We start from the raw sequence: 109,248 nt of genomic DNA on the forward strand, positions 1-109,248 counted from the left end.
TCAGACAGCTCTGGCTCTACTATTTATAGCTGATCACAGAAGGTGACAAAATTAAACTTAAGTGCTAGCAGGTTTTGCATTTAAAGATCACGCAAGTTCTTTCTTGTGGGAAATGGTATTCGATGGTGAAATCCTACTTTCCGGTCAATAACATTCTCTTTGGATATATTTCTGGCAAAATTAATTTCTATGCAAAGAAATGCTCTATTGCCGTTCTGAGAGATGCCAACTCTGGATGGAGACAAATTTGTACTATACCAATAAGGCAAAAGGGCACAGTAAAAGTAAAGGATATGGTTTCAGATTGCTTTTATGAAGCATGTTACTACTTCCAGATGTTGTCATGTATCCTTTTGGAACCGGTAGTGCCACTGTTTCCCCAAATCCAGAACAATAGCCGTGTACAATTAGTTCTTCAAAACACGTATGTTGTCAAGCACTACAGGACCGTTACTGTGGAGTCATCAGCCCATTAAGATGCATAACCCAGAGAGGGGCAATTTCAAATTACTTGGGCAATGAGGTTTGTATTGGTTATATCGAAGATGTGGTGTTAAACCACTGTGCAGAAGCAGTGTAGCCCCTTCAAAGGAGCCCAAAATGAACCACTGTACCATTTTTAGTCAACAGTTAGATCATTCACACTTGTGTGTTTTGAACATTCTGATTTTCAGAGAGGTTTGTAGATTTATGATATAGAAACATGATAAGATGCTATCAGGTTCCAGTTGCTTGGTATGTTTCTAACATGGCAAAGGCTATGGACACACTGATATTCATTGTGCCACATGGAGAAATTTTGTGTTCTAAGCCAAAGGACCAGATTACCCATCCAAACAGCAGACTTCCAACTTCACACAATTAAGGGTTTTGGTGGCCTATTCAGCCATTACTGCTAGTGATGCATTTCAAAGAGAAGAAAGACAGGACCCAAACCAAGGATGAGTGGGTCTTCCCCACTCCTTGCCCAGTGGTGAGAGCCAAGCAGAAGATACATTGAGTGCTTTGTAGCATTGCTATTTGGGAAACAGCCAAGTGCAGCTCAGGGGGTGTTTTAGTCTCACAGGAAACCCACTACTAGGTAAGCCCCTAGAGGAGGGGGGGGGGAGATTGGTGAAGTTTTGTTTGGCAGTGCTAATGTGGGAGTAGTGGGCAGAGTATGCCTCAGCATTGATGGGTCCTGCCAAGACACTTGGGCCCCAGCTGTTGCCAGGTTGCCAGGTGCTGATTGTGGCCACGAAGAAAGGCTATGGAACTAGCCAAAGGCTGCCAACATCCAGGATTCCCTGGACATATCTGGGATTTGTCCATCAGAAATAACATCTGAGTGGAATTTCTAAAAATCGGTAAAAATATCTGGGGAATGTTGGAAGTGTTGATTTTTTTGTGAATTTCCTTAAAAATAGCGCAACAACTTTTGTGTCTGGATTTTCACTTTTTGAAATATGGCAACCCTAAACTAGCCTGGAGTTGGGGTAGTGGAGTAGGCAATTTGATTTGCCTTCATTTACACCATTGCTAAGGCTTAAAGAAAGAAAAGCAAGAAGTAGTGTTTATATGGGGTAATGGGGAGCAATTGCTGCACCTTTGAGGCAGATGTTTTGATAACAGAAATTCTAACGTAGTTAGCTAAACGTTCATAAAAGTTGTATGTGTGTTCTATAAAAACCTGGCTGCTATGAACCAGTATGGAATACATGTACCGTATGCCTGCTTTGCTGTGTATTGTCCTTTCCCTAGTGATTTGTTACAAGGGATGTTTGAAATTTTGTAACACCGTTTCACATATAACAATCTCAGCAAAGTTTTATGAACGTCTGAAAACTCAGAGATCTGGTGAATAATGCCGACAGTCACCTGCATGTGATTATCTGCATTTGCTTGTTTATGTTTTGGAAAGCAGGGAGACAGATGATCTATTTTAAGGTGTTCGCAAAACTTTTTAGGGATTGTCAGCATTCGTGTGTTAATGTCAGCAATCAGCAGGGGTTTTTTGTTGTTGTTTTGTTTACACTCACTATAACATTTATAGAAAACATATTGAAGCAAACACATTTTATTTTCAGTTTATATCACATCCTTATCCTAAAGATCCAGGCCAGATGATATCTGAAAGACTAAGAATGAACTTTGGTGCCTCATTGTTGAGATGCACATACAGAGAGATCTACCGGTACTGCGAATACAGGCTGCTCCATTCATGTCAGTGGAGGGACAAGTGTTGCCTTTTGCATATGCAAGTCCAGTCACTTTATTCAAGTGACTGGGGAAGCCGTAAGAGAGTTCTATGTTGCTGCTTTTTGTATTTATATTCCACCTTATCCTTCCAGGAACTTAAGATGGCATGTATGGCTCTCCCCATCCTCATTCAATCCTCACAACAACCCTGTGAGGTGGGTTAGGCTGAGAGGCAGTGACTGGCCCAAGGTCACCCAGTGAACTTCATGTCTGAGTGGGGATATGAACCCTAGTCTCCCAGGTCCTCGTCTGACACACTAACCACTACACCACACTGTCATAGAAGGATCGAGGCAAAGTATAGAATTATACAAATCACAAGAAGTTGCTTTTCTCTTGATTTCAGTGGGTCTACTCTGAGAATGACTAACACTGGATTTCAACCATAGGCTTTTAAAAGTCCCCCCTCTAATGTATGTAATAAGAACATGAATTGTTCTAACTAATCTTCTAAGGTTAATAACCACAATTAAGGTTTTAAAAAAGAAAGAAAAAACCCAGAAAGTGCTTAGCTATTGGTTCAGATAAAATTGTGAGTGCTCACAACTTCTGAAAATGTGGAAGTTTCGCCGCTGTATACAAACATTGTTGTGCCCCTCATGGAAATATTTAAAGGTTTTTCCAGGAAGGGGGGGAACTTTGAAGGTTTCAGTTTGAAGAGGAAATCAGATCCGCAGAAAATTAACACTTCAGAATTGATTTATGAAATGCCAAAGAATTAGAGTTAATCTCAAATTTGTGCAGCGCCGTCTCTGGCATGTACTGGAATAGTATAGTGGCTACAAGGCAGATGCCATAAGTTTCCAATAAAAAAAATCATTTGGATTTATTACAGGCTAACAGCTCTCTGACAAGCTTTCACCTTATGAAAGGGAGAGGGCAAGAGAGAGATTAAGAGAGCGAGAGGGGGAAAGCGAGACGGACTGAGGGAGAGGAGCAGAGGGCTCTCGATGACCTAATTCTAAGTTAGCTGTTCAGTTGCAACAAGAGTATTGACGACAACGTAGACCCTTGTGGGAAGCAGCAAAAAGGGAGCCGTGACAAGGGCAGAGAAGGCAGGGAGTATCCTCACGGACAGGTGAGTCACAAATTCCTGAAGCTCAGGAGCATCTCGTGTTAGATTGTAATTGCATGACAGAGGCATCTTTTAGCCGATACTCTTCATTTGACAGCTGGGTAAGCAGCCAGTGTGATACTTCTCAAAGGACTAGAAAGGGGAAATGCATGAGTTCCAAAATAGCCTCTTTAATGCTACCGAAACCACCACATGGTTATGAAGTGTTATGGGGTAACAGAGGTGTGCACAGAGGGATGAGGGAGCTCCCTTCTGGCTGGTTTCTTGGTATAATTTTTAATGTATTAGAAGCATTTGGGGCAGCTCTATGGGTTCACCTGGGGTTCCCCCCTTCCCCCCTCAGGACTGCTGATTAAAGAGGAGTTTCTCTGAGAAAGTACAAACCAGGACGTGGATTCTAATTGGCTGTATTCTTCTGATATGCAATTGTCCTTATCAAATATTGGCTCTTCGTAGCTGAGGCTATAAAACTGGCTGATGCAGCTACTTGAATTAAATTGGAAATAACATTTGGTCAGACATCGTAGCATACCCAACACTAACCCAAAATGCAAGATAAATTATAGGAGCTATTCTCTATTTATATGGAATTCTGAAATATGGGTGAAATTCAACACTCGGCCTACTCAGAGTAGACCCATTGAAATTAAGGAACACGAGTAACTTAGGTCTTTTAATTCCGGCAGGCATACTCGTGAGTAACGTTTAGTTGACTTCTACCCATTATTTCAAGTGTAGAAGGCTAACAAGTTAAGGACCAGAAGCTGTAAATTGGAGATTTCTCTCCTCCAAAAAAGAAAGAAAATGAACCATATTGCAAACATGGTGATAATCTTGCATGCAATTATGTGCATTTAAATTCCATTGAACTGAAGCACATAAAAACCGAGCAGGCTTACAACTTTCTCAATAGTATTGATAAGACCACCACTACAGCCAGATTCCAGGGAATATGAAAAATCTTAATCTTCAAACCTGAATATTTTCTGCTATATTTACATTTTAAAAAAACATTGCGATTATTTGATTAACCCCTTATGTGCCAGACGGCACCACACGTGAAACTTTTGGAACGCCCGCTGTTAATTTTAGCTGGAGCGAGAAACCGTCTGATGAGACGCGTCAACCATATAAGGCTATATGGAGCGGCGGCGCAGAGCATACTTTCTGTGCATGTTAATATTCAGGCACAGAAAAGCATTTTGACACATTCTAGCAAAGGAAGATAGGACAATGCATCTAGCGGGCCTTCTGACTTCCTGCCTAGGTAGCAGGGCCAAGCAGCACTTCTGCCTCTGTTGTTTTCTCCAGAACAGGAGTGCCGGGAGAGTGGAAGCTATAAGAGCAGGGCGGTCAGGGAAGACGTGTGAGTGTCAGATTTAAAAGCAAGCAATGCCTCATCTAAATCAGACATCAAGTTGACAAACAGCACTGGACAGTCATTTAAATCAGTTTTAAGTGAGGGAATAGCAAAGATTCTGTACGTCAGGGGGAAGGAAGGGGCTAATTTATAGCTTGGAGGCTGCATGTCAACGCATTCTACATTTGTGAGGTTAGATTTTAATCCTTACCTCCTGCTGACTGGCACACAGGCACATTCATATACCACTTAAGTGTGCAAAGACATCAGAATGACAGCCATTGCTTGCAAGAGGAAAGGTCTCGCCGTGTAAGAGGCATGCTACAGTTTTAGAACTCTTCAGATATGCAGCTCATGTCTGACACAGAAGCTGCAAGTTGGCCACCTGTTTTTTAGAAGCGCTTCTGAAAGCCTGCGAACAGTCAGTGTCAAATGCATTCAAACTGTTATTTAGAAGACCCAACGTGGACCATCTAAATATGAAGGCCTAATTTAAAGCTATTACATTTGACAAGGACGTCCGTCTGTGAACTCGTTCTCTTTGTGCAAACAATGTACAGAATGAATGCCGGTTTGTTATTCACAGCCCATTTTGGCCAATGGGTTTGGGGTCAGACCTATGGGGGACATTTCATCTCAAAAGCTTATGCTTTAGAGAGTTATACATTAATTGGTAGCTTCCTTTACCATCAAACTGGAGTGTCTGGGGGTGGGGAGGCCTACCAAGTATTCTCATTTCAGTCAAAATGTGGCCAAAAATTGGGTCAGGGCTTTCCGTTGCTGCCAGGAATTGATTAACATGTACATTTCAGCAGTGGTAAAACCTGTGCAACAGGGCTGCACCATACGGTTGTCTTAACAGAATGAGTCCCATAAGAAAACTGAAAACATGCCATGTCAGAAGAAATGCTAGCTGCCCTCATATAAACAGCTCCCCGTATAAAAATTAAAGGGAGCATGGGAACATAGGAAGCTGCCTAACACTGAGTCAGACTGTTGGTCTATTTGGCTCAGTGCTGTTTACACTGAGTGGCTGTGATTCTCCTGGATTTCAGACAGGGGCCTCTTCCAGGCTTTCCTGGAGACACCCAGGACCGAACCTGGGACCTTCTTCATGCAAAGCAGAAGCTCTACCACTGATCTACGGTCCTTCTTGCCGACTCCAGAACTAAAAGTATGAACAAGTGCTGTAGCATTGTGTTAATCCATTGCTTATATTAATAAACTAAAAACTTTTGATCCATTATATTTATTCCTATGTAGATGTAAGGAATCAGATGTAATTGCTCAGTTAAAAACTAGTATAGTTAATTGACTATGGCTATAGTCCTATGCATGCATGCTTGGGAGTAGGTCATGCTGAATAAAATGGGGCTCGCTTTCAAGTAAGCATGTATCGGAATGTGTGACAGGATGGCTGTAATCATATGATGGCCATAGTGTGACTCAAAGGGCAGTATGTAACGATCCTTCTTGGATAATCACTACTCATGCTACTTTTCAAAGACAAATGTCCACTTTTCAGTGACATCTCTTAAAAGTACTGTACATGAACTGGTACGATGCTGGTAGGCTATCACATAAATCTGTTTCATAGGAAGATATGCAACCTACAGATCTATTTTAGGTGTTTTCTGTCTCAGAGTGGGGAGTAATAATTAATCTATAGGCCTTCAGTTATTGTTGTGTAGCAACTCTGACCACTGATCATCCAGCAACTTTTGGAGGTCCACAAGTTCTGCACCCGTTGGTCTATCTGAAATCCACACAGTGCCATGCACAGGCAACCATGAATCTTAAGGAACAATGCATGAGACAACAGTTCTGTGTTTTAAAAGGAACTTGAGTAATAATCATCAAACTCTACAGCCAAAGACCTTCACTAAAATTGAAGCATTTGTATTTCTCAATCCCTTAGGGTTGATTCTCAGAAAAACTCACAGTGCAGAAACTGTTGCGACAAATGTGGTTACATCCAAGCCAATGGCATATACATGCAGAATTTTGAGTTCACCTGCCAAGGGTGAATATATAGTCAATATATATAGAATTCTGAGGGTCTTGCTGGCCCCCAGACATAACTACATTTGTTCACAGCACTAATGATTGCAAATCATAGTGAGCTGCCACTCCCACTCCCCCAAAGAGAAACAGAGGGTGGTCATGGGAATCAATTTTAAGTGGAATTATACTCTCAGGAAAATGCCCATCTGCCCCTAAAAATGTCTAATATAAATCCTGTGCTCATTCAAATGATGTATGTATTGCTGCAGTAAAAATGTAACGTATAGATTTTGCCGGAAGACTTTGTAATGCTGGTTATGGTTTCGAAACTCTTTTAAGTCCCACTGATGGCCTCGTGAATGTTTTTAACGATCCTTTTTCCATTCTGAATAGTTTATGCTGAAATGTTCCAAGCTGTCATTTCCCACTTAGAGCTCTACTGGGCATGGAGTTTGGTCATATCTGACACTTTAGCCAAAGCACATGCCTATGAGCCAGTTGACTGAAAAAAGTTGAGACTTTGACCCTGATTTTATATTCTTCAGACTAAGAGGGGACAAAAACCCTTTGAGATGTATCATCATCATAATATAATATAATATAATATAATATAATATAATATATTCCATTTCTAAACAACCATCCCAAGACAATTTACATGTAAGATAATTTAAAAACATTAAAAATACAAAAAACAGCAAGTTTTAGTATTAGTTTTAGTCTTAAAAAAAAGACTAAAACCCTAATGCAGTAGACGCTTAATGTAAATACATATTTATCCAGCTAGGAAAGCCTATTGGAACAAAAATTACTCCAGATGTTTCCATAAGTTGCAGATCGTTGTTGCCTGTTGCATCTTGGCAGGAATGCTATTCCACAGAACAGGGGCAGCCACACTAAAAGCCCTGCTCTGTGTGTTACAGTGGAGAGGACTTCTGAGGCCTTTGGAACATGTAGGAGAAACTCTTCTACAAACCGCAGCAATTTAGTGGGTGTATAAGAAATAGCTGTAGCCTGAGTGAATGTGTTGCTTCAGGCCAGCGGTACTTGAACAACCTGGGAAGATTCCTACCCATTACTTGCCACACATATGTTTTGAGCACACAGTGAAGGACTGTGTTTATTACTCTCAAAGTCTGTGAGTCAGAGAAAATGGAGGATGCAGAGAAGCTTACCTCCTCACCAAGAGCGCAGTTAAATTTAATCCTGAGATGATGGAGGACGATAGGACCGCTCTTTGCGGCAGTTGTTTCCCCCGATCCTTTTACACTGACTCTGGCAGAGTGTGTTTGGTCACATGAAAGAAACGCGCTGAAATCCATGACCGCTGCTAAATGTGTACAGCACCATCCAGATATTCCATTGCTTTTCGGGTTTCAGTGGCGCACGAGTTAATGGCACTTGGTTGGGAGGAGCAAAACGGACAAGCAGTGAAATGGAAGAAGGTCAGTCTCTCAGAGGGTTTGGCTTCCTCTCAGATGGTTTTAATTTATCAGACCATCTGTAGGAGATGCTGGTTCCATTTTGTGTCCCAGGGCTGAAATGGGATGATGGTCCTGTTTTCTGGTGCCTAATGTGAATCACTGCAAAAAGAAAAGAAAAATTTAAGCGTTCCCGACTGGTTGCAACTTTCATGACAGTAATGCTACCAATGCCATGGGCTACAATATCCCCCTCCCAACTTCGTGAAAATGGGCAGGGCTAAGCCTTGCTGCCCGATGATAGTATTCTTAGAGTGGGAAGGTGGTTTTTTTTGGGGGGGGGGAATCAGTTTTATTGCAACTTTTTATTATTGTATTTTCTGTTCGGCTCAATTTTACGTACACCACTCAGAAATGCTAAGGATCAAATGGCACAAAAATGCCTTTAATAAAAAAAAACCCAATCAAATAATTCTAGGAGTGATATACCCCATCGTTTTCAGTGGCTGAGTGTGTGTGGCTTCTGCAGAGGCAAAGATACAGGAAAAGTAAGCAAGAATAATAATAAAAAACCTAGCAGTGACACTATGGGAATGGGAAATTCAAAAAGACATGATAAGGGACTTGTCACATCATGCATGACATGTTATGGCAGCATAGAATCATAGGATCATAGAGTTGGAAGAGACCACAAGGGCCATCCAGTCCAACCCCCTGCCAAGCAGGAAACACCATCAAAGCATTCCTGACAGATGGCTGTCAAGCCTCTGCTTAAAGACCTCCAAAGAAGGAGACTCCACCACACTCCTTGGTAGCAAATTCCACTGCCGAACAGCTCTCACTGTCAGGAAGTTCTTCCTAATGTTTAGGTGGAATCTTCTTTCTTGTAGTTTGAATCCATTGCCCCATGAACTAAGTGCAGCAATGCTGCTTGCTGGGGATAATAATAATAATAATTGCTTTCCAGGAACTTCTGTCAAGGGTTTCACTACTGTTTTACAGTGTTTAGTGTCACATGTGTGACTTAAATCTGGGGAAAGGTGACAGAATTAACCCATCCTCCTGTAGCGCCACTACTCTGATAAAAATCAGAGCCCTCTGCCCTCTCCTCCACAGCTGCTTAAAGTATAAATGAAATCACTGGGAGAAGTGTGGTCAGATTTCCTGCATCAGGCATAACTTGGCTCTTGCTTATGAGTACACAAGTTCTGTTGCTTGTGTAAACCAGTTGTGGTTTCAATAGGATATTTGTATGTCACTGAGATGCAATATAATGTTCTGCTTTGTAAAGAAAGAGCCAAACAACATTGGCGTTAGGCTGCCTATGTTCCTATGGCCAAGGAAATTGCCAGAAGTGTATATTTCATTGTCCCCCCCAAAGTGTTATCTGATTTATTAAATTTATATTTATTTGTTGAATGTATATACAGTATATACAAAATGGCCATAGGATTAGCATCTGGAACACAGCTTTTCACATGGACCAGCTGAGCTCCATTAATTCAGGTGGACTGACTATTGATTTAAACAGTCTGGTCCTGAAAGATCAGAAAACCAAGAGATTTCCCCTTCAACAACTCTTCCAATAGGCTTCTTGTTAATTGCTGTTCTCCACAATCCTACCTCTTTTTATAAACAAGGGGATGTAACCAGACTCTGGTCTTCTGCAAATGTTTATGCCATAATAAATTTGTTAGTACCATAAGAATCTCCATTGTTTTTGGACACAGAGGAAGGCTTACTGGCTGATGCAAAGAAAAAGAGCATTATATCTGGATTTTATCACCATGCACACACACCCCAAACACACATTTTGTTGTTTAACATATTAGAGTTATTTGGTAGTGCAAATTGGAAGGTATGGTGAGCTAATAGTCCCAGACAATTATTCCATCTCTGCATTCTCAAATATGTATACAAATCAGGAAAATGTAAGAACGAAAAGTATGAGGCTGAGCTCATTACTGATGATAGACAGTAATTAGCCATCCTGATATCAGGTCTTGTGTCTATTAGTCTTTTCCTTGAGTCAAGAACCAAAGATTACCTGTTTTGATTACCCTGCTCTCTTTGTTTTTATGTGATTTTAGACTGAGTCTTGCCGCTACACATTTCTCCTAATATACCTATTTTTGCATACAATTTTGCCTGATACAGCATTTTTGCAAAGCAAATTCCCATAATAGAAAGCATTTTTGCATGGTTTTGTTTGTTTGTTTGTTTTACTAATTTCTACTATTTTTATTCACACTTTCCCCTAATATACACCCACCCACCCACCCACACATTATTTGGTTGAAGAACTGAATCACCAAATTTGGAGAAGTGCAAATTTCAAAGGATAGCCTCATTTTGGTTTGCATATTGTTTCGGGAAGTGCGAGTTAGGTCGGCTCACACTTAAGAGAAAAGCAAACCGAACCGAATGTAGTTATTTGGTCCTTCGCTAGACCATTCAGCATCGATTTGTGGATTCAGGTCACCACAGATAATCAGTAAACCAAAGGAAGCAGAAAAGCTGGACCCAAGATTCTTCTGATCACAATGAAAACTCAGATCTGTGTTGCATGTGAGCATGGGTTACTAATGCTCATCACTTCATAGTTCTTAGTGACAGTTGTGAGGCACAATATTTTCTAATGCTATTATGGCTATGGATCTGTGTGGGGATCAGCTCAAATCTGCATGCAGAGCTCACATTCATGCAAGCAGATCATGGAAATGACAAGTTTTAAGGGTTGCTGAATAGTAAATCCTCTCTGGGCGAAGGATAAAAAGCAAGTCTAGAGTGAGAGACTAGGGTTATGCCTGCTGTTTCTCTTCTCGTTATGAGACTTTTGTAGATGAGAGTTTGTTTAGACTCTGGGTGAGAACCCAGAGGCTGAGAGGGAAAGTTTGTCAGAGGGAAAATGAATAGATATTGATTTATATATATTAGTAACTTTGTATTAATGTAACATTTTATATGTGACTATTTTACAACACGTTATAAAATACAAAGTATCCAAACACTGTTATTAATAACAAATCATACATGAGCTAGATATATTCAGCTTTTACTATAGTAATAAAGGTTTGCTCTTCCAAACCTCGCCTCATATTTGGAATAAATTGTGACAGCAAGATATTAGCGGCGAGGAGGTATTGGAAGCCCAGAGCTGTATTTCCTATGTGGCAAATAGGAACTGGGTGTGTGAGAAAGAGAACCTTTGTGATTTGTGATTTGAATTAAAGTATCTTCTCGCTCCTAAGTGGTGGGCTTGGGCAGGTGAGGGTACAACAAAATCCTCTTGTGGACCAGGATTTGTTTAAGTAGCAGAAAACAGAGAATAGGAAGAAATTGAAAGTTCTCCAAATGGAGCGATGTAGAAAGTGGAATCTCCCAAAGATTGGTATTAGGAACTGTGCTTTTTTAAATTGAAAAGTAATGATCTAGAGTTAGGAGTGAGCAGCGAGGTGACCAATTTTACTGATTATACTAATGAAAAGGAGATTGCGAAGAGCTCTAAAAGGACCTATCCTAAGTGAGTGAATGGGTGGTAAAATGCCAAATGCAATTTAGTGTAAACAAGTGCAAAGTGAGGCATAGTGGGGAGGTGGGTGGAATCTTAATCTCACCTATACAAAAATAATCTCTCCTCCTCATCCATTAGCAGAGGTGTCTCCTGTATGAAAAGCCCTTCTACAAAACAGAATTCAACCGAAATGGATCACTTAAAAACAGTGGATTCTAGATAAAGTTTAATAATAATAATAATAATAATAATAATAATAATAATAATAATAATAACTATTCACAGCTACACACACACCTGAAAAGCAAAATGAGGGGGAGGAGTTTTTAACCTACTAATTGTTACTAATCCACAAATTATTTCCCCTCTCTAATGAGTAATTCCCATTTCCTTAAAAAATACTGCTTGTTATTTCTTGTTGGCACACTCACACCAAATGATTTAGCTTTGTAATTTCATTCGCAATTTTTTTTGCAACAACCTCGAGCGTTTATGTATTTGGTGAATTTTCCATATTGTTACCAAGACCACGAAGGTCGTGAAGGGCACCCCACTCCTCGACTATTAGCACCCACAACCTCTGAGATTGGACAGTCCATTTAACTCTCTGGGCTAATACCTTGTGACAGACTTGTTGAAATAGTCATCATCAAGTCCAGGATTCTATCTTTCAGTAAGTCGTTCTACCAGCTAATAGAGAGATAAGGACAGATAAGGACAAGGAATAGAACATAGCAGGAATATCATCTGCTCTGTTTGGCCAATTGGTTCATGTTATCTTGGCAGGTGTTGGCACTGACCAGTTTAGATGGGACTATAGAAGTATACAGGCAGCTATCTTTGTTTATCATATTATTCAATAGGCATAGCCGTATGTGCCTAAAATGCATGTATAACCCTGTGAACATATTCCTGGGTGTTAGACCAAATGGAAATCATAGAAAGTAGTTCAGGAATGGGGAGATTGTGGCCCTCCAGTGTCGTTGGGCTCCGATGCTCAGGGATGTTGGGCATTGCAGTCCAGCACATCTGCAGGAGACACAGGTTCCCCATCCCTGGCTTAAGGCCCATTCTCACCATACATTTAAAGCAGTATCACACTACTTCAAACAGTCATAGCTCCCCCCAAAGAATCCTGGGAATTCTAGTTTGTTAAGCATGCTCAGAGTTGTTAGGAGAGCTCTATTCCCTTCACCGAGCAATAATTTCCAGAGTGGTTTAACAACCAATCCCTCTTCACAGTGAACTTGGGGAACCCTAGCTCTGCAGGGGGAATGTGGTCTCCGAACAACTCTCAAAATACCCTTATAACAAGCTTTACTTTCCAAGATTCTTTGGGGAAGCCATGAGTGTTTATAGCACAAATGGTTCTTCTAACTAAAAATAAAACTGGGCTTCATTTCAAGTTGCTGATTTTATGACGCCGGTCAGTTGGGGTACATGAAGCATTTCCAGCAATGTGTCTTTCTAATAATCAATTAGGGTAACATGAAAAAGGACAATGCACACTTGTTCTTTCAGTTACTTGCATTTGATTTCTTCCCCCTTAACTCCATTATCATTGAATTCAGTGGGAATTAAATCTGGGCTGGATCTAGACACATCCAAGAAGCATTTCAGTTAAATGTGTTGTGAACTATGTATGAGAAATCGGGTTGGCAAAAAACAGAACTCCACAGCGCCATCTGGTGCCACAGTGTTATAATGCATAAACAGTGCATACAAAGAGCTGTTTCTTTGCCAATGTAGCTGAGTCTCAAGTTTACAATTGACATGACATTAGAGAGTCAAGGTTCCCCCCCCCCCAAGGTCTGCTCTCTGAAACCCATGGTGAGACCAAAGCAGTTATTTCAAACTAGCAAGGGGTGCCTGTCGTGCTCTGGTCCATGGGGTCATGAAGAGTCGGACACGACTGAACGACTGAACAACAACAAAGCAAAATGCCCATCCAATGACAGATGACATTTAAAGAACCCTGTGGGGGTATAGTGGATTTTGGTTTAGAGCAGGGGTCAGCAAACGTTTTCAGCAGGGGGCCGGTCCACTGTCCCTCAGACCTTGTGGGGGGCCGGACTTTTTTTTTTTTTTTTAAATGAACGAATTCCTATGCCCCACAAATAACCAGAGATGCATTTTAAATAAAAGCACACATTCTACTCATGTAAAAACACCAGGCAGGCCCCACAAATAACCCAGAGATACATTTTAAATAAAAGGACACATTCTACTCATGTAAAAACATGCTCATTCCCGGACCGTCCATGGGACGGATTGAGAAGGTGATTGGGCCGCATCCAGCCCCCAGGCCTTAGTTTGGGGACCCCTGGTTTAGAGACTCTGAGAGTACACCCTATGGCTTCAATGTCCAATAAGGGCTGGGCCACCTGGCATGAAGAGGAATGCAGTCAGATACACTGTTAGGAGAGAGGATATTTTTGCTGCTTGCTGCTAGTTATCTTAGCAATTAAGAAGCAGTCATACTCCTACCTGAATGGTCCATCTATAAGCAGCATTTTGGGTACACTTTTCCATAGAGAGTCAGCAAGATGCTCTCTTTCTTAGGGTATGCAAGTTATTGTTTAGAAGCCCCCCAATTTCTGATTGAGCATGTTACTTTCTAAAAACTTTGTGAAAAAGTGGCATGATGGCTTTGGAATGTCTCAGCAGATTGGTGAAATATAAATATTTTGATGGTTTCCTCTGAAATGTCAGCATCTCTCTCTTTTTTTTTTCTCAGATAGAAATTTGTAAATCTATTTCTGTGGTCCTTAATTTGTAAGGCAGACTATGTGAACAACATAGGAAGGGTACGCAAACATCTGCCATGCACCCTCATTTTGAGATGGTATTGGCACAACAAACAACTTTCCGTCATTTTCTGATTCTGAACCATCTCTCTAGCACCACCTAGTGCTTTTATTTCCAAGCAGCTATAGGCATTTCTTCAGTTAAAAATCTGCTTGGAACAGCCGGCAGTCCAAGACAGCCAAAGCCAAACATTCAAAGAGCCTATTCCTTTGTTCCTGGTTTATTTTATTGTGCTTCATCCAAAGGAGTAAAATGATCCTCATTTGTCCATTTGGGAGCTATATGAGTTTCTCTGAGACCAGCCCACTAGTCTCAAACAGCACAGTACTCATTTCTCCTGTGGTTCCTATGGCCCCAGCAATTATTCTCCTTCTAAGGAGAAACAAAATTGGATCTAAAATTTATCATAGAGGAGAATTTGTTTGTGTGTAAAATTCTCATGTGTGGGGTGTAGAGGTTTTGAGGCACTAGACCAGGGGTCAGCAACCTTTTTCAGCCGTGGGCCGGTCCACTGTCCCTCAGACCATGTGGTGGGCCGGACTATATTTTATTGGGGGGGGGGGGAATGAACGAATTCCTATGCCCCACAAGTAACCCAGAGATGCATTTTAAATAAAAGGACACATTCTACTCATGTAAAAACATGCTGATTCCCGGACCGTCCGCGGGCCAGATTGAGAAGGCGATTGGGCCACATCCAGCCCACGGGCCTTAGGTTGCCTACCCCTGCACTAGACCCATGTTATCACAAGTGCCCTTTTATTATACAAATGGTCTGCATTCTGCAGCCCTCCTGGGTGCACACACTTCAAGAACAACATCATATACATAATAAAATTGTTGTTGTTATTGTTATTGCTAGTGTGTCCCCCCAGCCATGTATACTAATAAGTGATTGCCATTTATCTGCAGGAGGAATTTGTCAGGTTCTCCTGCTGAGCTCCAGCTGCTGCCAGAAGAGGAATGGCAGGTCGGAGGGGAGGTGAGAGAGGCAAGCAACATGGAAGGCCAGAGCCTCAACTACTCAGTCTTTCTAAAATGGGAGTAATGTTTGTAATTTACTATACCTAAGATTACTTCTCAGGGATGTCTTCTGGGCATTGGAATGGAAGATACAAAGTGGGACTTAATTTGCAAATGGGTCACAGGCAGCATTCCCCCCCTCCCTAATGGATTTCTCCTCAAAAGAATAAAACCGGATTAAAGGGTGAGGAGAGGATGGGTTGGCATGTTGAAACCAACAATATTGTGTAAACAGTGCAACAACAATCAACAGCAACATCTTGCATGGAAGAGGAGCAGCAGTCTCATAATAAACGGGCATCTGGAAACACCTAAAGTTGGCTAGATTTTTATTTCTCTCAGGTGCTCAGTAAATGTTTTCTCAAAAAGGGGTCAGAACAAAAAAAACACACACACACACACACACATTTTTGGGTGGAGAGACATTTACAGTCTAATTATCTTTCAAGCTTGCTGCCTTGTGATAATTAGCATAATGGGATTTGAGCTATTAGATAAGTTTCAGTTAATAAATGTCCTCTTGCCCCACCTCCGGTCAATATTTATTACTTTGCAGTTAAAACTCTGAAGAGATCGGCCGTCCCTGGAGTGACTATCACACAGTTTGTGGAGGACGTTCCGAAAGGGTGCAGCACGCCTGACTTTGAGCGGAAGCCAATTACCTTAACATTACAGGAAGGTGAGGCATTGCCTAAGAACTGATGATTACAATTTTGAATACCTGAGCAAATACTGCCATTTTTAATCATTTCATATTAGAAATCCATTTATTCATGGCTCAGTCTGAAAACTCAGCAAACGTTTATTTTTCTTGCTTAAGCAGGCTTTCTCTCAGGTGTGACCAGTGCTATTTTTCTAGAAACAGAGGTGCCAGAACTCACCATGAACACCTCCCTTGTTCTCTTATAATGGCAGAACTGATGACTGAAAAACAACTGTGAGCCAGTTGTTTATGAAATAGCAATTGTACATCTGTAGGGAAATACTTTATTTTTAAAATTTGTAGATTGTTTTAGAATTTTTAGAATTTTTATATTTTTCTTGTTGCATACTGACACGATGCCCTCAGGTTATGAAGTGGTTTATAATTTTGTGAAATAAAATAAAAGGTTAATAAATAAATGAAGGGCTAAATAACCTGTTATCCATCACGGCCATTAACAGTGGGTTAATATTTCCTCCCAATCTGTGGGAAAATAGCGCATGCACACACCCTGTTAAACATGCATTCGCAAAATTTCTGTTGCCCCTAATATGTTTTTCCCTTACTGTGTGTCTCTTCGAACAGCTAATTTGTGGAACTGTGGAATTTCCTTCAAGAGTTAGTGAAGAACGCAGGAGATGCTTTTGCTCTTTCTTCCCACACCCCATGCTTTCTGCTATGCTTCTTCTTTTTCCTTTTCCTTTTCCCATTTTCTTTTTATTGATTTTTATGTGAACAAATGCAAATGAAAGTACAATGCAAGCAAACTAAACAGTTAATAACCAACTATTATTGATGTTTCTAAGGCATCTGCTGGAACGCTTTATTTCTTATTAGGAGGGAACTAGAAAACACATGGCAAATATTTCAAAGGGGAATTCCTATACACCATCCCTTTTTATTGTGGATTTCTGCTTCCTACCGAAACATTTCCTTTCCTTTTTCCCCCCAAGGTAAAAATGCCATTTTCAGAGCTGTGGTCAAGGGTGAACCAAAACCAGAGGTGTCCTGGAAACGCAATAATGAGGCAGTGGAAGATTCTCAGAAATACCAGATATCATTCAGTCCAGCCACAAATGAGTTTATCCTGCAGGTGAGGATTAACTACTATCTATGGCTATGTACACACCATACATTTAGACTGCATCAACAGAAATACAGTGTCCAGGTCAAGGGAAGTAATAGTCCCACTCTATTCTGCCTTGGTGAGACCCCACCTGGAATACTGTGTCCAATTCTGGGCACCACAATTTAAGAAAGATGTTGACAAGCTGGAACGTGTGCAGAGAAGGGTGACCAAGAACCACAAGTATGGAAACCAAGCCTTATGAGGAACAGTTGAGGAAGCTGGGTATGTTTAGGCTGGATAAGAGATGACTGAGAGGAGATATGATAGCCATCTTCAAATAACTTAAGGGCTGTCACATGAAAGAGGGAGCAAGCTTGTTTTCTCCTGTTCTGGAGGGTAGGACTCAAACCAATGACTTCGAGTTGCAAGAAAGGAGATTCCAACCAAACATCAGGAAGAACTTTCTGACAGTAACAGCTGTTTGACAGTGGAATGGACCCCTATGAGAGGTGGTTGACTCACCTTCCTTGGAGGTTTTTAAGCAGAGGTTGGATGGCCATCTCTCATGGATGCTTTAGTTGAGATTCCTGCATTGCAGGGGTTTGGACTAGTTGACCCTTTGGGCCCATTCCAACTCTATGATTCTATGATTTAAATGTGCTTCCCTCAAAGAATTCTGGGAACTGCAGTTGGTTAAGCATGCTGGGAATTTTAGGTCTGTGATGGGTAAACTGTAATTCCCATGATTCTTTGGGGGAAGCCGTGTGCTTTAATGTATGGTATATACACAGCTTCCTGTGAATATACTGTTTAATCTTTAACACAGTAAAATGTCAAGGACTGGTGAATCTTCTCCCCCAAAAATGAAGCATCTCAGAAGTAGAAGAGCCCGCTGGATCAGGCCAATAGCCCACCTCGTCCAGCATCCTGTTCTCATACTGCCCAACCAGACACCTGTGGGAAACTGGCAAGCAGGACCTGAGCGCAAACAACAATAATCAATTTTCTGCACTGATTTCCATTTCTCTTTTCTCTTTAAAGGTGAACAAAATCACTGTGGATGATGCTGACTTGTACCGCTGCACTGCTGTGAATGAGTATGGGGAAGCCACCTGCACTGCTGGTCTCAAGATTATACAGGGTACGTTGGTCATGGTAGCATGCTGCTGTCAGCCTAAACAATAATGCTTTGGCACTGAGGACCAATCCTAAACACATTTACAAGGGGAGAAAGCACCGCTGAGTACAATGAGACTTACTTCTGAGCATGTATGCATAGGATGGAGTTATTAATGCAAATACTAAGTATGGGAGAGACGTAGAGCACATAACTTTGCATGGAGAAGTTCCCAGGTACGGCCTCTGGCATCTCTATTTTAAAGGATGAGGAAGCAAATGTTGTGAGTGACCTGAGACCTTGGAGAAGTGCTGCCATTCAGGGGATAAAATATGTATCCAGTATGATATGTATAACACAACTACAGATATTCTTATTCATGAAAGATACCCATTAAAATCTATAGTCCAACAAAGGGCTTTCTCTATGACTGTAATTGTCATTAGGCATTTGAATGCAGAGGTGTAGCAAGCCCGGGTGGTACCCAGTGCAGAATTGTTTTTGTCATCCCCCCCACACTGCCGGCAAACCCCGCGAGCAAGCCGCGAAGCAAGGGGGTGACACTGTGGGCACCTCTGGGCGCCTCCCCCCCGCCACCGGCTTCACAAACCTGCTTGCCACTCTTCCTCTTCCCCCCCCCACTGCCGCTGAAGCCACCGCCAGTGTGCTCTGCATTTGCAAGCAGAGCGCGCTGGCGGAGGCTTCGGAGGCGGCGGGGGGGGGGGAGAGGTGCCCAGAGACGGAAAGCACCCATCGCCCCCACCTTGCTACGCCACTTTTTGAATGTCATGTTTTAATAGAATATTTAAATGAGAAACAGATTATGCATTTCCCAGTTCGACTAATACAAAACGAACCATGCTTGTCTCACTGAAGTTAGTATATGTATGAACTGTACACTTAAGCCCTAAGAATTCTGTGAGGCTTGGGTGTGCTTAACTTCTAAATTGTAACAACTGTTAATGCTTAGAGGAGGCATTCCTGCAACTACATTGCTAATTAAGGAATTCTCCTTCCCTCTTGATTTCTCTCCCTCCTCTCCTTTCTTCTCTTGCCATAACTGATCAGTCGGCTTCAAGAAGAAAGCGAAACAGACTTCTTCTGCACCACGGACAGGTAAGCTGCATTGGTCTGGAGCCTCACAAGCCAAGACTTTGCCACTTGATAATACATCGACCACATCAATGCTCTTATTAAACTTTGGGTTAAGGAAGCCCCATTTTCATTGCATGCCAATTCTTTTTTTAAAAAAAATCTTACAGACCTGAAGAAGGAGCTCCAGGACTTCAGAAAAACATTAAAGAAACTGTGAGTGTTTCCAAGAACAGGTTGTTTTATAAAGCAGAGGGAAGGGGGTCCCTGTCTTCCAAAAAATATGATATGGCTGACCAAGTCCCAAGTCCCACTTGCAGAGGGCGTTATATGAACAGATATTCTGCAGAAAATGTTCATGAACACCAGTATATGATAAGCAGATATCTTGCTTCTGACAGTAATAGGGATCAGTCCCCAATAGATGTTGCTGTCAGTAGTGTATGGTTCCTTATACAATTGGTCTTGTTTTGCAGTTTTTTTGTATCTCTTTCTCCTGAAGTTATAACCTTTTTGCTTAAGTAAATTTGGGGGTGGGGGTGGGTGGGGGGACATCGATGTGGTCTTCTGTTTTTACCATTTGTTTAAGATTGTAAAATTAATATTAAGGGGAGAGCCAGTGTGGTGCATTGGTTAGTGGACCTAAGAGACCAGAGTTTGAATCTTCACTCAGCCATGGAGCTCATGGGTTGACCTTGGGCCAGTGGGAGTCTCTCAACTTACCCTACCTCACAGGGTTCTGTGAAGATAAAATGAGGAAGGGGTAAACTGTGTATACCGTGGTGAGCTCCATGGAAGAAAAGGGAGCTATAAATGTAATACGTCAATAATAAACACTCTGTGTACAGATAAGCTTAAAACATCTTAATAAATTACTGTTTCATGATTCCAAATGGTGGAAGCCCAACATCTCCCCAGGTAAGATCTTCCAAAGCAGAGTTATTTTAGCTTGTAGAAATAATGTATTGTACTTAATAATGCCACCTGGTGAGTGCAATTCTGCCATTAGCTGCAAACATCCTCATTTGAAATGCACCTTATTTCTCATAAACAGAGGAGGCTGTATATGGTGTCATTAAAGAAAACCAATGGGGTCCCACTAGTATGTTCCTAGTGGATTTGCCTCAGATTCTGAAGAGGGTTTGGAATGAAAAGCAACTCCCCACACCACACCCCCCAAAACACCACACCACATATACATATTGAGAAAGATGTCTCCTGCCATTCACATATAATCAGTGTTTCTCTTCCTGGTACTTAACTCTCTCAGAGCACCTTCAAGTGCTCCAAAGAAGGAAATCGATATGGAACAGATCTGGCAGTTATTGCTGAATGCAGATAAGAAAGATTATGAAAGGATCTGCCTGAAGTATGGCATTGTTGACTTCCGTGGGATGCTGAGGAAGCTTCAGGAGATGAAGAAGGAGAGAGAGGACAAGCAGGCACAGGTAAGGCCAGAATCTAGGGAGGCAAATCCTCATCATGTTGCATTTCATAGAAAGAAGAAGAAGCTGTCTTATACTGAGTCAGGCCATTGGTCCACCAGGCTCAGTATTTTCTACACTGGCTGCCAGCAGCTCCTCAAGATTGAAGGCAGGGATCTCTCACAGTCCTATCTAGAGATGCCTGAGGACTGTTGTTGGGAAATTCTGCCTGCAAAGCAGATGCTTTACCACTGAATTATGACGTTATCTGTGTCACAAATTCAGAATTGAATAAGTTTTTCTGAAGGTCCCATATGGATTAAATGACCCAGTCACAGATCTCTGGGTGGAATTTAAAACTTTATTGCCAAGGCTCTGGGTATTATAGTGAACTTGCCTCAAGGCTTGGGCTTGTTTTCCACAGCACATTCTCCTTAGAAAGGAGAGCACCCAGATTCATCTAAAAAGCATCGAAACGGTAATCCTGCTTGCTGCTGTTGAAATAATTGGCTTGGTTGTCCTCAGAACAGGTGGTACCCCATTTAAGCAGTGTTAATAGTCCTGGAAATCCCCTATTATATCCCTGTGCTTTCATCTCCTCTTTGCTCTTTGCAGTATCTACTCAACCTCAGAAACCTGAGGCATGTCAGAGTCAATGAGGTGCAAGGAAATGCTTCATTTGACCTAGAGATGGAACTGAAAAATCCGGAAAGTAGAATTTACCTATACAAGGTAAGGAAGGTTAAGTGAAGTCACAGAGTTGTACCATATCAGACATCTGGGCTGATAGCTCAGGAGAGAAACTGAGAAATGTATAGCAGCACTGTTTGATTCCATGCTATACTATGCAGTATATATATAGTCCTACAGTATAAACAAATATCAGAAGGGAATGTGTTAAAGTGAAAGCATGGCATCTGCATCTTCCTCTTTAGGAGGAGTAACAATGACACAATAACCTTCCAAAAGGATACTGTAGAGTTGGAAAAGGTTCAGAAAGGGTCAGTCAAAATGATATGGGGATGGAACAACTCTCCTATGGTGAGAGGTAGTGTTTGGGCCTTTTAGTTTAGAGCAAAGGTAAGAGGTGACATGACAGAAGTTACACATGGTATATTGAAACTGGATAGGGAAAAGTTTTTCTCCCCCTCTCATAACACTAGTACTCACTGGACGTCCAGTGAACTTGAATATTAGAAGATTCAGGACAGATAAAAGACATAACTTTTTCATGTAGCACATACCCACCACCTAGAGTGGCTGGGGCAGCCCAGTCAGATGGATGGGGTACAAACAAATAGTTAAACAATGAGACTCTCACCCACAGGAGGCAGTGATGCCCCCCAACTGGGGTGGTTTTAAAAGAGGATTAGATAAATTTATGGAGGATCTATCAATGGCTTTGCTCTACCTCCATGGTCAGAGGCAATAATAGCAATTGCTGGAAACAGCAGAAGAAAGTGCTGTTGTGCTTGGGTGGGTCCTGCTTGCTGCTTTCCCACAGGCAACTGGTTGGCCACTTTGAGGACAAGATGCTGCACTAGATGGGCCATGGGCCTGATCCAACAGGCTCTTCCTATGTTCTTATGCATGGGTAGGCAACCTAAGGCCCGGGGGCCGGATCTGGCCCAATCACCTTCTCAATCCGGCCCGCGGACGGTCCGGGAATCAGCGTGTTTTTACATGAGTAGAATGTGTCCTTTTATTTAAAATGCATCTCTGGGTTATTTGTGGGGCATAGGAATTCATTTTTGTTTTGTTTTCCCCCAAAATATAGTCTGGCCCCCCACAAGGTTTGAGGGACAGTGGACCGGCCCCCTGCTAAAAACGTTTGCTGACCCCTGTTCTTATGAATACCTGTTCCTGATGCTGACAGCCCAAATTCTCAAAACTCAATATTTACATATTCGTGTTCATTATAATCCCTGGTTAGCTTGGTTTTTTGTTTGTGTGTGGGGCCACCAATGATTCCTAGTTATAGAGGATTCATGGAATCTTTGTCACCTGTCGATTTGTTGAAAGGATCCATTTGCAAGGATAGTTTTGCTTGGACTTTGGTTTATATCATTTGCAAGATGATTCCGATTGTTCTTCCTGTGAATTTATTCTCTTTCCTTCCTCCCTCCAGGATGGCCAGATGATCAATTTTGGATTTGACAGTGACAACACAAAGCACTGCCTGCGACAGGTTGGCAAAAAGTACAATTTTATCATCAACGATCTGCAGCCAGAAGATGCTGGCGTGTACCAGATCAAAGTAGAAGATGTAGATGTTTTCTCAACTGAGCTGGAAGCAGAATGTAAGGCTTCGTGACCATGGGGTTGTGCACAGAACCTGGAGGGGGTGTGCATTTGTTTCATAACATATGAAAAAAATTGAAATGAATGGGGGCCACTCATTTCATTTGATATTACTAGTAAAGAAACAAATGCCAGAGTTCTGGATGAATTCCAAATATCATATATTCATTCATTGCTCATTTATGACTTGTTTGAAACCATTCATCTCCTACTAACAGCAGGTATAGATCAGATGAAGATTACTGGTTGAGCTGCGGTAGTTTTCTTAACTTCCCCATTCCCAAAGCGCTCATCCAGACTTGCTTTCACCTGGAAAAACACAATGTCTTTACTGCTAAATTGGACCAAATGCCAATCATGTTTTCTCCGATTTATCGCTAAAGAATGGACAAGGGCAAAACCACTCAGACCCATGGTTAGAAAGTGCAGGACAAGCAGAAAACCACTCAGACCCATGCTTTCCGGGCATGGGAGAAGCAGAAGTGTGGATGAGTCCTTAGTTAATGATTTATACAGTGGTACCTTGGTTCCTGAACAGCTTAGTTGTTGAACAAATCAGCTCCCGAACGCTGCAGACCCAGAAGTTAGTGTTCCAGTTTGCAAATGTTTGTTGGAAGCTGAACATCTGATGCGGCTTCCACAGCTTCCGATTAAGTGCAGGAAGCTCCTGCAGCCAATTGGAAGCCGCACCTTGGTTTTCAAACGGTTTTGTGAGTTGAACAGACTCCTGGAATGGATTAAGTTTGAGAACCAAGGTACCGCTGTAGTTAGACAGAGAGAGATTAGTTGATACTTAGTCTAGTCTTGAAACAGGGACCATTTTTCCTATCTGTCTGAAATTTAGCAGGTCTGATTCCTTAGAAAGGGAATGAAATGCTTGATATTTTCATGCCAACTGGAAAACACAGAGTAACAAGGAGAAGAAGTGCCATAGAAGTCCCATAGAAGGCAGGGGAAAACCAAGAACAAATGAAAATAATGACAATGAATTAAATAATAATGAAAATGAATGTGATTATTAATTAATGAATCACTAAATGAGTGAGGTTTTAATAACAAAATTGCTATAACTACCGGGGGGGGGGAATTCTTGCACACCCCTAGTCTCAGCTGTAATTAAATCTCAAAGTTACAGCTCAATCCTATGCATGGTCTCTCAGAAGCAAGTCCTGTGCTTACCCTCAGGGTTGCAGGATGCATAGGATTGCCCTCTTCCTAGTGTTAAAAATTAACAATGAAAAATTAACAATGAAAACAAATGTTCAAACTAAGGCCTCGGGGCTTCTTCACATGTTATTCTTTTAAAGGCTATAACTGTAACCTCGTGAATCAGTTGCATCTTTTTGATGCACATAGTACACAAACACAAATGCCAAGGATTTATACCCATGTTGGATCAAATGCCTCATAAGATGTGAAGCAGCTCTCACTTTTGTGACTGAGCTCAGCATTAATAGAAAGGTGTTGTGTAGGCTGAGAACTTGATTAGAAGGCAGAAGCGGCTGGTTTCTAATTGCATAGTTGTGTATATTTTACCAAACATGAGGTTTTAAGACCTCATTTTACCAAAAAACAAAAACATGATAGCACCTAGCTACAGTCTAGATATGGAGCCCCAGCTGACATTAGAGCATCTCACAAGCTTTAATGTAAACTCTGAGGGTTAAAGATTGCTGCATGAATAAAGGCAGATAAATTTCTCTGAGGGTTTCACATGCAGCCCATATCAGACTATCAGGGTGTTTTGTTGCCAAATCAGGGCTAGAAGTTCTGCTCAGGTTTTAGCATTTGTTTGGGTAATTTTGGAAGGCAGATACTAAGCCCTCACTCGCTGCTGAATGAAACCGGATTTCCCCACGTTCCATCCATCTCACTGCTCTTCCAAAGCTGCCCTGTGGTCAGAATCTGTTGCATGTCTGTTTAACATCAATTTGGTATTGCAGCCATCCCAGTAAGTTTTCGCTATCCTCTTGGTGAGGTGAGATGCCACGAGCAAGGAAATGCTGTCTTTCAGTGCACTCTCTACGAACCCTGCTCCAACGCTGCGTGGCTGCACAGAGACCGTATTCTAGAGTCCAATGACAAGTATGAAATTTCGGTCTCGGAAGATGGCCTAACTCACCGCCTAATCATCAAAAACACCCAAGCCTCTGACAAGGGGACTTACACCATTGATATTGGAAACCGCTCTTCAAGTGCCTGGCTTGAGGTTGAATGTGAGTGGTGATCTAATCTTGATTTCTCGCATTATAATCTACCGTGAAGTGGGGTACCCCATTCCCTCATAGCAGCACTTCAGGGTTCTACATCCAAGGACTGATTGTGCAGGCTGATTTAAATGGGATAGATATTGGAAGAAACCTTAGGGCCTATTGTCCTTATTTCTTACACCAGTAACTTTAAATAGCAATCCTTTCATTTTGCTTGTGCTTTCCTGTCTAGCATGTTTAACATGTAATAGAAATGTCATTGTTTTAAAGGAAAGGAGTTCTATAGAAAACTTTCTTAAATTGTAAAAACGCCAACAGTTCATCTATCCCAGCACACTGTCTCCAACACTAGCAGAAAGAGATATAAAGGATCCATTTTAGCTGCCATGGCCAGTATTCATTGATAGGCCTTAACCTTTATTCACTTGTCCATACCATTGTTAAAGCTATGAGTCAATCTAGTGGGCGTGGCTTTGATTTGTGGCCTATAATGCCATTTTGGTTGTTTTTCTTAATGCCAGTAACTATTTGGAAATAAGAGGCAATTTCCTTCACTTAAAACAAACTAACTAACAAAATTCATGTATAATATTGATCATGATACAGAATAAAATGCCATGCACGCAGTGGGTGGCATCACATCCATTTCCTTAATATGGTTCTGATTAAAACAGAATTATTTTGCACTACCTTAGTTTCCCCCTTGTTTTCCCATTTATTTCTTGTACATGGCTGTGAACTAATTTAAGCTGACTAGCGATATGTTTACAATGCAGCTAAAGGAAAGAGAAAGCAGACTGAAGGAGATAGTGATGATATAACTGGATGGCGCAAGAAACAGCTAGATGAAGACCGTGCAAAGAAACTTCGTCAAGGACAAGGGCATGACGAGCAGGATGGCCAGTATAAGAATGGCCAAGCTGGCGAAGGAGAATCTTGTGGTTCCTTAGGAAAAGATGGGTCTTTGGGAAGAGGAGGAGCCAACAGAGATGGGAGGATGGGACAGTTTTCTGGGGTGGGGATAGACGTGGGAGAAGGGCATGAGTTTTCTGGATTTGCTGGTGGTAGTAGTGAACATATGGGACATACTGGAAATGGTGTTAGTGGAGGAATGGGTGGTTTGGCTGGCATGGGTTCACTGCATGGTAAAGATGCTATGTTAGGTGGCACAGGAGCTGGATCTAGAGATGCAGGTGGACTGCAAACTTCAGGGGGTTCCACACTTATTGGAGCAGGTGGGCCAGGAGCTGGGTCTGGTGGTGCTGGTGGAGTAGGTGGACTCTACAGCAAGGATGGGATGCTAGGTGGAGCTGGTGGACTGGGCAGTGCTGGCAGAGAAGGTGGACTTTATGGTAAGGATGGCATGCTTGGTGGTGCTGGTGGAGTAGGTGGACTCTATGGCAAGGATGGGATGCTAGGTGGAGCTGGTGGACTGGGCAGTGCTGGCACAGAAGGTGGACTTTATGGTAAGGATGGCATACTTGGTGGGGCTGATGGAGTAGGTGGACTCTACGGCAAGGATGGGATGCTAGGTGGAGCTGGTGGTGCTGGTGGAGTAGGTGGACTCTACGGCAAGGATGAGATGCTAGGTGGAGCTGGTGCTGGGGGAGCTGGCGGTGTTGGTGGACTTTATGGTAAGGATGGTGTGTTAGGTGGACCTGGTGGTGCTGGTGGAGTAGGGGGACTTTATGGCAAGGATGGGATGCTAGGTGGAGCTGGTGGTGCTGGTGGGGTAGGTGGACTCTACGGCAAGGATGGGATGCTAGGTGGAGCTGGTGGTGCTGGTGGAGTAGGTGGACTCTACGGCAAGGATGGGGTGCTAGGTGGAGCTGGTGGTGCTGGTGGAGTAGGTGGACTCTACGGCAAGGATGGGATGCTAGGTGGAGCTGGTGCTGGGGGAGCTGGCGGTGTTGGTGGACTTTATGGTAAGGATTGTGTGTTAGGTGGACCTGGTGGTGCTGGTGGAGTAGGGGGACTTTATGGCAAGGATGGGATGCTAGGTGGAGCTGGTGGTGCTGGTGGAGTAGGTGCACTCTACGGCAAGGATGGGGTGCTAGGTGGAGCTGGTGGTGCTGGTGGAGTAGGTGGACTCTACGGCAAGGATGGGATGCTAGGTGGAGCTGATGGAGTAGGTGGACTCTACGGCAAGGATGAGATGCTAGGTGGAGCTGGTGCTGGGGGAGCTGGCGGTGTTGGTGGACTTTATGGTAAGGATGGTGTGTTAGGTGGACCTGGTGGTGCTGGTGGAGTAGGGGGACTTTATGGCAAGGATGGGATGCTAGGTGGACCTGGTGCTGGTGGACCTGGTGGACTTGATGGTGCTGGTGGATTTGGGGGACTTTATGGCCAAGATGGTATGTTAGGTGGAGCACGTGCTGGTGGACCTGGCAGTGCTGGTGGAGTAGGTGGAATTTATGGTAAGGATGGGATGGTAGGTGGAGCTGGTGCTGGCGGACTTGGTGGTGCTGGTGGAGTAGGTGGTGCTGGTGGAGTAGGTGGACTTCACGGCAAGGATGGGATGGTAGGTGGAGCTGGTGCTGGTGGACCTGGTGGTGCTGGTGGTGTAGGTCGACTTTATGGGAAGGATGGTACTTTAAATGGAGCTGGCACTGATGGTGCTGGTGGATTTGGGGGACTTTATGGCCAGGATGGGATGCGAGGTGGACCTGGTGCTGGTGGACCTGGTGGTGCTGGTGGAGTAGGTGGACTTTATGGTAAGGGTGGTATGTTAGGTGGCGCTGGTGCTGGCAGTGCTGGTGGAGCTGGTGGTGCTGGTGGAGTAGGTGGACTTTACGGTCAGGATGGAATGCTAGGTGGAGCTGGCGCTGGTGGACCTGGTGGTGGTGGTGGAGTAGGGGGGCTTTATGGCAAGGATGGTATGTTAGCTGGAACTGGTGCTGGAGGACATGGTGGTGCTGGTGGAGTAGGTACTGTTGGTGGAGTTGGGGGACTTCATGGCAAGGATGGTTTGTTAGCTGGAACTGGTGCTGGTGGACCTGGTGGTGCTGGTGGAGTAGGTGCTGCTGGTGGAGCAGGGGGACTTTATGGCAAGGATGGGGTGCTAGGTGGAGCTGGTGCTGGGGGAACTAGTGGTGCTGGTGGAGTAGGTGGACTCTATGGCAAGGATGGTATGTTAGCTGGAGCTGGTGCTGGTGGACCTGGCAGTGCTGGTGGAGTTGGAGGCCTTTACGGGAAGGATGGGATGCTAGGTGGAGTTGGTGCTGGCGGTGCTGGCGGAGCTGGCAATGCTGGTGGAGTAGGTGGACTTTATGGTCAGGATGGTATGTTAGGTGGAGCTGGTGCTGGCGGTGCTGGTGGAGCTGGCAATGCTGGTGGAGTAGGTGGACTTTATGGTCAGGATGGAATGCTAGGTGGAACTGGTGCTGGTGGACCTGGTGGTGCTGGTGGACTAGATGCTGCTGGTGGAGTTGGAGGCCTTTACGGGAAGGATGGGATGCTAGGTGGAGTTGGTGCTGGCGGTGCTGGCGGAGCTGGCAATGCTGGTGGAGTAGGTGGACTTTATGGTCAGGATGGTATGTTAGGTGGAGCTGGTGCTGGCGGACCTGGTGGTGCTGGTGGAGTAGGTGGACTTTATGGTAAGGATGGTATTTTAGGAGGAGCTGGTGCTGGCGGACCTGGTGGTGTTGGTGGAGTTGGTGGACTTTATGGTCAGGTTGGTATGTTAGGTGGAGCTGGTGCTGGCGGACCTGGTGGTGCTGGTGGAGTAGGTGGACTTTATGGTAAGGATGGTATATTAGGAGGAGCTGGTGCTGGCGGACCTGGTGGTGCTGGTGGAGTAGGTGGACTTTATGGCCAAGATGGGATACTCGGTGGAGCTGGTGCTGGTGGACCTGGTGGTGTTGGTGGAGTAGGTGGACTTTATGGTAAGGATGGTATGTTAGGAGGAGCTGGTGCTGGCGGACCTGGTGGTGCTGGTGGAGTAGGTGGACTTTATGGCCAAGATGGGATACTCGGTGGAGCTGGTGCTGGTGGACCTGGTGGTGTTGGTGGAGTAGGGGGGCTTTATGGCAAGGATGGTATGTTAGCTGGAACTGGTGCTGGCGGACCTAGTGGTGCTGGTGGACTAGGTGCTGCTGGTGGAGTAGGGGGACTTTATGGCAAGGATGGGATGCTAGGTGGAGCTGGTGCTGCTGGGGGAGTTGGTGGACTTTATGGTCAGGCTGGTATGTTAGGTGGAGCTGGGACTGGCGGACCTGGTGGTGCTGGTGGAGTAGGTGGTGCTGGGGGAGTAGGTGGACTTTATGGCAAGGATGGTATGTTAGGTGGAGCTGGTGCTGGTGGACCTGGTGATGCTGGGGGAGTTGGTGGACTTTATGGTCAGGCTGGTATGTTAGGTGGAGCTGGGACTGGCGGACCTGGTGGTGCTGGTGGAGTAGGTGGTGCTGGTGGAGTAGGTGGACTCTACGGCAAGGATGGAATACTAGGTGGAGCTGGTGCTGGGGGAGCTGGCGGTGCTGGGGGAGTAGGTGGACTTTATGGTAAGGATGGTATGTTAACAGGAGCTGGGACTGGCGGACCTGGTGGTGCTGGTGGAGTAGGTGGTGCTGGGGGAGTAGGTGGACTTTATGGCAAGGATGGTATGTTAGGTGGAGCTGGTGCTGGTGGACCTGGTGGTGCTGGTGGAGTAGGTGGGCTCTATGGTAAGGATGGAATGCCAAGTAGACCAGGCATTGGTGGAGTTGGTGGCATAGACAGCATGCTTGACAGTACTGGTGTTTCTGGCGCAGAAGGTATGAGAGGTCACCCTGGTAAGGATGGTGTGCTTCCTGGGGTTGGTGGTGTTGGGTTAAGAGGTGTAGGGAGCACCGGTGACCTTTATGGTCAGGCAGGTACTTTACATGGAACTGAGGCTGGTGGTGCTGGCACTGCATTAGGAGGCATGAGCATGATGGATCGAACTGCAGGAACTGGCACCAAGTATGGTATATCAGGTGAGGGTTATGGTGAAGGAGGGATAGGTAAGGATTGCAGGGTTAGTGGAACTGGTGCTGGTGAAGGTTGGTTGGATGGTAGGGATGGTAGGCTAGGTGGATTTGGTGTTGGTCCAGGAGTTAGAGGTGTTGATGGATCACTGTGTGAGAATATGTCAGGCATTCCTGGTGAAGAGTTCCTGGGCTTTGGACAGTTTTCTGGCCTTTCTGATGCTGGAACCCATGCTGGTGACAGAAGAAGACAGCTGTCTGACTTAGATGCCAGTCAACTTACTTCATCTGATATTTCAAGAACCAGGGACAGGAAAGGGAGAGGAGGAAGTCTTCTTGAAGAGGATGTTAGAGGTATTTATATATTTATGAATACAGGAAGCCCACAACTAATGCTCACTTTTTTTTAACGCGACCACAACTTTATGCAGGTGATCAAAAAAATATATGTAAATTGGAAAAATGTGGGGGGAATTCAAATACGCTTTTTAAAAAATGTCAGGAAAAAAGCAGGAGAGCAGGAAACAACAGCTGGCAATCCCATCAGCCTTTGTACTCACCCTGGGAGAGTGTTTGAACGTCTTTAGAGAGTTGGAGTCAGAGAACCAGATAATGAGATAGGGCCTAGCAAGTGCACAGAGAGCAAGCGAAGGTGGTCTGTGAGTGAGGGGATGGTCATCTGAGAATTCCTGGCTTTACGTGTTTTTGCATTTGCGTTCGGTTCCCGGCAACCGAACCTTCATGTAAGTTGTGGGCTTGCTGTAATTTATTGTGTCCCTGTTTCATTTATTTGTGTTTATAATATCTCTCATGTTTTTAAAGATGTTTTCTAAAAATAGTCTCTTCTATCTCTTTTGTTTGCACAGAATCGCATCCCCGTTTCAACCAAGGTTTATTTGACCTCCATGCACCGAAAGGAAAACCAGCTGTGTTAAGTTGCAGCCTCAACAATGACCAGCTTGAGGGAATTTGGTTTAAAGATGGGTTCAAGGTAACTTGAAAGCAGTAAACATATCAATAATGTCTTTTTAGTCTTACACTCATCTTTTTCACTTTAATTCTTTATCTTGAAATAAAGCTTCCATAATGCAGACAACAAGCAGGAGGAACACAATGCCTAACTTTGTCTCTTGCTGTTATCAACCAAAAATGGGACATGTCTAAAAACAGTTTAGAAAAAATAGCTGACTTCTGACTTTATGACAATGTTCCATGTAATTTCTGAGAGAGAATATTTCTTTACCTTCTGTCTACCTCCCCGCAAGATAACAGGCCAGGATGGAGTCTCCATTGAGAAGGAGGGCCCAGTCCACAAACTATTAATAGATGAAGTACGAGATAGCCATGCTGGAAAATACAAATTCGAAGCTGGAGGAGTCCGAACAGAGGCATCTATTTTTGTTGAAGGCAAGTCTAGTCAAGCCTAGTAAGAAAATGGTGCTAAAATTGCTACTGGTTGAATTATGCTCTTAGTATTATATGATTTTGTGGGACACCTAGTGCTGGAAAGCATGATGAAGTCACTGAATTAATAATCCACATAAACCAGATTGCATTGTCTCAAAAGCAGAGAGCAGGGATCACCTGGGAGACATTTCATCATGAGAAGCTTGGTCATTTCAGAATGGCTCTGCTAAACTAATCTTCCTCCCCGTTGCTTTGATTGTGAATTACCCTTCCTCCTTACTTCCCTACAGTGGCTCTCTATCACATCTAGTTCTTGCCCTTAACATTTTCTCCCATGACTTTTCCATCATTTCTATGGCACCTATTCTCATGCCATCTGCTGCACAAATGTTTATTTTCCCTTCCTTTTTTATTTCTCTATCCCTCTTTGACCTCTGTACCTTCTTCCACATTGCTGTACAGGGCTTGCAACAGGTCTGTAATCTTGACTCACTTAGATACCTTCTGAGAATTCACATTTTTAACACTTTAAAAAAATCAATCATACCAGGCTCATTGCTTGCTATTCCTCTGTTTCTTTACTCCCTACATTACAGTTGCAGTGCTTCCTGCTGCCTGTTACTTAGCTTCTGACCCTGTTCCCCATCCCTGGGGTCTAATACAATTTGTCTGTATGTCCTCTGAGTGAAGACTGCACCACTTGTACTAAGCACACTATCAGCAGTAAAACAACATCAAATACTTGGATTAGTGACAAAGGACTTTCGTTGTCAGTGAGTTTTCAGTGAGGTGCACTTTGAAAGAGTTTAAGAATTCTGTGAATTCTGAGGTTCTGGCAACCATTGGCAAAATATTAGGCATCACTATTTCCTGTGGTCTCATGGGCTATTTAATATAAGCACAGAGCATCCATATATTGGGGCTAATTCATGTTCCTTTTATTTCTATGTGCAGACCCTCCAAATGTTGACTCTGCTCTTCTGGAAAAACTGAAGAAGGAACCTATAGTAGTAAAGGCAGGAAAGAATGCCATAGTCAAGATCCCATTTGAAGGCCGGAAGCCAGTCAGATCAACTTGGCTAAAGGATGAAGGGGAACTTCTGGATGATGCCAGGATCAGCACTGACTATTCAGACAACTTCACCCGGCTCTCCATATCCAGTGCTAATCGGAAGGACTGTGGTGATTATAAAGTGAAGCTGAAGAATGAGAGTGGAAGCACTGAAGCTACTCTCAAACTAGTAGTTATAGGTGAGAGACTCCAAGTATTTTAGCCATAAGGCATAAGACAACTTTATGGGGGCCTTTAAGGCCTGCATATGGTGTCACACATCTGGAAGCTGAAGCATAGAGAGCATATTTATTGGTACATTGTGCCTATAAGCAGGTAGTTGCAGTGCAGAGCATGCACCAATTTTGATTAAGGTTGAAGACACACACACACACACACACACACAGAGAGAGAGAGAGAGAGAGAGAGAGAGAGAGAGAGGTTGTTAATAGCACAGAAAGTACTTTTTGATAATAATGCCTGTCTCTAGCATATCAGAAAATAAAACATTTTTGCCCCTCCCTGCTTGCTCTCTTGCTTGCTGCCTCCTACTGTTGGAAATCCCAGTGCCTACTGCAGGATCATTGAGATGGAAGCAGCTCAGCATCCTCCCATTCAAGCGCCTTGGCTGCAGAGCAGTCCATTTCCCGTGTCAAACCAGAAGCGGTAGCAGCAGTAGTGTGTGGACAGGGACAAGAACGATATATTAACATTAGTATGCTACTGATAAATAGTATAAGAAAAAGTGCTGACAGATCATTTTTTCCAGCATTGCATAAGAAGAGCCTTGCTGGATCAGATTTGTTATCCCACTTCCCACAGTGGCCAACCAGTGTCAGGTGACTCTGGGAAGCTCACAAGCAGGACATGAGGGCAATAACCCTCTCCTACTTTTGTTCCCCAGGAACTGGTATTCAGAGGCATGCTACCTATCATCCCGGAAGTAAGATATAGCCATCATGAGAACTAGAAGTCATTGTGAGCTCTCTCTTGATATTTCATCTTGCATTGATCTTGTCCACTTAACTCAAAAGATATGGCAACAAATCCAATACCAAGCAGACACAAAAGACCTTTTTCCATAAGCTGTGTTTTGTTCCTCCATGCAGATAAGCCTCAACCACCAATGGGACCCATCGAAGTTGTGGACTGCTCCACAAATAGTATAACTATCCAGTGGAAGCCCCCTAAAGACGATGGTGGCAAACCAATCCAGAGTTATATTATTGAGAGGCAGCAGGTTGGCAGAAAGACCTGGGTGACCTTGGGGAAAACCAGCGGAAGCAGCACTGTTTTCACCACCAACAAAGTAGAACATGACAAAAGTTATTACTTCAAAGTGAGAGCAGTGAATGCCGAGGGTACCGGTGAGGCACTCGAGTCTGATGAAGTGATGGCTGCTACCAAAGGTAACAGGGACCCTTCTGCATGTTTGTTTGTCAGCTTGCCAGGCCACCATTCAACATCCCATCAGATCCCCAATGATGTGTAACTAAATTGCATGGACATCTCCTAGTGGTACTTGTTAGCTGAATTAGAAATTATGATTAGAAATTACTCTTGTCTTAACAGGCAGTATAAATGTTTAAATAATGAGCAACTGCATCCCCCCCCCCAGAATTTCCTGGTCCTCCTGCTCCTCCCAAAATTGTCAGTACCAGCAAGGGTGCCGTCACACTCTCATGGACAGCACCACATAAGACCGGCAACTCCCGCATCTTGGGCTACAGTGTTGAGAAGTGCAAGAAGGGCAGCAACAGCTGGACACCTGTCACTGATGTGCCCATTACAGGTAAGCAGTAATAGAGCAAAGTGGCCAAAGGGCATTACAACAGGAACTGGAATATTGAGACGTATTCTTAGGTTTCCAATTTAGCTCTGGTAGTATAATGACAACTTATAAAAGTGATGAATAAGTAAAAATGAGTATATGTGTTATGGAAAGTAAGGCACTGGTCTTCATGCTTTTAGGGTGATGCTGTAGAAACTATTTTAAAATATATTTGCAGGGTTATAATAAGCCCCTTTTTGCTGACAATATGGTGTCTCAAATAGCTGCTTGGTTTTATTCTAATTTTATGAACTGTTTTGCATTTTAAATGTTTTGTTCGCTGCCTTGTGAAGGCTTTTAACCTCCTGCCTAAAATATGTTACTAAATTAAGTAACCTTGCTCACTGGATAGTTTTGTTGATTAGAATTCCCTTCTGAACATAACCACAAATGTTCTCATCAATCCCTATACCTATTTTTTTCCCATAGTAGGGAAAATAATTAGGTAAATTAGTCCCTTCCAATTCTATGATCTCCCTTCTTTATCTTAAGTGGGACTTAGAGCAGACAGCCCTTTAAACAGAAGTCTCTTTCTAATAGAGGACTACATTCTGTAAAAAAAGAAGAAAAAAGAGGAGTGCATGACAATGCTCATTGGGATACAGTCAACTTTGTTTTCTCACACGCTGAAATTAACGGCCTGAAGTTGGTCATGGCCATTAATTTCAATGGGACCACTTTGAGTAGGAATAACATTCAGTTCCATTTTTCTCCTGTATCTGTTGACTACAGAACTCAAAGCAGGATACATCTAAGATAACCTGTAAGGACGTTCAGTGGTTGCTCATGAGTAAAGCGCCAAACGCAGAACTTCTAAAACTAAGTTCTTTATTGTGCACAGCTATATACAGTGGAGCATAAGATCAAACGTCCATCTCATCCGTCCGCAGAGTCCAGGAATGAATCCTTCCGGTTCTTTGTCCAACAAAAGAGGCACGGGATTCTGAACCCCCGCCTCCCCCTTCCACGTCCTTCCTGCCTGCGCCCTCGGAGCGTGGGAACCTGACCCCGTTCCCCCCTATCCCCTCGGTGCTGAGGCTCTGCGATCCTGTCAGAGCCCCTGCACCGCCTTCCTGCCTCTGGCTCTCCCTCCCCACTAGAGGAATGGTCGCTTCCGGCTGAGGAGGGGGAGGACGAGCTGGTAAAAAGCCGAGGAGGTTTTCTATACTGCAAACGCTCCCACAACTCCACCAGCTGTGGGGAGGGGGGTTTCCTGACATAACCATTGTAATCCCTCCCCAAAGAAAACCCCATATTTTTAAGAGGATAATTATTTCTCATTATGTTATTAAATTCTGCAGACAGGAAGTACACAGTGACTGACCTGAAGGAGGGTCTGCTGTATGAATTCCGTGTGGCTGCCATTAATGCTGCTGGGGCAGGTGACACTAGTGCGCCGTCAGAAGCTGCTTTTGCTCGGGATCCCATGAGTAAGTGATTCAGTCTACCTATCTAGCCTACTGGGCATGGCATAGGAAAACAGGAGACAGAGAAGTTGCACAAAATGTTTCAATGTGTTCATCCACTCAACAAATCATGTGCCGAGTGACAAATTAACGTTTAAATTAGGATATGGGTTTCAGGCAGCGGTACTCAATTACCCCTCTCAGTAATGGAAAATGTGCCCCTTTGCTTGAGAAAAGAACAAATGACAGCAGTAATCACTAGCTCCACAATCGCTAGGAAATGGCATGGAGGGTGGACACAGCAAGCCAAAGAATGACATTTCTACTTGTTATCTTATAAAAACTGTATGGGTTCCAATCAGGCATGGCCAGCAGGGTGAGGTAGCCGCCTGGCACTGATGTCACTGTTGCTCCCTATGATGGGGCCAGGACAGCAACAATGCAGCCAAGATCTAGCATTTCTGCTGGTGCACCTGCCCCAATCTTGCCAGCACACTGCCCCTTCTCTGTACTCTCAAGATAAGCAGCAGTACCGCTGCAGGGAGAACAAGCCACTCTTGATGCTGGTATATAAATATATATTTGATACACAAATTCTACTGTCTGTTACAGAATGCATGCTATAGAATTTCCAGTGAACTGGGTGCAGGGTAGGGGATGGTTGCCAGAGTTACCGGAAAGAGGGGTGGGGTTTGTCATGACAGTATGCTTCTGCACTAACACATTACAAAGAGTAAGGGAGCAAAGGTAAACCAAGGGAGGCAGAATTGAACAACAAGGAAAAAAGAAACTGATTGGAATTTTGAAATGCCAGTCTGTCATCCCCTTTCCAGAACCACCAGGTGCAGTGAGAGATCTTAAAGTCATCAGTACTGACTACTGCAGCATCTCTTTGTCGTGGACGAAGCCAGAAGCGGAGGAAGAAAGTCATGCCAAAGGCTACATTATAGAGATGCGTCACACTGACACTCTGAAGTGGACCCAGTGTAATTCCCTTCCAATCCCAATGACTACATACACAGTTAGAGGGCTAAAAGCCAGGGAGATGTACTTCCTACGAGTGAGAGCAGTCAATGATGGTGGTTTTGGCGAGCCAGTCGAACTGGACACTTGTGTCCGAGCTGTACCTCCCCCAGGTGAGTCATAATGTGCAGCTTTCGCTTTGGTAATGCATGGTATACAGAGACTAAAATATGTGGGACTTCCCCAAGGAGTAGAAGACTAGGAACAGGGGAAAGCAGTAGAGAATGAAACATAGGGAATAGATGGCAGATCGAGGAAGAGTTGCATGGTGAAATACTAGAGGGATGGCCAGGGAAGCAGCAAAAGGTGATGAATGGAATTCAGAAATAAACAAAAATAAAAGGGTGTGGGACCTTCTGTATTCAAAGCAGAAACTCTGCTCCTGAACTACAGCCCTTCTTGCATTTCATGAAAAGAGAAACTGAAGGAGACTACCTGAGAAAGCTTGGATCGAGCTTCATGCCTAAGGAGGCCATTGCAGATGGCCGAATCAAATTGTGGCAAAGACAGAACCCTCCAATAATTGGCAGGCGCAAAAGTGCAATCTATTTAGTTGCAGTTTTTCCACAATAAATCATACCTTAAAAGTAACTCAAGAATCAGTTGTTAAATCACTTGTAGAGGCTGAAGCTGCTGCCATGAAAACAAAATTCTCAGGTTGAGTAGGGCTTCTAGAAAGTACTTGCAGTGGATGGTGTTATTAGGCATTCAATATTTTTTGCAGAGTGCCAAACATATTTCATAATCCAAGGTGAAGTCTTTAACTTATGTATTTTTTTCCCATTTTAGTTCATCCCAAACTCTTAGTAAAGGACACCACCAAAAGCTTTATGATTGTAAAAGCAGGGGATGCCATTCGTGCGCGCATTCCCTTTGAAGTAAGTACTGTATAGCCTTTCTGAGAAGTGCAGCATTCACAAAATCCATTCCCATGCTTTTTTTTTGTTAAAAACCTAAGAGCACAATATGCACTCTAGATTTTGCTAAACAAACATGGACCATTGTGTGTGTGTGTGTGTGTGTGTGTGTGTGTATCACTTTACATTTATCTTTTCATAAATATATAGCTTACAGATTCATTCAAGGGGGGTAGTGTTCAGGTTGTAAGAAACAAGAGATACAGTTTAATATTGCATCTTTTTTTGATTTTGTGTGCCAGAAATATGTAATATAGCACTGTATAATATATTCTATGTCTATGTGTTGTCCACTGCTTTGAGATTCTTACTACTGGGTGGACAGTAGCTTCATTATGAAATGATGAGTTTCTGCAGCCCTCAGATCTTTGTATGGCAAATAAAGTAGTCTCGAGAAATACAGAAGTTGTCCATCGCTGTCCTACGTATACAGTATTTTGTTACTCAGTGCTTCTTTTTTCAGCCGGAGTGCAGTTCCAGCAGCTTTCATTCCCCCCAAGCGCTTCTTCCCTTTACGTACTTCTGAGAAGCCCAAAATGAACATTTCAAGTCAAAACAGAAGCTGAAAAATAGGGATAATGGCTCAGGCTGTTTCTCATCTATGTCATGTTTGCATGTGTTTGTTCATAAAACTGTTTCCTCCCATTCTCCCATTGATTTGTTTTTTTAATCTACATGAAAATTCACATCTTAAATACATATTTAAATTTGTATATTTGAATGGATTTTCTCACACAATACACATTTCTAGATGTATTTTATCTCAAAATATCAATTTCAAATGGATTTTGATACATTTTTGAGCCAAAAAGTGCATTGCAAAATTGAGTTTAGCACAAAATCTGAAAATTAACTATGTTCTGACCTGCACATTAGTTCAGGAGGTTTGTGTCTGGCCAGTTTACACCAGAATTTGCAAAAGCTGAATTCTTCCACAGCCCAGTTACAAAAGGTTTACTATCTCTTTTCTATTCACCAGGCTTCCCCACCTCTTGAAGTGGTTTGGCTAAAGGATGGGCTTACTCTGCCTGCAAAAGCCACAACAGCTACCAGAGAAGGCCTGAGCCAACTCATCATCCCAGCAGCTGACTTTTCTGACAGTGGCCATTATAGCATCACCCTCCAAACTGAGCGTGGAAACAAAGAGACTTTCAGCTTCCTAGTCCAAGTTCTAGGTAAAGACCGTGCAAGGAGTTTCCAACCGCGCAATCTGCAATCGAATTCCCTTTTTGGAAAATTCGTTCAATACCATACTCTCTATAATCCTTCAGCTAGACAGGTGTCTATTGTCCATGAGGGGAAATACAGCCCATGAGGGCATTTAAAGGCCACAAGTCAGCATATTTAGCAATGCCAAAAAAGGACCATGGATCACATGTCATAGGAGTCCTTTATGGGCAACTGTCAGCATTGGAATAAGACACCAGCTGCAAGCATCACAGTCTGTCAGCCCCTCCATTTACAGTTTACAAAAATGGCTGTACCAACTGTCAACGAGCATTTCTGTCTGGGAGACAAAGAGGGTGAAAGCTGGCTTCCTTCCACAAGCAAGCTCCAAGCTAGTGTTGCCTAGCTTTTATTCTTTTTAAACGAAATGCCGAGCCCTCCTTACCTCTGCAGCTCAGGGTCAGCAGCATATTAAGACTAATTGTGAAAACTTTGAGGTAATTATATGCCTCACTTTTAACAAGGCTGACCATTAACTAACAAAAAGAAAAAGAAGATGACAGTAGCTGGTTGTAGCCAATAGTTTAGGTCATCTGAAAGTAGTTTGTCAGCTTGACTACATAGGCAAACTCAAGTCTGGCCTGGAAAAAACTAGGGTAGATTTGGACAGACTTCAGGCTTGCGGGATCTCCTTTGGGGTTGTTGTTTTTTATTACTAGAATCCAAACTAGAGCCTGGTGTAAAAGACATGCAATACTTCAATGAAAGAATTTTAAGCTCAGGAATTTCTTTTGAGCACCAGAACTGAATGGACTTTACAGTCCATCTATACAAAAACGAGCTCTTGGTTACCCACCTCAGTCCATTTTATCCATTTCAGCAGTATAATTGCAGCAGATATCAAGCCTTAAAATGTGGTTCACAATACACATTTTTCCTAACGTAACTGTATCAGGGGCGGTCATCAGCATGAGTGACTAAATTCTATGGACATGATTTCCTCTTTTCAATACTCTTGTACCTTATTATACTGCACCATCTTAAAATTCTGGCTCTGCCTTCTGATTTTATTTATTTTCACTTTGCAGATGTCCCAGAATCTCCTGGTCCTATACAGCTAATTGAGAAGGTCCCTGACACGGTGACTCTGATTTGGGAACCCTCACCAACAGAGAAGAGAGAGGGCACCCTGAATTATATGGTCATGAGACGGGACGCGAGCAAAGGATCTTGGCAATTGGTGTCTGACCTGATTTACACCAACAAGTGCACTGTCTCAAATTTTGTCCCAGGCCGGGAATACTACTTCAGAGTTCAGGCAAAGAATTGCATGGGAATCAGCGAGCCCTCTGAAACAGTGCAACCCTGGGTCATCCACAGGGAAAAGGGTAAACAGGCTTTGAAAGTAAACCAGTACTTGTTGGTTTACTCTGTGTATTCACTGTATCATATAAATAAATAAAATGATGCTTTGAAGCATTTGAAGCTTTTTCTAAAAAAAGAGGTGCCAGAACTCACCTTGTTCTCTTATAATGGCAATGACACTCACCTGAGAGGTGCCAGAACTTGGTTCCAGTGAGTTCCCGATGAAAAAAAACTCTGCTTTGAAGGCAGAAGCTTTCAGCTTCAATCTCTGACATATTAGGGCTGGCAAAGAATCTTGCCTGAAACTCTAGAACCCATTAGCCAGCATTTTTCACTCCAGATGTTTCAGACTCTCAGTCCCATTAGCCCCATCCACCATGTCCACTGGCCAGGATTCATGGCAGTTGTAGACCACAATATCTGGAGGGCACCAAGTTGGCTATTCCTGCCCTAGAGAGCTACTGCAAGGCAATGGAGATAATATGGAACTAGATGGAACAATGACCTGTCTCAGTATTAGGCAGCTTTCTAAGTTGCTATACACTAAAGCCAAATGGAAAGGTGCAGACCTGAACAGTAGGCATGGTCGAGTAATAGCATCTCCATGTGTCTGGGGTCATTTGGGAGAGTTTCTGGTCATTGTGTTCTGCGTACCATGCAGAAAGTGTCAACAAACTTGTTGACTTTTTATTGGTAGAACCTCAGAACTTTGCCAAAGAAACTACTGCATCCTCACCGTTTTTAGCCAATATTGCCAGTTGCATATGAGACATGAATGTTAAGTATACTGTGTGATGGTCATTCCCTTAACTCAACATTTTGTGCATCTTACAGGTAAATTTGAAGTCAGAAGCCCAAAATACAGGGGGATCAACCAAACTCAGCCTCCAAGATTCCTCGTCCCATTGAAACCTCATGTGGTGACTCTAGGATTTGACTGTCACATGAGTTGTGCTGTGACTGGATATCCAGTCCCTCATGTGATGTGGTATAAAGATGGCAAGAATATCTCTCAGGATCCTACCTTCTTCAGCAAAAATGACTTTGGGGTCTGGTCTCTTGTGATCCTAGGAGTCACAGCATCAGATGAAGGCCAGTACAAGGTGGTGGCCATCAATGAACTAGGCCAAGCAGTCAGCAAAGCTGAAGTCACCATAAAAGGTAAAGGCTAAAGAGTGGGTGTGGCATGGCATCGTTAGCCCATATCCCAGTCACTCCGTATACTTCCATGAAGCAAATAAGCATTTAATGTCTGGCCTTAGGGCATTTTGCCTCCCTATATATTGGTACTGTATATTATTGGTCCAAACTAGAGCCCTTCCCTGATTTCAGCTATTAATTCTATGGTGGTGGCAATACTTTTTAAGGTGTGGACAGGGTGTTTAAAAGCACCATGGCAAATCCTGACCCAACAACAGGAAACTATCCAGCTTCAGCAATTATTTTTGTTCAATTGCTGTTCTGTCTCTGCTTGGTTGGTTGCCTCACAGTGAAACTTCCCATGAGACAAAAGGTCCTTTGATGAGAGCCTGTGACCTTACCTCATCACGAGTCTTTCTGAGAATTGTGCCTGCAGAAATTAGATTTCACCCAATAATAGCAGAAGGCGGGGAGTGGGATGACAGCTGAGACTAGAACATAAGTAGGAAATTGGAAGATTTTTCAAACCAAGACGTGAAGGTCACAATGGGCACCATTCCAATGAAGCCATTGTGTGAGCAGAACAACTTCCCCTCCCTCTCCTCCCCCATATGCCCCCATTACCCCCTAAATCTGCTCAGGGGCTACCCCAACTCTCCACAAAGCATTTAAGGTGAGGTTGCATTCAGGAAGGGGAAGTGGCTTCAATGGTTTCAATGCAGTGTTTTCTTTCTTCATTCTGTGCCTTCATAGTTCCTTTTGACCTCCCCCAAGAATGCAGACTGTTCTTTTGGTTGCTTGCAGCTGCAAAATACAAGATAAAGTTCCTGCACCTGCAAGTCAATAATGCATGGAATAGTCTTTGTATACTGTACCTGTGCCCCTCCCCAACCCCATACACACCAAACATATTTGCTTGTGTATATGTTCTAATTCCTAGGATGATGAGTGTACATGTCTTATGTTAAGGCAATTTATAGGCTACATCCTATTTTAAAAAAATAAATCAGTGGACTTTAACTAATCTATGCAATTCCTTTCTGTGAACTTTCCACTTTTAATCATATAAAATCTAGAAATGCCAAGTGATATGTCTCTTTCTCTTTTTTCCTGTGGAAGAACCTGCTTTTTAGAATGGTCTGCATGGAACCAGCTTTGCACAGTCTGTGGCGTGACAACGTTTTCCTGTGAGACAGACGCCGTTACTGAAAAATACATATTTACTGTTCTGTTAAGCAGCCTGAAGATTCTATCTGGTGAGGCAAGTGAGGTCAAAACAGCAACTGTTCTTTTCTTTACAGTTTTCCATAACAGGAAAGCCCTTTGAAAACATGTGTGCAATTCTGTCCAATGGTCCTTCAAAGAGCGGAATCCCGGTATACTTATCTGAGACTTTAATGGAAATATGATAACTTTAATGGAAGTAAAGTTGTTGTGAGCCACCACAGTCATCATCCTCACAACGAATTTATTGGTCTTTAAGGTACCACGGGACTTTCTGTTTTGTTTCTGCTGCATCTGGCTAACATGGATACCCATCTGAAAGTCATGACAAGGAAAGGTAGTCCTGCAATAATAATGGATTTTATATTCATATCCACTGGGCTGTAGCTGAGATTGCTAAATTTGTAGGATAAAGATATTGTGAGAGAAAACACTTGGAACCAGCCCCATGGCAAATGGATTTCAAATAGCTTGGCTGTGCCCACAGTGGCTGTATTAGAACATGAGCTTTATGGATGTATTGGGAGTAGAAGAGTTTATAACTAGTGGGATCCTTCTGTCAAGAACACCAAATTTTATGTATGAGATGTCTTACTAATTTCAAGCATCATTTGGGTTTTAACCAACTCTAATTTTAGAAAGCTTAACAAAGAATTGAAGTGGGACAATGCAACCTATTCAGTATTCATAGGATTGAGGATGGATGCTTGAACAAGATTGAAACAGAAAAGTTTGTTTTAAGATAAGATTTTTTCCTGGGTCTATAGCAATTGCCTCATCAACAAGAATCAAAGCAAGATTTTTGTGTTTGCTCAACACTGAGTTTCAGCCTCATACTTTTCCAAATGTCTCAATGAAATGAGGCCCTCTGCCAAAGATATCTCTGTGTTTTTCACTTACGCTATGAAAAATAGCTTGCTATTATTATTATTATTATTTAAAAAAGAAGTATTCAGTTAACAGTTTCCTAATTGAGAACAGCAAAAGATGCTTAGTAAGGTAATATAAGGAAAGTTCAGAAAATGTCAAATGCAAATATAAGTCAAACGCAAATTCAGTAGCAGATGGACTCTTTAGCAAAAATATTGTAGTGACAGATTTAACTGACATGTCACAAGACATCTCTAGGGAATAATATCCAAATCTTTGTCTGCACTCAGAATTAACCAAGGACATATCTGTTGCTGAATTTCTACCAGTCTCCGAGACAGAACTTCCATTATTTTAGTGGATTTTCTATGAGATGTCAGAATCCACCAAAGTCTAGTGAAAGCACGCTGAATGATTGACGTTCAAAAAGCAGATATGAGGTGATGAATATGCACAGGTATCACACTGGATCCTTAATGCTAATTGTATTGCTAAGTGATAATATTGGATCGCCTGGGTGGGGGCAGGGAGAAGGTCGGGGGGCTATTGTGGCCTTAAGACTATTGCCGTCTTGTGTGCAAAGTTTTCATTTGTTTCAGCATTTTCCCTACCAAGGAACTGCACTTTATGGGCCAAAGGAAAGTGAAAACTTATTATTGAACCTGGCTAAACACGACCTAAATAAACGACCAGCATTGTCATGAACCTTTGAAGCTGAATCAAACTGCTGGTTCGTCTTTTCTAGCCCTGTACTGAGTACTTGGACTGGCAGCAGCCCTCATGGAGGGAGGGGTCTTTCCCAACACAACTACCTAAAATCCTTTGACTGGAGATCTCAAGGAGTGAACTTGGGACCTTATAAACCACTGAGCTATGGTCCTTCTTGAATAATAGTTACCATATTGACACAGATATAGGCTGCACACATATTTCACAGAAGCCAGGGTTTTTTGGGGGGGGCAGTGTGGGCTATGTGTGGGTCAATATGGTATTGCACGAAGCCTGAGTGTCTCAGTGCTACTTCTCTGCCCACTGTACCCATTCAGGGTATTAGTACATTAGTTTATCAACTCACCATTGTTGTATCTGAGCACTTCAGTTTCACTAACAGAACAAAAACATGCAGACTCCCAAGTGTTTTTACAAAAGGTAGGAATGATTATAAATCTTCCTGCTTCAAAACGTAACCCAAGCTGTGTTATTATTTTGATTCCTTACACCACAAGGGTCTCAAGGTGTCACATCAGTACAAGAAAAGTATGCAAAATGCATACAGTAAAATTCAAACTGACTACAAGGCAGTCATGCATCTGAAAAGTTAAAACATCCAACCTTTGGCATCCCTAGCAGAGATGTAACCAGGAAGGGAAAGAATCCAAATTTCCCCACTAGGGGGACTCATTCTAAGTGCAGTAATACTGGCTATATGCAGCAGCCAGAAATTGGCGTTTCTGATATTAGTTGTTTCTCTCACTGAAAAAAAGGCATGACAGTGGTTTGCTTCTCCTGTTCATTTTTTTAAAGTGGGAAGGTAAAGCCTGTTCTTGGATGCATAAACAGATGAAAAACTTCAGCTAAGGCACCATTAAAAATAAATAAATCAGATGTACACTGTAACCCACTTTAGATGGTCATAATAAAGTTTTTGTAAGACTGCAATCAACATGAAATGTCAAAACTGACTTCAAGTGTGTGTGGGGAAAGTATATGGTTGAGATAAAAAGCAAATGTCTTTTCTCGTGGAGGCTTTCTTGTCTTTAAATTATTAACCAGTGGATGTGAATGAGAAAAATGCAAGGGCGCTGGTAGGGGAGTTAGCAAAAACAGGAAGGGATGAACTCAGGCTACATCTGCACATCTACTACATTAAAGCCTGTGGTTTTTCATGTTTAGTGTTTCTACAATATAACACAGGCACACACTTGTAGAAGTCATTTCCATCCATTTTGTTTAATAAAAATACCACAACCATGCTTCTGGAGCAGCTGCAAGTGTTCTTTTTGTTGTGACAGTATTGGTGAGCATGCTATCAGAAATTAATACCCCTTAACAAGCAAAGTTGCATTATATCATGTCTGTCTCTGTGGGTTTGGTGTAGCAGAAGTACGTGCAAAGTATTCACATTGCTGGCTGCAGTATCCACACAGTTCCACAGGGAGCAGTCATTTTTGCTAAAAGTGTGATGGCTCTGTACTAGGACTACTGTCTTTCTCGGAGATGAAAAATTAAAATTCCTTAGCCATTGATTATACTCTGGCTAACTTGTTGCCTGTTGTTTGCATGTCAGTTCATTTAATTAAATGACAATTTACCCATTTTAACTTGACCAGCAATGAGCAACAGCAATAAAAATCAACCAAATGTGTTTGTGCTTATTACTTACCCTGCTCTGACAGAACTTGGTCCTTCTCATCTTTCAAGGAGGAATGGAAAAGCTCCCTTTTTATCACTCATCCAAACTGGCCAGTGCAGTAGTGGTAAATTCTAAAGTGCAGGAGCTGCTCCCATAGCCAGAGAGAGAGAGAGAGAGAGAGAGAGAGAGAGAGAGAGAGAGAGAGAGAGAGAGAGAGAGGAGGAAGTATATAGCATAATACCCAATTTAAAAGGTTCAGCAAAACTATAACCCTATGCAAAGCTTCCTAAGAGAGAGTAAGCTCCACTAAACTCAGTGGTGCTTATTTGAGCATAGGCTCAATTTGCAAAATACACTGAATATATCCAGCCAATTAAACTGCAACTTTTAACATTTAGTTAGAAAGGCAAAGAGTCTTGCAATAATAGCCTTGCTGGAGTGAAGTAGGAATCCTGACTAAGAAATGTATGTATTTTATGCATTCCCCCTTATGCATGGAGTTGGGTTTCACCACAGATTCCCAATAATTGAGCCTTTAGGAGGCAAAGAAAGTTTTGCCACCATGGAATATGCAAAATGGTCCTTTACTCCAGCTTCAGTCTATATAAGCTGTAACATTTGCTATGTTGTACAAAATTTTCAGTAAATGATCTTAATATTCCCATTTGCAAATCTGTAAACTTATGGTTTAAAGAGTGAACATACCTGCTCCAGATCTATGTCAGGTCATTCCCCTTTATACTGGAGAGCCTCCACACAACCATATGACCATTTCAGCTTCTTTAAAGCCATGAAAGGTAGCAGCTGCTTTGGTCTGGGGTTGCCTGCATATTCAAGTTAATATTTCCAAAAGTCTTAATTCAGGATATACTACTAGATCTCCCGCAAGAGAGTCATGCAGTCAGCTTGCTTTCTGTTCTATCTTTACTCTCTCATTTGTATAATGTGAAACCAGTGCACTAATTTCTCATCTCTGTGATGTTGAAGGGCATGTGAAGACTGTGAGGAAATGATGTGCTAAACCCAGTGTTTGGACCACAGCAGCTATCTCCAACCTGGTGCCCTCCAGATGGCGTGGACTACTACAACACCCATCATCCCTGATCATTAACCATGCTGCCCCATGTGGTTGGGAACCGTAGTACAAAACATCTAAAAGTCACCAGGTTGTGAAAGGCTGGACTTGGGGTTAGTGCCTTTATTTGAGAAAAGAGAGGATTTTCAAGAAATCTAGAGATAGAACTAAGCAGTTGCTAGCTGGTTATCCAGTACAGCCACCTTGGGCTGCTTAATTTCCTCATTCTTCCTAATTAATTCTCCACCCAAGATACATCTATGAGTCCTCTTGTTTCTTCCATCCATGCAACACTGCAAGACAAAAGCCTGCTTCAGGAGCAACTCCCTTCTGACACCACTTTCCTTCCCATCTTTGATCTCATCAGCCAAAATGCTCTGCTTGATGGATACAGAACACTGCCTTTTCATCTGGCCATTCCCAAGCACTTTGCAAACAGCTAATTAGCGCTCTAATGCCAATCCTATAAAATCGGCAAGAGGTTGTGTCACAAGGCAGCCACGTGAGTTCTGTTTCACCCTGAATCAGGACATGCTCAACCAGGCAATAGGAAGCCAGCCACAAGGAGAGAAGCAGCAGAACCCTTCCCTACAAACACTTTGGTTTGGGCGGAGGGGAAAACAATCGTTGCAGCAGTTCTCGGAGCGATTCTGGCGCTTAGCTTCCACCCTAAACGGTTGGGTCTCTGAGGCTAGTTACAGAAAGCAGTTGAACACATTCTGGGAGTTTCCCCAGTTCCTTTTGAAAAGGAGCACATCCCGAAAATGAGACCAATATGTTATTCCTATGGGAGAGGGGAAAATATTGCTCTTGGCATTCATGCCAACATTCCAGTTCAGAAGCTGGGCGTTGGCTCTCATTATTTGCAAACCCAGCCTTGTTTCTCTGCTCCCCCCCCCAACACCTTTCCGTCTGTCACTACCTTGACTTGGGAGACTAGTGTGAAGAAAGCCTGAGACTAAAGCACCTTCTTCTTCATAATCTTCTTCTTCAAAAAAATAAAATAAATACTACGTAACTTCTCCATTTCCTACCTGCCACATTCAAATATTCTTCATGCTCCCAGACAGAACACTCCCCCTTCTATCTACCAGGAGTAGATTGGAAACCTCTCCCAGTTCTGACCTTTTGCTTACAACATCTTGGATTGTTGAAAGGAGCCGGTAGCCTTATCTCTCCACATGCTCTTCTGCTCACATACTGACCTGCCATGGGGCTGGGGTCAAAACTCTTCCCCTAGAAGTGTGCCCAGTCCCAGGTGGCCATGCCCGATTGGAGGATCCAGCTCCCCTGTTTCCACCAATGTGAGACTCAGGGTGCTGCTTTAGAATACTAAGGACCAAAGCTATACATGAAGGTCCACCCTGCCTGCTTGTTTACTGTTCAAATATTTTCAACACTCAGTGATATTATATGCCATAACAATATGTGGTGTGATATATTATCAAGTTAGCATAATGTTAAAGTCTGGTAGTCTTCCAGCAAGATACGAATGGTGATTATATAAAAGCATGGGGTGGGGCATCTCATGCATTCCTTGCTGCATTGGGAGTTACCTCGTTTTGTTGCTTCCTACTGGGAACATTTGCAGGTGCCGCTCTAAACCAAGGAGCCCAGGTTGGTATAATGTCTTCCTGGTATCTTCTTAAAATATTTGCTGACATCAGAAAACACTCTTCAAAACCTCTGGCTTTGACTTATTCCTTGTTATAGAGAAATGTGTGCCGTGCTTAATCACAGGTTGTCTCAGAGCTCCCCCAAAGTCATCCTTCTCGTGGTGCTCTTGGTCATTAGTTCCCGAGAAAGGGTTCTGAATTGCAAATAAGATGATAAGATGATACATTCCAGACATGGTGTAACATCTTGCAGCACCAGCTTAAAAAGAGACATCACTGTCAGTAACAAGAGTATAGTGGTACCTCGGGTTACAGACGCTTCAGGTTACAGACTCCGCTAACCCAGAAATAGTACCTCAGGTTAAGAACTTTGCTTCAGGATGAGAACAGAAATCGTGAGGTGGCAGGGCGGTGGCAGCGGAAGGCCCCATTAGCTAAAGTGGTACCTCAGGTTAAGAACAGTTTCAGGTTAAGAACAGACCTCCAGAATGAATTAAGTTCTTAACCAGAGGTACCACTGTAAAAGGATTGGTGCCTAAATCAAGAGCAAATGTCAGTCCAGCTCCTAGTCCTTTCTTTAGCCCCGTATGTGTGGCTCTTGGTTTCCTACTTTAAAATGACACATTTGGGGGGGGGGGAGCCTAACTTGCCCAACTTCAAGTCATTTCACAGTTCCAGTTTGGAATAAGCATTGTGTATACAATTTAGGCAAAATGATTGTGCTGTCCCCTACTTGGGGAGGTCATGTAAACAACCATCACAACCACCAGAACACTGATATTGCTCTACATAATAATTAATATTGGTTTGTTGTCTTCCACAAGCTGGGAGAAAGGGGTATACATTTTCTGAATTTACAGTTTTTTGGGAATTAAATACATCCTACAACTGAGTCTTCAAAGTTGTGAAGGTTTTGGACAATAAAGATAGGGCCCAAATGTTGTCAGCTCCAAGGTATCATCTGTCTTGGCTGCACAGTGGTATGATGTCAGCATGCAACAAAAGTGTGAGCTGGTGTGGAACCAACTTGAACCAAAGCAGCATGGCCTCATCTGGAGTGTGCATTTAAAGCAGTATCATACCACTTTAACTAGCCATGATTTCCACCAAACAAATCCTGGAATCCATAGTTTACTAATGGGTTTGAGAGTTGTTAGGAGGCCCCCTATTCCCCTTACAGAGCCACAATTCCCAGAGTTCCCTGGGAAGAGGGATTGACTGTTAACCACTCTGACAACTGAAGCTCCATGAGAGGCATAAGGGTCTCCTATCAACTCTCAGCACCCTTCACAAACTATAGACTGTTAAAAGTGGGATGATACTGCTTTAAATGTATGGTGCAGATGGGGCCCATATTGGCCTTCCACCAAAATCCTGTTTCTTTGCTCTCTCTGCTCCTACCAAGCTCATGACAAATTGGGTGGATGTCACAGCCACTCCTAAGTCTGACGAAAGTTTTCCTCTCGTGTTGCTTAGTGTGGCATTGAGTGGCTTTCGCTGTCAATGACTGCCTGCACGGCAAAGAGAACAAAGCCATTAGCAAAGCCTAATTTACAGGCAGCTGAGCTCAGAACATGGACGGGGCAGAATATAACATGCCAGCACAGATGTGGCAATTCGTGAGGAGCTGCTTTCACATGACTTGTCTAATAATACCTGAAAGCCACAGAGATTTCCCAGGAGGTCTGTATTGCTCAATTGCAGCGAGCAGAGGACAAGCTGCCTTTAATTTGAGAACAGAATGCTGTGGGCAAGGAAATGAGGAGATTCCCCATAAATGTAACATAAAACAATCAAATAACAGACCTGAACGCCTTGGTTCCAGTAGAATAAAGGAAGTGACTGAGCAAGGCCTTAGATTCCCTGGGGAATGTATCAAGTAGTCTCACTGCAAGAATGCCAGTTTAGGGTATCTTTCATGGCAATGACTGCTGCTCACATTGTTGGAAGATTATGCAAGGCACAACCAGACATGCAGGCACTTGCTTGGCAGCAGAGAAACTGGGTTATAACCAAACAAGAAAACAGTAACATAGGGTTGTAGTCTACAGTGGTACCTCGGGTTACAGACGCTTCAGTTTACAGATGCTTCAGGTTACAGACTCTGCTAACCCAGAAATAGTACCTCGGGTTAAGAACTTTGCTTCAGGATGAGAACAGAAATCATGCGGTGGCACGGCAGCAGCAGGAGGCCCCATTAGCTAAAGCAATACCCCAGGTTAAGAACAGTTTCAGGTTAAGAACAGACCTCCAGAATGAATTAAGTTCTTAACCCGAGGTACCACTGTACTAACTTTTACTTAGAGTAGACACATTGAAATTAACAGGCATGATTAATTTAGGTCCATAAATTTCAATGGGTCTCCTCTGAATGAAGCTGAGCTCAATACAATTCATAATATTGTGGTTCATAGCTATTATCAAGGGGAAAATGTGGCTCTACAATGTCAATGCTATAACTTTCAGGCACCCCTAGATGTATATCAAACACTTCCAGAATCAATGACAAGAGATTATTATGAATGTCATTAGTTAAATAAACCTCTCAGCTAGAATGTTTTCTTATAAACATTTAAGAGAAGGGTTTTGAGTTCCCAAACATCACCTCGTATTATCATGTACTAGTGAAATTGGCTTTTCTTTATGATTGGCATAAAGCTGACCACCAAACAGTAGAAGAAGAACAAGAATAGGATATTGTTTGGCCTGCTACAGAGCGAGATTTAAGAATTCATTTGTCAAATAAATATCTATTATTGTTATCACCGGAAAATTTCACAAATCACTCTGATTTCTAATTACTTTAAAAATAAGAGTGATAGCTTACTGACAATATTATACAAGGGGTTATTGAAAGTCTCAGGTAAGCTTACAGGAAAATGTTTTTTGTTGATCAACTTCTGGAATAATATCCTAATACTATGAACCTTTTTTCCCTGTGTTGTTGTTGTGCCTTTTTCATTTATATTTTAAGTATTAATTGTATCAAGTGAATATAGATTATTATTTCTTTTCTGTTCATGTTATATTATCTTTATTCTGTATAGCAGATCTATCTGTCTATTCATCTATCCATCCATTTCCCCCCAGATTATTCCCAGAGTCAGCATATTTGGGTAGATGAAGAAGAAAATCTGTGCAGTTCCCCCATTCCTCAGGAAGAACCTGATGGATCATCCACTGAATAAATTCTCCAAAGAATTCAAAATTTCATCAAAATGAACTGAAACTTGTACAAAATCCCATTAATTCCAATAGGGGACATGCATAAGAGATATTTCCTGTAAATTGGTCCTTTAGGTCAAAATTATTGTCTCTTAATGTGCCTTCCTTAAATGGATATTTTCTCCCTACATAACACTTGTTTCATGGCACAGTGCCATATGCCCACCATCTCTTGCTTGGGGACATTGAACTACCCCATTCACCAAACTGGCAACCACATTCTGCACTAGCTGCAGTTTCTAGACCATTTTCAAGGGAAGCCTCACACAGAGCACACTGCAGCCGTCCAGGTGGGAGGTCACGAGGCCAGGCAATTCTGACCCAGGAATTGTAGTAGCTGGTGAAGCAGTCTATGCTGAGCATACGCACTCCTAGCCACGAAGGCCATTTCTGACTGCAATTTCTGATCTAGGAGTACTCCCATATGTCAACCATTTCATTCAGGGGGAGTGGAACCCCTCCCAGAGAAGGTTGTCTGAGAACTGGCCACCCATGGTGCCTTCATTTTATGAGGATTCAGTTTAAATTTATTGGCCACCATCACTGCTTCCAGGCACTGGTCCAACATGTTCATAGCATTCCCTCATTCAGATGCAATGGAGAGATAGAGATGTTTGTCATCAGCATAATAATGACATCATGCTCCATGTCCCCAAATTACAGCCCCCAACAGTTTCATATAGATGTTAGATAGCATGGAAGACAGAACAGACTCCTAAGGGACCTCATAACTCAAAAGGCCATGGGACTGAACAGCAGTTTGCAAGTGCTACCCTGCAGGTAATAATACAGTGCCTCCAGCTCCCAACCCCAGGATTCTGTGGCCATTTCTGAAAGCCACTAAGAGATTAAGAAGAACCAGCTGAGTTGCATTACCCCTGTAGGTTATTGGTCATGGTGACCAAAGCTGTTTCAGTGCCCAAAACTAGCCAGAAACCAAACTGGAATGGGGCTAGATGCACCTGCAGAAGCCTGGCCACCACCCTCTCAATCACATTAACCATGATGAGATTTATAGAAATTGGATGATAGTTTTCTAAAACCTTTGAGCCCAGGGAGTGCTGCCTCAGGAGGGCTTGTACCACTGCCTATTTCAAGGTGATGGACATAACTCATCTAAACCACTGAGCCTTGGGCTTCCCGATCAGAAGGTCGGTGGTTCGAATCCCTGCGATGGGGTGAGTTCCCATTGCTCGGTCCCTGCTCCTACCCACCTAGCAGTTCGAAAGCACGTCGAGTGCAAGTAGATAAATAGTTACTGCTCCGGCAGGAAGGTAAACGGTGTTTCTGTGCGCTGCTCTGGTTCGCCAGAAGCGGCTTAGTCATGCTGCTCACATGACTCAGAAGTTGTCTGCGGACAAACGCCAGCTCCCTCGGCCAGTAAAGCAAGATGAATGCCACAACCCCAGAGTCGTCCACAACTGGACCTACCCTGTTTCTCCTAAAATAAGACACAGCCATAAAATAAGCCATAGCAGGATTTCTATGCATTTGCGAAATATAAGCCGTTCCCCGAAAATAAGCCATACCCCGAAAATAAGCCATAGTGATGCGGCACCTCCCATTAAAACAGCCTGGAGAGGCGTGGCTATGCAGCGTACCGATGCGATGCGGTTAAAATAAGACATCCCCTGAAAATAAGCCATACTGTGTTTTGTTGAGGGGAAAAAAATATAAGACGGTGTCTTATTTTAGGAGAAACACGGTAATGGTCAGGGGTACCTTTACCTAACCACTCCCTGGACTCCTGATGCTTAGAATATATAAGCCAGGCTTCCTCTACCTTGGCCCTCCAGATGTTTTGAGACTACAATTCCCATAATCCCTGACCACTGGTCCTGCTAGTTGGGATCATGGGAGTTGTAGGCCAAAAACATCTGGAGGGCCGAGGGTGAGGAAGCCTGATCTAAGCCTTAGACACTTGCTGAAGCTGCTAGTGCCATGGAAACTCGGTTCTTGTGCATTCTATCCCTTACTGATCCATAATTAGAAAGGAAGTTACAATTTCCATCATGTGCTAAATGTCTGTGTTGAATGGACACCCTGAGGGCAAACATGCTGTGACAGATGTGGAGCAAAAACAAAGAGCTTTACAAATACTTGTTTATATTTCAAGACACTTTAAATGCTGACTGACAACGGGAAGAATGAAGATGATTAAGGATCGGGGCTATATAATTTGGGGCATGTTTTATGCAAGGGGATGGGAGAATCTTAACATATATCATTCACTGAATCTAGAAAGGTTATGGATGTGATCCTGGTGATGGTGCATGAAAGCTACCCAGTGTGGCTGGGGCAACCCAGTCAGATGGGTGGCATATAAACAATAAAATAATAATAATAATAATAATAATAATAATAATAATAATAATAATAATAATTTAAAGTATTGTTGTTGTTCAGTCATTCAGTCGTGTCCGACTCTTCGTGACCCAATGGACCAGAGCACACCAGGCACGCCTATCCTCCACTGCGTCCCACAGTTTGGCCAAACTCATGCTAGTCACTTTGAGAACACTGTCAAACCATCTCATCCTCTGTCGTCCCCTTCTCCTTGTGCCCTCCATCTTTCCCAACACCAGGGTCTTTTTTTAGGGAGTCTTTTCTTCTCATGAGGTGGCCAAAGTACTGGAGCCTCAACTTCAGGATCTGTCCTTCTAGTGAGCACTCGGGGCTGATTTCCTTAAGAATGGATAGGTTTGATCATCTTGCAGTCCATGGGACTCTCAAGAGTCTCCTCCAGCACCATAATTCAAAAGCATCCATTCTTCGGCGATCAGTCTTCTTTATGGTCCAGCTCTCACTTCCATACATTACTAACTATACAGACCTTTGTCGGCAAGGTAATGTCTCTGCTTTTTAAGATGCTGTCTAGGTTTGTCATTGCTTTCCTCCCAAGAAGAAGGCATCTTTTAATTTCATGACTGCTGTCACCATCTGCAGTGATCATGGAGCCCAAGAAAGTAAAATCTCTCACTGCCTCCATCTCTTCCCCTTCTATTTGCCAGGAGGTGATGGGAACAGTGGCCATGATCTTAGTTTTATTTAAAATATACATAAGCATATACAAGTGCATGACTACATAAACTGAACAGTGAGTGGCATTGTGGTGTGGTTTGTAATCCTTTCAAGGAGGGGCCTGAATGACAAAGGGATGCATGTTCTTAGGATGGAAAGAAGTGAGCCGGTTTCTTCTCAGAGAGGCAGGGCAAGCTATCAATAAAAACAGTGGACTTTTTTTGTTCTTATGTACTTTGCAATGTTGTTTTGGTTGGCAGAAAGCAAGTCCTAGTTGAAATGGTTTTTAAAGTTTCTGTTAATGGTCTAAGAAAAACAAAAACAAAGGCAGATCAGTGATGTGCTCCACAGGCTGCAGCAGGCGGACCACACACAAGACTTGGATATTCATGGATTAGCCTGGACAAAATAAATAGGGAATGGATCAGAGGGAGAATATACTAAGAGAGCTGCAGCTGAAACACAAGAACATAAGAAGAGTTTTGCTGGGTCAGACCAGTGGCTCATGTAGTCCAGCATCCTGTTCTCACCATGGTCAACCAGAGGCCTATGGGAAGCCCACAAGCAGGATAGGAACACAGGAGCACTCTCCTGCCTTGTGTCTCCAGCAACTTGTATTCGGAGGAATACTACTTCTGATAATAATTGAATAACACAGCTCTAATGGTTAGTGGCTAGTAGTTATTGTTACCTTATTCTCCAGGAATTGATCAAATCCACTTTTAAAGCACTCTTAAGTTGGTGGCTATCACTACATCTTGCAGAAGAAAATTCAATGGTTCAACTACATACTGTGTAAATAACTACCCTTTTTTGTCCCGGATTGTCCAACATTCAGCATCACTGGCTGGCGCCTAATATTATGTAAGGGGGGGGGGGGTGAGAGAAATGTCTCTCTATCCACTTTCTCAATACTGTGAATAATCTTCATCACCTCTGCCGTGTCCTGCTCCCTTAATCGCCTTAAAAAACAACAACCAAAAAACCTTTTCTCATAGGGGAGTTGCTCCAGCCCCGTGATCATTTTTGTTTCCCTATTCTGAACCTTTCCCATCTCTACAAAGTTGTTTTTGAAGTGTAGAAACCAGAAACTCACACAATATTCCAACTGTAGCCACACCATAGATGTTGGCAGTTTTATTTTCAATCCCTGTCCTAATGATCCCTTAATATGAAAGCTGATTTTTTTCACAGTTGCTGCACACTTGAACTAACCAACATTGCTCATAAGATCCCTTTCCTTGTATATACACTATACAGTGGTACCTCGGGTTACAAACACTTTGGGTTACAAACTCCACTAACCCAGGAGTAGTACCTCGGGTTACAAAATTTGCCCCAGGATGAGAACGGAAATCGCACGCTGGCAGCGCAGCAGCAGCGGGAGGCCCCATTAGTGAAAGTGCGCCTCAGGTTAAGAATGGTTTCGGATTAAGAATGGACCTCCGGAATGTTCATAGGTATCACTGTATTAGCCATGCATAGAAGGCACAGTTAATGGTGATGGTTGACGAAGGAGGCTAACGAAATGCACCCTGCCTACACATTGAGATATGCCAAAGAAGAAGAAGAAGAAGAGGAGGAGGAGGAGGAGGAGGAGTTTGGATTTGATATCCCGCTTTATCACTACCCGAAGGAGTCTCAAAGCGGCTAACATTCTCCTTTCCCTTCCTCCCCCACAACAAACACTCTGTGAGGTGAGTGGGGCTGAGAGACTTCGAAGAAGTGCAACTAGCCCAAGGTCACCCAGCAGCTGCATGTGGAGGAGCGGAGATGCGAACCCGGTTCACCAGATTACGAGTCTACCGCTCTTAACCACTACACCACGCTGGCTTAGATCATGGTGCCTCCCATTTCACCAGATCCCAGGCACAAGGTAGAGGAGGGCAGCAATAAATACCTGCAGCCACAAAGTCTGGCCCTCCCTAGACAGAAGTTTGATATGCTAGCTAGGCAGCCCAGCCCAAGGACAAGCAGCCTTTTGCTAGACAAACAGGCAGAGCTAGGCAGTGTTCCTGGAAAAAACTGATGTTTCCAAAAGGTAGTTCTGACCGCTTTGTTTGAACAGTTGATCCCTGGGAAATTGTTCAGATTGCTCCTTTGGGGTGTCAAAGTGCCTTTTGCATTAGCTCTCATCTAAGGTTCTTATTTTATATATCACATTTATATCCCTCCTTTTCTCCAAGGAACTCAAGTTGGGGTACATGACTCCTTCCCATTTTAAGCTGAGATGCAGTGACTTGCCCAAAGTGACCTTAATGGGCTGAGCAGGGATTCAAACTCTGGTCTCCCAGGTCCTAGTCCAACAGTCTAACCATGGTGTGTTTGCTAGCTGGAACTTTTATACTTCTAGGGATAGCATCATGGTCGATTTGGCCACAAAGTTAGTTGGACTATCCTTTGTTGCTGCTCTGGGGGGCAGGATGGGAGAGGATGAGGAGAGGAGGGGTTGTATGGAGCTCTCCATTTATTTCATTGAGAGTTGAAGTTACACCACTCCTTTTGCAAACATTTATTATAGCTCTGCCTGTTTGTTCGAGGCATATAATCAGCCAGCTATTGTGCTTATGAAGGCCAAATTTATTTATTCTATTCAACATAATTTATATACCACTTGATTGTCAGCAAACCTCTTAGCGGTATACAAAAGAATATTTAAATTATCAATAAAACAGTTAAAAGCTATTAGACTTATTTGAGGATAATAGTTTTTAACTATTTTATTGATAATTTAAATATTCTTTTGTATACCGCTAAGAGGTTTGCTGACAATCGAGTGGTATAATCCTAAACATCTTTACTTGGAAGTAATTCTCATTGCGATTTACACCCTTGTAAGTGTGTTTAGGATTGCAGTGTAAACAGGGTATGGACTCAGAAAAGGGGAAGGCACTCACAAATTTCCATATATGAAGCAGCCTCCTCCTCTCCTATGCCAGATCTACCTGTCCAAATTGACTCACAATAATGCAGCCCATAATAACAAGGAATAAAAATCAATACTCTCCTGATATCTCACTAGCTCCTGAACAAATTTATGGCAGCATAACCGTCCATAGGCCAGAACTGATTTGCATGAAGTGTTGTTGTCAGTTGTCAGTAGCACACACACAAACACTGATACCGACAATTAGCGAAGGGAGAGGGATGTTATTACAAAATGAGGCTAGAAAGCCTAACATTGCAAGAGATAGGAGTGTCACATTACTATGCAGAGCACATAGGAGTACATTGCTCTGCATAGCAATGTGACACACCCACCTCTTGCATTCCTAGGCCTCTAGCCTCACTTTGTAACAACATTCTCCCTTCTCTCTGTATGTGGTGTGATCTGCCAAAGGACAAGGTGCTTTGTGCATGTGACAAAAGGAGCTCTGGTCCATGAAAAGGTTCTGCAACACACACAGGACTCACTGTGTGGAGTGTTCCCATTGAGGGTACCAGTTAGCCAGTCATGCCCACTTCCATGATATTCCATTCCATTCCTCTCTCCTGTTTTGAGTCCCTCTCCCCTCCAACAGCCAGCCTGTACACCATGCTGGCTCAGCATAATCATTCCTCATTGGATATCATGATCATTGGATCATGATCATTGGATTTGGGCTCCTTTAGACATACCCTTCAACGCAACATGGGAGAAAACCAGGATACCATCTTCTGGGGCTGCACTCCCATATGAGTCATGTGACCTGTACAAGATCCTAGCCTTGAAAAAAGCACTGTGTCCCAAAATCATGTGAGAGCAAGACGTCCAAAATGGCAGCCATGATTTCATTTATGGGGGGAAAACAGGATGCCCCAGTTTTTCCAAGACAGTTGCAGGGTATGCCTTAGAGTATTTCTTCTTCTTCTTCTTCTTCTTCTTCTTCTTCTTCTTCTTCCTCCTCCTCCTCCTCCTATTTTAGTTACATAAGCATCTACACACAGCGAATGTGTTCACTATTAGTTTAAATCATTTACTCTCCAGCTTAGAATCTCACCTCCAACTTTTTTTATCTGCAGGAAACATTTACTCCTTCCCTCCTAGGTAATCACTGCAGATCAAATGTAGTATGGCATGTTGTTCGTTGTTCAGTCGTTCAGTCGTGTCCGACTCTTCGTGACCCCATGGACCAGAGCACGCCAGGCATGCCTATCCTTCACTGCCTCTCGCAGTTTGGCCAAACTCATGTTAGTAGCTTCGAGAACACTGTCCAACCATCTCATCCTCTGTCGTCCCCTTCTCCTTGTGCCCTCCATCTTTCCCAACATCAGGGTCTTTTCAAGGGAGTCTTCTCTTCTCATGAGGTGGCCAAAGTACTGGAGCCTCAACTTCAGGATCTGTCCTTCTAGTGAGCACTCAGGGCTGATTTCTTTGAGAATGGATAGGTTTGATCTTCTTGCAGTCCATGGGACTCTCAAGAGTCTCCTCCAGCACCATAATTCAAAAGCATCAATTCTTCGGCGATCAGCCTTCTTTATGGTCCAGCTCTCACTTCCGTACATTACTACTGGGAAAACCATAGCTTTAACTATACGGACCTTTGTCGGCAAGGTGATGTCTTTGCTTTTTAAGATGCTGTCTAGGTTTGTCATTGCTTTTCTCCCAAGAAGCAGGCGTCTTCTAATTTCGTGACTGCTGTCATGTATGGCATGTGGCCCTCTATATCTTGATGGACCCCAATTCCCATAATCCCTGATGGGAGTTGTGGCCATGCTGGTTGGGGCTGATAGGAGTCCAACACATCTGGAGGGCCTCGGATTCTCCACCCCTGCTGCATAGGTTATGGTCACCTAGTAGTGTGAAAGTCCCCATGCAGCAGCAACCCACTTTCCTCCCTCCCACCCACAATCCTCCGTGTCCCCTCTCATCCATGTCAGCATGCATGGAAGAGGAAACAAAACCTTGCTCCTTCTGATGCCTACCATAGCAGTGCATTAGGGACAAATAGACCTGTCCGAAGGTGGGGAGAGGGGAATAACAGGGTGGCAGAGAGAGGGAGAAGAAGACAGAAAGAGAGTGAGGGAGAGATAGCGATAAACGAAAGAAGATGGCAGAAACATAAAAATGGTGCCCCGCCTACTTTTGGCTACAGCCCCACCCACCACTGGCATGCAGTCCCTGACAGATTACTCCTGAGGGAATATGGCCTTCAGCAGAAAAAGAAAAAGAAAAAGAAAAAGAGAGTCCCTGCCCTTGGCTTCCTTAATCATCATGCCTACCAAGGCATATAACTAGCCAGCTATCCCTGTTATCGATATCAACATCAAATTTGTATTCAGACTTAATCTTTCTATTATTACATTATATTTTTCCTTTAATCAGGCGACAATTGTGGCTTGTGTGGGTGTGCTTGCATCAGGCACAAGTCCCTCTGGGGAAAATGGAGTGCTTGCTTGCTCATCCTTAACCCCATTGCCATTTCAGGAGCCTATATTTGTTAAAATTATTGCTTGATGCGCCCTCACTGTTTATGCAAAAGGAGTTGAATCATTCGTGTAAGGCCACCCTTTACCAAACTATAGTGCACTCCTAAGCACATTGCTCGCTTTCTTTGAGGAGAACACCCATTAACGTTTTTCTCTAACCCATCTCTTCTCCATTTTCCTCCTCCTATTTCCCTTTGTAAAAGAACTGAGATGGTATTCAGTTACCCTGCGTTGGATCTTTTTCAAAGGAGAAAAAGAGGATTTGGAGACTGACTAGCTTCCTGCTTGCTTCTTACTTTAAAGACCCATTTGATTCAAACTCCCTTATTTAAATTCTCCGATTTACTACATTTAATTTCTTAACTAGCAATACACCTGAGTTTATTTTGAGATGTATCTCCACCTAGTGGAACATACCTTTGCCCAGTATGTCTCCCACTGAATAGCCAATCCATTTCCCTCAATTAGGTAAGATTGTGGTAGATTAGGATGTGACTGTAGCACAGCAGCCTTCCTTAAAATGTTGCCCTAATGTAAATGATGGTTTTCCCGGAAGACAAAGATTTATAGTTTCCACCACTCTGAGAGGTTTTGACAAGTTCCAGCTTAAGATCTCAAGCATTTTGGCAGGAAAATAGGACCAGTAAGACCTTTGATTACAATCAATGGCTTGGCAGAGCCCCAGAAACGCAGAACAAAAATGCTTTGAACAAGCCTGGTGCTCAGGGTGTGTCCCTAGTTTTCAGGGCGTGCAGGATGACTCACAGCATTATCCTGCTGTACCGAGTGCACAACATGCTGCATGTGCGAGACTGAGCACCTGAGCTGTGGCTTCTTCAAATTCCTCCTGATGTTGACTTCCACCATCCAAGTTTCCTTCTAAAAGCTGCAGCAACTCTCCTTTTAAAGCTCCATCTAGTCTCTTAATTAACACCTTTTTAGACTCAGGCAACCAACCCACCTCCACAAACTTCTGCTGCCTGAGGGATGGGTTCACTGTGAAGCATTTAACACTAATCATGATCAGAGGCTTACTGTAGTACCTTGAGAATGAACAAGTCTAACAGTTGCCATGTGAAATTGGTTTTGTGCAATTTGTTGCCAGGAGACATGAAGAGGTCTATCACCGGAAGTCCCCTGAACAGAAAAAAAAGTTGCATTTGCTGAGGCTGTCCCTGCCATGCAGCTGGTGATGTTTGGAAACGCATACACAAAACCCTCTTGAATTAAGAGTTGCCAACCCTCCTCTTGAGGTGGTTCTTGACCTTAGTTTTACTTGCTGTTTTGCCCTTGCAGGTTTTTCTTATCTTCTGAAGATGGTACACTAGTCACTATCTTGAGGGTCTTTCCCCCCAAGCTGCAACCTCTTCATGGATGCAAATGAAGCAAAATAATTTCATCTGTCTGCTCATCTTCTGAAACCTTTCCTCATTACTTGTTCACAATAGTTTTATTGTGGTTGTTAAATAAAAGAAAGCTTCCTATAACTCATGTTTTGTTACACTTCAGCAAATAACTGGTTGAACTGAGTCATTCTGCTTTTCTGTTCCAGGTTCAGGGTGTTCTGTGCTGAAGGGGAGTTGATATGTGTATAAGGATAACATGCATGGGTTATAAAAAAGAAGGTGACACATACTTGTCATTATAATAGCTACTTAATTGTTTGGCGCTGACTATTACTGTTGACATGAGAAAACAAGCAAAGCATAACCACCAACCATCATCATTGCCTAGTTCTCCAAGATGAAAGCAAGGAGATATGTCGGCTGTATTATAATAGCTCCAGATGACTAGAGCAGGTATTCTAAGGCATGTGTCAAACAGTCAGGTCATGTATCCATAGCAGTGACCAGGGGAGGAATGACTTCTGGGAGAAGGAACGCTATGGTGCATCTGCAGCAGCACAACTGGACACCTTCACCTGCCCCAGCTGCCACAAAACATGTCTTTCCTGTATCAGTCTCTACAGCCACAGCAGGTGCTGCGACCTTCCAACAGGACCCTCCAAAGGATGCCAACAACAAATGCTACAATGGAAAGCAAGAAAGCCCAAGATCGATTTGCAGAATAAGGGTTGCCATATTTTGAAGAGGAAAAAGGAGGACACTGTGATGACTCATTTTAAATACCCCTACTATACGTAAGCTATAGAAGCTGTGATATATTGCTGAGGGGAACAGGAGCAGAGAAGAGGAAAGCAAGTCTTTAACCATCAGTTATGTCTATGTCTCATCCAGAAAGTATAACCATAGACATTTTGGCAGATTTAAAAAATCCACCCGGACAGACATTTTATCCCTGAAAAAGAGGTCGTGTCCTGGAAAAAGAGGGCACATAGCAGCCCTAGAATAATGTTGCCAGATCAAGAGCAAATTTCCACAGTAAATTAAGATGAACAAGGTAAACTTGGCAAGAACTTAGGTTCTAGCTCAACATAGTAGTTAATGGAAGAACATTTCTCTTTCAGTGTGAATTTATTGGCTCAGTTCACATGTCACCATAAACCGTAGTTAATGGGTTACCATGAAAATGTTGGGGTGTTTTGTTCCTTTCTGCTCATGCTGCAGGGAAACAAGTCATGATTTTTTGGTTTGAACATTATGCATTATGCCTGAAATAAGGATCATGACTGTGGTGTCTGACCACAATCTGACCTGGTTTGGACATAAAACTTCGACAGGGACCGTGACTTGTATTCTCCAAGTGCGACTTGGGAGAAGTGGGGCAGAGTGAAGTAGAAGTCATTTGCTTGTGCTCAGCATGCTATGATTTATGGCTTACCATGACATGCAAACAAGGTCACTGAAATATACCATTCCTCACCACTTACCTTCAGCAAAAGTATTTTATTGTATTCACTTACTTGCAGGCAACTCTGAGAGCAATTTGGGCAGGTATAGAGATCAAAAACAAGCAAAGGTGAAGAATTGAGCCTTCAAATACACCTTTTTTGTTTTCTAAAAGATTATTTATAGATTTACTGGTAATACAATGTATATTAAAAACATAATACATTTAATGACATACTACATTTTGATGCTAACACATTAATACCTAGTTCATTGTTTGTTTGTTTGTTTGTTTGTTTGTTTGTTTCATAGAATTTATACATCACTTGAAAAAAACCTCAAACATATCTACCAAAAAGCAATAAAATCAAAGAAAAGTTATAACACTTTTAAAAAACAGTATGCACATAATCCTTCATCTGATTTTGGTTTATGACCCTTTTCTCTAGATACACATGCATATTTTTGCTGAATCTATTTAGTGAACAAACAGTGTTCATTCCTAAGCAGTAGGGAGCTTATTTTTATTCATAGAAGGAATGGGATGAAAAAACAGAAACAAAATTAGCTTTGCCACTAGAGACAAAGTGTTTTGTGTTTTTGGAAAGAGATTACAGAGCATTGTTGGAGCCAAGGTATACATAGCTGAGTTTTTCAACCCATAGTTTTATAAACATTGGGGTGCTGGAATCTGTATAAAAATTATGGAAACGGAGTGCTCTGACACTAGGAGATCCATTGTGTTCCACGGAGCACTTACAGTCTTGATTAAAAGAGGGACCAGTCTGTAATTAATATGATGCATTGATGGATAACTGCCTGGTCATTCCAGCCCTTATCCACTAACTTCCATGACCACAGCCCCATATGCCCTACCAATGCTGCCCCCATCACAGAGTTATAGTTCCCAGCCACCCTTAGCCCAGCAAACCTCAGAATTCTTTGAAGGAGGGGGAATACACTTTGAATGTGCTCTAAATGTGCAGTGTGTATGCAACATTACTTTCAGTTTATACAATGTGGTTCCACACCCCTCACTGGCATATCACCTAAAAAGCTACCTCATCACTTTACTTATTCTAATGCTACTGAGCATGTTCAGTAGAAGCAACTGAAGCCCCACTTTGGCCCCACAGTGAGAATAAGATATCTGCTGCTGCCGCCACATCCTGTTCCTTCAGCTGGGAGTCTGGTGGAGGGTTGCGGCCTCTTGCTCCCTCAGTGCATATCCCAGCAGGACACAGCATAATTTTTGCTTGCTATACCAGACCTCTTAGCGGTCTTTTGGACCCCAAATCCACAGGAGTGGCAAAAGCCTAAGGAGGTGAAAGCATAGTGGAGGGAAACAAGATTCAGTGACACCCACAGAAACCTTAAAGTAGGCTGATAACTCTTTTTCAAGACCGTTTTGCAGCAGCTGTTTTAGAGCATTTTTGGCACAGTCCATGTGGAATTCAGGCACAGTTCCTCTTTACTGCCACCATTTCTCCCTGCAATCAATATGTCTGGAATTGTTTTGTGGATTAGCAAGAAACAGCTGATTGCTAATTAGTGACCTAATTTGGAGCAAGGGAAAGAAGATAAAAATTCATTCAAAGATAGGGACGGGGTGAAATTCAATTTGGTTTGCATTGATAAATGAAGCAATACGCAGAACAATATGCAAACCAAAATGCAACCATTATTCAAAACATACGCTTCTCCAAATTTTGCAGCAGTTTTTCAGCCAATCAATGGATGTGTACACAAAATGCATATACTTGGGTAAAGTGAACATAAAAAATTCATATGGAAAGCAGCATACAAAAATGCATTATATTTGGGGGAATGGCTTTGCAGAAATATATGTATTAGGCAGAATTTCATGCAAAGATTAGGAGAAACTTGCAGTAAAATGCTGCTGGATGCTCACAAGGGCTGAAATATTCACAAACTGATATGGAAATGTGGAGAACTGAACAAGAGTGGGAAAAGGAAAAACTGCAATTGACAGATTTGCCCATCCCTATTCGGTGTAGGAGGTATTAACCAGGTGCAATGAGGGAAACTTGCCAAAATTAAAATTATTCAGAGCAATCATTTTTGTCAGCGATAGAAAGGCGAAGATAAAATTATGTAGGACGCAACCTCGACGTTACATTTTACCCCACACTGCCCACTTGCCATGGTTGCTAATCCTTTGCTCCATATATGTTAACTTTTCAAAGCACAGTCACTTAAACAGCAGCAGCAACGCGGTCGCCAGCTCTCTTGCACCTGGATGAGTGTCTTGTGTTGCCTTAGATCTGCAACCAGAGTACAGAAGTGGGTGTGTGCAGACATAGTCTGAAGGCTGTATATCCAGTCTAGCAGAGGGCGTGCCTGCTCACTCACACACCGGAGAGCAGAGTGTGGGGAAAGAGCAGCTGTCAGCAGACGGACGTATGGCAAGGAGGGCTCCCTGACATTCTACACCCGAACAAGACTTTTTTTTTTGGTACTGCTGTTTCTGTTTTGTTTTTTAAGTCGCAAAAGAGAGACAGGTGACATCCCACCCACTGCCACCCCATCTGCAACCATGCTTCACTCTCCTTCTCCATTGAAAACAGCACTAGCTTATGAGTGCTTCCAGGACCAGGCCAACTCTACTCTAGCATTGCCCTCGGATCACAAGCTGAAAACTAGGGGGACAGGAAAACAAAGGGTCCAGGAGCAGGTGATGATGACGGTGAAACGGCAAAAGCAAAAGACCTCCCTTTCATCAGCATCGAATGCAGCAGGCCACTCCAACCGAGGTAAATACCTATCACTGCTGTGATTAGCAAGGAATGACCGCTGAGTGTGAGAAATTTGGCTGTACAGTGCTTGCCCCATCCGATGCCTCTTTGAGCTTAAGAATGTGTGGTATTGGGCACTGTCCATTGGAGTCAATACAGCTGGTGTCATTTGGTTCTCTCGGCAGGTTTGTGTTGTGGTGATACCAAGGAAGTTTTGCAACGTCTTGAGGGATAACTAGGGATTTGGGGATCCCAGTCTCAGTAGTTTTGCATCATAGTGCCGAAATGGTTTCAAGCTGGGCCATGGGAATCTAGTTAAGCTGAAGGACTTTGATTTGGATTGTGTGTAGGTTGATTTGGAATTGCAAGGTGGTGCTAAGAGCAAATGCTTCTGCTTTGAGATAAAGTAGGTTGGAGCTGAACATCTTCTAGCCGGTTTCATCCTCAAGATTCCCGTAGCTAATTCTATCGTGATTGAGACTTGATGAAACTAATTGGTGTGAATGACTGGTACAATTTTGTGAAAGTTAACCACGGATAAATTCCATGGACCTCAGCAGGAGAGCAAAACCATTCCAATTTAGAGTCATGGAATCATAGAAGTCAAGCAATTCCCACTAAAACCAATGAGATTTGTAATGCACAATTTAACTTAGATCCAAAGGTTTGATATTATCTGGATACTTGACAGCATTTTAATTCGATTTACCGGTATCTACAAACTGGAAATGGTATGCACCCCAGCAGGAAAGTTGTCCAGCTGAAATTAAGGCATGTCCATAGATCTGCTGTGACTGTTGAAGAGAGAATGTTGTTACTACTTATTTGCACCACTGATCTAAGTACTCTGTAACTTTCCAGACAGTGGAGGAATATCCAACATTAGTCATTCACAGAGCAGACGCACTGAAACCAATAGATTTACATAACCCAAGTCTATTGATTTCAATGGTACCTCCAGAAGTATAACTTACTTGGATTAAACCACCCCTGGTTTTTATTTTACAGCTTGTGTGTCAACTTCTGCACACCTTAAACAGCAAATGATCTTGAAAAACACACATACACACATATCAATTAAGCAAAGTGTGTGGCTTTGTGCTTTTTACATCACTGTTCTTATTTAGTGCTCTAAGATTAATGAGCAAACCCCAAAGCCTGGCCTCTGTCTCCCCAGTTCATGACATTGTTATTCAAAGAATGAGGTTTTTAAAAATCTAATTTGGGAGCACTTTACACACCTTCTTTTTGTTTGAGACAGTGAAGTTTCATAATTTCAAGCTGTTGCTGCTGCTTCTTTTGAAAATCTCTGGGAGTGAATCATTCAGGCTAAAACCACATTTATAGATGTACTTTGTATTTTCATGACTCACGTCTTGAGGAATTTATACTTAAAACTATTAAGGAAAATAGAAACATCGTCACCCCACCTCACCCATCCCCCCATCCCACCTACCTCTTTCCCCCTTCTCTCCCTAATGTCTCAACAACCAAAACTGATTTGTAAAAATGTTACATGGAAAAAATACGAGAGAGAGATTGCACACACTTTTGTAAATCAAGAAAATCTTTAATGAAAAAAATTGATCTCAGTTATTCAAAAAAATATTCAAAAAATATTAAAACTACTCCAGCAGATTGTATGCATTGCAGGGAAATTGTGAGAAGTAACTATGTGAATTAAGAACCTTAAAATGAAGCAGAATGCTAGGTAGTTGTGCATTATGTCCCTGGTGGTCCTTAGGGATAGCCAACAAGGCATGCTACTCTTGTCTGCATGGCAGGACACTGGGCTGAAGAACACTGTGGAGTTGTGTCTTAAACTCTTATCCGTGTGTGAGATAATTTGTCCTTTGTATCTCAGATTTGAGAGTCAGACCCATGGCCCTGTAAATTTCAGCTCATTTCGGAAAGGATAAGACTCCATTAAAAGCAAAGAGTGAAGTACTAATTGTGGGACAAGAAGCATTTGTCTTTGGCATTTCTTTCATTGATATCCATATATTCCATGATCGAAATAGCAAAGGTTTCTATCAGGAAAGGTTATCTTCTGTATATCCTCTAAGCATAGCAAGGCAAAAGGATTTGCCTATGGTCACTCAGCAAAGCTATGCACAACTGAGTGCGGATATAAGCCCCTTGATGTTCTGTTACATGAAAGATTTCAGGTTACGTGAAAGATTGCCTGTTGCTGCATAGACTAGTAAGATCACTTGGATCATCTGAGGAAATTTTACTTGTGGCTCTGACCCTATCAAATATCACAGGGTGGTGACCCCAAAACAGGCTTTTTCTGTCATTGACCTTGCATTGCAGAATGCCCTCATTTTTAAATTATTTTTTCCCCAAATGACCCCTGAATTTTTGAATTTTATTGATATCGATGCTGCATTTTATGGTGTATTTTATGCTGTTTTTAAAGTTGCATTTAATCAATGTTTTATATTTGCCGCCCTGAGGCCAGTTTTTAAACTGGGGAGGGCGGGGTATAAATAATCTATTATTATTATTATTATTATTATTATTATTATTATTATTATTATTATTATCTGTTAGCAGCTTCAGACTTCTTGTGATGATATACCTTTTTACCCAAACATTCCCTAACCCACAAGATTTGGACTGTCATTTCTGAATTCCTGTTTTCATCTAATTTTATTTAATAGGGTTTTATGGGTTTTTAATGTTCTGTCTCTGGTTTTTATTGTACTTTTTGTTTGTTTAATGCTATTTTGTATAACACTTAGAGGTTTTTTCGGTTAATATTAGGCAGTTTAAAGACGCTAATAAACAAATAATTGTACCCCAAACAATCCTCCTGGGATAAAATAGGTCGCCTTTCTATTCACAATTGGGCTTGATAGAACAGTGTGCTCCTTGTAACTCCTATCTTTTGCACCAAGGCTATCCTTTGTAAGCAACTTCTGTTATAGTTAAGACTTCAGTTGGTTGGTTAAGTGTTATGGGAAAGTGGCTTAGCCAGTTTTTAGAAATGTGACAATTTTTATTCAAGAGATAAATAACATTTACTTAGATCAAGGCCCCTTGGATGTTCTGAACTGCTATTCCTCTCACCCTTGACCACTGATGGTGCTGGTTTGGACTGATCGGTGTTGAAGTTCAACAGCAAACCTCTGGAAAGACACTTTGCGTATGACTTTTTCCATGTTTGAGAGATTGGGTGAAAAAAGTATTTGCTCTTGATGTACATGCTGAGGAGAAGATACATACCATGACCCAGCACATTTGTTGGGTGTTAAAATCCCATGTGACCATTCACATGCTAGCTACACAATTTTTCCAACGAATAGATTGATTTCCAAGTTGGAAAATAATAATATATGAACTGCCTTTCATAAACTTGGGATACTTGGTTTGCTCTGAAAAGCTTGTACCGGCAACCTTTGTCTATGAGAACAGGAGTGGGTAGTTGCAGCACAGATTGAATCAAACATCAGATGTTCTAAAGCTTTGGTTTGGGGTATCAAGGAGAACTCTGAAAGACGTGGCTCACACTTTCTTTCTTTTTGATCACATATGCATCTGAGGCTGAATTTTGTCTTTTTAAAATAAAAAGCAGTCTAGTGTGGCTTTATTTGAGAGCTGCAGAGTGTGAAAGGGAAGTATTCATTTCCCCATTCCACTCCTTTAGTTTGTCTACCAAAAATTGCCCCCTCCCCACAAGGTGTTTTCTGATCTCATGGGATATGCTAAGGATCATTCCTTTGAGTTGCTCATCTCCTTGTGGCTGACTCCTCAGTTCTTTTCCAGTATGAGTGGGAAAGGAAATTGGGGTTGAAGGACAAATGGCAGGGAGGGAAGGGTTAAAGCAGTCCCTCCCTCATCATTCATCTGCTTCCAACCACAGCTTTCCAAGGCTGCTTTTCAGTTTTAAGAAAAGCGCTGGGAAAAGAGACACACAACTCTGTGTTGTGGAGAAGAGGGGTGTCAGTGCTTCCAGATGGGAGCTTAATATTTTAAACAGCCATTGAGATGTAAATGAAACTCCCATCACAAAGGGGGGGGAAAACTCCACAAGTTTTTGGTTTTTAAAATAATTTATTGGATTGTCCACCGGGAAGAGTAAATCTGGATTAAATGAGGAAAAGTACTTGCTGGCATTTTGATGTCAACAATGTTGCATGGATGCCGCAAAAAATAAAATGAAATAAAATAATTGCACATGTGAAGAGCATGGCATGGCATCCCACAATAAATACCCACCTGGAAGCACCCTGCATGTTTAAAGGGACATTTCAGGATACCAATACAGCAACAACTGGGATTTGTGTTTACAGTATTATGTTAGGTCTACTTTTTATGTAAGAATGAAGGCTTAGTGGGATCAGCTAGGTGGGTGGTATCTAGCAAAAACAGAATACACAGTATCTTAAATCCATCAACTGTGTTATTTACACATTTATTTTGAGCAGTAACCCAAAGTATTTATTTCTACAATTTGGTCCATTATTTTCAGTAGACCTATCCTGAGTAAACCTTTAGTGAAAATATGTCATCTACTTTCTAACATAATCTCCTTTAGTAGTTGTAGTGTAGATGAACCCCACAGGCTTTCTGTTCCTGAGAAACAAAATGGTTTCATGCATTGGTCTTCTATTAGACGTCCAGAAAATACCAACACCCCAAAAGAATTCTTTTTTAGACTGGATAGGCTAAGTCTACACACCCTTTTCAAATTAATTGTACATTGCAAACTTGTGATTTATGGCAAGATAGTATTTGCTGGATGTAAAGTTCATAAAGTAGTTGTGTAACTAACATCTGAGCAACAATAAGTTGCTAAAATTGGATGGCAATCTCTCTAGAGTGCAGATGGAACACAGATAAGAAATTGCAGAGAAATAGCTGTTACTGGCAGCCTGCCTGTTTGAAAGGTTGCTAACATAGAGTGCAAAAGAAGCGGAATCTGAAATTAAGCCTAAATTGGGCTTCTATCATAGAAGTAAAAATTATAATTAGGAACAGAATTATTACATTGGAGTAGACATAGGTGACTGACGTCATTGTAGAAAAGGAAATAACACAATTTCTTTCTCAGCATAAGGGTAATAAAGTCCATTAATTTTCAGAAAGCTGTCACAAACTCAGTTTTTATAGACATTTTAATAGTCCCTGGATAATAGGAAACATTTGTGTGTCTCATGATGATTGGTTTTAGATTAACTGTTATCATTGTAGATAGCTTGTTGAACAATGTAGATAATGTTGATGAAGACAGATAAAAGGAAATTCTGCAAACGGAAAGCATGGTAGCAAGATAGCATCTTTGGTGAACAACGGCAGTTTGCATCAATGTACAAGGAGAGAGGGAAGGAGGATTTTGCCTTCGTCATTCATCAAGCAATAAACATGAGCTTCTGATGATGTAAATGGCTATTAAACAGAATAAAATCAAGACTTGTGAATTTAAGGAAGACGTATTTTGGGTTTTTTCTTAGCTTTTAAGGAGTTGTTTGTCACTGATCAGTGGCATTTTAGGTTCATTTTACATATTAAAGGTAAAAAGGTATTATACTTTGTATATGTATAATATTATATATATTATACTCTGGTAAAATGAGTATTTGGCCAATAGCCAATCTTGTCTTCCTGAAGTGTGAATCTGTATGCTACCTGTTTCAAGCATATATATTATACTTTATATTTTTACATTTATCAGGCCAAATGTAAGCACTTGCAATGCTTCTTTGGCTTCCATGGGAAAATTAAAACCACTGAATTTGAACCATTGAAATAAATGAAAATTAAGTGCATTTGTCTTGCTGAATCTTACCCATAATGCAAGAAGAATGGTAGTGGCTCTGTAGTGCTAACCTGGCCCCACCCATCTCCACCTCTCCTTTGTGCAATTGACGTTCCACATTAATATAATGTATTTGCATTCATTGCAACACACACTAGGCTTTGTAGGTTTGCTCAGTTGTCAATTGGTTGTATATACATATGAAGCGTAACCTTTTCAAAGCAGGTTCCCCCCCCCTCATTGTGCAGATTAGTATAATTTTTAGATGCTGAAGAATAATAATATTGGTGATACTTGCAACCCCTCATATTAATGAAAGGAATCCATAAAGTATTTGTTTATTTTTTCTGGAAAGTGTTACTAATGACAAAGGCAAAAAGAAAAGAAGTATGTGAACTAAGTACAGTGGTACCTTTGGTTATGAACTTAATTCGTTCCAGAGGTCCGTTCTTAACCTGGAACTGTTCTTAACCTGAGGTACCACTTTAACTAATGGGGCCTCCTGCTGCCTCCGTGCCGCCGCCGCACGATTTCCGTTCTCATCCTGGGGCAAAGTTCTTAACCTGGGGTACTACTTCCAGGTTAGCGAAGTCTGTAACCCGAAGTATTTGTAACCCGAGGTGTTTGTAACCTGAGGTACCACTGTAGACAGAAAGTATAGTTGTGCTTCTTTGATTGGTATCTTCCAGATTTACAGCTTGAGAGGAGTAGGAGAGGTCAGATTTTTACTAATGATTGGGAATGTGGATGTACTGCCTATCATGGCTGCAAGGGATGAAACTGCAGCACATAAACTCAAACTCCCTGTACACCTTGGTGAATGCTATATGGTTCATGTGCAGATTAGGATCGTATGAAGCTGTCATATATTGAGTTATGCCATCGGTCTGCCTAGTTCAGTAATGGCTACACTGACTGGAAGGGACTCTCTGGGATTTTAGACAGGGTTCTCTCCCAGCCCTACCTGGAGATGCTGGGGACTGAGCCGTTCCCCAAATTGTGAGGGGGATCCTTAGATAGTAATGCCATTTCATGGCTCAGCAAAAACAACAACACAGGCAAGTAGCATGAGGTGAAAATTGTTCAGAACATCCACAACACCATATAATTTAAGCTGAAAATCCACATAGAAGGACTGGAACTAGATTTATATATATATATATGTTAAGAATTTAAGTAGCGTCAAAGTCTCTTAGGGTGTGTCACATGCTTCAAAGATCAACATCTTTCGAGTTCTCATTGCCTCAGAACATTTGTGCATAGTTTAGGACATTTAAAGAGAAATAACATTTGTTTCCCCAAATGCTGGCCATTTACATATTTTACAGCCCTCTTTAAGTGTTTTGCTTTCACATTGCATTTTAGTCCCTTTTGCTTTTAGTTATTGCAATCTTTCCTTTACTCAGAAATGTTTTAGGATAATAAATCACTCACTGTGCACCTCTCTTCATTTTTCATGTTAAATGCACTAATAACACACTCTAGCACTGTGTTGCTACTTTTAAATGTTTGATTTATTTATTTTTTGACCAGGGTTTTAAAAATGCAGGGCCGCTGGGGGTCTCATGAGAGCCTTGCAGTGCAATATTAGACATGTCTACTCAGAAGTAAGCCCAGTTGGCTTCAGTGGGACCCAGGTAAATGAGTAGAGGATTGCACCCGAAGGTTGTCCCCATAAGTGGAATTGCACCATACAAAATACTTGGCGCTCACAACACCAATTACTGTCAGCTGATAACAAAAATGAATTCTAGTAATGTGCAGAAAGGTGTGGAGAATGCCCACATGTGAGGTTCCAGATGTGTGTCATTTCCTTCAGTACCATCAGGATTCCTGGACAGCTGATATCTTTCTACATATAAACGGTGGCTTAACCTTTGTCTATCACTTTCCATTTCAAAGATAAGGTTAACCAGCTGGATAGACACATGTCTTTATAAAACACACACACAGCAGTCCAGAGCTATAGGTATGCTGCAAAGTACACACACAAGTCGACATGTCAATATTTGTTTTCAGAAATTCTGGAAATTCAGGCTAATCACCTCTTTCTTCAACAAGTAGCAATGTTTTTGAAAAAGGGATCAAGTTGTTTGTTTGTTTTAGTGTCTGGTTTTGTTGTTATGCTTTGTGGTTGCTCATTTCTGATTATGAATGCCATTTTAGAATCATAGAATCATACAGTTGGAAGAAACCACAAGGGCCATCCAGTCCAACCCCCTGCCAAGCAGGAAACACCATCAAAGCAATCTTAGTTCACAGATAAAGCAGAAAGTAATAATATTAATCATCATCATCATCATCTATCCAGATTGCGCATGCCAGCATGCAAAAGATTTGTCTAGATTTGTACATCTTATTCTCAGTCCACCCCTCCAATGGGATACCACACTGAGAGGTTAAGTGGGGAAAAACAGAAGACTCAACTTAGTGGAAGTGCGTTGAGTTCTCCTCTGGACTGGCTTTCTCAACTGAATGGTGACGGCGGGCAACAGTGCACATATGTGCAGACTTAACACATGCAACTTGCAAAATGGCACCAGCCACCTCCATGCACTTCTTATTAAGGGGCAGATCCTTACACAGTGCTGCAAATTTGGCATATATTTACATTCACAGCACATTGCTTTTTTACACTGTTCTATGAAGTTGAATAGCAGAAATTACTCTGCTGAAGTTTTCTTTTTAGCTTTGTCTGGCATCCTTCAGTTCTGGCAGGGGCTGTAAAATCTGGCTGATCAACAACCCTAGTCTCTCATACTCCAGAACCTTGTGAGCACCTGTCCGTATATCAAAGTCCTTGCTTCTACAAGGGATTACGCATTACAGTATCTAAGTGAGTGGGTTGAGTTGTGCCATATTTTTTTTCTCTCTATTGGCATTATGGTGCACACAGGAAAGATGATTATGGATGAACCAGTATAGTTCTCACTGACGGTGTCTGGGTGGGAAATGGGACCCACTTGGTTGCAGGTTGGGACCATACATGGTTCACTAGGTGTCAATTAGGATAAAATGATAACATCATTTCTCCCATGAGAACCCAAATGTTTTCATGTATGTGTGACACCTGGAGGATGAACACAAAGTCTTGTATGTGATTATAGCACCACATATATATCAGAAGAGTTTTGCCTTATAAAATTATTCCCAGAGGACTACGGCAAAGAAATGTGTGAGTGTGGTTTATAAGGCCAATTTATTTCTATAAATTATCTCTTCTTCTTCTTCTTCTTCTTCTTCTTCTTCTTCTTCTTATTATTATTATTATTATTATTTTGGGCGGCTCCCAACAGAACACTAAAAACAGAATAACACTTCATACATTAAAAACTTCCCTAAACAGGGCTGCCTTCAGATGTCTTTTAAAAGTCAGATAGTTGTTTATTTCCTTGACATCTGATGGCAGGGCATTCCTCTGAGCGGGCGCAACTACCAAGAAGGCCCTCTGCCTGGTTCCGTGTAACCTCACTTCTCGCAGTGCTCGGTGCTGGACCTCAGCCCTCGGTGCTGGACCTCAGTGTCCGGGCTGAATGATGTGGGTAGAGACACTCCTTCAGGTATACTACCTAAGAGGGCAATAGAAGGAGAAAATGCTGTTTTATATACTGGTCCTGTGACCCTATTCCCACCCCACAGAGGCAATGTGCTTTAGCATTGAATTTATATCAGGTTTAAGATATTTGTGAATGGGAATCATGTTCAGAAAATACACAGCACTACAAATTACCGGGTAAACTGCAATATTGGTAACCCACCAGAGTTCCATGTGCAGGAAAAATGCAGAGTGGATTCCGTGCCCATTAACATAACTGCAGACTAGAAAATGAATACCAAAACAGCATTTTTGCCTTACAACAGCAACCAGTGAAGGAGGTTAAGGCAAGAGACAGTGATTTGCTTAAAGACAATTAGCTACAGGTAGTTTCCTGGTTTACAGCATAATCCTAAAGATGACTGTGCAGAAGTAAGATCTGTTGAATCCAGTGTGGCTTACTCCCATGTAAGTGGGGCTGGGATTGCAGCCTTATAGTTATTTCATTGTTTATGTAGCAATAGTGTTTCCTATAGTTATACTAGGGCTTGCTCTGTGGATATGTGAAATGTGAAAGTCAGGTGCATTTCTTGAAGCATTTGGAGACTTCTGCCAGGCAAATGCAATGAGTCAGGAATCCCTGGATGTGTCCACTTTGTTTTTGTACTGAATCTGTCAATTTTCGTTTCTCTCAGTTTCGTTTTTTTTCTTACATTAAGTTTGATTCAACACATCTGCATGCTTTTTTAAAGGTCTCACCAAAATTCATCATAATTTAAGTGTACATTTTTGTGTGCAGTTTTGCTGAATATGCACATATTTCCATGCAGTTTTCCCTATAATAAAGCATTTTTGTGTGTAATTTTCACTAATAGATGCATTTTTGTGCACCTTTCCCCACTGTACACATTTGTGTGCCCATTTCTAGATTGAAGAACTACATCACAAAATCTTGAGAATGAATTTTGAAGAATAGCTGTGTTTCAGTTTGCATATAGTTTTCAGTAGTGTGAATTTCTCCCTTCCCTGATTTGGAGGCCCAATTCCTCCTTTATATATTTTCTGTAGCAAAAGTATCAAGCTGTTTCCTCAACAAACATGAATGCCACAGAAAATCGTGAAGCTTCTCCATTATTTTATTTTACTAAATTCCATCCACTTCTATTCCACTTTTCTTCCATCCTTTCAAGGCAGCTTACACAGAATGCCCAGGTAGTCTCCCTTGCAGGCAGTGACCCAACCCAAACCTGCTTAGTATTAGCAGTTAGTATCACTAGCCCATACTTAGCCCTTGCCCTGGGAGCATTATACTACATGTAATCAACGTTCCACGCAGTCTTTCTCAGCATAGTACATCCAGGCACTTTGAGAATGGAATTAACCCAGCCTCCTTCCTCCTTCTAGCATTTCTAATTTCAAATGGGTTTCCCTGTTCTCATAGAGCTAAATAATACACTTGCAAAAAGCTGGTGCAAAACTGCTCTGGGCTGAAGAAACTTGCTAAGCCTGTAATGAAACTTCCCCTTCTATGGAGCTCCTCTGCTGTTGGGCAGAAGGTTGCCCTCAGCCAAAGAGCAACCTCCTAGAACAAAAGATGGCTGAACGTTTAATTAAATTTGTGATATATATATATATGGATGGAAGTTGTGTGGCAACATCCTCAGCTTCTCACAACAAAGCACTAAACATTATATTGCATTACTAAGCTCTTTATGGATGTCCCATTAACTTCTTACATACTGGCATTATAAGATATGTTCCCCCCCCCATGGACATTTGAATAATTAAGTTTGTTCTTAATTATCTGAAGAAGTGTGCATGCACACGAAAGCTCTTACCAAGAACAAACTTAGTTGGTCTCTAAGGTGCTACTGGAAGGAATTTTTTTATTTTGTTTCGACTACGGCAGACCAACACAGCTACCTACCTGTAATTTGAATAATTGTTCAACATTTATTTGTGTTTCCACTCACAACTGACATAATTGTGCATCATGTTGTGTTTCTTGTTCAAAAACCCAGACTTGTATGAGAAGTATAATTGCTGTGTGTCGTATGCACAATTAGCTTAATTGCAGAAAGGCTTGGGCATCCAGTGATTACTTCCCTCCCCCCATTGATCCAATGATATTTGTTCCGGTTCAGGACATTTATCTGCAACAGCAAATACACAATTTCTGCATCAGGAGTGTTAAATTATAGGACAAGGTCCAATTAAGTCATACTCAGGGTAGAGCCATTGAAATCAATTGATGTAAATTACTTTAATTATTTCAGTGGGTCTGTTTTGAGCATGACTAATGCTGGATATCACCCACAGTTATTTACAACTTCATTGGGGCTCTTTCATATGTATGCACCAGGAAGACTTCGTTCCTTTGCTCATGGTTTGACCTTAGAGGCACAAATAGGACATGTTTCTCTTAGAATTCTATATTTAGTTTGGCCACATATGAAGTAGCCGTTAGTGGTGCTGAGCAGACCTCAGAATTCAATGGGTCTTGCTCACAGGTAAGTGGACATAACAGGTAAGTGGACATAACAAGATTGCAGCCCCAACCCTATGTGCAGCATGGGTTGTATCCAATTCTCATCCTACTCAGAGGAGAGTCATTGAAATGAATATTACTTAGTTTTATTAATTTTAATTTGTCTATTGGACTTTGTTGCTAATTTGTTGTTGATTACTAATAACTGAAACTCAGTGGGTAGTAGTCAACGAGTAGACTCATTGAAATTAATGGACCTAACTTAACATTTCATTGGAGTAAAATGTCATTGCATACAATGAACTTTGATTAACTGTTGACTTCATGTGCACTTCCTCTGAAGCAGTTGTTGCATGCCACATTTCTCATAATTTTGGACACTAGTTTACATTATGCTGCCTTAACAGTTAAAAAATTTTGTGGATGAAGAAGGTAAAGATGGCATTGGTCAGTAATTGTACACTGTGCAAAAAATTCAAACAGAATCAAAGTGAAAGTTGTGTAAATGAGCGCAGTTGGAAAGAATTCATTGGCAGGCATTTCTCTACTCCAGACTTCTGTGAGAGAACAATATGTGCTACCAAGCAGATCTATTTTCACAAACTAAGGAATAAATCCTATCAGCCTTACTTGTATCGAGCTTTTAGGTCTCTAGGGGCTGTTTGACAACTGAGGCACAGATTCGAGGGGGTACAATTTAAACTGTTGTGTGGGGCAGGAGGTGGGGGAGCAGAGGGTCTGTCATATCATCAGGAATCACATTTCCTAGCCTAAATACAGTGTTCTGGGGCCAGAATATCATGTCAACAACCTAGTTTGTAAGTGGGGTTTTTATATGATAGAAGTGATGTGAGAAATCTCACTTGGAAATATACTAATACTATGGCTTTTACCAGTCACCATTTACTATGCAATACATCATTTGGGAGGAATCTTATCATGTACTTAACACCAAGTTTGATGAGTTGTCTAATATCTCATCTGACCGGCTTTAGAGCTAAAACAAAATTCCGTACAAATTCAAAACATGGAAAATTTCAGAATTCAGCTTTGTGTTTTTTAAAAATTCTTCATGACATAGGAGTCATGTGAACTGGCTCTTATTGTGGACAGAGGATAATTTCATTCATTTTTAAGTGAACCAGCCAAATTCATATCTCCAAGACAGAGATTGCACTTATTTGAATTTTATGACATAATTTTTGGCTCAATAAATGTACCAGATGTGTAAAGAAAATATATTTAAATACATGTTTAAATACAATTTAAATATGAAAATTGTATATGTATTCTTTTTTAAACTGGCAGATTAATGTGTGGTGGAACAGACGTGTGAACAAACACCTACAAAACTGGCATGGACTGATCCATCACAAGTTCTCACTTGATGTAGGTTAATGTGCAGACATTGTGCCTAGTACAGCCATATCCATTGGAGAAGCAGCTTTCTTCTTGATTACTGTTGAGTCCATTTACCTACTGGGTGGAGGGAGGGAGATTTATTTCCCAGAGAGACTAAACTTCAGTCACTGAAATATTCAATCAAATCAGGATTCAGAGTGCCTCCTTTTCACACCTAATTCTTTTGCTCTGCTTCCAGGTTCCATGTACGATGGTCTAGCTGATGGTCACAGCTATGGAACAGCCCGTGGTACCTACTACGCCAAAGCCCACACAGGGACCAACAGCTGGGGACATGGGGTAAGGTTTTCTCTAAGAACCATGGGGTGCTGATAGTGGGCAAGGGGGAGAAACAGTGGTGGGGCTCTTCTGTTACAGAGTACCTCACAAAGCAAAAATAGATTTCTTCCTTGGAAAGGCAATAACTCATTTGAGACAAGAACAAGATGTCGATTGTTGCACTATTTTGTGTGTTGTTGAATATATTGACTCAGATCCCAATCATCTGCTTAGATTTGGGGTGGGGGCCTTTATCACCCCCCCATTTTTCATTAATTCATCCATGATCTCCTTATTTTATTTTATTTTGCTTCTCTTACCTTTTTCCTGTAAGCACTCTGCTGTGTGAAGAAGCCCCTCATCACAGCTTTGCTAGCATCCCAAGTCACATTTATATCTGTCTCTTGATTTAAATTTATTTCAAAATAGTCCTTCATAATTTTTTCCTGCCTTTTCCAGGGTTGATTGGTTGTCCAATAAGCTTTCATTTAGTCTCCATCTAAATGTTGAGTTCTGCTGTCCTTTTAATTGCAGATATACTGGATTATGGTCCGAGAGAGTCCTAGGTTGTATTTCTGCCCATATTTCTTCTGAGATCCATATTGAGTCAGTTCTTCTGGCAGACTAATTAGGCTCTGAGAAATGTGTAAATTGTCTTTCAACAAGTGTTTATATCTCCATACATCATTCAATTTAAAATTCTCAACCAGATAGAACAAAAACTTATAGGTAGTCTCCCCTCTTTAGAATCTGATTTTCTTATTATTCTGTCCATATCTAGGGAGACTACCCTATTCAAGTCACCCATTAATATTATTCTCTGTTCCATAAATTCAAACATTTCCCCCTCTAATTCTTTGTAAAATTCTGATTTTTTTTAAATTTGGTGCATAAATCCCCACAATTACTACCCCCTTGTGACGATACCTGAACAACTATCACTCTTCCCTTTTCGTCCTTATATATTTCTTTCCGGTTCAAGTTTTTCTTTTATATACATTATCATGCCTCTTTCTTTGCTTTCATCTAAAGAAACAAAGTCCAAACCTAATCTTTTATTTATTAACACTACTTTATGTATTCTAGCATCATGTGTTTCCTGTAAACAAATTATATCCAGATTTTTGTAAAATATGTTCTTTTTTATTTTGTTTCTTTTTATTATTCCGTCCATTAACATTCTAAGTCAAAATCTTCAAATCCATTTCTCTGCTTTATTTAGAGTCCTTAAGGTTATCTTTATCCTGTTCTCTTTGTCCCCCCACCTCTCCTTTTTCATCCTCATCTGGTTCAGGTCTCTTTGCTTTCATCTTTTTCTTATTTCTTTCCCAGAAGGTTTCCTCCTCACTTGGGTGTCTACATCTTTGTTTCTTTCCATTAAATGTAAATGAGATGCCTTCTTGGTATTCCCATCTATAACGGATCTTGTGTTTGTTTTTTTAGTGCTTCCGTTAAAAAAAAAAAGTATGATTATTCTTTGGTTGTCTATGTGCAGCTTCTTCTCAGAATTAGTCTGTAGGATTCTGTCTTTAATTATCTGAGAATTTAATGTCACCAGACAATCACCTGGTAATTTTTGAGGTTTAGCATAACTCGATTTTACTCTAAAAACTATATATTGACTCAGATCCCAATCATCTGCTTAGATTTTGGGTGGGGGCAGTCATGTAAAGCCTAGGCTGGAAGTCTATTACCGTGGAGGGGCAGAATTGAGGCTCAGTTGTTGGTCGTGCTTGAAGACGTTTATGGAACTATATTTTTGCTGTATTTGTGCATTTATATTATATGGTATTTCAAGATCTCGTGAGTTTTGCCAGAGCCAAGCAGAAGCAATGTTTGAACAGAGCAAGCAGCATTGTGGAGTAATAAAGGAGGGACAGCAGAACTTGACTAGAAACAGGCTACAACTTTATTTTTATCTCTTTCCAAGATTACAATGGCAATGAAACTAGGAGTAGTGTGGAGGCAAGTGTACTTAACTTCTAATCAGGCACCCAAGGAAACTGTACTGAGATGGCTGTCTTGCCACTCAAAATCAATCCACGCCTTTCTGGGGCAGTCCTGAGCCAGTCCCTATTTGCAATCCTACATGCAAAAGCATTCTCCGCCCAGCAGCTTCCAAGTATTGCTGTGTGCAGTCCACCTCATGCTTCCCGCTGAGAGATTGTTGCAGAACTCCTGCTCTCTTCTTCCTTGTGTAAGTCACATTTAAGGATGGTTTTCACTGCCTTCCCAAGCTGCTTCTCATACGCTACTCCTCCCGTCACAGGAAATAGCCAGCTCGCTTGGTTTCCTTGGCACTCTCACTAACCTCAAAACAAAAACAGTAGCCTTCGTAAACAAACAAGGAAGATGGAGAGCACACACCCCTCCAAAGATGAATCTCATTGCCCTAATGAAGAAGAACCACATCCTTCACTAACCCGGGTTGCCTAAATAATCACCAGCTGTGGGGGAACTTCCTATCCTGGAGAGCATGATGCTGGGACAATAGGACATCCCACTGCATACCATGTTTCTCCCTTAGGCTGCCTTCTCTTCTGAGCAATTCTTTGATCATTCTCATTAACGAAACTTTTTATGTTGGTTTTGTCTCTTTGGGATAGTGAAGTCTACAACATAACATAAGATCTCCCCTTCCCAGAAACAACAGCATGTGCTCAGCAATAAGTCTCAGGACAGAGTGCATATCTGTCCTGTAAGGAACAAAAACTTTTGCACTACATCTCTTGCTTGGTTTGACCATCAAATTTGTTAGCCTGATAAAGGGGAGAATTTGTGCAATGTCTTCCAGTTTTCTTTTTGTATGCCTTCTTCCCCTGATCTCTTCTACAAAATGAAACACACATAACTGACATTTTCTTCACACACAGCCACAAAGCATATGCAGAGCATAGTGTAAGCATGCACACTCTCTTGTCTCCCAAGTTCAATGTGAAAACTTCAAGCTATTTCTCTGCTCCCTATAAAGCGAACTGAATGGGCATCATTGCTTTCCAAAACTCTGCTGCGTATTACATTTCGTAACCTAGGAAGAGATTCTCAGGAGAACATATTCTCTCATTGCACACGTGTCACTCGGCTTCTGTATTTCTTAGTTTCATTAGAAATATTTCTTTAATTAGTCATGGAAATGACTACTGCTGAAGCATGTTAAATCTTTTGTAAACGAGGGAATTTACAGGCTGGGGAGAACGAAGGCTACTCATCGCAGAGGGCACGCCTAACAATGTACTGTATAAACTCAAAGTCGGTGATGCTGTAGTCAGACAGATTCAGGCAAATGTGAGAGAAGAATCATGCTTTTGCAAGTAATAAAGGAGCTGGGAGAGAGAAAGAATAATGGAAGCTGTTGGGTGTTGGTTAAATCCATGGCTGTCTGAGTTTCCCATGACCAGGCCAGGTTACAAAGCTGCTGTTTTTCATGGCTCTGCAAATTGGATCCTGTTAAAACATTCAAATAGCCATCATCTAAAAATATATTGTACTATGATAACGCTGTCCCTGGTAATCCTGTTTCACCAGCATTATAAGTCTGAGAGATGGAAAGGGAAATCTTTGTAATCTTCTGCCTATACTGCATGCATCAGGGAATCCTCTGAAACAGAGCGGCAATAGTGACGTGGGACGCCACTGAGATCTAAACGATTTGCAGCCCAGCTGAGAAGGAAGTAGAATCATCTGTTTATCTGGGGATTAAAGCATCATACCACCCAGACAGATAAATGAGGAGCTGTACTGAGCATGAAACATTTCCTCCCAGTCACCTTGCAGTGAGATTTATGCAGAACTGGATAGTTTCAGTGTCAAATGCATTCTCATAATGCCAGCCAGTTGAACAAAATCAGTTTTTTTTTAAAACTTGCCTGTGATTGAGGCTAGTGTCAGACAATATGTCAGACATAGGTGTGTTTATTTATTTGTTTGTTTTGTATATTAATTCTGCCATGTGGATACCAGGGCAGTATGCAATAGATTTCACTATACGGTGATCCAAAAAAATACGTGTGAGTGTGAGAAGAAACATTGTCTGAATTCATTTTCACATCCTGATCAAATTATGACAAAGCTGTCTTTGGATCAATGGATTAAAGAGAGCGTACAAAATAACAAATTTTATGCATGAATGAATAAATAAATAAATAGACACTTGGACATCTGTGCCTTCCGAAAGAAATGGGAAAATGTCAAAGAAAAATATGAAACAGTGAAGGGAAGAAATATTTCAAATCCAAAGGAAATTTTATTTTATTTTATTTTATTTTATTTTATTTTATTTTATTTTATTTTATTTTATTTTATTTTATTTTATTTTATTTTATTTTATATTACTGGTTATCCAAGTTTTTCTCTTCCAGTTGTGTGTAACAGACTGGCACGAGTGCATTTCGCAAGCAGGATCTAGGGTGTGCACAATACATCATTCAGGGTGGCACTCCAATTTCATTGCCTTGGCTTTCCCCTCTAGCCTGAGAGACACCTCCTCCCAATGTGTTTGTGCAATTTTATTTTATTTTACCTCCACACCATCTGCTGCTCTAGAAGTAACTAAACCACCTGTAGTTTTTTTGTTCAGTTCCTATCTTTCTAATAAATAATCGCTTTGCTAGCTACAGAAATTGGAACCACCTAATAAGTGGGCTCATGAGTGGGTTCAATTCCTGTCTCTCCCATTGACCTATTCAGTTTCCAATTGTCTCTGTGTGTCTCTGTGTCTGTGTGTGGGGGTTGAGCTTCACTTTCTCCAGTTAGACAGGGTAGAGAATGATAGTGATCCACTTCTGAAAAGTTCTTGGTGACCACAGCCTCACGCAATAAAAATTATAAACGTATTATCATGTCACTTAAGTGCTTTGTGAATCATTTTGGTGATATGAACATTTACAATAATTGCTACTTACTTAACTTATGGGGGTGTTAATATATTTAATTAACCATGTTTTAAAAAGGAAGATAGGCTGCATTTGACTTGGCGAGTGGCAAATTGTGCAGGATTGGATTACTGAGATGATCCAACACTAAAGTATTGTACAAATTATTATTACTATGCGGATGATGATTAATAAGGCTTTAATATATTTTCCATCTATGTCACCTAGATTGCTATGGGATCCTAAGATACACTGATATGCTGACATAAACAAGCTGCTGATATACAGTAGCAGGGTCAATGGATTGCTTGGCCTCAGTCATAGTCTAGAGCAAAATTTTAAAATTCCCATAAACTTCTGCCATTGGAGAGGAGTGCCATTGCTGGGCAGAAGCTACCATCCATGGTGGCTAGTAGAGAACCCTAAAACTGTGATTTTCAGGGCAGGGCACAGGAATCTATTGCTCTACTGGGTCCAAAGCATGATGGATCCCCCAAGGAACCTGATTCTAATGCTTTTCAGCTGCTCTAGCCTGAAACAAAACAAATGTGAAAAACTTGCCCCTGCCAACTGCCCTTGTTAGCTGTGTGTTAGTGGATCTGCCACTTTGAGATACCCCGTTCCTCCCTTACAGTGCTTCGTATGGCTCTGTTGGTTTCAGAAACTTGATACCAGATTTGAATGTGGGGACGATTGGTGTACAGAGGATTCCCATCCTGACATTGACTGCTTCCATAGCAGTACTCAATAATTCAAGCAGTGAGAGATATTTGCTTAAAGCAGCTGCCTTCTGTTGGAAATGGACAGTGGTGCTGGTAGGGCAGGCAGGTCAACAGTGGGTGGAGCCAGAGCCATTGACAGGCACAGCCAACTAATTCTGTCTTTCCAGTAGCACCTTAGAGACCAACTAAATTTGTTCTTGGTATGAGCTTTCTTGTGCATGCACACTTCTTCAGATACACCATGCATGCACAGGAAAGCTCATACCAAGAACAAACTTAGTTTTGTTTTGTTTTGACTATGGCAGACCAACACGGCTACCTACCTGTAACCTAACTCTGTATGCATCCTCGTCCCTGCTAAGTTCTGCAAGGGACAACACTGGCACTCAGGAGAAAGAAGGTTATAGCCATTGCCATTACCTAGAGTTGTTGGAGTAGAAACAGGCAGCTGGAGGGCTGGCTGAAGGCAAGCTTAGGTTAGCGAGGCAATGCCCCTTCACCGAACAGGACAGACTCAGTTGCAAATGGATATATATCTACTTGGCAGAAGAATGCAGAGAAGCTCTTCACCGAATCACTAGTTCCTTGTTTTTGGTGATCCTGGCATGCGCACAAAGTTGGGAGCCAGAACCTGAGCCTATTCAAAAGGTTTGCTGAAAAGAGTGAATTGGCATTTAACCAGTCTGAAGGTATACAGTATATGCCCAAACATATTTGTTTCATGTCAAGCTGCAAGGGTTCAACATGTTCAAGCATTCAAGCTGCCTTTGCATAAAGGGTTTTGTGTGGAGGTGGGTTGTGATGGTGTCAAATGTGTTGATTTAGTGCTTTTGATACCCCACCATTTATTTATGGGATCAAATATGATTCATGACCCACTTTTCAAGGAAATTCCATCACTAGGTGCTTTACAATATGGACATAAAATAAAATATAATTTGTACCATTTGAAGTTATCTATTTCATAACATCAGTACGAGCCAGCACAAAAGCAACAGATAACCCAACAAATACCTGGACAAACAGGAACCATTTCCACAGCTTGATGTGCAGTAGCCAGTAAAGGCTGCGGGAAAAAGATGGCTCTTCAATACTGGTTTATGAAAATCAAGCGATGGTAGTGCTACTATGCTGATCCTCAGGGCCAGTCCACCCATGAGGAAAGGTGAGGTGACTGCCTCAGGTAGCAAGATCTATAGAGGCAGCAGTTCCCACTATCAATCTTACTGTTTGTTCCTGCTGTAGATCTTCTCTCACACTTTCCAAAATGGAACACCATTTTGAGGTCCACCTTGGATGCCAAACTGTCTTGGTTCCGCCCTGCTAATCCTGCTGCTGATTCCTCATTCCAGATCCAAACGCAGACTGGGAAACTACCAGGACCAGTCTTGGTGGTACGGGCTAAATGAGAGATACCCAAAGGTTGTTATACTAAATTCCACATAGCATTCCACATACTGAATTCCACATAGCATTGTAGTCCCCTTCTCCGTCATTCTACTTCTTGCACATCAAGTTGAGTGCTAGCTTGGTCAACTATTTGCCTCCTGGATGCTGCTCCAGTGTTGCCATTTGCTGCATTCAAATGATCTAGTTTGAATGGCTGGAGACTTACCTTGGCTACACTTTTTTTTTAGTAAGTCATACACCTTTATACCAGCAAAAGAGAGAATAATAGAGAGATAGCAACTTGGCACAGACGTTGAGTCCCTGGGGCATTTGGAGCTAACAAAAGCTAGCTATTATGTTTCCATTAAAGACTTAACATATTACTTCTGTAAGGCTTCTGTTTTCTTTTGCATTTATCCACATCAAGTGTCTGGAAGGAGAACAAACAAAAAAGACGTTTGTGCACAAGTGTGTTTGTACACTGTTCATTTCGATGTGTTTATGAGAAGGAATTATCAAGGGGGGTATCCTGAATTTTGGAATGGCAGGCTCCTTTTCTGTGCTATTGAGATGTTAACATGTTCTTCCCAGTGAAGCTTGGGAGCTGTGGATGCCAAGTTATTAGTGCTGGGAAGACACCTTTCTGCTAAACAAGTTCTTAGAAACAAGTCAATGCAGGCACAGCTTGGGTGGAGTGAGATGCACAAGATTTATCCTGCAGAGATGTGGAAAAACAGCTTCTATGGTGTTAAAAGAAGCTCATTATCAAAACCAATGTTTGAATTTTGCTATAAACTGAGCCCTCATATCACAGGCTCCAAGGTTCTGCATCTCATTCTTTCCCAAGATTCAAGCTGATGGTTTGTTTTTTAATAGACAGCATTGCAGTTTGCTATTTTATCCCGAAAGCATAAATCTACTTTTGCTCTTCAGCATTCTTCTCTTTTTTTCTTTTAAACTGATATAACATGTCAGATAGCAGATGGTCTCTCAGTAAGATGGACAGGAGAGGGCCATAGCTTCTTATGTTTGACAGGAAAGGAAAATGTTCTGTCTCCAACAAGGACACATTCCTGTCAGGGCAAGCTTTGTGTCCGCGAAATGCTTCCCTGAGTTTGGAAGACTAGGTCATAAATTTGGGTGCATTTTAACTGGAATAGTACTCTACACAAGGGAGAAGGTCTCAGAGAACCCATTGAATCCCAGTGATGCAGTAGAGAAGGCTTCCTCATCCTCGGCCCTCCAGATGTTTTGAGACTACAATTCCCATCATCCCTGACCACAGGTCCTGCTAGCTAGGGATCATGGGAGTTGTAGGCCAAAAACACCTGGAGGGCCGAGGTTGAGGAAGCCTGCAGTAGAGCAAAACTGGTGTGCATGCTTAAAAAACAAACTCAGAAGTTATGACATTAACACTTTGGTTAAATGCATCATGTTAGGGACATAATTAGCAGCTGTCTCACAGACACTTAGGACTCAGCTAGACTGGTAAAGAAAAAGTGTTGTATATGTGATATAAAACTGTGACACCAGATGGCACTGTGGAGTCCTGTCTTTCCCTACTGGATTTCCCTGTATGAGTTTACAATGCATTTAACTGAAATGCTTTTTTTGATGTGTCTAGATATAGCCTTAATATGTGTGCTAACTGAAAGCAAAAAATCCTACTGAATACAGTGGGATTTACCTCTCCTGAGTAAACACCATGGGATGCTGCTGCACATTTTTGGTTTGGCTATTTATTTATTGCATTGCTAAAACCCACCCTTTAGGCAGAAAAAAAGCCTCTTGAAGCAGCTTACAAATATCTGTAGTAGGTCCCTGCCCTCAGGCTCACCATCTAAAAGGGCCTGATATATGAAGAAAACTGGGGTGGAAGAGAGGAGGGGAAAGCAAGCTCAAGCACAAATTATTCAAGTTGCTGTTGTTACATGGATACATGGGTGTATATTCTGCTTGAAATGTGTGGTAAAAGAGTAACCTTCAAATGAGCACACAAATAGCCTTGGACTGAATGAATCCATACTAAGCTGTTTTACAGTCTCTCTTTTACTCTTAAGAGAGTTACTTTGCCAGAGAGGGTTAGAGATACTCCAGTCTTGGAGATGGTTTAACATGTTTACACTGTAGGCCAGGACACACTTGAAATTCTTCACAAATCCAAATTTCTGAACATATGTTCATTAAGTAGATGCAAAAAGCCTCAGTGAGGTGGGAAAAATGAAAATTTATTAGGAAGTTCTTAGATTGCTGCACAAAACTTCAGTGAATTGCTGAGACAGCTCTGGACTGTGGTTGCAATTCTCTGTTCTATTTGCACTTTTTGTCCTTTCCCCTCTACTTTGTGGTTGAGAGCAGAGGGGTAAAAATACACTCGGTTCATAATAATGTGTAATACTGTGATGAGAAAAATCCCGAGAGGTGCTGAGTAGAGTGAAATTCACCAGCAATGTGAAATGACTTGCTTTAGGCAGAACCATTATGAGACTAGGTGAAGGCAGGAATTGGTTTCATCCAGAGCAACCTAAACTCTCCTTCTACCAGATGTGTTTGTGTGTTGGATTAGGAGATGCTCCATCCAGTTCTGACAGCCTCCCACTGGCCACCAGATATCCAGGCTCATGGAAGGCTTTGCAGTATCCTTAATAGGTTGTTTCACATGTGGGGATGAGCCAGGCACAGCTGTATTGGGTCCAATCCAGGCCCCATTGCTGCACCAACCTGATTCAGGCCTGATCATCCTGCTCCCTGCCCCTTTTGCTATAGCTGCCATGAGTAGGAGGACAGTAGATCTGGCTTTGGCTCCATAAAGCAGCACTGGTGGGGTGTGGCAGAAAAAGAGTGCCTCCTATATGGTGCAGAAAGCCTTAAAAATATATTGGCCCAAATATTGGTGATAGGTATGCCATGTGGACTTTGCTTCAGGCAGCAAAATGTATTGGGCTGTCACTGCTTCTACTGAACACAGATCATTCATTCTTCCTATTGTAGGTATGCAATGCTACTTTTGATTAGGGTGGTTACTTATGCATCCCCCAGATAGAGGAAAGACCTAAAATTTGCATGGGATTTTTTTGTATAGAGATGCATTTTTAAAAAATAATAATATAGATATTCTAATTTAAATGAAAGCACATAGAGGGGAATACTGATCAGTGTGCTGACAAGTAGCAATTATTGATGGGCAACGTCAAGGCTCCTGCTTTGCCTTCTTAGGGTACTTCATCTTTAAGCTGGGCTTGGACTGGGCAGCCCTTCGAATGGAAGGCTGTCCAGTGTAAAGAGCACATGGCCACTCTACTTTCATTAGACATGGTGCTCAGTACCTCTTGGGGATCTAACTGGTCTTTGTAAAGCAAGTGAAATTCTAACTTAAAACTTTGATCCTTTTATTTCCTATTCTTCCCCTTCTCCCTCTCCCCAATCTCCATCAGATGTACAATGGAACCCTCAAAAGAGAAGCCGAGAACAAACGCTACAGCTCCTACAGTCAAATGGATGGCTGGGGCAGCCGGAATTACAACAAGGTCTGTAGCCCAACTGTTCCTGGCAGTGATTACTGCCTTGTGCAGACTATGAAGAGTAGCCGGAGTGAGCCAGACCTCTACTATGACCCTCCAAGAGGCACGCTGAGGAGAAACCAGAGTGGAAGCCGTGTGAGTCACAAGGCCAGTATGCATCGTCATAGCCTCTACAACAGCACATCCAACAACCATCATGGAATTACAACTGCAACAAGGCCAAACAAAGTAGTTCCAGTCCGCAGCCCCTCTTGCACCTCTGCCAGCATGGTCTATGTACAGCCTGTTGCTAGCAGCAAGCAGGATGCAGTCTATGGACAGGTCAACTCAAAGTAAGTTCTCATGTGTGTCCTTTCTGCTTAACTTGTGATTTCTTCTTCGTTGTCTGCAGGGCAATTTACTTGGTTTTCATCACCATGCAGAAAGAAAAAGTTTGCCAATTCTGAATCCCGCCAGAAGCGTATTCTGGTGCTTTTTCTTCTGATTTTTTGATGGGGCTTGCATGAATCAAGACTTGAGCCATTTAGTTTGCAACCCTAAACAAGTTGAACTAGACACAATGGAGCTTCTAAGTAACCATTCATAGGATTGCGCTGTTTGGATCTCAGTTGGAAAGAAATAATTCCATGTTAAGGAATCTAACTTGGCACCACATTTAACAGATCATTTGTCTGTGACACTAATAATGGCAGTCAGATATTCAGCACCAATAACATATGCCTCTACTCTATCTGTTCTTCCCAAGTAAAGAGTTATGAACGAAAGGTTCAAGTGAGGTTCAAGTAATTAGTTTAGCCTACTAGTGGTAACTTTAAAATGTCTTAAGCTTTGGTGTAAAGAAAATTCCAGTGAAAATTATGTATTGACCCTTCAGTTAGATTTGTTCTGTGAAGCGCCCTGAGACTTGCAGGTATAGGGCAGTATATAAATTCTTCTTCTTCTTCTTCTTCTTCTTCTTCTTATTATTATTATTATTATTATTATTATTATTATTATTATTATTTTGAGGCATGTGACATGGAATCCAGAAAAATGGTTTGGAACTCTATGGAACTTTAGCTTAAAATCACAAAAAGTCTTGTTGCACCTTTAAAGAACAGAAAATGGCACAAGCTTTTATGAACTAGAGTCTACTTCTCCAGAGGCCTGAAGTGTTATCCTAAGCAGACAAGTATGGGCTGCTGCATACCTGCTAACTTAGGATAGCACTTCAGACTTATGGCAAAGTGGATATTAGTCCACAAAAGTCTATGTCATAATAAATGTGTTAGTCTCTATAGCACCACTCATGACTCTTTTGGGTGTGTGGGGAGGAGATTCTGCCACTCTGGAGTGTCAGATTAGTTGCCCTGCCCAAACTTCTCCCTAAGAAAAGGCTAGTTACCATTGAAAATATTATTACAGATCTGGTTTATTATAGAGCTTTTAAAAAATGAGAGAGCCATTTCAGCTCATGAAGATTCAGCAGCAGCATAACTGTTGAGTGAGAAACACTGTCCTCTGCCAAATGTCTCTCAGGAGTGGTCCCTTTGTAGCACCTTTCCTGATAGGGTGTGGTTCACCTTGTAGAACTGGTTCAGATTTGGGAGTTGTCTGTCTTGAAGCACTGGGCCTGGTTGCTGAATCTTCTTGCCAGTTGAACTTGTTCTTATTGAGGAGTTGTCTCCTTTCTAGAATTGAGACTATCTCTGCATGGTTCTGAAGCACTGTAGAACTTGAAAATTCAGTCCAATATCTAATTTGGAGAGGATTTGATGCCACTGGTAATGCCAATTCTTTCTCCAAGGGAAACAGCTTCTATAACCTATAGGCCTCTGAAAACAGAATCTTCAAATTGAAAACTGTTTTTAAATAATCTGGCAGGTAGAACAAGTGGGGGAGATGGGCCAGCTACTCTTGGTTCTGCAGAGTTCTCTCTCATTCCATTCTAAATAATAGTTGTGGTGTCTTTGGTGACATCCCCAAAACTCCATGCCCATTGCAACTGAACTGGTCACACTCCCCCAAATCTGCCTCTGCTTCTAATCTCAGGGTGGGTAACTTGCAGGGCAAAATGGCCTTGAAAAACCTCTGACCCCACGGGAGGATCCCTTCTGCAAGACTGTGCAAGATCCCTGATGTGGGGGTGAAATTCCACCTGTTTCACTGCTCTCTAGGCCATGCACTGCTGGGCAAAGTCACTTCACATGGAGTGTGTCTGGAACAAAGCTTGTCAGTACCTGGTCATCCCGCAACCACATTTTTTCCCCTGTTTATGACCACAGAAGGAGGAGAGGTACAGAGATGGATAACTATGAAAACTGAGAGGCTGCCCTATTTGTTATATTTACTAAACATTTTTGTAATTGCTATATTCACAACAGAGAAAGCAAAGTGGTTCTGGGATATGAATATGTAGTGGCTTGTAGAAGAAAATTCTATTGGAAAGTAACTTTCTTATTTGGTGGGAAATCCCTTTGTTTTTGCTTTCAAATAAAATATGTTAATTTGCCCAAACTGCAGAAATGGTAATTGATTGTGCTTTCTTATGAAACAATGAGACATAAATTAGAAACAGGGGCTTGGTGCAATAATCACTAGGTAAATTTTCTAGGGTTTTTTTGTTTTATTTTGCTTTTGCTTTTGCAAAATGTTCTGATGCATGTTCATAGTTATTCCTGGTGTCCTGAAAACCTACTAAGTGGCACATTGCATAATAGAGCACCGTGTACCTACAAATTTGGGACAGGCTGAGGAATGCCCTTTTTTAGAGAATGGTTATCAGTTGAGACTTGAGAATAGATTTATCTCTGGGTGTAAAACATTCCAGGATGGATTGCTACACCTGAGTATGCCAAGCATTTACTCTGATATTCCAGCTCCATCAGTTAATCAACACGCTTGTAGATTTATTTCTACTTTGGATATTTTATCAGGATTGAGCAGATGTTTATGCACTTTGTGTTTTTTTCTCATTAGCTATTTTAAGTCTTGCCTAAGACTGAATACACGGTTGTGGGCCCCAGGTGCAGTGAAGCTGTGGGTGGTCAGCCCCAAGCCTTGTAGAATTGCAATAAATGCAGGAAAACCACTTGAGATTTATACAGGCCACAACTCTATTGATTACAGATGTCAACAGGTTTTGGGTGCAGGCATTGGGTATGTAACCTGGATCAACCAGCCCAGTTGCTGATTGATGATTTTGGCAGGGTTAGCCAAGGTTACGAACCACCCTATGACACACACCAAATCAGGGTTACCCCACCTGTGATCACCTGGCCTGTCAGCACCCATCTGGGTGCCTGAACAGAAGCACCTCCACCCTGAATCCCTTTGACAGTATACCAATGTTTCTAGTCCAAAAAAAGAGAGAAAAGATTATTTAAAAAGGAATCACAACTGATTATTAAAAAAGGAATCACAACTGAAGAAAAAAAAGATCCATCCTTGATTTTCCATATGCACTTGTAGTGCAGAACATGGCAGCTGCTTTTGCATGTGGCAGATGTAAATAAGTTTTGTATGAGTACACCATGCTATCTGTGGCTCCATGCTGCAGCTCCTAGTCAAAACTCCAAGACAAAATAACTTAAGCATGTAGGTATGTACATTCACATTTCCAATGTCTACAGCTTACAACCATGGCTTTTTTCTTGGGGGTACTCAAGGGAATGCAGTACTGGCATATCCCCCCCCCTGTTAAAAGTGTGGCACTTATTGTAACAACTTCATGGTGAGTACCTGCACCATTTTTTTCTATAAGTACTGCTTATAGCAATTGTGTTGGTACAGAATTATCCTATGCTACCCAACTCTTGGGTAGTAGCAAGTACTTTGGGACCATTTAGATTGAATGAGGTAAAATTGCATTGCTGCCGTGCAAGCCAGATGTCTTAGAAGATTGTTCACTTAGTTTGCTATCCACTTGGATAACTTCTATACTGAGGTCTAGTTAGGTGGGTGGGTAGAAGAGAAAGACAGGGTAAGGAATTATTTTATGCTAAAATAGGAATTGAAGAGGAAAAGAGGATGGATTATGGCTAAAAAGGGGTGAGGATGGGATAAAGGTTTTGACCCTTTAATTTAGGTGAATCGTTTTCATTATGGGAAGTGGTGTCCTTTGTATAGGATCCAAAAGAGTTGGTTGGATGGTGTTATTGAGCAAGGAGGTAGCTGGAATCTTAACTATAGTGTATTCTTGTTATTTTAATCTTAATGTTGTACCGTATATTTACAACTTTTTGGTTGATAGATAGTGTTTACATAGCTCATAGGGTGGGATTTATGCACTGTTCAGAGTTCCTGTACTTCTCTGTTGATACTTGTCACCTAGATAAGAAGAGGATGTAACTCATTTTTAGCTCTTCCACTATTTTGCTATTAAACTGCTAGGAATCTGCCTCACGGTGAATGACATTTCCTTCCCCTTTCTTTTTTATGTTTAGAATAGTCAATGATGAGATGGATTATGGAGCAATGACTATTCAGAAAGCCATCCAGTTCCTGTGTTCTTCAGATGAGAAGTACCATGCCATGGGGGCTTACTACCTGCAGCACACCTGTTTTCAAGATGAATCTGCCAAGCAAGAGGTAAAGTTATTCCTCAGCTGTGTGTGGCTTTGTAGGAGATGCTTTAATGTGTGGAATTATGTCAGGACTCATGTTTCCTGTAGCTCCACCAGAACGAAGAGGATGTCAGATTGGGAAGAGGTATCTTGTCCATTCAACACTAAGAGGTAATACTAGGGGTATAAAGGGGCTTCACCATTAGTGCATTGGGTGTGCTTTTTTGGGTGGTTATTAGGCACACACAAAGCTCTACTTCTCTGCAAATAATTTATGTTTAACCTTCCAAACATACAACTGTTCAGAGCATCAGCATCTGACTTCAAAATTTTTGGCATAGATTCAGATGTGGTTATTTGAATGGATGCAGATGCATTCAGTATGCATATGAATGATTATGTGTTTTTTTTGTTATTTCCAGGTAATGATAATTGAAATATAGTCGTTTTAAATTTATGTTTGCAAGAAGTGTGTCAGAATTACAAATTCAACTGAGAAAACTTTCATTTTGAATATTTGAATTCTAAAGCAGCACCAGCGTTAGTATGCATCAGTCAAATCACATAAATGTATCAAAATTCAGATTCAAAACAGTTAGGATATCCGTTTTTGTTCCTTCAGAACAAATTGGTTATCCAATTCTGAAATTCTCACTGACCACACTTGGAATACTATGTCCAATTCTGGGCATCACAATTTAAGAAGGATGTTGACAAGTTGGAATGTGTGCAGAGGAGGGTGACCAAAATGATCAAGGGTCTGGAAACTAAGCCTTATGAGGAGCGTTTGAAGGAGCTGGGTATGTTTAGCTTGGAAAACAGGGGGCTGAGAGGAGATATGATAGCTACCTTCAAATATCTTAAGAGTTGTCACGTGGAGGAGGGAGTATGCTTGTTTTCCCCTGCTCTGGAGGGTAGGACTCGAACCAATGGCTTCAAGTTTCAAGAAAGGAGATTCTGGCTAGACATTCGGAAAAACTTTCTGAAAGTAAGAGCTGTTCAGCAGTGAAACAGACTCTCACAAGAGGTGGTGGGCTCTCCTTCCTTGGAGGTTTTTAAACAGAAGTTGAATGGCCATCTGTCATGGATGCTTTAGTTGAGATTCCTGCATTGCAGGGGCTTGGACTAGATGACCCTTGGGGTCCCTTCCAACTCTAAGGTTCTATGATTCTATGAAAGTAAGCTGTCAGACAAATATTTGACTTGCAGCACAAGACATCGGGTTCCCCTATCCCAACCCATGCAATTAAAAGACCAATGAGGCTGGTTTTGGGGTCAAAACATGCCACAACTTTATTGAATACAGATGAAAGAGGTTTGGCTTGGGCATGAGGCAATCAAAATACTTCTGGCCCAACTAGTGGAAGTGACGCGTGGCCAATCCAGATGGGGGTTCCTAAGATTTATATCAAATAGGGTGACCCCTGCAGGGACTGCCATCTGGAGGAGTGCCTTCGGCCCTGGCCCCCACCTGGGCACGCGGACATGGCCCCTCCCCCGGATCCCTTTAACGGGATACCCCAGCGTTTGGAGGGGCAGGTGGAGACTACAACCTCCCCTCCATCCAAAACAAAGGATTGGCCTAATGCCCAACCAGTTGTGACGATTACTATGAGGTAGGCAAAACCACTGGGTCAGTGCCAATTAGCCCAGTGGGCAGATTCTTACCTAGCCCCCTTAAAGAATGGTGATCACCATAGCCACAGCAAAGTCATTGACTATAAGCTTAAACCGAGGGTGGATGGGCAGGGGGGGGGGAATCTGGCAAAGGAACAAACAGGTAGTGCCCCAGGTGTGAGCTGCTTAAATAGGCAAGCGGTGGATCCGAGAGAAGCTTACCTGCTCCATTCACTCCGCCCCCTGGCACAGCCCAAGTCCCCAGCCTGCATCCCCATTAGCCAAAGCTGGGTGCAGGCCAGGATCCAGTTAATATTATTGTTAATATTATCGTGCCATTAACAAAAATGATACTTTACTGAATAACATAACCGTTCTGTCTTCATGGGTATATACTTTGCCAAAATTTACTCAGAACAAACTTGCAATGAGGGCAAATAAATATTGCACACTTTTGGGAAACTACCTGTTTGGGACATATAATTTGCTCTAATATCAAACAATATTGCCTATCCGCTAGGCAATGGAAGGAGCAAGATAAAAAGTATTTTGAGGAATAATTATGACCAGTAGGAAAGAATTTATTCTGAATTATTGTTTATTTATAAAACATATTTCTATAGCGCCATATCATAAAATATCAGGGCAGTGATCCTGATTAATTGCCTGTCCAACAACTTAAACAATTTACAATAAACAATTCATTTATGTTTACTTTCTACATCATGACTAGTCTGGCTTTCCTAGAGCAGCACCCATTTCCTCTTTAACACATAAGCTTCCCAGTCTCGCTTTCACCTTTTCAAATAATATTGTACAAGGGTCATTGAACCAAGTGAGGTCTAGACCAGAGCTTTCAGCAGTCAATGAACAAGAGCACACCCTTCCCCCTGTGGTACATGGCATGTTGGAATCTAGACTGCTATCACCTGAACTGCTGAATTGCAGAAACTGCCCTGACTCATCAGCAAAGCCTTCCTTCCTTCACGTATAGTGAGTGACCTCTACACCAAGGTGGCTTTTGAACCAATCAAAAGCATTCATTCATTATTTTAAAGGAAGGAGGGATTTTAGGCCTCAAGGAATAATCTATAAACTTAATGTCATCATGTGCAATAGGAAGCAGCAGTTTATTCATGCAATAAAAGCTACTATATGGGGCACATATACATATATGGGGGAGGGGGTTATTGTTTTGTTTTGTTTTTATTATGTACTTTATCATGTGTTTATTATGTTTATATTATGTATTATGTATTTTTATGCTGTGAACTTCCCTGAGATCTACAGATGAAGGGCAGTATACAGATTTAATAAATAAATTAAATAAATGAATATTCACAGTAAAGCCAATAGTAGTTCAACACTGTTAAAACTGCCATTGCAATGAGTATACATCATATGTTAAGCTTCAGCACTGATGCTTTCTATATGCAGGGGGAAAAACAAGAGAGGTTTCTAAACAGTTTTGATCAACAAACATTTAAATTCTTTCTTTGTTAGGTCTACCGGCTTGGAGGCATTTCCAAGCTTATTGAGCTTCTCCGCAGCCCAGATGAGAATGTGCAACAGGCTGCAGCTGGGGCCCTCCGAAACTTAGTTTTCAGAAATCCAACCAACAAGCTAGAAACCCGGCGTCAGAATGGAATTCGAGAATGTGTGAGCCTCCTGAGAAGGACTGGGAGCACAGAGATACAGAAGCAGCTGACAGGTACCCCCACCCTTTTATAACAATGTTGGAGCAACTGGAACAGTAAATCACTAATATGAATTAGTGCATAAATATTGGGTTGTGTCCAACAAAGGTGTCCCATTAGCACAAGGATTTATACCTTCACAATTGAACATCCTCCCTCTCTTCACTCTGTGTGTGCCCTGTGCTTCCCGCCAAACCCTGAACAGATTGGAGAGAGAAGAGGAAGTCTTGTTGTGCAGGTAGAAGCCCTCAATATAGGAAACCTAAAATTGACTAAACTTAAATATACTGTATTTGTTTACAGTGGTACTTTGGTTTACAAACTTAATCCGTTCCAGAAGTCCATTCTTAAACCAAATCTATTCTTAAACCGAGGCGTGCTGTCCCTAATGAGGCCTCCCGCCGACGTTTGTACACTTCCACCATTCGGATTCCATTCGTAGACCAAGGTAAAGTTCGCAAACTGGAACACTACTTCCGGTTTTGTGAAGTTTGTAAACCAAATAGTTCGTAAACAGGACTATTCGTAAACTGAGGTACCACTGTATTGGAAAACCTCAGTATTGGTGCTTTTTCATTTAATGCAACAAGTGGAAGAGAAGTTGGAATTTAATAAAGAAACACTACCAGTTTGTTAAAAGGAAAGACAATCTTCTAGATTGATATTTTGGTTCCCTGGTTTTTTCCTTCCCTATCCCAGTAACACACCAAAACAAAAATAAAGTTATGTGGGATCAGAGATTTCAGGCCCAGTAGACATAGATTCCTGGTGTCATTCATAAGCAGGCAGTGAGGCAAGTAGAATTTATTTTAACGTGACTGTAGCTTGAATGCCTTCCATGAACATTTGGAGACTCACTTTCAGAATACCTATTAGTTTTACAGTTTCCTCTTGAATCCCTATTTAGGGAAGTTTTTAATGTTTGAAGTTTTATTCTGTTTTTAATATTCTGCTGGGAACCACCCAGAGTGGCTGGGGAAACCCAGCCAGATGGGCAGGTATAAATAATAAAATTATTATTATTATGAATCCAAATGAGAATGACAGGAAGCGTCTCATGTATTTGCTTTCCAGGATTGCTCTGGAACTTATCGTCCACAGATGAACTAAAAGAAGATTTAATACATGAAGCTCTTCCTGTTCTGACTGATCGTGTTATTATTCCTTTTTCTGGCTGGTCTGATGGTGTTAGTACTAGATCAAGAGAAATTATTGACCCAGAGGTATTCTTCAATGCCACTGGCTGTCTGAGGTAGGTCAACAGACATATTAATATTTTGATCATATTGAAAAAATTGAGGTGCATTCTGCTTTTCTGGCAAATAGTCTCAAAAAGGCCCTTTTAGATTTATGTTATTTATGCAATTTAGAAAGTTTATATACTGTCTTTTATCAATGATTTCAAGTCAGTATACAAAATTTAAAGCAACAAATCAAATAATGCATGAAAGTGCAATTAAGAGTCCAAGAGTTTAAAAATTTTAAGAAACAAATAATAGCCATATTGGTCAACAATAAACTCTCAAAAATTGTCTACAATGGGAACAACCCCAAACGTCACTAGAATTATGCAAGCATTTCACATTCCAGCAGTGGGATTTGAAGTTTAAAAATTTAAGGTAAAATAAAAAAATTAAAGCTTGGGTGAATTGAAAGGTTTTTGCTTGTCACTTAAAATTCAGTATATACCAGGCATTGCCATGCTGGGTACAGCAATCCATTGTAGGGCTCCATGTCTGAAAAAAACTTGGAATTGTAAGCTGAAATTCCAATGAAAGTGGTATTTTGAGAAGGTCATTGATTCGCTGTTTTTAGTTCCCTATTCCAGTAACAAACCAGAATGAAAATAGAGCTATATAGGGACTGGACTCAGAGATTTCAGGCTCAGTAGATGCAGATTCCCAGTATCAGTGATAAGCATGTGAGGTGTGGTAGTTTGAGCACAAAGCTATTTGGGGTTTTAAAGGTTAAAAGGTTAAGTGCCAGACTTTAAATTGACAGTGAAGTTCCTTTAAGTTTGCAGCAAGCACTGTCCGATTCAGCACAAAATGAAGCTTCTCAACCATTCTCATTGCAGTCATCTTGATGTATTTTTGTTGTATGCATAAAGACTGGAGGTGCAGGTGCCAGGTGTGTGCTGGCACTCTGACCAAACGTTCTTCACGTGCATGTTAAAAACACACACACAAACCTTCTGCTTGCTCCTCATTGAATTTTAATGACTGCCTCTGGCAATGACTTTCCTTTGAATTGTCCTCCATATTGGTTTTCTTCATCAGATTCCCATGTCATCTACAACCACCCCTTTTAAACTGTAGGAAGCCTATTAGTTGGCATGCAATAGTTTTATTCATGCTTAGGAAAAGCTATCAAACTCCTTAGTATGAACGTATTAGTTTCTCTTACTGATCTCCAGCAATGCTCGGCTGCCAGCATCTGAGAATCACTGAATGAGCCAATGGAACAGCTACACAATTAGAATTTCTCCCTTAGAGGACTGAGCAGCAGCAGTTCACGCCTCAAGCACACACATGAACTAAAAGTACCATTGTTTGCTGATATGAAAAATATGAACTGCATCAGCGACTGCAGCTTTCTTGGTCCAGGGGTCCAACAAGCTGATATAAGCAGCTTGTAAACTGTACAATAGTAGTTTATTTCCATTCTTGCTTAGGTAGATAATGGAGAGAGAGCTCCCTTATAAAATGACTCAGTGCAAAATGGAATCATTCCAAGCTCCATATCTTCAAATCTTTGGGAGTCTGAAGGGAAAACAGTAAAAATAGCTCCATAGTGATCTTAAAACTAATTAGGGCTTGTTTGTGTATCAGAAATGGTCTCTGTTAAAAAACAACAACCTCAGCATCTTGATACAGTATTGTGTAGTAAGCCTCATGTGAGAATAACCAGTGTCTTGAAGACGTTAGCTAATCATCTTTAATCCAAATTGAGCAAAAGAAAGACTGAGATGTGAGCCAATAATATGTACACAGCCGATATCAGGCTTAAAAAGAAAAAAGAAAATTTAATACTGTAGTAGATATTGCAGGTGATTTTCATTGAGGACTACAGCATGTGGGGAGGGGAACTTTAACCATTTATTCCCCATCTGTGATCCCAGCAAAAATTGCCTGTTCAGCTATTAGCTTTAGAAAGAAAGCTGCCATGAAGCTAATAGTTGTGCTTAGGAGGAGATCTATTTTGTGGAATAGTTCTGCGATATATTCCACGGGTTCTCTGTATAGGAGAATTTCACCCTCATCGAATCAAAGAGAACTAGAGAGAGAGAGATTGGTGAGCGCAGGACAAGGGTAACTGAAGTGCTTGACTGGTCTGATTACTTCTCCCTTTGATTTATAAAATATGTCTTCCCTGTAGGAACCTGAGTTCTGCAGATGTTGGACGTCAAACCATGAGGAACCACCCTGGACTGATTGACTCTGTAATGGCTTATTCTCAGAACTGTGTGGCTGCCAACCGGCCAGATGACAAGGTACAAGTCAGACGTAGAGTAATGTTTGTTCATCAGCTGATATAACTCTTGTTAACATTGCCAGAATTGTAAACCCAGAATTATTTTTATGGCAATGTCTTTTTTTTAAAGAATCCTGCCCTGTGTAAAGTATTCATGCACTGATAACTGAGAGAAGTGACTGGTTATGTCGTTTTCTTTGTTTTAGTCTGTGGAGAACTGCATCTGTATCCTTCACAATCTGTCCTACCGCCTTGACGCTGAGGTGCCTAATAAGTACACACAGCTCAACCACATGGCCAGGAACAGTCACACAGACAAAACCCTGACTGGCTGCTTCAACAACAGAGGTGGAAAGCTGGAGGTGAGATTTGGTGCATAGAGCAACATCATTGTCTTGTGTTAAAGGCAACATGATGATTATTTCAATTTCTTGCCCGCCTTTCACCATAAAGTCCCAGGGTGGATTTCAGCAATTCAAAAATGCAATATTAAAAAACAGTTTAATGTTAGTTTTGTGTAATAAATAAGTAAAATGTTGTTCTTTTGTAAAACATGGGTTTAAAAAAATGTGGCTCTTTCGTAAAACTTCAACTTCTTAGATTTTTAAATTATTCTTATTTACCCTTAGTATGATGACTATGACCTACCTCTTCCTGAAGAGGACTATAAACCCAGAGGGTCCAGCTGGCTGTACCATTCAGATGCCATCCGCACATATCTGTCTCTGATGGACCGGAGCAAGAAAGATGCTACCCTGGAGGCTTGTGCTGGAGCCCTGCAAAATCTGACTGCAAGCAGAGGACTGGTAAATGCATTATTTTGCCCTCCACATCTGGTTAGACATCTGGAAAAGCACTTTGTTAACTGATGATAGTAGACACTCTGTGTATGATGTATGCTGGCTACCACCCCAAAACTCTAGAAATAAGAAATGCCTAATTATTTATTTTTCTAGATGTCAAATGCAATGAGCCAGTTGATTGGTCTAAAGGAGAAAGGTTTGCCCCGTATAGCACGCCTTCTGCAGTCCAATAATGCTGAAGTAGTTCGCTCTGGAACATCCTTGCTAAGCAATATGTCTCGACACCCTATTCTACACAAACCAATGGGTATGCACCATTTTGTATTCTACCTATTTTCCTTTCTTTACATTCACATGCTTTTCTTCATATATGTCATTTCTTTTCCAAAGTCCCACTATGCTAAATGATCAGAGTGTTTAAATCTCTTCTATCAGAATAAAGTGTTCATTGGTGAGAAGCTGGTTCAATATTTTTCTGTGCTCATCCAGTATTGTGCTTTCATGTTTGTTCAAGATCAGCTGGTCTATCTAATGGTCTAAAAAGCAACTGAGAATAAGCAAAGAATTATTTACCCTCTGAATGATGCTATCTCTCTCATGTAAAATGCTGTTGGTTGGGGTTTGGGGGGGGGGAGCAGGTGTGACCCAAAGTCACAGCTACACAAACTTCATCACTACCTGAAGCTGATCTGCTGTGGCTCTTCCCACCTGATAGTTTTGCTTTTTAGCAAAAGTAGGATCTGTTGCTACAACTCCCAAGGGTGACTAATATTCCCCTTATGTCCGATTGTAGACCTTATGGAGTAATGCTTATCTAGTCTCAGTAACCCTTTTGAGTTTTAGACAGCTCAATAGCTTTTTTGAGTTGTATTTAATGGTAATCTGTTTATGCCCTTCAGCTAATCAGGTGCTCCCAGATGTCACTCGTCTCCTGGCCCTCCAGGCTCCAGGTTCCAGCAACTATGGGGACATTATGACATCTGCTTGCTACACACTGAGGAACCTAATCATGTCCAACCCACAAATGGCCAAGCCCTACCTGACAGGCAGCTTGATAAATAATGTTGTAGGCCTATGCCGTAATGGGTGAGTAATGGTGATGAAAAGTGGGCATATGAGAGATTTGAACCATGATTTGAGTATATCTCGTTCTTTGCATATCATATATATGTGCAGCTTAGAACTTTTCCATTTCTAATTTATTTATTGCAGAACACTGACACCTCACCATAAGCATTTTTAAAAGCTGTGGTTAGTGTGAGTCTCAGATACTGAGCTCCTCAGCGCTGCCCTTAACTTTGAACCTGACATACTTGGAGACTCATTAATACCATGGAATGGAGTTGGTGGTGGCTGCTGTGTACTGAATGGCATCTTAAACTTGGCTATTGTACCTTATTTTGTAAACTACATTCTGAAGATTTTCATGTAACACTAAACTAAGATTTAGCACTGCATGGATGAGCCAGAGGGAGGAGTACAGAAAGAAGAAATGCCATAGTACACCTGCATCAGCACATCAAACATGTCTTTCCCATATCAGTCTCTATAACCTCAGCAGATGCTGTAACTCTCCAGTGGTTTGAATTCATCTCCAAAGGTCCAATAAATCACTTAAACACAGAATCAAAGCTATATACCTATATAAAATCTGTTTAAAACATAACAATAATTACAATAAAAACTAGTCAATTCCCAAAGGCCTGTTGGAACAGGAAAGTCTTTACCTGCCAGCAGCAGGACAGCAAGGAAGTTTTTGTCCATCCTTTTCCGTAAAGCTCATTTGCCTTCTTTCTTTTCTGTAGATCTTATCCAAAAGCAGCTGAAGCTGCTCGGATGCTGTTGTCTGACCTATGGTCAAACAGGGAGCTCCAAACTATACTAAAACAGGTAAGAGAATAATGTGGTCTTTTTCACTGTTTCTCATAAAACAGCATGGCACTTGGACAGACCCGCTCACATAATAAAAGGTGTGGGAATGTCTCCTAAGATCATAGAAACAGTGGGTTTTTTTAAAATAAAAATAAAAATAATTGTGATGGTAAACTGTTTTGGAAAGCAGAGCTGTCATTTTGTTTCATTTTTTGTATACAGAATTGTTTTAGAGGCATCTCTTCTGGATGTCATGTTTTGAAACCCAGGAATTACCTTTTCATATCTTCAATATAAATTATATATACTGTGACGTATCTTAAAAAAATGCACTGCATTTTCTAGTGCTTTGTTAGTTTTGCTCCTCTGGTCTGCTGATGGATGACAGTTAAAAAGAAAAGAACAGAAAGATACACGTTGACTAATTGTGGAAACAGAAGCAGAAAATTCAGAAGCTTTGCAAAATGTTTTTGCATTTATATATGAGTTATTAAGTGAGGTTGCTAGAAGTCTTCAGCAGAAACCACTCTTGTGCCTTAGAGAGTTTTATATGTGCAACATACATAGTTTGTGAGTGCATCCAGACATTTGCCTGAATTTGACTTCTCTCATGCTTATATCAAAACATCTGACTCCTCATAACATAATGGTTCTTCATCTGATTTATCCTTATGTGATCTACAACCTTCCATTCTGCAGCAAGGATATGATAGAAATATGATGGGATCCTTAACAGGAAGCACTCTCAGGACCCTTTCTTCAAGGTTCTAAGAAGATACCTTTCCTACATGTTTGGCTTACAGGTAAATAACTGAATCAAACTTTCAAAGCTGGGGGGGGGGACTTAGTCGCATCTAGATTAGCGTCAATATGTGGGGCTGGTCAGTCATATCACTGCTGGGAGATAGAGGGGGATATGTGAGTTGGAGGCCAGGTCGGTGTGGTGCAAATAAAGTGGTAGAAACACTGGATTGGCTCCGCTGGTTTGTTTGCACCACACCGACAGATAAGCAGCAGCAATACAACCAACTGGATGGCAGGTGAACACTTGCAGGCCACCACATCATCCACTGCTGGGTACAGGACTCAAGGGAAACCTCTTATCTCTCCCCCCCCCAAAAGGGATTATTAGTGGGGTAAGTTGCTGCCTTAAGAACTGAGATGAAGAGGGACAAGTGAATGATTATATAGGGAGCATAGAGCACCCTCCCATTCTGAGCGCACTGTGATCTGTGTGCAGCTATGAACTCATGGCTCAACAAAGGAGCAGCAGGAAGAAGACTCGGTTGAGTTGTGTCCTATTGGGGTGCCAACGTGAATAAAATATTGTGGGACCCCAGAGATAAGCCCCACGCTGCATAACTGATCACATGACACAGTGCACACACACCATTTGAATGGGAACGCCCATCAACTTTGTGGGGGCACAGCCCCCTCAAATACTTTATGGTGGGGGCTGAAGCCCCTAGGAGTTGGCTCCTATGTGTGCTGTTCATCTCCTTCCACAGGTACAACTGTGCCTTAAAGGCGCACAGGGGCATTTCTCAATATGTACATGGGGGACGCTTGGAAATGACTAATTCTGCAGTCTTTCTCTTTTTCTTTCAGAGTTTGTGACTCTTTTCTGCCTAGAGGCCTCTGCCGTCAAGAAATTGCTAGGACATTAACAAACACACAGAGGGAATGTTGCCAGATTTCAAGTCACTTGTAAAACTAGGTACAAAAGTTGTATTGCCTGGCATATCTTAAAATGTTCTAATGGCTGTTTTAAATATTTCTTTCGTTTTTCTATCTGGGGATAGGCTGGGAGGTTGGAGGTTAATGTTACTTGATGTCAATTGTTAGTATTTTTTTTTTAAAAAAATGGGGGGCTTACATTTTCGAGAGGTACAATGAATAAGTTAGACACCTACCTCCCAACTGATGCTGTATTAGGAAACTTTTAAGGAGGTAGCACCTATGTATGTATATATTTAGTGGGCGTACATATATAGAGCGGGAGAAGTGGAATTCCAGTGTGGGTGCCATTCATTTGTCTAACAGTTCAATTCAGTGTTTGCTTATTTGGAAAACTGAGTTCACTGGGGATTACTCCCATGTAAATGTGCACAGGATTGGCAGCCTAAAGGGTTGGGAGTCAGCCTCATTGACTTCCTTCTTAATAACCATGCACAGGATAGCGCTTTAAGTCCTTTTTATTCCTCATTTTCAACAAATTGTGTAAAATTACTAATACCGTATGTGTTTATTTCTTTGTCAGTGGTCATTCCACATAGATAATTAGTATAGAGCTCCTGTTTTAGATTGCTGAAATTATTTCTCCCTAAACTTTACTGGCATCACAGAGTTTCTTCTGCATTCATCTTTTGGGGGGGTGGGGGTTTGAGGGTGAGGGCGCCAGTTCTGCTTCCGTATTCCATTTTATGGCTAAGCATTTTTCTCCCTATAGGTCACTTAGTTTCCAAATCCCAAGAAGCAAATTCATGTCAGATAAATTTCTCCTGAATGGATTCTTGATAGTTTTTGAAAACTTTATTTTTATACTATATATAAGTAATGGATTGTGTGGAAGACCCCCCAAGGTCTTACTAAGGATATAATCTACCACAAGCTTCTATGTGGCTCTTCAAAAAGTACTTGCTTTACCAAAGCCAAAGTCAGATTCTTGCTATTTCATAAATCCGTCAGCTGAACAAGTCTGCCAATATCATATACCCAGAAAAAGAAAAAGAGACATGATCTACTCTTTGAGAATTCCTGTTATGTTCACTTAGTTGCACAACCAATTTCCTCTCACCCAATGGAACTTCCCTCTCCTCTCCTCTCCTCTGCCCTGTGGGCCCCCAGGCCCCCTTCACAGGGTCTTCCAACCCTCTGAAGTAGATTTTGAAGATGTGGGGGGAGGACATAGAATTGGACTGGGGGTGAAGAGAAAAGGAAAGAGAAACACTCCATTGTGAGAGCAGAAGTCTTCTGACTTCACTTTGAATGCACCCAGAGCCTTTCCCCAAGACTCATGAGTAGGAACCAAAATGAAATTGCAGTGTTTAAGAAGTAGCTGTGAAATTGAACTGTTTCTTGTCAGACCATTTTAGAAGCATGGGAGGAAAGGGGTGGTGGTTTTCATTTTTTTAAAGAAGAAATATATTCAAGCTGTTTCTGCTGGATCTAAAATGGATTTACCCTATGCTTTTCGACTACCATTTCAGTCTTCACACCTCAGAGGCGACCAGTCATAAATTTTTGTACATTTTTCAGTGGTGTGTTGTAATACTCCTGGGGTGGTTATGGCATTTTGTAGAGGAGCTTTAGCTTGGGCAAATGGCACGTCGTTATTCAGTGATAAAAGTACATTTATGAAAGCAAGTTGCTGTGTCGTTCCAAATAAATGACAAAGATAAGTTAATTCAAAGAAGTTGAGGGCAGGAAAGTTTCCTGTCCCCTCCTTCTCCCTGCAGATATTTGCAATCTCCAGGTGGGGGTGGGAAACTCTCCAGAGGATGGAGGACTCTCCTGCACAATGTAGAATGACATGCAGGGGGAAAGGAGCCATCAGGCAGCTGAGAGAGCATAGACCTAGGGAAGAAGTGGAGCCTTGGAAAGGAAGACTGGAACAAGGAGTGGTACAGAATAATGGAGAGGAGTCGAGAGGAGTGGAGCTGAGAGGAGTGGAGCTGAGACGAGAGGAAGCAATCTTAAGAGGAGAAAGGAGACTAGGAAAGAGAATGGGCAGACAGGAAGGCTGCACATGGCCAGGAACTGTAGAAGTGAACAGTGTTGCAATTTACCTTTGAATGACGCAATCAAATGTATCGGCAGTAGGTTTCTGGATTACATGTGTGTTATCTCATCTTCATCAGTTTGATTGGTTCCAGGTTTTCAGAGGACCCTCAGCAAAATGAACTCCCTCCTAACTTACTGGGACATGATGCTGATGTTTAATTTCCCACAATGCCTATGTTGCATAACTCCATGGTATTGTGGGAAATGTAAAAGTGGTGCCATTATTGATTTAGAGTCCTGGCTGCTGGGGAGAGGGGTTAGATGTGGGGGCAGGCACAGGCCACATGTCATCAATAGGCCCTACCAGAGTCATAGAATCATAGAATCATAGAGTTGGAAGAGACCACAAGGGCCATCCAGTCCAACCCCCTGCCAAGCAGGAAACACCATCAAAGCATTCCTGACAGAGTCAGGTCCCAAGAGTTGCTGTGTGGTGATGCCAGACCTGGTCATGAACTACATTTTTAACATTTGATATTTCATAACGAAAAGCTACTAATAGTCTTAATAGTGTTCATATATGTAAGCATAAAGTGTGTGTCTACACATACACCAGATTTGTTAACAGAATGACTAGCAGAATGATTATCATTGAGTTAATAGAAGGCTTTGGCACAACTAGTCATTTATCAGATAATCAAGAAATACCTGTCATCTGCACTTGCCCTCCATAAACCAGTTTTGCCAATGTTTGGCATGTAGTAAGAGAATCCTTACCACTGGTATTGTTATGCTGTTTAGCAAGGCAAATTGATCTTGAGATCTACGTGAGCATTAATGTCAAAGGCTCTGCAGTGGCTTATGATCCCTGATCAGCCCTCTTCTCCGAACTTATTTTCCAGAGAGAAATGGCTCTAGTGTATATATCATTTGCTAGCATGGAATGGGTGGATAGAATATTATTTGTGAGGATGAGCTGAACATTTCTTTTGGCCCTGCCACATGAGAAGCAAGATGCAACAGGCTGATGTTTGCATAGGACATGAGTCATGTAAATAAATGCTAGAGCCTGTTATGAACTCAAGATAGCAAAAAGTGCTTTCCTTATTAGGGCTTGCTTTGTTTTATGCATTCTAAAATGCTAGTCAAAGGATGTCTTGGATGTCCAATGCCTCATTTCAGAAGGCTCATGGGCACAACTAGAAGAAATGAACTCTTGCAAGCTTACTCCTCTGTTGTATTAATTTACTACCTTTTATTACCACCCATATCACTAACCCAGCTATACAAAGTATTCTGTAATATATATGTACAAGAATCCCATGTCAACTTTGTTTTTTCCTGTACTGTATGTGTATTTGCTTCATTGGAACATCTGAAATCAATAAAGAGTTGGGAGATCTGTTAACTTTTCAACTCGGCTATTGTGCTTACTTTGCTTCTGTCTGCCACCAAATATATTGATAAATAAAGCAACTTACTTGGATAATTCAGTTTTCTTCATTCTGCAGTTAGTGGAACACTCTCCTTTCTTGATCTCAAAACATATTTCCTATTATGTGCCATCAGCTTTGTGCTGCTTTAATGAAAGACAGAAGCAG

General features: G+C 41.8%; 2 protein-coding genes across 4 annotated transcripts; both read left to right on the forward strand.

Moving 5' to 3' along the window:
* Window positions 1-15,332: 15,332 nt before the first annotated feature.
* IGFN1 (immunoglobulin like and fibronectin type III domain containing 1) lies at window positions 15,333-43,546 on the forward strand. 3 transcript variants are annotated; one of them, XM_033153060.1, is made up of 25 exons: window positions 15,333-15,402; window positions 16,000-16,122; window positions 17,100-17,239; window positions 18,257-18,356; window positions 19,401-19,448; window positions 19,595-19,640; window positions 20,695-20,872; window positions 21,464-21,580; window positions 22,977-23,148; window positions 25,093-25,365; window positions 26,136-26,963; window positions 27,012-27,068; window positions 29,805-30,656; window positions 31,169-31,293; window positions 31,568-31,709; window positions 32,664-32,960; window positions 33,870-34,169; window positions 34,379-34,552; window positions 35,893-36,021; window positions 36,831-37,133; window positions 37,810-37,898; window positions 38,917-39,112; window positions 40,193-40,492; window positions 41,304-41,630; window positions 42,729-43,546. In XM_033153060.1, exons 1-25 carry the CDS (start codon window positions 15,384-15,386, stop codon window positions 42,740-42,742), a joined length of 5,349 nt encoding a protein of 1,782 aa, XP_033008951.1. In that variant the 5' UTR covers window positions 15,333-15,383; the 3' UTR covers window positions 42,743-43,546. The 3 variants fall into 3 exon arrangements, with proteins under 3 accessions (XP_033008951.1, XP_033008949.1, XP_033008950.1); XM_033153058.1 differs by lacking the exon at window positions 27,012-27,068 and adding an exon at window positions 28,902-29,504 and having other exon boundaries at window positions 26,136-26,777; window positions 29,814-30,656; XM_033153059.1 differs by lacking the exon at window positions 27,012-27,068 and adding an exon at window positions 28,902-29,504 and having other exon boundaries at window positions 26,136-26,777; window positions 29,976-30,656.
* Window positions 43,547-65,536: 21,990 nt separating this feature from the next.
* On the forward strand, window positions 65,537-105,777 carry PKP1 (plakophilin 1). Its single transcript, XM_033153061.1, has 14 exons — window positions 65,537-65,965; window positions 79,335-79,435; window positions 89,831-90,249; window positions 94,342-94,486; window positions 97,582-97,789; window positions 98,850-99,027; window positions 101,154-101,268; window positions 101,456-101,611; window positions 101,879-102,055; window positions 102,206-102,359; window positions 102,952-103,138; window positions 103,858-103,942; window positions 104,624-104,727; window positions 105,533-105,777. Exons 1-13 carry the CDS (start codon window positions 65,749-65,751, stop codon window positions 104,693-104,695), a joined length of 2,214 nt encoding a protein of 737 aa, XP_033008952.1. The 5' UTR covers window positions 65,537-65,748; the 3' UTR covers window positions 104,696-104,727; window positions 105,533-105,777.
* Window positions 105,778-109,248: the final 3,471 nt, after the last annotated feature.

Source organism: Lacerta agilis, chromosome 6 (genome assembly GCF_009819535.1).
Source record: "Lacerta agilis isolate rLacAgi1 chromosome 6, rLacAgi1.pri, whole genome shotgun sequence".
In the NCBI taxonomy this organism is placed as follows: Eukaryota; Metazoa; Chordata; class Lepidosauria; order Squamata; family Lacertidae; genus Lacerta; species Lacerta agilis.

Bases quoted from the DNA above. Each gene is read 5' to 3' on its own strand.
- PKP1 (XM_033153061.1), top strand. From the start codon at position 65,749: ATGCTTCACTCTCCTTCTCCATTGAAAACAGCACTAGCTTATGAGTGC. The intron at 101,269-101,455 runs GTACAAGTCAGA...TCTTTGTTTTAG, and splicing joins CCAACCGGCCAGATGACAAG to TCTGTGGAGAACTGCATCTG. The intron at 102,056-102,205 runs GTAAATGCATTA...TTATTTTTCTAG, and splicing joins TGACTGCAAGCAGAGGACTG to ATGTCAAATGCAATGAGCCA.
- IGFN1 (XM_033153058.1), top strand. The intron at 29,505-29,813 runs GTGCTGCTGGGG...TAGGTGGAGCTG, and splicing joins TGGGATGCTAGGTGGAGCTG to GTGCTGGGGGAGCTGGCGGT. The intron at 31,294-31,567 runs GTAACTTGAAAG...CCTCCCCGCAAG, and splicing joins GGTTTAAAGATGGGTTCAAG to ATAACAGGCCAGGATGGAGT.